The sequence below is a fragment of the Neofelis nebulosa genome, chromosome 2 (assembly GCF_028018385.1).
Source record: "Neofelis nebulosa isolate mNeoNeb1 chromosome 2, mNeoNeb1.pri, whole genome shotgun sequence".
In the NCBI taxonomy this organism is placed as follows: domain Eukaryota; kingdom Metazoa; phylum Chordata; class Mammalia; order Carnivora; family Felidae; genus Neofelis; species Neofelis nebulosa.
Window position 1 is genome coordinate 147,245,394 of NC_080783.1, and position 144,179 is coordinate 147,389,572.

At 38.2% G+C, this 144,179-nt stretch overlaps 2 long non-coding RNA genes across 2 annotated transcripts; one reads left to right on the forward strand and one right to left on the reverse strand.

Moving 5' to 3' along the window:
• The first annotated feature begins 32,290 nt into the window (after positions 1-32,290).
• Positions 32,291-93,686, forward strand: LOC131504425 (uncharacterized). The gene is made up of 4 exons (XR_009257989.1): positions 32,291-32,392; positions 38,069-38,119; positions 82,871-82,920; positions 93,481-93,686. It is a non-coding gene; the product is annotated as an uncharacterized LOC131504425 (long non-coding RNA).
• Positions 93,687-101,516: 7,830 nt separating this feature from the next.
• LOC131504424 (uncharacterized) lies at positions 101,517-102,259 on the reverse strand. Its single transcript, XR_009257988.1, has 2 exons — positions 101,817-102,259; positions 101,517-101,728 (listed from the first exon to the last, which is right to left on the reverse strand). It is a non-coding gene; the product is annotated as an uncharacterized LOC131504424 (long non-coding RNA).
• Between the last annotated feature and the right edge of the window lie 41,920 nt (positions 102,260-144,179).

Below are 144,179 nucleotides of genomic sequence, written 5' to 3' on the forward strand. Positions count from 1 at the left end.
GGCCTGTGGATTTGTATTATGTACTCAAAGGTCTGGAACCCAGTTTGGTTCCAGGCTCAGTCTTCAAAAGAAGAATTTAGCCGAGTTGTAAGCATATATAACAAAGAGCACCCGTGCACACACTGAAATGAGCACATGAGGATGTTACAGTGAGCCCATGCATATTTTTGCTTCACAAGCAGTTGCTGCAGTGGTGTAGTGGAGGAACATTTCACCTGGAGAAGGAAGTTTCTAGCCACAGCTTTTCCACTAACTAGGTGTGACCTTATATAAGTCATTTAATCTTTCTCAAGCACAGGCTAGATATCTGCCAAGGAGCAAATCTTACTCGATGATTTCAAAGGTTCCTTCTAGCTCTAAAAAAAATCCTATGATATAGGATCATAAAGGGATGTTTTATTTGATTGTGACATTTCATTTGGCACCTAATTCTGTATAGATGTCTTCACTCAGAGTATTTGGTTTTTGTAGATTGACTACACGGAATTTATCATTCTATTAATGTACCTTAGAGTAAAATGCATGCTTGTGTATCTACCTGCTCTCACATTTATAATATATATTACATCTTTTTAATGTACATCATGAGAAATGCCAGTGGATCTAAATGAAATATTACTATTGTTGCATTCATTCTTACCAACTCTGTCAGGCTAGATGAATTAAATAAGGCACGATGTGTGCTACTGAAACTACATTTACCATATACTCAAGTGTCTGCATACAGCATAAACACAGATATTGAATATGCTTTGGGTTTTCTTTACCAAGAGCCAGAAAAGTTCCTAACTTGAAAATAAATTGAAAATCAAATGGATGATTTGATTTTTAAACATGAGGCTGGGCTATTGTTATAGCACCCATTGTCTCGGGCAGACAGCACAGCTGGGGACTTCTCAGTTCCTTTTGTCCTATACTTGGTGATTGAGCCAGTGAGGGGGGCGGGTGAGGTAGATGTGAGAGGTACAGGTTATAAGATTATGAATAGTGGTAGGAAGGGTGAACAGAGGATCAAGAAGCCTGTGGGGCCTCCTGAGGATAGAAAAACCAGGGATCTTTTGATCTCTAGCTCTGTATATCCTTCAGAACATTTTATTTTTCCCCTTTCCTCTGTACCACCATCCCCCCTGCCTTTTTTTTTTTCCCCCTGCCAGTTGTCCAGACAACTTCTCATCTTATTTCTTCTCTATAAAAACACTGTAGTCTTTTTTGGAAATCTCACTTTAGCATGCATGATTCTGGATTTGAAGAGTAAATGCACACCGGGAAAATTCTACCTTGACATCTTTCCACAGGAAGAATGTGAAAGGACTCAGGAGGCAAGGGCCAGAGAGCACAGCATGGATCTCCATTTTGGGAAGTGATACTTAAAGTTCGCATTAACAGCCCCTGTCCTAGGCTGTCACCTGAAAAATTACATAGTGATGTCAGAATGGTTTTTTTTTCTGCTTTGCGTCTTAACTTTTTAAAAAAGTTGCAAAATAATGTATAGAGAATAAAGCATACAACTCTTAAGTGTGCAGCTCTATAATTACACACACACACTCCTTGTAATGACTATCAGGTAAAGATTTAGAGTATGATCAGCACCCAGAGGCTACAGTATGACTCTTCCCAGCATATAAATCCACCGATGTATATTTCTTAATCTCTTGCAACGTGTTTAAAGGAAGGCTTATAATTGTTTGACAGACATCGCTAAGAAAAATATACCCCATAGCTTCATTTTAAGAAGCAAAATTCAAGAGGCTCCTGGGTGGCTCAGGTGGTTAAGCATCCAACTCTTGATTTAGGCTCAGGTCATGATCTCAAGATTTGTGAGATCGAACCCTGCATGGGGCTCTGTACTGACAGCATGGAGCCTGCTTGGGATTCTCTTTCTCCCTCTCTCTGCTTCTCTCCTACTCAAGCTCTCACTCCCTTTCTCTCTCTCTCTCAAAAATAAATAAAAAGCGTTAAAAAAAAAGCAGCAAAATTCAAGACCTTGAAAACTTATTTGGATAGCATTGTAAGTGTGAGTACTAGTGATTCACTCTTTCCAGATAGTTCCAAGGGAAACTATTGCCATGATCTACAGGTATCTCTTTATTGAGGGTCATTGCGAGCCACAGAAGAATTCCAGCAGACTCATTTACAATCACACTCATCTTCAATAGCCATATTTGTACCTTCGTGTGTAATGAGGTGATTTATCATGGAATGTCAGCCATAGAGAGTTCAGTATAAATGAATTTGGTTTCTTAAAAAGAGGTATTTATATCTAAACACTTTTACAATAATCTGACATTGCCCTTTAAAGGTAAGCACATATTATGTGATTTGCATATGAAGAAACCAGGCATTACTCTTACTTGACTGACTGTCAGCTTCAGCAGCCGCACCTGGTAGTCCCCAGGTCTGTCATTGTTTCCATGATAGAGCTCATTTTTCAAGGGTTAATAACATAGACCTTAACATTCACTTTGGGTTGAAACTTGGCAACTACTATGAGTATACAGCCTACGGAGCTGATTTGAAACAAAAATGGCTTAAATTGATTTACCCTTTTCAAATTAGAGTATGTCACAATAATGGTACTTTGCATCAGCTCTAATGCTTTACATTTATTGAATGTTAAAATTTGTAAGCTGTTATTCCCAGGTAGTGATTTGGGGGAGGCCAGTTATAGGACAAGTTAAATAGAGATTGGTTTCCATTTCCATTGAGAACTCCAAAAGAAATTTGCAAATTTTAACTATTTTTCTTTTGTAATATCATTGCTGCTTTAAAAGAAGAAATGTTATTGTCTTTACCTTTAATAGAAGAGAGCAGTTGTGGGAGTAAGTGCAGTTTGAAAAGAAAGGTGGAAATAAAATGTTGGAAATCACATTTAGTTGTATAACACCTTGATCTCAGGATGGATTCCTCTCAGCTCAGCTCCTCTGAGTGGTTTTTGAAATGGGCTGAGCTGGGGTGTGTGTAGTTGTTCATGGTCTTTAGTTTTTCAGTTTTAAAAACTCCACATGGAAAAAAAAGAGGGAATATTTGTATTCCCACCATCATATAAATTTTTGCTACTGTCTATGCGCATGTCTATTTTATATACATTTATTAAAAGTATGAACTCTTCCATCCTTCTTACTGAACCAACAGAAATTAAAACTCCACATTCATTTCTCTCTTTTTAAAATGACTTAGATGTCAGCATATTTGTATATTTAATGTATAGCCACATTCTAAGGAAAAAATGCTGCTGGCTATTTCTATACTGAAGGCCTCTTCTCAATGAGAGAAGAACTGGACTAATGAGGACATCGTACTGTCAATTTTAAACTTTGATCAGTTTTTGACTGAGCGTGATATAGACAGAAATTTGGAGAAGAAATTCTCATATGTATTAGATAGTAAGACTGAGTTATGCGTCAAAAGATGCAACTTCATTCTTGTACAAAGACATGGCTGAGGAATAAGAAAAGCCTTAAAGTGGTTAGTATTATAGAGTGGAGTGTAATAAATTAAAGACATGTCTTGAGGAATGTAGTCTAGATATAGTCATGTTCAGAGGAAATAGCATTCCCCTTGGAGCGGGGCATTTTGGGATTTGAATTATGTTATCATTTATTAGGTCATTTGTGCAGTCTTGAGCATGCTCACTATACCTGTTGATACTCAACAAAGTGTTAACAGCAGCTGTCTTCCAGCCTTTTGGTAAGAATGAAAAATAATGTCTGTGAAGTATTTGTCACATAGTAGTTGCTTAACAAGTGGAATTATTGTGATGGTGTAATTGTAAGGATTTAAAAAGAGAGTTCCTGCCAATCATATTATCTCCTTCTGAGAGGTCTCAGGGTACACTTATATCTACAATCTTCTTGGTGGTAACTTCTTCAGAAATCTTCATAATTTCTCTGTGTGACTCTCACACCCGGGAAAAGACACTTTACACCTATAAAATAGGCAAGGGGGTACAGTGCTGCCCAAAGAACTGTCTATGGTACCTATACAGATGGCATCTGGCCAACCAATCTGAGCCTCTCTATGAGAAGTTTACATCCTAATCATATAGAAAATGGTAAGGCAGGAGAGTGGTAAAAGCAGAAAGACGTACAGATGAGAAGGCAGTAAGCCCCTATGGGCTAAAAAGAAGAGTAGAGAGAAGCCATAATATAGTGATAGTAAACAAATCAGTCACGGCAGAAGCACTGAAGCAAAAAACTGGGTCACTGAAATGGTGGAACAATTGAGCCATAAGCAATAGACGCATCTTCTGGAGGAGAAACTGTGAGGATAGTGGAGTGTTCTAGGAGTAATCCTACTCGAGTTGTGGCTGTACTTGGAATGATATTTCAGTTCTCCCACAAACCTGGTTCTGTGCTGCCTTTAGAGGGTTTCTGGTCGCTTACTTCTCCAGTTATGTTACAATAAAGGCCCTTTCACTGAGGTAATTTGAGTGTATCTTCCAAAAAGCTCAATAAATACGTTGCTTGATCTATAGATCAAAGTCAACTTAGAGAAAGGACCCTAGGGATTTTCCCTAGAGTGCAAGTAAAGCCATGGATGTGTGAAGCAGTGCGGTATTTGAAGAAACTGTGAAAGGTTTGGTGTTCCTGGGCCATAAAATGTGAGTCAGGGAGAAGTGAGAGATGAAGCTGGGGAGGTCAGCAGGGGCAAGCTCTTTAAGACAAAGTAGGAAATGTGAAGGAGCTTGCAAAACATCTTATGGCTGAGGGAGTCATTTAAGAATTTCTAAGAAGGGAAATGATATGATTAGATTTTCTTTAGGCAGAGAAAAAAGGTTGTTCTGTGGAAGATCATTTGAAGGTGACAAGGCTAACTAACGGGAGACAGATGGGGGAAGTATTAAGTGGATGAGCTTCTGATTACCAGGGCTTTAAATAAGGAAGCGGCAGTAGGAATGGAGAGGAGGATATGGTATTCAACAGAATTTTAATTAGGTCAGAAATACTTGGTTAATGTAGAGAATGAAGGGGTCAGTCAAGGGTGGTTCCTAAATTTCTAGTTTGGGTGTCTCCAGGGATTGGGGTGATACCAATGTAGAAAGAGAATACAGGAGGAAGAGATGGATTTGAGAGAAGATGGTACACACTATTTTGGACTTGCTGTTTATGATGTCTACGGGACATCCAGGTAGGGTTGTTTAAGAGGTAGTTATATGTATAATATGAAACCAGGGGAGAAGTCAGTACTGGGGACAGAGAACACATCCCTTTTATGAGGTAGTTGGAGTCACAAGGATGGAAGAGGTTATGGAAGGGCAGGGGAGGAATAGCATTCAGAAGGTGAAGAAACACCATGGAAAGGGTAGACAGAGGAAGGGGAGCCCACATCAAAAGGAGAGAAGGGATAGAGTGGAATGAAGAAAGGAGAGGATGGTGGAATTGCTGTCAAGAGAGGATAGAGTTCTATTAAGAAGGAAGTAATGATCAACATAATTTGCTGTGGCAATGAAATACAGAAAGAAAGAAGACTACTGAAATGAGGGAAGTTCTGGTGGGAAGGAGGGTTTAGAAGACATTGCAATGGAGCCCTGACCAGAAATGAATGGATACTGCTGTTTTGACAAGTTCAGCTGGAAATACGGTGGGGAGGGGAGAGAGGCTGGGCCGTAGCTGAGGGAGATATGGTGATGAGAGAGATATAGAATCGAGGTAGATTTTCTTTTTCAAATAATGGGAGTTTATAGGCAAAAGAGGAGAGAGAGGAGCTTAATTCGAGATATAAGTGAGCGTTTCACTCATTAAATGAGGTCTCAAAGAAGAGAGATGAGTCTTAAAGGTAAAGTCATCTCATTCTCTGAGACTGAGGGAAAGTGTCAATGTGTGTGGCCACTGACACACTTGGCTGTGGTGGCCATAGTGGCGTGGAAAGCCAGAGGGTGAGCTCATGCCTGTGGATTCCATTTTCCCAATGAGGAGGGAGGCAATGTGGACTGCTGTGAGTGAGAGGTACAGGGCTGAGCCTCTAGGGAGACTGGAGAAGGTCTGGAATTCGCAGTTACATTCAGGGGGAAGAGAAGGAGCTGATTATAAGGTGATAAAATGCTTATCAGAGCCTGAAGGCAGAGAAATTCAGAGACCGTGAATACGTGTAGTGATGCCCTTCTGCAAGGTTATAGGAGATTTTCTCAGGCAGTGCTCAGCTGCCTATAATTAAGTTTATATCTTAAAACTGCATTCAAGTTTTTCATGTGTGGTCATTCGAATATGCATGGTCCTCTTTGGGTTCATTCTGAATGCATCGAAATGAGAATCAGGAGGGCTTCATACTGAGATGGTGGCATTTGGTCTGGACACTGTGGAGTGATCCTTAACCCTATCTCCTATTTGGTTTGGTTTTCCAATTTAAGCCACATTCTCTTGGAACGAGAGCACGTATATTTGTTTTTTTTACATAAAGCAAATTCACATTTGGGGGGAGATATGTTAAAGAATCTACTGTCACTTCTTGGGCACCTTGGATCATCCAAGAACCAAAATCATGGCTGTGGCTGTCTCTGCTTCCTTCCTGACAGAAAATGTATTCAAGCATTAGCTCAGGCACAAATGCCTGAAACAAGTGGATTTACAGTGTTTAACACTTGGGCCCCACTGATCTGCTGGCTGCGTCATCCTCATTATCTGTGCTAACTCCTAAAGACTTGAGAAGCAGTTTTGTATAAAGTAAAGGCTTATCTGAAGCTTTGCTCCCAGCTCCAACTGAATGCCAAATTTCTTTGAGTATGAAAATGCTGGCAGAAATCTTTTCTTGTCAACATGTATCGCTTTTATTCTCTTTTTGCTCTTCCGACTTCTGGCTGGACACGTGAAGAAACGTGAAAACAGCTGTGGAAGAGTTGTGTAGGAGGCAGTAATGGCTCTTTTAACAGCAGGGAATAGAAAGATCTCAAAAGTGAAGCCTATTGTCAGGAGACTTGCGCCCGCCCTGGCCGACTTCCAAGTGAGAGTTAGTTTGGATTAGACTTGGGTTGGGTAACATTTAATTTCTGAAGTGGAGATTTAAATCAAATTGTTAACCTCTCAAAGTTTAACCACCCACAGGTGATGATGGCACTTTAAAAAAATTACATAAAGATGCCCGATTCTTGGTAATAATTATAACGATACCGCATGTGTTCTTCTCAAATTTTCTGTCCTTGAGCCTTTGCCTTAAAACACTACTCACATTTTTCATGTGTGGCTGTTTGGAAATAGAGTTCTTTTTTTGGTGTTATTGTGGAATGAAGTAATTACCTACTTAACTTTTGGATGTTCAGTTAGTTTGATTCGAAAACATTCACCAAATAATTTCCCTGTAGATTTCAATTAGTGGAAGACTTATCTGCATTAGCCTTGCAGATGGAGTGGCCAAACTATATTGATTATCAGACTGTGAGGAATTATCTACAGCACAAAGGCCAAACCAAAACAGATAAGTGGCTCGTCATACACACATTTATGAGCCGATGGAATGACAGTCCTCATTTGAAAGCAAACAGTATAAATTTGGCCCATACCACAGTGGGTGTGAAAATTGCAAGGTAAAATAAAACAGATGAGACCATTTAAGTTTGAAATGGAAGAACAGATCACTGGCAACAGCTATTTACTTTCACAGTCACTAAAATAGGGTGTTTTGTTGTGAAAACTATCAATACAGGGTGATGGATACCCTGCTTAAAGTGCCAATATGATGCCATTCTGAACTGCAAAACGATTTCATTACAAGTGTATGGGGAACCTTTAAACATGACATTACGATGCGACTATAATGTAAGATAACAATGGAAAAACAATTTCAGAGTAAGTGTAAGGAGACTATAACCATGCAGTTAGAAGGCCACTGGAATGTGAGATTATAATAGCTCAACATTAAAATGGTGAAAAGGATATGGTCAATTGCTTTTTTTCTTAAACTGGGAATAACCTAGACAACATTTATACTCATGAATAGTATAGTCGTGGGACTATATTTTAGGGAGGAGGAAAACCTGTCACCACTACAACCAGTTCTCATCCCATTCAAAAGTGTATCCCCATCTTATTTCCCTTTCTTGAAGTTAAGACAGTTTTTTCTGACCTTATCATTCTCCTTCAACCATACCACCTTGAGGCTCTGTTGCAAGTTCATAAACATTTTCTTTCTTACTCACATGTAGCCCTATGACTTGGCCTATTAGCCACCTATGGGGTATGATTTGTGTTCACCTAGGCTGGTTTTCTATTGTACACCTTGCCTCTCTGGCCTCTGGTTATCACTGGACCTGAGTGGAAATCTTACCATCAGAGATGCATTCCCTCGGGTCTAAAAGGAATTTTCATTTTCAAGAGCATCTAATGAATGAAAGTTGAAGAAACACTTAATGAATTTCTAAAATTTAAGAACCTGTTTGAAGGGGTTAACTTGAATAATCTGAGAAGCACAGACTCTGTCATCCGATAGACGTGAGTTCATGTCCCAGCTATTACACTGAGTTGTGTGTGAACCTGAAGACTTTTCCTAGGTCTTGATTTCCTCATCTGTAAAATGGAGCTAACAACAGCATTTAATTCCTAGAGTAACTATAGAGTGAAATATACACTTTGTGTGAAACATTTTGCATGGTACCTGGCCAATAAGAGGGATTCTGGAAATACTTTTTCCATGTAGATATAGAGAAAGATAAAAGAATGGTTTGGGATCTTGGAGAGTGAAGCCAAGGAGAGAGACTGGGACTTAGTGACAGTGTAAGGGAGAGTATTTCCCCCTGATTTCATTTACAATTTCTCTTTGAGCCCCTCTAGTTCAGTTCTGATGGAACAGTCTCTTAGTCTTGATTATCTAAGGCATGCTGGAGTTTTTATATCTTTTCCTGCTATTCTGCACCTTTAGGTTGTAGTTTTTATCCATAATTATACCTCACTTAGTACTGCTTTCTCTAGGATAGTGGAAAATTCTGTCCCTGAGGGATAACTGTGGCCACTGACTATGCTGTGTGTCACTGGGCCTCTTTCCTTTAAGCTTCTGGTTGGCCTGGTGCTACCTTAAATAAAGTTAACTTGTCTTGGATCACAACCTGGAGTTGCCATTTATTAACTGCTATTATACAAAAGTATGTAACCAGAAATTTTGGTATGCCCTGGAACCAGTTTTAAATCTGTTCATCAATATCATACCTAAAGGACTGATTCACTAATAAGATCAAACATGATTTGATGAGCATAGAATAAAACCTTTTTTACTCAGAGTTTTTTTTTTCTGTTAAGAGTCTTGATTTTAACTGTGGTATTATTTTTGTCTAAAGCCCTCATGACATTAACAAAACATTCTCATGAAAGAGTTACTTGGCTCTAAAAATATATTCTTGGATTACTCAGGTTTAATGGCTTCATTTAGTGTACCCTTGGCTTATTTCCTTAAAGGTACTGCTATAGGGATGAGCCGTCAAAGGAAACAACACACTATTCTTGAACTCCTTGAGAGCAGGGCCCATAATACACATACATTTATGGTCCTAGACCTTAGCAGTGCCAGACATTGAAGGTGATTGAGAAATGAGTTTTGGATAAATTTTATGAAGACTGTAAACCAAACCAGATTATTCAAAGCAGTATAATCTGGGGTGATCTGGAATGCAGTGCAACTGCTTTGTACTCAGCCCTTAATGAGCACCAACTATGTGAAAGAAAGAAATGAAGGTTAGCATTAAGGACATAACATGGAAGTGAGATTGGACAAGAACCTTATTTCTTATGTGTCTAATGTGTGTAAGACCTTCACATGCTTCATTGCTTCATTGTTCATTCAATCTTTATTTTATTTTTTTTAAAACTTTTTTGACGTTTATTTATTTTTGAGACAGAGAGAGACAGAGCATGAACGGGGGAGGGGCAGAGAGAGAGGGAGACACAGAACCGGAAGCAGGCTCCAGGCTCTGAGCCATCAGCCCACAGCCCGACGCGGGGCTCGAACTCACGGACCGCAAGACCGTGACCTGAGCTGAAGTCGGATGCTTAACCGACTGAGCCACCCAGGCGCCCCTATTCAATCTTTAAAACAACCCTTAGATATAGGTATTGCTATCCATAATGCTAAGAGAGGCTGTGAGACTTGTCTGAAGTCACATACACGTAAGTGCTAAGTTTTGAACATACCTGTTTGGTTACATATCCTTTGCTATTTCTGCTCTGTCGTGTTGCTGCTCCTGTGTGAATTTAATTACAGTCTAACAGAAGAGAAGAGACAAGAACATAAAAGACTGATGGCAAAGTAGTCTGTGATAAATATCATTTGAGCAGAATGAAACACACCAAAGGGTCTGAATGAGGAAAAGATCACTTCTGCCTGAGGTTCAGTCCTCATCATGCCTTTTTTTCTCTTTTTTCTTCCATCTGCTTTATTGGGGATGCTGTTTTCCCCAACTGGTATGCCCTCTTTTTCTACAAGCAATGGTCAACACAGACTTTACAACCTGCTTAAATCAATAATTGTTGCATACTAAAAAAACACTAGTCCTTAGGCCACTTGCTGTATTCCAGATCTCTTCTCCTTTTGTCCCAGCCTGGATGATCCTTTTTCTCTTTCCAGTGAGAGTTGAAGGTATACTTACTCTTCCGGGTCCAAATCAAATTCACTTTCTGGAAACTCTTCCCCCATCACAGTTAGTACTACCTTCTCTCTTTTTCTGCCAGCACATTGGTCATATATCTCTTTGGTACTTGTTACTTACTGTCTAGCAACGTGGAGTATCCTGATGGCAGATCAAGCTGTGTTTTCCTTTGGGATTTGGACATCTCTGAGCATATCTGCCATACTAGCAAAGTGGACTTGTTGGTAGTCCACTCACCTGAGGGATGGAGAAGTCTCTTTGGGTGGCAGGGATAAGGTTGGGAAAACAGAGAATCAGAAACACATACTTTGTCCAAAACATATCACCTTTGTGGTAGGAGGATGGGTTTCCTTGATGATTCCAGACTTCCTTGTGCTCCCATCCAGTTGTGCCTGAGTCAGAAGGTGGTGGGACATGGAAGAGGCTGTAACTAAAACATCTGAGACTGTTTTTATACAAACTATCTGTGAGATGTTTGGGACAAGAAAGTAGCCTCGCTAGAGAGTGACATACAGAGTAACACTATGTGCATATGGTACTAATCTTTGGGCATTATACAGCAAGTGCATCAGAACTGTGGAGACCACAGTCCAGCTTGAGTTCATCACGGGCTTTAGCAGAGAATATTTGTCCGTGAAGTCTGTAGATTTCTGAGCAAAATGTTAAGCTGTATGGCAAGAGGACCACAATTCCATGTGCACGTGCTATTTTGTTGATGGGCAAACTGGTATGTCTCCCAAATGGATGCAGTACTTCCCTTCAAATATATGTAGAAACTATTTCAATGGATGAATACAAGTTTATTGAAAGAATTGCTACATTCATAGCAACTTGTGTCAGTATATATTTTTTCACCTAACATATAAAATATACCTATTTTTGAATAAATGTAAGTGAATATGAAGCTTTTCAGTGTTAGAAAGACATTTCCATACTCACCAATGCTGTGAATGGTGAGGGGTGGAGTTAGTGACACCTGGTGGTGGCAGTTCCTACTAGATGACTTGACTCCATGAAGACTGGTCCTGGCCCTTCTTTACTATTAAACACATAGACATTGGTGCATGGCATTTAGTAAGTCAATACTGACTGAATGAATAAGGGAATGAATGAGTAAAGTTGGGATGACAAATGTCTACCTTTCTACTACTGAATTCTGACATGTTACATAGAACTCCAGGTTTAGGTTCCCTGAAAATAAGAAAAAATAAAAAGAAAGAAGCTTTCAGTTTTCAGTCAGTTGGTACATAAATATTATGCTAATTAATGTGATGCAGTCATGTGATCTAGTCATACGGATCAGCCCACGTATGATCTTATTCCCATCCAAGGATTCAGTTGAGATGGGAATAATAATTTAATGTAGTGCACCTCATTTGTGACTGTCACAATAAAACCTTGACGTATGTTAGTTGTAAGAAAAAGATCCATGTCATTTGAATTTTCCTTCACTAATTTTAAAATATGATTTATAAAGGCTTTTGACTAAAAATGGAAATACTCTTTATTGAATTCTTCAAAGGGAATAAAACATGTACTCAGGATAATTTTAATTAAAATATTTTCTATGAAGTGGTGTCAGATTTGGCTGTGACATGAGCCAGGTCTCCTAATCAGCTTTCATACATGGGCCAGAGATTTTACTCCAAACTCTATGAGTAAAACCAGTACAGGCAATTCCTAAGTTTCTCTTTTCCCTCACCTCTGGGACTGTCAACTCTTAGAAAATCTGAGTAGGTCCTAATTTATAAACTTTCAATTTATGCTCATGCTATTGAAACATCATGGGAGAGATAATAAGAGGAAGCAGAATCATGAAAATCAGAGAATCCCAAATGGTTCAAGTGGAAAGGAAGTTTAGAGATTATCATAGTCCATCCTGTCCACCTTACAGATATAGTCCTAAATACGAAGTGACTGGTACAAGGTCACATATCCAGTTAGTTCGAGTTAGATCATTAAGATTTTTCTTGCCTCAAAACCTCTACTTGGCAGTGGTCTTCATTAAAAAAAAACAAAACAACCCCCCCCCCCCCAATGTATCCAGGTTTTAGCTCCAATGTCACCTCTTCTAATGTTCGATAAACCTAATGACTCCCTATAAACATATTTTCCATTTGCCCTTCTGGAGCATCTTTGCACCTGCTCCAGTGAGTTGACATTTAAGGACAATATCAGTAGGTTCCATTGCCCCCTGACTTCTGGGTTGGGTTTGGCCAATGGGAGACTTGGCACGGTGTTGGTAGGCAGGAGGAACTTGAGGTCAGTGCATTTATTATCATGGTGGCCTGGCAATATGACTATAAGCCATTGGTGGCTGTGTTCACTACTAAAAGCCACAGTTCCTATTGGGAGACCCTCCTTCAGTTATAGCTTTCTCTCTGGGTTCTGGTAACTGCTCCTTTCTTTTGTCCATTCAGGCCTAGCCTTAGTATTGGCTCCCACTTTTTATTAGTCCCAAGGTACTTCACTGTTCCTTATTGGCTTATCTTATACTCCCCACACCATTTATTTATTTATTTATTTATTTATTTATTTATTTATTTATTTTTTTAATATATGAAATTTACTGTCAAATTGGTTTCCATACCACACCCAGTGCTCATCCCAAAAGGTGTCCTCCTCAATACCCATCACCCACCCTGCCCTCCCTCCCACCCTCCCCACACCATTTAAACAGTACCTTTATTAAACTCTCTTCAGTTTCCCCATTGAGTATAAAATTGATTTCCTGCTTGAGCCCTGATTACTATACCCCTCCTCTGTTGGCTTATTTTTTTCCCCTCATAGCACAAATGACAAGCTACCTTCAACTTATTGTTTGTTTGTTTAATTTCTTTATAATCTGGCCTTCTTGATCAGAATGTGTTTCCATGGCTTGGCACAGTGTCTGACACATAGAAGGTACTTGATAAATGTTTGTTGAACGAATAGACCCAGGTGTACAAAACTTCTAGCTCAAATTCTTTCTCTCTCTTTTCTTTCTTTCTTTCTTTCTTTCTTTCTTTCTTTCTTTCTTTCTTTCTTTCTTTCTTTCAACGTTTATTTAATTTTGAGAGAGACAGAGAGACAGAGTGTGATTGTGGGGGGGAGAGAAAGAGAGGGAGATACAGAATCTGAAACAGGCTCCAGGCTCCCAGCTGTCAGCAAAGAGCCTGACATGGGGCTCCAACCCATGAACCGTAAGATCATGGCCTGAGCTGAAGTTGAATGCTTACTGACTGAACCACTCAGGTGCCCCTCAAAAATCTTTCTACACATTATAATGAGAATAACCCTATAGAACTTTTAGGCATGAATCTACTTAAAGGGGAATTTTAATTCATTTCAGCTACAATAGAAATTAAGTAGGCTTTTGTGGCTGGTGACTACTATTTAATATATAGCTTCTATAGTAAAGTGTACTTTAGATCAATACATTATTTTCCATTATATTGTAATTTCATCAAAGCAGGGACCAGGTAGATCTTGCCCATGGTTTATGCCCAAAGCTTTGGATGCTGCCTGGTACAGTGGTAAATTGTACTTGGTGCGAAATACCAAGCTGAACACTGGTGACCTGGAGATACATAAAGTGTAGTGCTACCCTGAGGGACCCATAGTCTTACTGAAGAGACTAACATATGAACAAAATCACAGGTGATGTAATGAGAAAGTGTTTCAGGGGGCGCCTGGGTGGCGCAGTCGGTTAAGCGTCCGACTTCAGCCAGGTCACGATCTCGCGGTCCGTGAGTTCGAGCCCCGCGTCGGGCTCTGGGCTGATGGCTCAGAGCCTGGAGCCTGTTTCCGATTCTGTGTCTCCCTCTCTCTCTGCCCCTCCCCCGTTCATGCTCTGTCTCTCTCTGTCCCAAAAATAAAAAATAAAAAACGTTGAAAAAAAAAAATTAAAAAAAAAAAAAAAAAAAAAAAAAAGAAAGTGTTTCAGGGTCACAGAGAGAGGAAAAAGGCCAGTGAACTCTTGGCAGATGATCTGGTGGAGGGGGAAGGGGGCTTTCTATGATTTTTCCTTTTCTGAAACTACTTATTCGGTAGCATTAATTCAAAACTACAGGTTCTAAAGTGATATTTTGTAACCCAATCCAATCAGGAGCTGGATATTTCATATAAATATGAAGATTTCCTGCTTCTTGCTGCTGGTTTTATATTTTCCTTCTTTTATCCTTTTATTTTCTTCAGAGAAAAAGTGAAAGAAGTAAAGATCATCTTTGAATATGGATTTTCTGAGTGTTGGCCATGTTCGAAAGATGATAAAATCTTGTTTTTCAAGAGTACTCTTTTAGAGCATCGGGAAACATCTGACATTGACTGTAGGGGAAAAAAATGAACAACAACAAAAAAAAGGAAATAAAGAAAAACTTGTTATATTCCCCACCAGAGGGAGACAATTTTTTTCCTTTTGCATTTCAAAACCTAAATTCTGATTAACACAGATTTGAAGAGTACAATACAAGGTTTACTAGGGCTGATTAATACCCGGGGGAAAAAACAAACTTACAATCTAATTTGTTTACTTTTGTCTTTTAATATCAAATTATTTTCGAGATCTAAGTTCTGTTCTGCAAGCACAGTAAATGCTACTTAAGATGCATGGAACTTTAAGAGCTACTTGTTATTTCAATGTCGACTTTATCTCTAATTATATTAGTATGGATTCAGATAGGACACTGATAATATAACAACATGGAATAATTTAGCATAATTATTTTCTGTATTAAGACGTTTAGAAATCAACCCTAAACTAATAGAGACAGGGGCATGGTGGCGGTGGAGGAGGACGAACTGGTAGCAATGTCTCTTTCTGTTGGCAAGACTATAGGTGACGTAATAAGCTGAAGTCGACTCGTCAGTTTTTAATACGCTGCGACTCTTTCAAACTTTTTCGAAAGAAATTGACTCACAGTAGTTGCTAATTTAGGAGAAACAATACATGAGCAGCCGCTGCTATCTATGGCATATCTGTGCTTAGGATAATTAATCATTTTATCAAAAATGTAGAAAATCGTGCAAAACCTACTGTACTCTTAAAAGGTCCAATTTCATGCCCAATTTAATAGAGAGAGTGTGAGATCTACATGTCCAGTGTAATTACTTGGACATTTCATTCTTCTCTGTGGTTCTTTTTGGAAACCAGTTCAGATCTGACCTTGTGTAAGTGTTTTTTAAATGGCTCTGAAACATTTTACAAATCCAATTAGTGCACAGTCAGATCTTCTCAGCTCACCTCATTTGACACAGAGTACTGCCAAAGTAGTCTTACTGCTTATTGTGATCCTTATTTATTTCCTTTCTTTGTCGTTTTTTAGAAATGTGCAGCTAGACTATGGAATAGTTCTCAGAAGCTCACATTTAAATGTGGGATGATATGGCGGCGTTAGGTAAAATATTTGTCTGGGTAGGAACATGAGTTTCTCATCATAATTCAGTGAAGGTAAATGGATGCTTTGGAAAAGCACAGAGTGTCACTTAAGTTTCGCTTGCCTCAGGTATCATTTAATCAGCAAGCACAGTTAATAATTCTGCTTTTCTATTTGTCAAGATCTCAATATTTTTTCAATATGAGGTCTGCTCCAGTGTACTTTACATGACACTTTATAATTAGTGGTACTTGAGAATTTGGCAGTTTTAAAAATTCATACAACATTCTTAGTTACAATTTATAAATGATTTTAAAGTATAATTAACATTCATCTTTACAAGTTATATGCAAACAAATATGCAAATTCAGAAATAAATATGCAAACATATAAAATGTTTTTGAATTAAGTAGTCCTTAACATTTTTAATGAAATCAATATTTTATTCATATTTTGCACACAATTTTGAGTACTTACTGATTTGAGGGGGTCTACGGCATATAGGCTTTTGCATATTGCAACGTTTAACTACCAGCAACAGGAGGAAATGAGAATGAATTCATTTTTGTGGTTAAAATACGAAAGGACGATTTAGCAGACAAACCTAATAGGTGCTGTTGACTGGATTACTGATGCAACTAAAATGGTCTTTCTGCTCCTTGAACTCGTAACCTTACAAGGAACCTCTCCTTTTTCAGATGACACAAAACCTGTTGGGATCTCAAGAAGATAAAGTTGAGGACATCAACAAAGTGCCCATTTAACTTCTTGGGTTGGTGGTTAATAGAGGCTAATAAACTGACTTGTTCCCTATGGATTTTTGATGTATTAAAGCCTGAAAGGAGAAGAATGCAGGGGGCAGTATGAGATGAACAAAGGATTATTGGAAAATGCACTTTCAATGGAGAAGTCACTAAATAAGAGTAGAGATTCAGTAAGTTGCTTATGATTTTAAAGAAAATCTATTCAAAACGTTAACCGACTCAAAATTTTAGTTTGCTCATTCAACAAACACTCATCTTTAAGGCCTGGCTTCAGTTGTCACTCTTCAAGGCAGATTTCTCACTACCAGGGTCTTCCTTCTTTGAATTTATACTGCATTCTAAGTCAATCAGGTGCAGGTTTTTCTACCCTCATTCTGGGCGAGGACTAGACCTGGTGCTACTGGGGGTACAAAGAAGGAGAAGACTTAATAAGTTAGCATCACACAGTTTAGGTCTAAAATGTTCTTCAATTTTTACCATGCTTTATGATTATTTTTTAAATGGCAAATTTCTTGAAGGAAAAGAACATCATTTGTATAAAAAATGGTAAAAGGATTTATTTTGAATGGCCACTCTGATGAATGGGTAGTTGCTCACGGGAATGCTATGTAAAGAGGGATTCTGAGTTTGTGTCAGTATCGAACCAACACTGCCATGTTTTTGTCATCCTTGCTCAACTTAGAATCTTTTTTTAGTAGTAGCATTTCTTTTATTAGAGAATGAGAGCTTTATGATCCATTTAATTTCCCTTTTTTTAGCTGCCAGAAACTCAGGGGAAAGTTCTAATATAATTTTCTTTATCTCTTTATTACTCAATTTTTTCTTTTATTTTGTGGACTATGTTACTGTATTCTAATGTGTTTTAAACAGCCAGTTGCTTTAAATCTTTTTGAAAAAAAAATAGATAATTACATATTCTTCTTTCTGTAAACTTTATGGTGCCTAGCATAGGTCCAGGACCCCAAAGGAAGCATAGAATAGGTACACTTTGATTGCATGGAGAACACTGAACTTGATGCTATCGGGGTCTCATATGGTAAATGCATAATGATGTATGAATGAGTGAGTGAATAAATGAATGAGTTCAGAGGGAATTCAAAGCATGAGAAGGATCATGATGGGATGTGATTTATCAGGGAAGGCATGGGACTGGAGATGAATCTTGGCTAATACCTTTAAAAAAGGCATAGACTGAAGATTGGAATAGTAGGAAATAGCTTGGTGGAGAATAAAGGTTTAGGAGGAATTTACAATGACCGGAGCCATAATGCAATAATATTGGACTCTTCTTACATGGGCCTATTTGCTTGGGTGGAATGTAAGATTTCAGAGATAAAAACTTAAAAATAAAAATTCATTCGGGACACATTAATGCAGTCATCCAGACAGAATTTCCAGGGTGCTTTTATGTTGTTTGTTGATGAAGATAATCCTGCCACCTACATTTATTTCAAATTCAGAAACAAAAGACACAAGATGTGATGATTTAAACTTGTTGATTTAGGGCAAAATTTTTCATTTACATGCCTCACAAATTAATCCCTTCATAGAATCAGAACACGAAGTTGAAATTCTGATTTTCTGCAAACTGCTCCATAATGTCTGTTGGGGACTGGCTTTGTTTATTTGCTGCTGTACGATAGTCTTAGGTAAACAATATATGGTTATAGCCATGTGCATCGGGGTAGGCTTCAACATATTTACTATGCAACTTAAACATTAAAAAGCCAGATCTGCTGCACTTAGCAAAATAACTAAATTTCATTCAGTGTAAAACAAACCCCTACCATCTTTTTGTGAAGTAACCTTGGTCTTTACAGACCATCCCTACCCAATCAGTCACTTCCACATGCCTCTCCTTCTTCCTTTATTCTAGGTTTTTTTTCTCAACATTTTGTTTCTCTGGGCTGAATTTCATCTCAGTTGATTGCCCAATTCACTTTTCATTCAGTCATAATTGTTTTTTGAATTGTCTTAAATTCTCAAATGGATTATGACAATTTGAAAATTAACAATGGTGCCTTAATTGCATGGGGCTGTGTGATCCACAAAACCCTGTTGGCTGATGTTTTTCTCCCCACCTGTAATTTTTTTTTAACCAAATGTGAAAAGGTAGAAGCACACACACGAGCAGAAAATAGATAGGGTTGTGATTGACAAAAATTCTCGATCTTCCAATATTTGGAAATCAACCACAGATAACTTCAAAACTATTTTAATTCAGAAACAGATAAAAGATAGTTCAATCAGGTTTTCTTTTTTTTAAACTCAGTTTCTTTCTCTCATGGAAGTGGGAACATACACAGGCCGGACAGCATTTTCTGTGTGTGTATGGAAATTAAAATCAGAAAAATATAATTATTCTTTAATTATCTGACTTCAGCTGGGCTCTCAATGCAACTTAGCAATCCTCTTACTTGTCCCTGGTTGGCTTCCTCTAGTATTCCTCATGAGGCAGCTGTTCTCAACCTTTAAACTTGTGTTATTCTTCTCATTCACAGCCTTTAGCCCTGCTTCATAATTTACAGAGAATATAGCAGTTTCTAAGTAGTCTCCTTGGACTTTCCATGCTTCTACCTGCAGACTCACCTACAGAAGCACACGTATTTTAGCCATTTCTCCCTCAGTCTTGAGTGAAGAGGGTTTTACCTTCCTTCTGATACTAACCTTTCGGATGCATTCGATTCCATCTTCTCTGGCCTCTCCTCTACATGTCAGTCTCTTTCTTTCCCTCTCCCCTGGTTCCCTCTCTTCAGCCTATGGACACGATCACCATCTACTACTACCTTAACCTCCCCCACCTCCCTTCTTGTCTTGTCCACACTTGGCCCTTTGTGTGCAGCCAACTCTCTTTTCCACCTGCAGCCCCCCCTCTGAATTCACTGGACACTGGGGATTAGGTGCAAAGGCCACACCTATCTCAGGTAATCACCTGGGAGCTCTTGCCCACTTATTCTCCCTTCCTAGCTCATCATCCCCGTCTGCTATTTCCTTGTTTTTAACCCTGCCTTTAGAGAACTGTTTCTGTGTCCTCAAATTTTAATCTTCTGTGTTTCCCTGGTTGTAGCTCCCATGTACCTGGGTCCTAATCATATCTGGTGGGCCGAAGTTTGGCCTTTTTTTTTTTTTTTTTTTTTTTTACCACAGAAGGGGGTCTCAGACATTCTCCTGAAATCTGAAGCACTTTGATAACACTGTCTCAACTTCCTCAGCCCCCACTCTCTTCTCATCCCATTGAACTACCTGATCTTGCTAAGATTACTGATGACTTCCCTATTGCTAAATCTAACGCCTGTTTCCAATTTTCAACACTTTCTCAGTTTGTTTGTTTGTTTTTGTTTGTTTATTTATTTATTTTTTAGGTAATTTCTAGCCCAACATGGGGCTCAAACTCACAACCCTGAGATCAAGAGTCGCTTTTTCTTTTGACTGAACCAGCCACCATCCCCAACATTTTCTCAGCTTTTAACACTGTTGACTCTTTTGACTTCTTGACACTTGCATTGGCTTCCAGAATGCCTATCAGTATACTATCTTTACTGAATGCCTACTGCTCTAATTTTTGAGATATAAAGGGGAGTAATATGTGGTCTCTGGCCCCAAGGATATTACACTGTAGAGGAGAAGAAAGACAAGTAAACAGGCAAGTACAAATCAGGAAGGAAAGTCTGTGCATGAAAGTGTACTCATTTCTGGGCCTGAAGGGCTGAAGAGGACTTCAAGCCTGAACTGAGGCTTGAGGAATGGCAGAAGCTACGTAGGTGGGATGGGGCCAAGGGTAAGAGTCCCAAGTTCCAAAGAAGAGAGAACATGAATGTTCAGATAACTTCAATGTTTGGTGTCATTGGAGCAGAAGGTTTGGTGAGTGTGTTGTAAGAAATAGAGCTGGACAGGGCAGGGGCCAGGTCATGGAAGGCCATGTGAGCATTTTAAAGAGTTTGGAAATTATGTAAAGACAATGAGAGGCTATTGAAAAATAGTACAGAGAAGAGTGACATGATCTGAGTCACACTTTAGAAGTAACACTCTAGTCTCTGAGTAGATAATGAGTTGAGTGATGGTGGAGGGATGGCAGGAGGCCGGTTTACAGGCTGTGGCAGAAATCTAGCCCCAGATGGCCATGGACTGTTGCAGGGAAGTGGTAATTTGGACAGCAAAAAGTAAAAACTGTGATGGATTCAAGTGTTATTAAGGAGAAATAATGGAAAAGGCTTGACAATTGATTAAATTATCCTAATTGTCTTCAGTTCCTTGCTATCTCACCATGGCACTTTTACCTATAGAAACTATAGCATTTCTCACTTTTAATTTTATTTTTCTATTACTTACTGGATCTATTACTAGGACTCTGTCTGATTAATCTCAATCTCCTTTGCAATGCATGATTCCTTGTGGATAGCAGGTAAAAAATAAACGCTGGTTGAGTGACTCAACTTCCCTGGGTAATGTTCAATGTTAATTTCTAGGATACATCTCTGCCAGACTTTCACCTCTACCCCTGCCCCTCTCCCACACATTATACAAACAATAGAGGAGACTGCTTTATCTAAGTTTAAAAAGTTGCAAATCAAACTTTCTTTTACATTTACACTCTTTATAAATGTTTATTTTTAATAATGTGAAGGCAAATACTCTGTTGTCCTTTTATTTGCTTTCTATTGTGGATGTTAAAATTGCCACAAACACAGAGATGCAAAACCACACAATTTTTTTTTATCTCTGTACATTAGAAGTCCAGATAGGCTCAACTGGGTTTTATGCTCTGGGTATTACAAAGCTGAAATCAAGATTTCAGCTAAGCTGGACTTCTATGTGGAAACTCTGGAAGAAATTCACTTCCAAGCTCTTTGGGTTGTTGGCCAATTTCAGTTCCTTGCAGTTGTAGGACTGAGGTCTTGGTTTCCTTGCTGGCTGTCAGCAGGGGCTGCTATGGTTGCTGACAGTCACCCTCCATTCCTTTTTTTATGGCCCTTCCATCTTCAAACTGGCAATGCCAGCAATGGTCAATCAGGTCTTTCTTTTTTATTTTTTCCCCAGTTTTATTGAGGTATAATTGACAAATAAAATGATAAGATGTTTACACTTTGATGATTTTATGTACCTATTAATATATATTGATATATATTTTAATATTTCAATATATTTCAATATTTAATACTTTCTACATTTTTATTTTATTAGTATTATTTTTTAATGTTTATTCATTTTAGAGAGGGAGAGAGAGAGAGAGAGAGAGGCAGAGAGAAAGGTAGACGCAGAAACCGAAGCAGGCTCCAGGCTTTGAGCTATCAGCACAGAGCCCCATGTGGGGCCTGAACTCACAAACCGAGAGATCATGACCTGAGCCAAAGTCAGACGTTTAACCAACTGAGCCACCCAGGCGCCCCTGTACATTTTAATTTTTAATTCATTTTATATTTTTGTATATTTTATATTTTTATATAATTTTGTATTTTATATATTATATAAATAATTTTATATTTGTATATATTATATAAAAATAAATGTATAGGTTGTGAAATAATTCCCCCCATTGAGTTAATACACATCGATTATATCACTTTTTTTTTTTGGTGAGAATATCTCGGTTCTATTCTCTTAGCACATGCACATTTCTATTATACAATACAGTGTTTTCAGCTATAGTCGCCATGTTATACATTAGATCCTCAGACCTTATTCATTTTCTAGCTGTACTTTGAGAACAAAGGAGTAAAATGGCAAAAGAAGGAGAGAAAGGGGGTGGTCATCTCTTTCATATGGATCACCATGCTCAGAGAGCTTTCCATACTGATTTTCCTTTCTTCAAAAAGCAGCCTTGAATTCTGGAGGGCTCAAGGAGAGATTCCAAAGAAGGGTTAGCATTTACCAGTTTCACTCATCAGGGTTATAGGCCTACAGAGGTAGATAGGGTTGGAAAATTACTCTACTTAAACACTAGTGACTTTTTATTTTTCAAAAGGTTTGGCAAAAAGAAAGGGAAAATCACAAACAATAGTCTAAGGAGAAAGTTTCAAGGATGATTTTAAATATTCAGCTGGCAAAGATCCAGTTTGTTACATGGCATATTGGGAACATGACTGGTGACACAAACAGTTAATAGTTCTTTGCTTTTGTGTTCTCACCCTGTTTGGTGTAACTAAGGCCCCTGATGAGTTCCCAAACAATATCAAGGTGTGAATACAAATTGCCAATCTTGAAAAATCAGTTTGACAATCAAATAAAGCAAATTCCCGACTTTGTCTTTCTTTGACACAAAGCAAAGAATGTCCAATGCCATTGAGCTTGTTTGAGAATAAAGATGAGGAAATTGTCAGTCATTAGGTGCAACACTAGCAAATGAAAATAATGCTTGAGAGGCCATTTATTACCAATTCAATTTAGCTTTATTTGCAGATATAAACATGTTGTGAGTGTTTCTACATTTCTTCTTCTTCTTCTTCATTTTTTTAAGAAAAACAAACACAAAAACAAAGAAATCCACAACACCTACTGTTATAAGGAGGAGAAAACATTTGTAGCCATGAAGATACTGAGAAAAGGCAACAAATAAATTCATATTTTTGAAACCAGGAATCTTTCTGATGACTGTAGGAAAGGGCAGACAGAAATAAAACATGACATGCTTCGTGATGAGGATCTAACCCTGGGTCCGTATTACCCCCAGATCTGATAAGCACGAAGAACAACTTGCCACTTCAGCCTTGAATCATTTACTATATGAACTTAGGCAAGTTTCTTACGTTCTTTGAACCCTTAATTTAAAAAAAATGACAAAAAATAAAACCCATTTTTTAGAATAGTTACACATATGAAATCAGGTGTCAAATGCTTATTCCATATCATAAATGGAAGCTATTATTGCTATTATTATTGCTTTTGTATAGAATAGCATTTCTATGTACTTCTCAAACTCTCCCCCAAAAGCTTAAAATGCTTTGGTACATTTATTATTAACTTCAATGCACAGATTGAGAAGTTGGGCAAAATATGCAGAACATTGATCCTAAGACACACAGGTGAGAAAATGCCAGGTGTTGTCTTCTTAATCTGTACTTGCAATGCCCTGAAAAGTTCTGAGATGGCCTTAGTGATACATCTTACACTCATGTCAAACATTCTGTTGACATCAGTAGGACTTTTAACTCATGTAAAATGCCCTGACTCAGGCTCTTGGACATGTGTAGCAGACAGGAAGCATTCCAAAAGTGCCCAAGAATCAAGAGGTGTCAAGTGCCCACCAAGAAAGCAAACATCTCTGGGTGCCCATTAGCTGCAATAAACAGTGCATTTGGCAGTGTGAGTTTGACATGGATGTGTAAAATAGATTGCCAAACTATTTTTCTTCCATATAAAATGTCAGTGAAAGACAAAAGAGGGGGCTGGTAGTCCCATTATTGGATGATTGTGTAATATTGTATGATGAGGATGGGCCATCTGATATTCAAGATAGAGACAGCACTTTGGCAGAGGATACGACATTTTTTGACCAACCTTCTAAGCATTGGCTTACACAAAGCCAGTCCTGTGACTTATGGTCCCATTCTGGAGTAAAGAGCCATTGCAGGCTGCCGTGTATATAGGTATAAATATTTCTGAGGGCAACTTACTTTAGCAAACTATTAAAAAACACTCTCCTTGGAATATTTCTTTTAAACTAGGGCATTAAGACTGTCTAAAACATATTAATTCAATATCTCTTGATCGGTCTTAAAAAAAAACTCTTTCAAATCAATGTCCTTTTATTTTTATCTTCACGTTTAATTTCATTTACATATGACTAAGTCTGTTTCCTTTTGGTAAATTCAGTTTGCTAGAGTTTGGCCCCCAACCCAGAAAGAATGGCACTCTCTGAGGTAGGGCTGCCAAGTAGGGTAAGCGGCATTGCAAGTCAATTTGATCTCTGTACTTTTCAAACTTCTCAGATGTGATCACTGACATTTGGCCTGATGAAGGAAACCCTGGGGACTGGAAAAACACCAAGCTTGCTACTGTCCTGACATGCAAAATGTCTCATAAGCCGTCTTTATCTTTCATGGCTGTGGTGGTCTGGATAAATTAGACCAAATTGAGCTAACTACTGTCCTTGGCTACACTCACATAGCTGTTTTCAAAAGCTAATAGGAGCTGTGTGTGCACATCCAAGGACAGAATTTGGCCCCTTTTGTCTTTGCACAAACAGTCGCTTTAGTTGAGATGATTATTCAGATGATTCTGAGTGACTGTTTCATAAGCAGTGCTTTTGCACAGTTTAAATCTCTTTTCACTTTGTTCTTCAGTCAAGACATTTATGAATATGAAAACATGTGATTCAAAATCTTCAGTTTCCCGAAAAATAAAAATCTGTCTGATAAACCTGTGAGTATTGCAAATGAACAGGAAATGAGGCAAAGCAAGTCACATAGATGGTGGCAGAAACAGAAGCAACACTAGGGAAAAGTGCTAACATTCATTAATGGTAGCAATCTGATTAAAATGTTTATAGCACATTGATCCTTGGTCTCTCAAAAGGCTAATCTGTCATTTTCAAGGAAAATATAGACCATCAAATGTATTTATTTATTCAGATGCAAAAAAAACCCCCTGAAATTAACACATAATACAGCTCTTTCCTTCTCAGAAATATATTACATAAATCTCACTTTTTTCCAAAGGCCAAATCATTTGAAAAAGAAGAGAACTAGGCTGATAGAAAAGTTTTTATTACTACAAATTGCAACCTTGGGTCATCTTTGAATTTCTTTCTAGAAAATCACACATAGAACCAGGGCCTTAAGGTTTTGGAAGGGACTTCTTGCATAAATCAATATAAGATATAAATAATGTGAAAGATAACCTAGAATTTTTTGACTCTTTGAGGCACTTACAAGGGTTAGCTCATTTCTTTTGTGCTTTGAGCAAATCTCTTTATTTATGGTTTCTTTTTGCCCTTTCTCTGAAGATGATCAATTTAAGAATGTATTTAGTTATATATTAGAACAGGACTTCCAAAACTCATAATTATGTACACTATCCATGCTTTTACCAAGAATGGCATGTTAATTATTTTCACTTTACGCAGCATTAATAATTTATGCAAAAATAATCCCACTGATTTTTTTGAGTGGTTGATAATTTGTCTAAAATAGTGGATTATTATTATTATTTTTTTTTTACTACCTGCCAATGTGAACAGATTCCAGGTCTTTGAGACCCATCTTATCTCTGCTTGAAACATTTTGAATACCAACTCCAAAAACTCGACATTAATAAAACATTAAAGTTCCAACTTAAACCCATAAAAGTCAAGAAATCCAGAGTTAAGGTCGACCCAGCTCTCTTAACTCTGTTCTCCTGCATGTATGCATGGGTGATGGGACAGCAGTGCAGGCTGTTGCTTAAATCAGTCTTCCTGCATAATCTGAAAATGTAATTGAATTAGTGTATAAAGTATTTACATACCCTGCAGTGGAGAGCCCCACACACTATATTATCCACATCCCCTCTCTGGGTCCTCATTTTAACTCCTCACTGCAGTGTTCCTGCGAGGCTTCCTCAAACATTCAGAAATTGGACTTGCAAATACAATTTCCCTTCTTTTACGAGGCTTCAAGATGAGTGATGCACACTCAGCTTTCCCAGTTGCCTTTCAGCTTCTGGCCAGACAGATAGAGTTTAGGTAACATTCTGCCTTTTGGTTAACATCCTCAGGGCTTTCTAGCTATTAGACAATGCCATTCTGTGGTTAAGGATTATTTTATGCTCAAATCCAACCAGATGCAGAACAGGTGCCATATTAATATGAAAATGAGAAACATTAGGTGGAGTTTAGGAACATATAGTTGGATACCAGGGTTTTAGGGAGGTTTTTAAAGACTTTGGTTTTAGACAGACCCATGTTCCAACAGAGTCCTTGTTTTACCACCTAACTGTTACTTAAACTTTCCAAGCCTCTGTTTTCTCCTCTATAAAATGGGGGGCGGGGGTAACACTAGTCTTGATTTCTAAGATTCAAGAAGACTGTGAAGATTTGAAGAGATGATGTGTATAATGTGCATGAGGTGTAGTAAGCACTTCATTTAAATGGTGGCTGTAATTATTGTCCCTCATTTTGGTAGGAAATAATAATAGCATATTGTTTCAATTCATTCCCTTTTCTTCATCTCTCATTGAATGCGAGATGGGGGCCCCAAAGAGAATTTGTATGTTCAGAAATGTGAAAGATGAAATTTAACAATACGCATAAAAAGATGCTCATCCTCAGCCATGATTCAAAAAAAGTACAATGATACCATTTTCCATCATTCAGATTGTCAAAGACAAAAACAAATGGTAATATCCTATGTTTGGTATGGGGAAACAGGCTTTATTATACACTGCCACTGGTATAAACTGGTATACCATTCTGACAGGCAGTCTGGTAATGTATATAAAAAATTTAAGACATGCATCTTGTTTGACTCAGCAATTCTACTACTAAACATTTATCTTAGGGAAATAATCACATGAATTTTCAAGAATATTCACAAAAGCCTTATTGAAAAATTGGAGAGAACTGAAATGTTAATATGGGACTGTTAAAATAAATTATGGTGCAATCATACAATGGGATACTACGTAACCATTAAGAATGAATGAATTTTACATGCAATAGGTTTGATTGAGTACTCATAACTTGCAGGGCAGATATTTGAAATGCTTCTATTTTTTTTGCCATAGCTGTTACCACTACTCTATGTGGAACCTCCTTTCTTTCTGAGCAGTGGGTTTCCTTAACCACGTTCTGTTTGTTGAGACCGAAGGCCAACTTCTTGGGCCTGTGACCTCTGCAGTCATACAAGCCTGACACTCAGAAGTTTCTGAACTTGGTTTAATACTTGACTGTAGCTGTCTTGGAAATCTTAAGAATTTTATTTAGTTATTTTTTAAAGGCTTATTTATTTTTGAGAGAGAGAGAGAGAGAGAGCAAGTGGGTTGGGGTAGAGAAAGTGGGAGACAGAGGATCCGAAGCAGGCTCCACGCTGACAGCAGACAGCCCGACGTGGGGCTCAAACTCAAGAACTGTGAGGTCATGACCCGAGTCGAGGTCAGATGCTCAACTGACTGAGCCATCCAGGCACCCCAAGAATTTTATTTTTGAATTTGTGTTTTATAAGTGAGATTTGATAAGAGAATGGAGCATGTGCATGAGCAGAAAAGACAAATGCAGTAAGTGTGCCTGGCATCCTTTCCCACTTCCAATTTTTCCCACCCTTTACCATTTACACATAGCATTCCCAATGCCCCTGAGCATAGAATTCTAGTTAATTCATCATGTGTGGGAGTTTAAGGAGATTCAAGTGAGTATAAGGTAAGGGATTTCCATCTCCAGGTGAGCAGATGGGGGCCCTGATGGCTCCAAGAGGCCATGTGTTCCATGCAAACCAAAACTTGCTTTGAATGCAGAAAGAAGTAATGGTGTTCTGAGAACCGTGAACGACTGAGAAACCCTACCATATCCTTTCATGCTTGTCTTACGTCTGTGTATTTGCTAACCACTTGTGCCAAAAATGATGGCATAGAAGTACAGGGATGGCATAGAAGTACAGAGAGAAACACATAATTACATTTCCTTTAAGTCTTTCCTAACTCATCCGTAAGCTGCAGGTAGACAGTGTTGTAGAAGGTGCACCTATCAAGAGGTGAAATTAAAGCAATTGAGTTTGTTTCCACTGTTCTGCCTAAGAATGAAATCTGTGTGTAGGTAGGAGCTGCAAAATACCAGTTGTACAATTTTGGTAATCCATACAGGAGTTAAGAGCTTTGTATCTGCATTCAAAACTGATACAGAAAATATAAATATGAATAGTTATATCCATGCTAATTGAATTTTTAATTTTTCTTTACTTAAAACAATATCATGTAGTAAAAAACAAACACCATGATCAGTTGACAGGAAGAAGGTAGAAGAGCAAAAATAGTGTTATATTTTAGTACCATTAATGCCACTTTTTTCTTTTTAGGATTTTTTGAATATGGATCCCATATTTTCATGGCGAACTGAATCCCACAAATTTTGTAGCCTGCTCTGATGCTTTTGGTGAAAGAAGCGAATGTATTGGGGGTATTTGTTGCTTTTGTTTATTAGCACTTATTTACTTTTCTGTCAACAGCCCATGATTTTCTGGAGGCATCCACTCTCTGTCCATGTGAACAGGAAGGAGTTGACTTCACAATTGGCTCCAGGGGTTTGTGTGATACTCAATCTTGGTCAATTAGAGCATTTCATTTTCCTGGGTATATTGATTGGTTTGAGGTGATCGTTTGAGCTATGTTGATCCATACAGATCATAAGACTTGTGTAAGAAATAGTAGGAATGGATTTTCCACCTTTTGTTGCTAGAATTTAATCTGAGGACAGGTAAGCCTGGAGCTGTTTGTGGACATGATACGGACCCCAAGAACACTACCAACATGAAGAATGGCAAAGGTGAGAGACAAATAGAAACCAAGTCCTGGTAATATCATTTGAGTCCCTGGATCAAGCTATGCCTGAAACTACCAGGATTCTTTAAGTGATGTGAGACTTTTTTTTGTGCTTAAGATAGCATGCATTAGATTTTGTCTCTTGGAACAGAGTTCTGGCAGAGGATGTACAATATACACTCATTAGTGATTGTGCATAACAGATATCTCTAAAAATATATACCAGACTGGTAACAGTGGATATCCCAGTCAGAGAAAATTATGAAGAGGCCTCTTATTAACAACTTTGTATTTCTCTGGTGTTAGGTTTCTGGAAAGTAGGCATTTATTACTTTAAGAAGCAAAGGCAAAGAAGGTGTTTCCATTTTGAAAAAAAAAGATCAATGCTGCATAATCTTAATGTAATAATTTCTCATATGGACACAAAAGCAGATGTCGTAAAGTAGATCTCACATGGATTATTCAGTAACAGGAGCTGGTGTTCCCATGCTAACTTCTATGCAGAATAACATGGGCATGCAGGGCAGGCACAGAGTCATAACACAAGACTTTTACCAGCATTTTCACTGGTCAGTGCCATGTAATTATATTGCCGAAAACAGCAAATAGGAGAAGATGAATGAGTTGGGCCTTACTAACTTGCCTAGAGGTGAAAAATTTAATTCTCAAGTAGGTAACTTTTTGTCATACTGTGTTCTAATGCATGCCTATGTGTCTAGAAAAAGAAAATTTGGGTTTGAAGCAGTATCACAAGAGGGCATTGAAAGGCAGAAAGGAGGAAAGTCAAGCAGCTAAGGAAGGTTAGAGCAGCCTCATGGAGAGCTAAGAACCCTGCAGAAATACTTTTACTAGCCCAGGGTTCTGCCAGGTGCAATTGCTCTACCACATTGAAGGGATGCAGTGACAGTGTTTTATGCGTATCATTGTGCTCAGGGCTCGTGCAGACACCAGCCCCATTGGGAGGGCCTGGGAGTAAGGACCCGGTTTACCCAGCATCCTGTGCAGAGGTGTGCATGGTCAGGCCCGCCTATGCCCCTGGTGGGGTGTCCTCCAGTCCAGGACTCCATCTTCTGCTCATGATCACAGCCCTCCTCTTCCCTGCACAGATATTCCTCTTCCCTCCAAACTGGAACACACACAGGCATCCTCCCCAACCAATTGTGTAATCTAGGAAAATTGGTTTCCAACGGTCTTGACGATGAAGATTTGTGTCGTTCCTTTCAGTTGTACATTGCTTTTGAATGTGTATGTATGAAAGCATGACTGTCATCCTTCATTTGTATTCAGTAGTCAGGTAGTTTCTTGGGCACTTGCTTTAACAGGGTGAGAGTCTAAGGACACTGGCTGCGGTCAAGAGGAAAACAAGTGAGGAGCTGGGCCTCCCGGTGGCAGCCTTGGCTCCTGTGCCATTTTGCTGGTGCTGACCTTTGGGATTGCTTGTCACGGTGCTGGGAGGGCAAACGCTATTTAGCTATCACTAAATTTGTTTGTTTTTAAAGTAATACGAACATCAGGTAAAATGTTCAAATGGAACAAAATAGAACCCAGTGAAAAGTAATTCTTCCTGCCACCCCAGCCCTCTTCTTCCATCCCCAGAGGCCGGCACTGCTGGCTGGTGCATTCTTCTGGACAGCCTGGGCCCATTTATGCATGCCTGCCTCGTTCTTCACCTTGGCTTTACCTTGGCTTTGACCTGTTAAATAAGGTCCTAAACTGCAATGAGAAGATGATACTCGGCTCTGCACTTTAGCATTCTTTCCTTGAGCAAAACAATGAATAAAGACACACATACAAGGGCTTGAAAGTCCTCACTCTGGATAGGTGATTAACTCCTGTACCTGTTTTTCACACCTTCTCTTGGCATAAGGCCGAGCAGGTGACTAGTACATTCTCTATTTCTGCAGCATGCGATATTTCCAATTCACTGCAAAACAAAGTTCAAGCTGCTAAAAAAGCTAGTTTTTAATTACCTTGAATTACAAGTTGCAAGGAGGCAGCCTGACAGCTCTCATCAATGAGATCAGTAAGCTGTGAAGACAAGTGGCCAGATATGTCTTGTCATTAATATATACAGTGTGATCAGATGCCATCATAATTGTTATTATTACAGGATCATAAAGATTTAAAGTAACAGAAAAAGCAAGCATCTTTGTTTGAAAGGTCAGCCAAAGAAACAGACTGAGCTCATCAATAAAACAGTGGTGCAAAGAGAGATGAGTATTTAAAAGGAATTCTTATGAAAATCAAGTAAGCAGAAACTTTTAACAATAATGTGGGCAAATGAGGTCCTAGTAGATTACTTTGCATTGGACTAAATTTTGAAATAAACACTAGCAATGGTTTTCCAATACTTGTCAGTAGCACTGGCTAAGAATATAAATTGGCTTTCTCAGGTGACTGTGTGTATTTGACTAAATTTTCATGACTGAGGTTTTATAATTTTAAACCATGGAAACCATGTAATTATAAAGTTACTGAAGAAATAAGTTTTCTACATAAAGCAATAACAATGCATTTTCCTTTAAAAAAGTGCACGCGCGTGTGTGTGTGTGAGCGTGCACGTGTACTTTCTGCACGCTTTGCCCACAGATCATCACGAGGAGGGCTTTCAAGAGGATCTTTTTCTTGCTGTAGTGTCAGATCTTAAAATAAGATTTAAGGGCTGGAAAGTCTGATTGAGTGGGACTGAGACGTGATTTCTAGTAGGAGCGCTCACCAGAGCATGGAGAACAGAAAATTCTATTTCTATATGTTGGAGGTTAGATGTTTTTGGACATGTTTTAATCCAGCCTTTTCTTTTGAAATCAAATATATGCTGTAACTATCTTGAGATGTGTAGTTGCTTATTAGAGTTAATGGATTGTTCATCCTCTTTGTCCTTGAGATAATCCTAAGTATGTGCATAAAACTGAGATCATGTTGCCCATAAAAACCAATCAGCCTGGAGTTGGTCCACAACGTGCTGAACACTCACTAGAGCAGATGGAAAAGATAATGTTTAATAAAGAGTTAGAGGATTAGGTGGTACAAAACAAGCTAAGGGAAAGGGACACTTTTATTTCAGGCGAACCTCTGTGACACTTCTTGCACCCCAAGAAGATTAAAATGATCCCAGGGCCATGACATTCAGCTACTTCCCCCTCCCCCCCCCCCCCCCCCCATCGCTGACCCTGCATACATTGTCAGCTTTCCGCCCTGCCAGCATCAGCACCGGCATCTGTGAATAACTCAACAGATAGTTTTTCAGGTTTATCAAGATGTATGAAGTGAGTCATTCGCAAATTAATATACATATGAGGAAATGACAGAAATCTGCTAAATATGTTTGTATTTGAACAACTGATACATCTGAGCTTGATTTAGGAGGGGATGTGTATCAGCTTACAGAAATGACAGTTAAAAAGATAACTGTTACACTGTTTACTGATGAGGTTTCTATTTGTCTTAACGTTTAGACGTTAAATGAAACACGGATTGTGGATTACAGCCTAAGCGTTTTTGAGGCTGAGTTTAACATAACAACTTGTGGCCAATGGAGGTAGCACTAAATGTAGAACCAACTAGTCGGAAGTCCTCTGGTGAGGTAAGGTGGTGAGGCCTTTGACAGCTTAAGTACAACCTCATTTATTTTTTACCGTGTTTGCTGAAAAAATTAAATATAGGCTGGAGAGGTGGATTGAAGTACTGTTTCTGACTTGCTGGTCTGGGGTCTGGCGTTCATGCAGAAGGGCCAGAGGTTCCAAATGGCAGCCATGGGCCTCGGAAAGCACTTTGGTTTGTGACCCTGCTGAGGAACAGGATCATTTAGGTGGCTCATCACCGCTCCTGCTCTGTCCTTTGTTCCAGGCCTCAGGCTGTGCCCTTTGCTCTTCAGCTTAGTTTACAACAGACGTCAAGAAGCACTTCTCAATTTAGCTTCTCGTGGTCTCAGCTCTAACAGCCTGAAGGAAGTTGCCAAACAAATGTAACCTCTCCTGCTGGCCGAGCTCTCCCACCTGTGTTCGCAGCGAGCTGGCTGTTTGGCAGTGCACTTACACACCGTGGAAATGTGCTCTGGGATGTGTTAAGCGGAATTGGGGAATATTTCAAACCATTTCTTAAATAATAGAATTGAAATGTTGTGCTGCTGAAGTGGCCTGAGATGGAAACTTCTGAGTGAAAAGTTAGATCCTGATTTTTCTTGAAGACAAAATGGAGCCCTGGGGTGTGTGGTTTTCAGGCTTTCTCTATTTGTTAATTTCGGAAATGGACTTTTCACGGTTTTTCTTCCCTTTTGTGTTAAGCCTTTGGTTTTGCTTCTACATGCAACTCTGGCTAGAAAATTTGGGATTGTTTTTTTTGTTTGTTTGTTTTACCTTGATTCTAATTAATAGGCCCAGAGGTAAAGCAGCAATGGATAGAGCCATTAAGAACCATAAATAAATATATTAGCTTTTAAGTATAATCAGTGTCCCTGATGTGGTATCCAACATAAAAGAGCAGGGTACCAGGCAAAGGGTCCTGTATTGCCAGAGATTCACAAACCCTGGATCTCAATTAAGCGGCCTGGAAAGAGAAAGATCCAGCCTGCCTGTCTCCCTCCCTCTTTCCTTCCCTCTTTCCCTCCCTCCTTTCCTTCCTTCCTTCCTTCCTTCCTTCCTTCCTTCCTTCCTTCCTTCCTTCCTTCCTCCTCTCTTTCTCTCTTTCTTTCTTTTCTTCTTGTATCTTAAGTAGATTTTTTTCTTTGAGAGAAGAGAGAGAGAGAGAGAGAGAGAGAGAGAGAGAGAGAGAGAGAGAGAGAGAAAGAGAATCTTAAGCAAGCTCCATGCCAAGTGCAGAGCCACCATGGGGCTTGATCTCACAAATGTGAGATCATGACCTGAGCAGAAATTAAGAGTCAGACACTTAACCTACTGAGCCACCCAGGTGCCCTGGATTTGTTTTTTTTTAAAGCAAAGACATATAACTTTTAGAGGAGTACAAGTACACAAATATCCTGAAGGGGTAATTTTGGTCTGCTATCCAAATCTTACTTTAAGGTCTCAGACAGTATGTCTTAATTATGAAGGCAAATATCTCACAAAAAGACACCATAGCTTGTGATCTTTGAATAGACACACACAAAGAAGGCCAAGCTTTAGGATTCTCAGGCTCAGATAAAATATGATAACTAATCTTACAATAATAAGTATTTTTGCTGTTATAGAACAATGTTTATGAAATAGAGGACGTTCATGAGCATCTTCATGGTGTCTGCCATGACTGAGTACCAGCAGTGCTATCATTAGTATTTTTCTTGAGGGTGATTCAGCATGAGGTGTTCAGGTATTAGGGCTTAGAGGGTAGCCCCTAATGAGGACATGGGTGTACCTTTCATTCCGGTCTGGGGTTAACTCCACTTGCTTCATTTTATTCTAGGTAGGAATAGGGAAGTGACTGTCTTGGGGGACATGAGTCTGCATCTGGGAATTGTTACATAAACTGTTACATCTGAAGCAATGACTCTCCTCTGCAAGCACGCTGAGAGAAATTCCTTTATGCACTTGACTAGTTATGGAATAGCTGTTCTAATTCAGACTCCCATGTCAGAGCCAAGGACTCCAGGAAAACTTTCTGTCATGGAGCTTGAAGACTGACTGTACATCTATACATACCAATACCAGATGCCACACAGTTAGTGGAGTCCTCATTATAAATTGAGATAATTTTTAAGTTGTCATCTTCCCTCTTGGTTTTTCTGTTTGAACCAAATGCTATTGCCCAGTTTAATTTCCCAGCCCTTAGCGTGACAGGCTTTGCAAACAGGCACTGGATTTTAGAACTATAGCCTTGTAATTCTTCCACGAGCACCTCTAAAATGGAAAGTAATTTTTTTCCCATATAGTTCGGCTTCCAACCGCTCCGTGTAGGAGTTTCCTTAGAACATCCTGACCATCCTGGGTAGCCCCTTATTGGACACTTTCGGTGATGGGGCACTTACCAGTTCTTAGGCGAGTCCCCTCTGTTTCAGCAGCTCTCATTTGTGTAAAGTTTTTCTGTAGAAAACTCAGATCCGCGTCCTGTCCTCTCACCCTTTTGCCTCAGTTCTGCTCTCTAGAGCTACAAATATAGATCTCTTCCCTCTGAAATTAGAATTGCAAAATATTAAAGAGAGTTTTCTTGTTCTCCCTTTATCTTCTTTCCAAGCAAAACTTATATCACTCATTTTTCAAAAAATGTTTATGGTGTAGATACAAACACTGGGTTAGATGGAGTAGGTGACTTGGACAACTGTTTCTCATTGACTTTGCTTACAGAGCTGGTAAGACACTGGCCAACTTCTAGATGGACGTTCTCATCCTTTGTTTCTAGAGTAAGAGCTCCTTAAGGATAGTGACCATGGCTTCTAATGAATATCCCCAGAACCTGCTATTAGACTCACAAATGGATGTCCAATAAACACTTTCTAACTCTCTTCCCTTCCTCTAAAATCAAGGCCCCTATACCTGATCACAGTGTTATTCTCTGGTTTGACTAGTGCTAACCATGGTAGAGGCATGATACTGCTTGAACTGATCCTGACATTGTGTGGGGGCTCATAAGACCTCAGTCCACATAGACCGCTATAAGATTTGGTCTCACATGTCATCTCATTTAAATGGCCTAACAGTCCCGAGAGGTAGATACTGTTATACCCAATTTTTACAAAACTTGCCTTTCATTCTGTTTAGTGTTTTTCAGCTATGCATGAGAAAAGTTAATCAAAAAATAAAATGAAAAACTGTGATGGCTAATCGAAGTTCCATAGATTTCTCTGCTGTTGCCTAGCCCATCCATGGGGATGAGAAAATAGATGGAAATAAGCAAGTTAAATTGATTTAAATCACTGGTGTTCTCTAATTCCATATTCAGGACTTTTTCTTCAAAAAAAATTTTTTTAATGTTTATTTATTTTTTGGGGGGGCAAGGGGCAGAGAGAGAGAGAGAGAGAGAGAGAATCCGAAGCAGGCTCTAGGCTCTGACCTGTCAGCACAGAGCTCAACTCGGGGCTTGAACTCAGGAATGAAGAGATCATGACCTGAGCCAAAGTCAGATGCTTAACCAACTAAGCCACACAGGTGCCCCTAGGACTTTTTCTAATACAGATCCTAGCTCCTAGTTCTCCATCATTTTCTAAATTTGCACCCAAGTTTTTGATCCCAGTGTAGGACTATACCTTCCTGAATTATCCTTACTAAAGATATCTTGTTAGTTCTGGCCTATACTTCTTGAGTCCTTCTGGAATCTTAACATACTTATTTTACCATCTTCACTAATCCTTTCAGTTTGTATACTTGTTACTAATATGCTGGGCTTATTCTTTTATATAACTTATTGATGAAAATACTCTTGGTCCCAAGGCAAAGAGAAACCTTGCTGCAGGATGACATTGAACCATCAATACTGTTTTGGGTACACTCCTTCAACTATTCTATCACATCATCCACAGTTTTCTGTTTTGGCCATAAAGATAACATGGAAGATTTTGTCGAATGAAAGTGTATTTTATTTTAAATCAGATATTTTTCTATATGAGGAGTTCTGCACTTTTCCACATAATAAGGATACTACACTTAGTTTTTTATTTGCTATCCCAGAGGGTATGATTTGGTCCACATCCCAATTTTATCTCCAAGTGAATAGTGTTTTTGAAAGAGCTATAGTCACTTATGTAAGCTTCATCATGTATTTGTCTCTCATGATATTTTTCCTTTCCTTTCTGCCTCCACATACCTTTATGTACTATATGTTATAAAGTACGGGGGCAAAGTTGTATTTAAGAGAAAAATGAAAGCCTTGATGCAAACAAATACATTTTCCCAAAAGAAACACTTATTTCAGTGTATACATGCAAAACTTTAAAACCTGATTAAAAAATGTATGAAGGAACTCTATCATGTGGAGGATGTTACTTAGGAGCTGAATTACAGGATTTGCTTGTGTCTCTTTTTCTCTTGCCCTGGGCAATCTAGTCTAATTACAAAACTTGCCTTTCATTCTGTTTAGTGTTTTTCAGCTATGCATGAGAAAAGTTAATCAAAAAATAAAATGAAAAACTGTGATGGCTAATCGAAGTTCCATAGATTTCTCTGCTGTTGCCTAGCCCATCCATGGGGATGAACTCCAAAACGTTACCTTTAAAACATCATCAGATGTACTGTGCCTACTGGCCTCTGCTTCTTTTAAAAAAGAGAAAATTTTCCTTTAATTTCAGAAGTTTCCAAAATTAGAAATGGAAAGAAAATCATGGCTTTTCCTATCTTCATTTATCCCTTACCCACAATTACTGGGAGGTTTTATGATCATAGAAGACACTAGACCAATAATCTCAGAGATGGGTAATCTCTTTAGAGAAGATAGAAAAAGGCGGTTTATCAGCCCCATCCTGTCCTCCTGTATGCTCTTGTAGGGGAGGAAAACACCATAAAACCTTGGTTGGCAAGCATAATTTGTTCTGGAAACATGCTTGTAAATCCAAAGCACTTGTATATCAAAGTGAATTTTAAGAGCCATTGGCTCAGTTGTGATCATGTGACATTTGGCATCAGGTACTCCTCGTATTGCAAGACATCGCTCCTTTATCAAGTTAAAATTTATTAGAAATGTTTGCTCATCAGGGCACCTGGGTGACTCAGTTGGTTGAGCGTCCTACTTCGGCTCAGATCATGATCGTACAGTTGACGAGTTCGAGCCCTGCGCGGGGTTCTGTGTTGAGAGCTCAGAGCCTGGAGCCTGCTTCAGATTCTGTGTCTCCCTCTCTCTCTGCCTCTCCCCTGCTGATGCTGTGTCTCTCTCTGTCTCTCTCTGTCTCAAAAACAAAAGTAAACATTAAAAAAAATTAAAAAAAAAAAAGAAATGTTTGCTTATCTTGCAGAACACTCACAGAACAAGTTACTTGCAATCCAAGGTTTTACTGTAACTCTCTTTCCCTCTACCCATCTTAGGTGCATTGGTTGGTGCCTTGCAAATTAGACTGACAGAAGACAGATTAACAGGTAAAAAACAAATGGGTTTATTACCAAGTGCGTCTTATGTACACATGGGAGTAATCAGTAATGAATAACTCAGAGGGGTGGTTAGAACTTGGGCATTTAGCACTTAACAAAAGAACAATATGCTATACATTTTTAGTGAAGGGACAAGACTAAGGAAAAAGACTTTGAATTTCTAGGGTGGCAAATTGTGGTAAGGTTAATCTATGGGGAAACTAATGGCAGATAAATTCTAGTTAATGGAGTTTATTATCTAGATTCCTCTGGTGCCCCCTCGGGGCTGAAAAGTGTCCAGAATTATCATCAGTAATGTCTGTCCTTCCTGGTAGAGGGAAGAGTGGACCCCTTTACAAATCTGTATCCTGCTTTTAGGACAATGGTGGGGGGGGCAGCAGAGAAGTGTTTCTTCTTAGTTGCCTTCAGTTCAAAGTAATCCTGTGCTAAAGAGGCACTTTGCAGGGTGGCATATTTTGCTCCCCATTACTTTGAAAGGACATTGGATTAAAAGGATTGCTGATTCTTGGCCTATTTTCTTTCTGGCTTCCTTGTCTCGAACATAGATCCAAATGTCAACCACTAGAACCAATCCTGGCTGTGGTTTTGTGTGGGGTTTTTTCTCAAGGGCTGAGATGTCATTTTTGGAACATTTTAAATCCCCTCTGTGATAGCACTACTGCAACCAAACACAATGTGATACAGTTAGTGCCTTTAATTAATATCGTTAACTAACCCTGATAAAATCACAGAACTGTTTCTTTGTTCTTTGGGAGATGAAAGAAAAGGTATGGAGATGGTTGAGTCTTTTTGAGAGCTCTGATTTTTTCTTAAAGGGTTGCTGGCAGCGGTAATGGGTTAATGGTGAACAAAAATAGCATGTTATCAATGCAAGCTTGTGGCATTTTTGTCAGACAATAGGGGATTTCTGGATGGTGTATGTCCATTGCTCCTGTGGCCTAAACAACCCTGAGTTTCTCAGTCGTTTGAAGTGAGTGGTGTTGAGAAGCAACATATGCTTCTTCTCTTCCATGCAGAGCAATGGAATTTGGAAATATGTGCTAAATAGAAAACAGAGTTTGTCATGACAGTTTATCTCCAGGAAAGGACAACTTCCTGGGAGAGTAATAATGGTTGCTAAAACCTCACTGAGAAAAATAATTCAATTGCCCAAATTTGGGCTGAGCTCATGCTGCAGCTGGCTTAGGAGAGTGGCAAGGTACCATTGATCTGCTTTGGAATGAGGTGTGCTTGGGAATCATGTGGATGGAACCTCCCTTTAACTGATACTGACTATGATAAAAGAGGCCTGGGGACTTTCAGAGTAACATATACCATTCACATAACCCAGCATCGTGTAAGTCTTATGAAGTTGTTGTTGTCGTTTTTAATGCTTTTTAAACTTTCTTTCAACCTAAACAAGCATAACAACCTAAATAAAATGAAAAATATATTAGAATCTATTGAAGAAATCTGTGAATGCTTTATCAATAACAGTAATGTGACCAAAGTCCTATGCACTTGTTTGTTTTTGTTTTTTTTGTAAATATTGAAGACCAGGCACATAAAGGCATTAAACGTGTAACTTCCTATTTTAAATCCTGGCTGAGACAAATTGGGCATTCCAAATGTTAGCCAGCAGCTGACTCAACAACTGGGAAGCCAATTGACCAAAAGTTCTGCCTTTGACTGTTTCAGGGTCATATATAGGACAGACAAAAGAATTAGAAATGTTTTAGAAAACCACCAACAATATGGAGTGAGAGGTAGAGTCTGGAGCTGCTTTGCACACCAAAAAGAGATATTTTTTAATATAACTGACATACAACATTATATTAGTCTCAGGTGTACAATATAATTATCCAGTATTTGTATATATTGCAAGATGATCACCACAATAAGTCTAGTTAACATCTGTAACCTTACATAGTTACAGAATTTTTTCTTGTGATGAGAACTTTTAAGATTTACTTTCTTAGTAGCCTTCAAATATGCGAAACAGTATTATTAATCTGGAGTCACCATGCTATATGAGATTTATTTATTTTACTACCAGAAGTCTGTGCCTTTTGACTCCCTTCACCAATTTTGGCCACCCTCCACACCACACTCCTGCCTCTTACAACCACCAGAGAAAACCAACCATGTTTTCTCTGTATCTACAAGATTGGTTTTTTGTTTTCTTTTGCTATTGTTGTTCTTTTAGATCCTACATATGAGTGAGATTCTATGGTATTTGTCTTTCTTTGACTTATTTTGCTTAGCTTAATGACTTCAAGGTCCATCTGTGTTGCAATGGGAAGATTTCGTTATTTTGTATGGCTGAATAATATTCTACTATGGATAGTTGACCATTGAACAATGTGGGGGTTATGGACACTGCCCCCCCCGATGCAGTTAAAAATTCATGTATAACTTTTAATTTCTTAAAAATTTAACCACTAATAGCCTACTGTTGACTGGAAGCCTTACTGATAACATAAATAGTCAATTAACACATATTTTGTATGTTAAATTATTACACTCTGTATTCTTACACTAAAGTGAGTTACAGAAAAGAAAATGTTATGAAGAAAATCATAAGGAAGAGAAAATACATTTACAGTTCTGTACTGTATTTATTGAAAAAAATCTGCATATAAGTGGGCCTGATCAGTTCAAACCTGTGTTGTTTAAGGGTCAACTACATATATATATATATATATATATATATATATATATATATATATATATATATACCACAGTTTCTTTACTTATCCATTGATGGACACCTAGGTTGTTTCTATGTCTTGGTTATTGTAAATAATGCTTCAGTGCACATTAAGGTGCATGTATCTTTCTGAGTTAGTGATTTTGGTTTCTTTGGATAAATACCCAGAAGTGGAATTGCTGGATCATATGGTAGTTCTATTTTTAATTTTTTGAGGAACTTCCATACTGTTTTAAAGAGGCATATTTTATAATTAAGATTCAGTGAGTTGTCCAGGACTCCATCGAGGTCACTTGCTTTATTACTGTGAAAGTTTGGCCACATGAATATAAGATAATGCTAAATTACAAAATCAGCAATGCAGTGTTATGAAAAGATCACTGACTCAGGAATCAGGAGATGTGAGTCTTAGTCCTGTTTAATAATCATTAATCATAATCTTCATTTGTGTGCATTACTGTATCACTATATGTCAGGCATCTTGGAATATATTTTCTCTGGCCTGTGCAATCATGCAACCAGGAAGATATTATTATCCGATGTCCAAGCTGAAGAATCAGTTTTGGAGAGTTTAAGTGACTTTCCCAAGGTCACTAAGCTAATAAGTAGCAGAGTTAAGTTTCAAACTTGAGACTGTCTCCCGAGGCTCTGTCTCTGCTGAATGCTCCATACTGTTTTCTGCAGATTTGTCCTTCCTTCTGCCATTCCTGCTTGGAATATCCTTCTTGCTCATCTCAGCGTGTATGACTTTTGGTCATTCTTCACGCCTGACTTCATCTGCATTTTTAGGAAGGTTTCTAGGAACGCTCCCATCCACTGGTTCCTCCCCATTTTAACCTCACAGCTCTTCCTACTGCTGCTCTGGACATCTGCTTTTATCTCTGGTACATTCTCTGTAGCTTTGGCACTTCCCATTTATTTATTTATTTATTTATTTTTTTTTTAGTTTATTTTTTGGGGACAGAGAGAGACAGAGCATGAACGGGGGAGGCGCAGAGAGAGAGGGAGACACAGAATCGGAAACAGGCTCCAGGCTCCGAGCCATCAGCCCAGAGCCCGACGCGGGGCTCAAACTCACGGACCGCGAGATCGTGACCTGGCTGAAGTCGGACGCTTAACCGACTGCGCCACCCAGGCGCCCCGGCACTTCCCATTTATTGTGAATGGTGTTTTCAGTGCGACACCTGTCCTCACTCTCCTCTCTCTCATTTATACATTTGGAAGACATTAGGGGGAAAACCATTAAAATATAGAAAAATGCCATATATCCTACCACCCCAGATTAACAAAATTTACCATTTAAAATTCCTGGCTTCAAATATTTTTCTTTAAATAAAGAAATAGCACCTTACCAATCAAGTTGAATTTCACATTACACATTTTCCAATCCCATTCATCTTCTTTCTCTCCAGAAGTAACCACTAATCTGATTTTGGTACCTAACCTCTCAATCTGTGGTTTTAATTTTTGTTACATATTGTATATTTGTAAGCAATACATAATGTCATATTATAATCTTTTTTGTTGTTGTAGAGAACATAGTGCAATTATTGCATACATCTTTTGAAAATTTGCTTTTTTCACTCAATATATTTTAAAAAGTAGCCATATTGATGCATTTAAATCTAATTTATTCATTTAAATTGTAGTATTCAATTTCATGGGAATAAATGTCTCCTTTATGTAATTCTCTTTTTATGGACATTGAGGTTCTTACAGGAAGCTATTTCAATGTATTTGTTTCTCCTTTACTATTAGACGCTGAATTCTCTGATTGAGGGACTGTGGATTATGCTTCTTTGGGCTTAGCACTGTAATTGCAACTCAATAAATGTATGCTGAATGAGTTGATGAAAATATCTGGGCAAGTGATGGTCTTCAACTTTGAGAAGGTTAACATGATTGAAAGCAGACAGAGGGTGACTTCAAAGAAGTTGAAATTGCATTTTTCTTGTATTTATGGAGATGAAAATATAGGGTAATAAAAAGCTACTCGAAATAATACTGAATTCTGGATGGGTAAGTTAGTAAATTTTTATGATCCTAATGAAATTTGTAAAAGATTAGTAACAGAAAATATGTAAAACAATTGATTAAGCTACAAGCAAAAATGCTTAGAAATGTGCCTACGTGTATTTGTCAAGTCAGTGCTGCTTTATGGCTGGACAGCAAAAGTTCTGTATCTGCTTCTAACTAGCATGTCTCCATAATTCACCTTGGAGAAATCTAATTACCCTGGAATATTTGACCTTCAATGTGTCAACATAAACATTTTCTCAACCTGGCTTCATGGAGATATGGCAGCTGTGCTTAACAGAGATAACATTTTTCTTTAGAAATGTTAAAGGCCACGGTCTGTTTCTTCAGTTTTGTATCTTCCCTTCTGACCCACTTGCACTTTTGTTACTTTCTGATTGTTGTCTAGATGGATCACATCCAATAATGGGGAGAGAAGTGTGAGGTCAGGGGGTGGAGGTTATTGCAAGGAAGAAATGAGTCTATACTTGTGAAACCTCAGAATAATGTCTGTCACAGGGTTAGGTCTCAATAACTGTTAATTACTGCTCTTCTTTTTTATACTTTTTATAGCAGAAATATAAGGTAGCTATCTTATAGGCATTATTCTATGTCTGCCAGGATGAGTACAGAACTCTCCATGTCTCTTCAGCCCAAGATTACAGTTTTTTTCTGTGAGTTCTGGTGGATGAAGGGCAAGGGTCTCCACAGTGAGGAGACATGAACTCCAAAGACTCTCTATCCATCACAGATATCAAATGATCAAGAAGGGACAGCAGGATTGGGCATTGATTGTATAATTAAAATGAAGTTGTATTAAGCTTATTATTTCACATGTAGCTTCGTGTGATGTTGGCTATTATTTGATAGCTATAAAACCAGTCTTCCCTATTCACCCATCACTCAGTGATCTATTGATTCATCATTTGTTAACGAATATAAAACACTTAAGAGGTACCGAAGATACTTGAGATACATCGATGAACAAATAGGAAAGGATTCCTGCCATCCATGGCTTACGTTCTGGCATGGGAGGGCAGAAAATGAGCAAAAATTGTAATAAGTAAATTATATAGAACATGAGAAGGTGATAAATGCTATGGAAAAGGGAAAGGTAGATTCAGATAAGAAAGATGAGGAGTGCCTGATCAAGGTAGGATGGTCAAGGTTCATTGCAAAGGCATGAAGTGAGCAAAGACTTGCAGGAGGTGAGGAAATTTGCTGTGCAGATGTGTGTGAGGCAGAAGAGCTGACACCAAGGCTATTCCTGTTGTGTTTGAGGCAAGAAGGGCTATGTGAGTGCAGTAAAGTGAGCAAGGGAGGCAGTAGTAGGAGGTGAGATCAGAGGGGTTATGGAAGGCCTCTATGATGTAGCACCAGTAGGCCATTGTGAAAACGTTGGTGATCCAATGGAGTGCTTGAAATAGTGTTTCAAAGACCACTCTGACTTCTGTGTTGAGAGAAGGTTCTGAGGGGCAAGTATAGAAGCTGGAAAGCCTGTTAAGAAGCTATTGCAGCTCTAGGAGAGAGAGGTAAGAAGTAATTCCATTCTGATACATTTTTAAAACTAGAGTCAATATCCTAATGGATTAGATGTAGGGTATGAAAGAAATAAAGGGACTAAAATGCCCCCAAAGACTTTTTTTTGACAGAGCATCTGGAAAGATGGAGCTTCCATCAACTGGACTGTCTGGATTAGGTTTGGGCAAGAACATCAGGAATTCTCTTTTTAGAAGCCTGTTAGCCGTCTGGATATATCAATCTGGAGTTCAGGAAAGAGGTCTTGGGTAAAGATATAAATTTGTGGGGTTTTTTGGCATATATATAGAATTTAAAATCAAGGGATTGGATAAGATCACCAAGGGAGTGAGTGCACACAAAATATAAGACCAATAAGTCAGTGCTGAGAGCACTCCAACATTAGGGGCTTGACGTACAGAAGAGAAACCAGCAAAGAAAAATGAGGAGTAACCAGTGAGTTAGGGAGAGAGGTGGGTGAGTCATAGAGGCCCAAATAATAAAGTGTATTAAGGAGGGAATGATAAAATATGTCAAATGCTGATGAGGAGTAAAGTAAGATGAGAAGTAACATTGACTAGTGGACCAAACTCTGTGGAAGTCATTTGGTAACTTTCATGAGGGCAGTCGTTGGACGTGTGGAGGTGAAGGCCTGCTTGGAGAGGGTAAAGGGAGAATGGCAGGAGATGACTTGCAGGCAGCAAATAGCCTATAGTCAAGACTAGTCTAAATGGAACCTGAGCACTTTGGACTCAAGTACTCCTCCGCTTGCTCATTAATGCCCAATGTATGAAAGTCAGAATTTCCTTACTTTCCTTTAGGAGGGCCCCTGTATTCAACCACTGAAAATGTAAGTATCTTGAAACTGGTATCTCAGAGCTACTAACATCGTGGTGTGGATTTATCTGTTTGCACTGAATTCCTGAGGTTACAATGATATTGTAGAATTTCAGAGCTGTAAGTGATTTTAGATATGACATAGCCCTATTAACAGAGGTGTATATAGGGAAAGTGAGTCTCTCAAGACCACATACTTGATGGATGACAGAGTTGACACAAGGGATCCAGGATTTCTATTCTAGTGCCTTTACAACTGCATAATATTTTATCTTGAATTCGATCCAACATGTATATGGGACAAGTGAAGACACGAGGAGATATTACATAAATGTCTGTTCTATGAAGGAAGGAATGAATGAACTAATAGAAGGGCAAAGACAAGACAAAATTTGAAATGTATGGGAAAACCAGTTGAGGACCCATAAAGCTGATGGTAGGGGATTTGCTCTGAGATACAGGAGCAAAAAGCCAGGGTGAGAAAAATGTAACAGCTGAGGGAACAGTAAGTGAGGACTGATCACTGCAACACGAGAGCTTTCTACCTTGAAAGCAGCAGAGATGTTTCAAATTATTTTAAAAGAACGAGCAAAGTGTTAATGAGGGTTAATGGAAAGGAGTGAACATAGAGAAGCTCTTTGCTAACAAGAATTGGGATGATGGCATTTTTCAAAATCCTTGCTGACAACATAAGAAAACTACTGACTTGGCAGCAGCAAGTTTACAACTCCCTGAAAATAACCAGATACAAGAGGTTTCAACTTGCTGGAACTCTTTATTATATGCTTGAATGACTCCTGGAACAAAGGAAAGCTGTGCATGATTGTTTAGGAAAGTGTAAGATAAACAAAGCGTATGTTTTCTAACTTCTACTGACTGTAATCTGATAGTCGTGTTAAATTGGTCTCTGCTCATTTTAAGGTTATGTGATGAAGATGACTTTAGTGGTTCTTATGTTCAGTATATAAATAAATGATGTTAAGACTCCACTTTAACTCATGCCCCTCAATTTTTCATACGTATTTGCTGCTTTTCTTTCAGAAAGGAAAATGTACATTACTTGTTCTCTTGGAAGCATTCCATCCTTTTTTATGCTTTTCCTTTCTCTGTTGAAAGATCCCCCTCACACTGCATAAATAGAAATGTCCCCGAGATTCATTTGATTTCATGGATGGCGGAGTACTCATTTCAAATATCTTTGGGAGAACCAGATAAAATAGCTACACTATACTGCATTACCTGATTTAGTGCTGGGGACTGTTAGAGGACTAGATGGCTGTGGAAAATTGTAATGGGAAACTCAAGTTAGTTTTCACTTTTAAGTTCAGCGCTTTGAATCCAGTGGAGTTGAGGGTAGTCAAAAGTCATTACTATCTGATTTGACTGTTCACTGTTCTAAGTGAAATAAGAGTGGTGCCTCTGTTTTGCTGGTAGTGAGGAAAATGCTCCTAACGCCTTGGTGCTAAATGGCAGTTCTTGAGTAGTGTCAGCAGAGAACTGCCTGGGTAAGGTGACTTGTCCTTTCTTTCACAAAGCCAGCATTACTTTGTCAGGGTGAAGGCACAGTGGGGAAGCAGTTGGGGAAGTCTCACACTTCTGCTTATCAGGCTGTATCTAGTCTTTGGAGGAAAAGAAGCCATCTATTTCCAAAGCTGCCAATCTGGTACCCCCAGCCACCACTAAAAGCCACTTCAATTTATTTCTTCAGTTCTTTACACTTTGTAGAGGGTTTATTGTAAAGAGGTATTAACCAGTAAGATGCCTTGAAGATAAATTATATCCAACTTTGGAAAGAGATAGCAACTTTTGTAAAGGTGCCCGTGGTAGTTTCAGGAGGAGAAAAAAGCAGTGCTTGACACTGCTGGAGGCATCATTATCTCTATCTCAACCATCCATCCGCTCCATTTCTATTAGCATGCGATTTTCATCTCTTATTCTCCCTTCTTCGAGCTAGCTCCCTTCCCTTCGTATTTAGCTTTGTTTTTGGCTTATTTATTTATTTATTTATTTAGTTGTTGTTGTTGTTGTTGTTGTTCCTGTTCCTCTGATTTTTGCTACCTACAAGGAAGAAGTAGGCATGCACATAATAACATTGGACCTTTCCCTCTGTGTTGGATCAGAACCAGAGCTGTCCCAGAGGAGGGACATAACCCTTGATCTTACTAGCTAAGGTTAGTTGATTTCCCTTGGCTTCAAGCTGTTTACATAGAGTTTCAGGGGGAAACTGAGGAGGGGTAGTTTCCCTTGGTGGCTAACCCTAAGCTTGAGGTGGAGAGGAAAATGACTTTTCGTCCCTCTTTCTTTGCAAACAGAAAATCATCCATGTGAAGTCTTATCATATGAATTTAAATGAGCTCTGAATGGTATTTCAGGCACTGACAGTATTCTGAGGTCTGACAGCCATGTCTCCAGCCTGGAGAATTACTCACGTAGGAAATTCAAGGTTGGGAATCCCTGGGAATGTATGACCAGTTTTTAAGAACTATGGACAATGTAGTTGATAATCAGTTTCTTTTTTTTTGCCAAGTGGAACAATGTAAAATTAGAAAAAAAATTCCTGTGTGCCCTGGCAAACAGTTTTGAGGCTGCTGCTTTAAAAATGGTGGATAAATTAAAAGATGAGAGAAATACATCCAAGTGACTTTAACAGTTGAATGCTGAGCAGTAATTATACATCAAGCCTGAAATCACCAATCTGAAACATAGGCTTGTTTCTTCTTTTTATGTATAGTCTGATGTTTGTTTAAAATTCTAAAGCATTTTGCAAATTATTGGGAAATGACTACATGTGAAAAAGCAGAGGAAAACCTAAAATGGGACTCTTTTAGGTGTTTTTCTTTTAGATTTTCTTTAGGTTCTTAGGGAACTTCTGAAATATTTTATTTCTATTATTATTTCTTCCTATGTCACTAGATTTGCTTACTAAGCTTAGAGAATGTCCAAGGGCTACATGACACGGTCATGACACTGAGGTCCTTTTACTGCTGTATCTCTTAGGACTCCAAAATACTCTCTGGTAGACATTAATTTCTTTAATGCCCCTTGAGCAAATCTCAACCCTATGATGTTATCCCATTTTCATAGAACCTTTTCCTACCTTTGCTTCATGGATTGACATCTTCTGATCCTTCAGTCTTCCATTAAACACTTGCTTTCTTCAGAGAATATTTAGTGAATGAGTGAAGAAACTGGGTACCATTTTGTAAATAAATCTCAGTCCAGAATTATGAATGACTAGGTGCCAGAACACCTCCTCCTCTCCTAAATTTCTCCTACTTTTCCCCTTCAATTTGGCTCTTTTTTTCTTTTCTCCTTTCCTTTTTTCAATTCCTGGTATTAGCTTTTACTCTATTATCGCAACTGGAGTAAGAATACAAAGCACAGGGGAATAATAGTATTCAACATCTTTTGTTCATTAATGCAATGTTTTCTGCTTTATATTTGAAAAGCTTCAGTGAATAAATGTAAAGTCTATCTAAAAGACAATCAAGAAATCAAAGACCATTTAAGTGAGGCTGCCAAGATTTAGGGATGAAAAAAAACCCCTCAGTTTTCATTGATGCTGAGGTGAGGAAGAGGGATAGGAATATTTCTGAAAAGTCACTTGGCTTGGTGGAAAGAACATGAGCTTTAGAAGGTACTGGCAGAAGGTGAATCACATCTGAGTATCTTTAATATTCAAGGCACTGTATTAGGTAGTGCCTCCATCTAATATCAACCCTCTGATGGAGGGGCAATTAATTCTACTTTACAGAAGCAAAATTGAGTCTCAGAGACTCAGTACTTTGCCTAGGGTCACATAGCTAATAAAGAGCAGGACTGAGATTTAAACATAAGTGTGATCCTGAAACCCATGCTCATTGTACTCTGTCCTAGTCATAACTATATCAAAATATCTGTGGGAGTTAGGTAGGCACAGGTTTGACTCCAATCTTCAAACTTACTAACTTATACCTGTTTAACTGGATAGATTTCTCTGTATATTGACACTGAATGAAGAATAGTTTTAATATTATGTGTATCTTACCAGAGGTAACTCCAAAAATATTCTGCTAGCATATGCCAGAATTAGAAAGTTGAAGAAAATTAGACATTAGAATAATTCCCAATAGTCTCAGCAACAACTTAAAGACAAAACATGTCTTATAAAGTTCTACCTTTTATGGTGACTCTGTCTAGAGTTGGGTCTTGGTTGCAGAAAAAGCCTCTAGTTTTTGCCACGTAGAGTTGTAATGTGTTATGTGAGTGATATGTAGGCATACCAGTAACCTCTCTTAGAGAATCTTTTTCTCATGAATGGCTGTGGACTCACAATGAGGCCATCGTTGATGAGTATATATAGGAACCGCACTTTACTAAGGTTATGGAATGGTGGTATAAGTCAAACATGATACAAACTGTGGAGAAATTGAACTGAGGTTACAACACTACATTGGGAGCACTACATGATCTCTGCCTGGGCTTGGCTAACATTTGCTCACTTCCTGATTTCATATTTAATCAGAGAAATCCTTGAGGGGAACGGTCCTAGCCAGGGGCCCCATTTGGTGGAACTCTACTCTGTGAAGTCTAAGAAAGTCTTCAAAAATATTACCATTTCTGCAGTTCTGGATACTTCAATTATCTGGTTGAAATCTTCACTCAGTCAGAATGTGGGCTGTTTGGGGCTCCTTTTTTTTTTGTTTGTTTGGGATTTTAATCAGTTTGTGCAAAAACATATGGGCCATCATGGCTTAGTTCTGAGATGTCTTAGAGGGAGTGGTGAGGAATATATTCTTTGCTATTTTCATGTTGGTCTTCAGTTTCATTGTCTGCAAATTGAGGGATTTAGACTACATAAATGGTTCTTAACTTTTGGTGGCCAACTCCTCCTTTTAGAAGCTGATGGAATCTATGGATACTCTTCTCAAAAAAAAGTATACATAGCTGCAATTTTGAGAGGTTGACACACTACCTGAAGGACTTCCAGAAACCCAAGAACCCCTGGTTGGAAAATCTATGGACTAAATGATCTTTTGGGTTCCTTCTAGTTCAAACATTGTATTATTCATATCTTCTATGATGATTTGGATGATTGATGTGATGGTAGTAAAAATGGGATATGAACTCTTTATGTAGGTCTCACTTTTATAGCTTTAAATGGCAAAATGTCATCTGATTATTTCATTTTTTTCCCCCAACAGTCTTCCTAAACCATGTCTGCTCTTCAGAATCACCTGGGGAGCTTTTAAAAATTCCACTGCCTGGCCACACCCCAAATCACTTAAATCAGAGTCTCTGGGGTGGATTCCAGACATCAGTTTATTAAAGCGTCTCAGTTGGTTTCATTGTACATCCAGGTTGAGAGTCAGTGCTCTGGCAGGATTAAAACATTTTCAGAAGTTCCCTATCACAGGAATATGAACCACCAGCTGAAGATGAAAGGGCATTCTATTCTTTCTCTGCTTTCAAATATCTGCTATTGAATATTGTATTTCTAGCTCAAAATAAGGATTTGAAAACTCTTGTGTGTAGTCATGCCTCCCAATGTGTTACGATCTTGTCTAAGCTGGGCAAGTATTAACAAATACTGAATGGCCTTCCTGGTACTGTATGTAGATGTGGGAAGGGCTATATCAGGACATGTTCTGCTCTGCCACAAGCACACATCAGTAGAGATTTGTTTTCAACGTAAGAACAATTACCATTGTCATATTCCAAACTGTGTGCAAATTGTTTTATTATAAACTCACTGTTGGTCCCTATTTAACTGGGAAATCATTTGTTCTAAATTTATCTATTCTCTCTGCATGGCATTGACATTTGCTGGCAATGCCAGACTTGCTTCACTTATAAGAAAAACATTCCATGGAGAACAGGCAATGCTGATTAATAATCTCTAGAGGATCTTTGGAACTGGCATTTTAACTCTTCCTGCTCTCTTGCTAATTTTGACTTCGATTGAACTCAGAAACACAAACAATGGTTTTCATGAAATGGAGCTGTAAAAGCTTTCTTCATCAGACCAGCTCTCCAAAGAATGCTCACTGCCAAAGCTTAAAGATGAGAAATGAGATGTGTAATGAAAAGTTGTTTGTTTTCAAGTGTTTTACAAGTCAATTTGGGTTACTTCATCTGCCAATTTTTTATCTCTGTACTAGGCAACCATTACATGTTTTCAGCTTGAAAACAAATTGTCCATCTTTGCTTTCCATGGCATCTGTAGTATGTTCAAACCATTCTGCAATTTAATGCAGACAAAGACTTTCTAAACTCACATGGTCTGTTCGAGTAATAGGAGTCCATTAAGAATGAACAGAGACATCCTGTATTATAGTGATTTCTCCCTTTGTGGGTTTTGCAATTTTCCTACCAAGCTTTGGTGTTTGAAGGTGACATTTTGAAAATTGTATTTAACTACCTGAAAACCTGAGACATGGAATTGCCAGCAGCCATTTGGTATCCTGGAAGGGTCTTATTTAGTCATGACTATCTGTTTATCACTTCTTTTTAGGATAAAGATAAGCTTCTTCATGAGGATCTCTTGATTTACAGACATCCTTTTTGTTATTTCCTTAGAAGTGCTATTCAAATCTAGAGCTAAGGGAAAAGTCAGATATGAATCTTCAGAGTCATTAAGTGGCACAATCTGAGTGCAGATTTCATGGCACCAGTGAGGGCTCCAGATCTTGATAGTGACTGTTCTTAATTCAAATATTGCCACTGAAGAAAGGGTACCCATTAATAATTACTATTCTAAACACATGGAAGTGCCAGGAAAACCTTTGCTTTAGCCATGGTGTGTTTGAATACAAACAACAATGGCATACATATGTATATGTAATTATTTTCTACATATGTTTCATTTGACAACTAGCTAAAATTTATATTGCCTACTCTTGATAAAAACTAAAAGAAGTAAACAATTAAAATGAAAGGCAAGCTGATTTAACACTGACTTGCCAAAAGGCTCACTTTTAAGTTGGTATTGTTCACCAGAAAACAAAACACTGTCTATAATTTGGGCTTTGGTTATATAACACAGCACATAGTAGGCTGCCAATAATAAACATAGACAGAATAAAATGAATGAATGAAAGTATCTGTAATGTATATTTGAACATAAGAACCAAATTTTGAATAGAAGATCATATGTGCTTTTTTTTCTTTAAAAATCTATAAAATTTATATCAAACCTCACAATTTTTATTACAAGTTTTCATGATTAAATTATTGCCCCATCTACTCAGGCTGCTTTTAATATTGCCTTTGTTCATGTAACCATAGCAACATCTTTGGTATCTATACTTCAGGTCCTGATCTCTCATTCCACAATGGGTCACTTTGCTCTGCATCATTCATAACAGAAATCATCTGAGGGCACAGGCAGTCTTGGAATGGGATTATATTTTTCATGTCCTTTTTGTTATGGGCTGAGTAGTGTTCCCACCAAATCTATATGTACAAATCCTGTTTTGGAGACAGGGGTTGCTAAAGAGGTATTAAAATGAAGTCATTAGGGTGGGCCCTAATCCAGTATGACTAGTATCCTTATAAGAAGAGGACATTCAGACAGAGATATGCGCAGATGAAGGCCATGTTGGAGACACAGGTTGAAGATGGCCATCTCCAAGCTAAGGAGACAGGCCTCAGAAGAAACCAACTCTGCAACATCTTGATCTCAGACTTCCAGCCTCTAGATCTGTGGGAAAATACATTTCTGTCATTTAAGGCACCAAATCTGTGTTTATAGTAACCTTAGCAAACTAATACAGCTACCTTGATTTTGTAAATTTTTACTCTTCCTTTCCAAATATCACTAGCCCTTGAAAGTTTGAAATATATTCTAAGCTTCACACTTATGCAAATTTTCAAGTTTGTTTGCTTTTCTTGCATCTTCTAGACCATTAATAAATCTGACCATATGATTTTTTTCCCAGACTACCTCCTTCTCTGATATTAACAGTTGCATATTTCCTAGTTTTTATAACATATCAAATAGGAGATCTTTTAGGAAGTTCCTATAAATCAGAAAGGATTTGTTTATCATAGTTTTAGTTAAGCCATCTGAAGAGGAAGATTTTAAATCTATGACATGTAGCTGTATCATTTAAAATGGAACTTGGGGAGGGGCCCTTGAGTGGCTCAGTTGGTTAAGCATCTGACTCTTGATTTCAGTTCAGGTAATGATCTGGTTTGTGGGATCGAGCCTGCGTTGTGCTCTGCACTGATAGCTCAGAGGCTGCTTGAGATTCTCTCTCTCCCTCTCTCTCTGTCCCTCTTCTGCTCCTGCTCTCTCTCCTTCTCAAAATAAATAAATACATTTTAAAATAAATAAAATGGAACTTGTGGAGAGAACACTAATAGATTAGATTCATTTAGACTGTGCACATGCATAGGTTGCACATTATTATTTTTCTGTCTTACAGGCTTGCCCATTCTAGCATTCCATGGCAATGAAGAAATACAAAGATACTGAAACAGATGACTAAAACTTTGTATTTGGCATGGGATCCGGTGTCTGCTAAGATTCAAGTTTGGGGTGGGGGGAATCAAGGTCAACGTGGTAGAGTAGGCAGCATCCAAAGGCTATGAAGAGCTAAGGAGGCCAGGGGAGGCCTTTGTTTTCCAAATCTCTCCTCAACCCACAAGCCAGGGTTAGAAAGGCTGTTGGTGGAGAATTTATGTTTTGGGTCAGGAAAACTTTCAATCATTAAAAATTTCTTTAAAAATCCAGAATATGCTCAGAGGAGCTGAGCAGTATTTGGCCCCATGGTGGTAATGTGATGAAAGTGACTTTATTTGGGGTTATCATTAGTCTGACAAATTGGAAAAACAAATGAAACAGTCCTTTCCTTTGGATGATGTTAGGGGCTACTTGAGGTCATTTCCTAATTAGGGATTAAAAGCAGTAGGTCTCCGGGGATTTGGATGTTAAGCCTGGACTTAATGTGCCACGGAGTTTAAAGGGCAAGTATGATGATGGGCATATCATGCTCTGTGCACTGAGTAATTTCAAAAGGCTTCATGTGAGGGCAATGTGCAAACAGCCTGTGCAATCATGCTTAATGAGAAATCATATTTTCATGTATAATCATGAAATGGTTACTTAGATAGTCTTGGAAGTCTGAAATTTGTCATGTTCATGTAGAAAGCAGACACATGTACAGATATATTCCTTGTCATTCCATTAACCATAAATCTCTGTTAATAGGCACTTCTGATATATTGATAATGAAAGCATGACTGATGTTTCTAATGATGACCCTGAGGCATGACAAAATTCTTAAATGCTTTTTGAATCTTCAAAGAGAATAAATTATATTTCTCATGGCCCAAATTTATTTTTATCATATTCGAGTTCCCCGGAAAGTAGTCATTTGTATATGGCATGGTATACATATTCAACATGGTAAATGCAAAAGTAGGGGTAGGGGCTTTGGAATCGAACAACTTGATTTATATCATGCCTCTTCATTTGCTAGCCCAGTGAGTTCACAAGAGTTCTGTAACATCACTCACCCTCGGTCTTTGCATCTGAAAAATGGGCCTAACGATACCTACCTTGCAGGACATCATGAGAACTATGATATGGAATACAATGGAGTGTAGTTGCCACATATAGGTGTTTGAAAATGTTTAATTCCTGTCTCCCTTGACCAACACATTAATCAAAACACCCCGTTTACTGACCACATCAGATGAAGAATTTGCTATACATCTAAACAGATTAGAGGCATGGATGAAAGATCATAATAAGAATAGTAGGAGAGTGTGTCCTTTGTAGGTGGGGCTGCCTTTTACCTAGCCTTGTTTTCAGGGTGCTGGCTGCTGTGGCTTTAATTTGCAGGCTTATTTTCTTTAGGATAATGAATTTTTATTTAAATTTGGTGAATTTCCTTTGAGCTCCTTTTAAGTCATTTGAACACAGGAAACACTTTTTCATGCTTTTAGAGTTTTTCTGATTGACTTTGTTCTCCAAAAAGGGCTGATTTTAATATTCTAAGTGATAAAAAGTGCCTTTGACACGATTGAAGCAATTTAATTAGTAAATCCAGAAATTATAAAGGATTGGAAATCACACCCTCCATGCTTTTAATAAAACAGGGTAGTGAAACTTCTGATAGGTGCATACCATGTGTTGAAAGAATTCTGGTATCACACACATTGAAAGAAATGAAAAAATTGAGTGAACTTTGTGAGAGACCTACTAAGGGAATTACATGACCATGCAATTATGTGATCAGTATACCTCATGGATCAAAACTTCTGTGGCTTCATAATTTACACAGAGTACACGTTAAGCATTTAAGATGCAAAATAATTAAAACCACACTTTGAAATTCAACATATTAAATAGAAAAAAGGGGCTAGCATAATCGTGAGGCAGTCTAATATTTGGATTAGCTGACCTCAGAGTATCTTCATCCTGGAGAAAGTAATATTCAAAGGATCATTTAATGTTATAGTTAATAGGACTTTTAGTGTCAGGCTGTCCATCTCATGATGATAGTGTATAAATTATTTCTAGTTAGTTTACTATGAGTACTCTCATAGTATGTCATCACTAAACAGGGAACATGGCTATAACTGCTAGGCATAAACATAATAACATGTTCAACTGTAAAACTATCTACAGTATATAAATACTGATGCTGTACTCAAAAGCGCCATCATTTTTTATTGCTCTGGTAATGGAGTGTTCCAGAGAGGCATGTATATGGATGATTAGTGATTGGTGGATTTTGTTCCGGTATTTTCAAATATTAAAGAGCAACCTTGATCACTAGCAGTTAGAGGAATCAAAGAGTAGCTGATTCCTCTTAAGAAAACAAATCATACGGTCAAACTCTGATAATATTTCACCCTAAATCATAGGTAATGATAAGGAATATCAACAAGCACACTTCAAATATGGTAGGTAAAAACACAGACTAGTACTAATAATACTAGTAATATTAGGTCATTAAGAATTATAATGTAATTATTACTCATAATGGTAGTTTATAAAAAATGGGGATAATTGGGTAATTGGATCTTTTTCAATGTTTTTTTTATTCTTAATTTATTCTTTTTTTAAATATAATTTATTGCCAAATTAGCTAACATACAGTGTGTTAAGTGTGCTCTTGGTTTTTGGGGTAGATTCCCGTGATTCATCACTTACATACAACACCCAGTGCTTATCCCAACAAGTACTCTCCTCAATGTCCATCACCCATTTCCTCTTCTCCCCCCCCCTGCCCCGACACCCTCAGTTTGTTCTCTGTATTTAAGAGTCTGTTATGGTCTGCCTCCCTCCCTCTCTCTTTGTACCTATTTTTTCCCCCTTCTCTTCCCCCATGGTCTTGTGTTAAGTTTCTCAAGATCCACGTATGAATGAAAACATATGATATCTGTCCTTCTATGACTGACTTATTTCACTCAGCATAATACCTTCCAGTTCCATCCATGTTGCTGCAAATGGCATGGTTTCATTCTTTCTCATTGCCAAATAGTATTCCATTGTATATATTTTAATGATTTTTTAATTCAAGATGATAGTGTACTATAATTGATAATAAAGTTTTTGAAATGTAAGATTAATCAATGGTTAGGTAAGTTTAAGAGACACTTGGCAATTTGGAGAGCTAAAAAGTTCAACCAGAGGAAATTAAGCATGTGTGTGGGTTGAGAATCAGAAGAAAATCGTACTAATGAGCCTAAGACACATTGAGTTTTGACCCAATTCTTGTTCACAATGATGTTTCCAAGTTTTTGATTTTACACTGAACCAATTTTGCAAAATGTAAGTATTTGGGGATGGAGAACCTTTCAGAGAAAAGTTCACTATAACTTAGTGAGATCAAGTCGATTTTTGTGGCATGTCCTATATATAAACTTTTTTGTCTCTGTTATATGCTGATAAAAGCTGGTAGATGATTTGCTCATTTGAAGGGTGATTTTTGATGTCATCTGAGCAGAAAATTCCTTTGGATGTTAATTTTTGCTCAGAGATGCCACATTCTCTGGCCAACTTTTTTTTGTAACATATATGGAAATTGTGACCCCATATAGATTATTACTACTATTAGAAGGTAGCTTTTGACCTACTCCCAATGTTTCAAGCTTTGGTAACTTTGTGGTAATTGTTAAAAATCTCAGCTGTAGTCAAGAGATATAGGCCAACTACTTTGAAGATTCTTGGTAGAGAATGAAGTTTTCTAATCTTGGCAAAATCAAGATGTATCATTTCCCCAAATTTCAAAGAGTACACTGAGTTTTGGGCACTGTCGAGAATAATGTAGAGGTCTTTCACACATGTGAGTGTAAGGTCACTGTAGAAACTGCCTCTAAATAACTGCACAATTTTTTGGTCCCTCACCTTGAGAATAAAAAATTACAATCTATTCATATCACTATTGGCATCTTTGCCGTAGGAACTAAATCCTCTTTAACATGTAGCTATACTTCCATTAATAAAGAATTTGGATGGGACATATGGTTTGCCTAGAGCTGGTTGTTTCATTACTTTTCTTTCTTTCTTTCTTTTTTTTTTTTTTCAATGAGCCCTAAAGCCCTAATTTGCTTCAGCTGCTTTAAATTGGTTTCTAGTAATTTTCACATCTTCTTCATCTTGCATTGACATCCATAAATATAAGGGCACATATTAAATGCTTGGTTGTATTTGTGGGAACTTACACATGATCTGCTAGGACTATAGTTTGTGTTAAGGATATCTCTAGGCATATTTCTCCTGGCATTATGCAACAGAAGTCAAGAAGGTCCAAGTAGCAGTAAACATTGCCCATTTGGGAAGAGATCAGTTTCAGAGAAATAATCAGACTCTATTTTATGCACTATAATGCAATTATGAAACATGATGTCCCATGAAATGTCTTTATTGTTTTCTAGAGTCCTGAGGGCACTGAAATGACATGAAGGTAAAGAGAAGGGAGTAACTTCTTTGTTACTAGGGTGCAGAGTTGACTGTCAGTAAACCTGTGAATTAAGGTAGTATTTAATTTTGGCATCCTCTTACTTCTTCTTTTAGTGCCCCATTTCTCTTTCAAAGTGTTCTCTTCTTTGCTTACAGCTACAATCAATTAAGTTCCACCAGGATTAGCTGTAAATGGTTTGTATTGGAGGACTTTTTTTGCAATTTGGTGAAAGTGTTTTCATGACAAAAAACTTCAAAATAGAAAAAAGAATGAATTTCTAATGGTGGATTTTCAAACTTCATACCTGACACTTCGCTAGAAAGGGAGATAGATACCTGTCAGATAAAATCACTTTGATTACTACCTACTCCAAATGGGCCCTGCTTGGGCAAAGCTACCCACAGGGAACCCAGCATATGCTTTGGAATGGGCATGACCACAGAGGGGACTGAAGAGTTTGTTTTTTCTGTGCTGATTACGGCAGGTTTTAGGCAGGGTGATTATGTAATTTATCATGCAATTAATGGAAGCCTGGCTGTCTTGGCCCACCTGGAGATAGCTTTGGGGGCCATTTTAGACCCAGACTCTCTGTGAGTCTGCCGAGGTTGGTTGGGCCTGCGTGACAGCTTGACTTCTCCCTGCCTGTTTATACTTGCCATCTCACTTCTACAGGTATTGGTACCATGGGGAACTCTGTAGTCAACATCCTGCATGCTAAACTCTATCTCAGAATGTGCTTCCGGGAGAACTAAACTACTGTGGACAAGAAACTGATTTGCCCCACCGGAAATCCTGGAGTTTTTCTGATGGTGGTGGCTGACAAAGGGGACACTCAGCGGTGGGGCAAAGGAGGCACTCAGGGCAGACTTGGAGCAGCTCTGGAAGAGCCCTCAGGAGAAAGAGAAGTGGGGATGATATGTAGCCCATTCAGAAAATGTACATGCCCTGGAACCACACTGCCTTGGTTAAAAAACTGAGTCGGGTGACTCAGTCAATTAAGCTCAACTTTAGCTCAGTTCAGTATCTCACGGTTCGTGAGATCGAGCCCTGCATCAGGCTCTCTGCTATCAGGGCAGAGTCTACTTCTGATTCTCTGTCCCCCACTGTCTCTGCCCCTCCCTTGCTCTCTCTCTCAAAAAATAAATAAACATTAAAAACAAAACAAAAAAAAACTGGCTCTGTGACTTACTAGTCTGGTTAATGGGCAAGTTTCTTAACCTCTCAGTGTCTCAATTTCCTTATTAGCATGGTGGATAATAATGACGATGATATGAGACTTATATGACTTAATATAAAAGGCTTATAGAGGTTCTTCATACATAGTAAGTGATAAGGAAAAGTCTGCCAATAATTAAGCTGTTATTTTTCTGTAAGTGTTCACACTGGGAAGAGTTCCACAGGAGAGCAATTTCTAGGAGGTAGCTGAGACTCTTGAGCTTTTTTCCTTGCTTTTCCCAATCACTTACTAATGTTACCATTGTTATTTAAATCAGTAAACTTTTAAAACACCTTTTGAGGATGGGGGTTGATAACTTTGATATTTTCCTCAAATGCTACCTCTTAGTTATTGATGGTGTTTTTATGTTGAGTTAACCAGTAACCTGTGCTAGAAAAAGGAAAATCAATAAATGAAAATAGTGTATTTTACTCCTGATTCACTTAGGCTCATTTCAAAGGATACCAGAGACTTGTGAATGTACATTGTTTTCTTTCTTTAAGCTGAAATCCATATTTTAATCAGACTTCCTTAGTTTATAGCCTGTGTCTTTTTTGTGTTCTAGGATCCCATCCAGGATATCATATTACATTTAGTCATTATGTCTCCTTAGGCTCTTCTTGGCTGTGACAGTTTCTCAGACTTATCTTGTTTTGGATGACTTTGAGTTTGGAGTACTCAAGCCTTTTGTAGACCAGCCGTCAATTGAGATTTGTCTCATGTTTGTCTTATAAATCGATTGGGGTTACAGGTTTTGGGAAAGAAGATTATCAAGGTAAAGTACCATTCTCAACACATCATCTCTCAGAGCATCATCTCAAAGATGTATACTATCAATATGACTCATCACTATTGATATTGACCTTGATCACCTAGCTGAGGGAGTGTTTGTCAGCTTTTTCCACTGTCATGTTATTCTTTTTTTGCCCACTTTCCAAAGTGTACTCTTTGGAAGGAAGTTACTATGTATACCCCACAACTTAAGATGTGCAGAGTTATGCTTAATCTCCTTGTGGACAGGATATCTACACAATTTGTTTGGAAAGTTTCTGCATAGGAGATTTGTCTCTTCTCTCTCATTTATTTAATCATTTATTTATATCAATACAGACCCATGGATATCTGTTTTACATTTTGGATTATAATCTAGTGTTACGTCATTTATTTTGTTGCCCAAATTCATTTTCTTTTTTGATTTTAAGACAAGGATGTTTAAGTGGAACCAAGATGATTTGTTTTCTGTGTGACTTATGGGTCTCAAAGAACTTAGATAAAGATAGAGAAGGACGTAATGCATATTGGTGAGTTTTTGTTTTTGTTTTTGTTTTTTTTAGAGAGAGCATGTGAGCAGCAGGGGAGAGCAAAGGGAGAGAGAGAGGGGACCTCAAGCAGGCTCCATGTTCAGTGCAGAGCCCAACACAGGGCTAGATCCCTAGACCCTGGGATCATGACCTGAGCCAAAATCAAGAGTTGGATGTTCAACCAACCAAGCCACCCAGGCACCCTAGACAACTAGCATTTTTAAATAAAGAAGATAGCTTCTTTTAATTGATAATATTTCTTACTGAATTAGAAACTATTTGTATTTTCTCTGTATACCTCCAAGGTTTGGCCTGTTTGATTTGAATTATATTTGAAAGTAGCTTTCTTGGTGTGCAGACATTTTTATTGTTTGGAAGAATTAAGTAGCTTAGGCTTTAGTAAATATTAGGGTAATAATTATGAAGTAGTATGATTGAGTCAGTTATCACCCAGGGGTGACTTAAAGTTAAATGTTAAGAGGGATGCTTATGAATTTGATTATACTTAGTACAATTAACTGGTTTCAGGGTTACTTTAGAAAGTGTATTATGAACACGTAATTCTAGTCACAGTAGTGCTACAGTTCTGACACAGTCCATGTGCTTGAACATTTGTGTATTGATAATGCAGAAGATATGCATATTTATAAGTGACCCAGGTGGACTCATTGCCACTTTATCAATATCAGTTTTCACACATGCACAAGATTTGTGGAACACCCTGCAATGCTGGTTTTTAACAAAATGTTTTGCACATGGCAGACATATATTCAAGGATATTTAAGATGAAAAGATATATTCGTGAGCATTTAAAATTAAACATGAATGTCTGTTTCTATGAGGAGATAAAGCAAAGCTCAGTTCTGGTGGTTTAGATAAACACAGCTCACTAGCATTATTTGGAAATTATCCATAACTCTGAGTGGATGAACCTCTTTCAGTTTTATAGATATTGAAATAGTTACCAGATTTCAGTGCCCCCAAACATTAATGGTAATGACAATAACATTTACTTTTGTTTTTGAGTGTCTTAAGATGTGTTAGGGACTCCTGAGGGCATTTGAAAATGAAATCCCCAATGATAATTCTGCAAAATTGGCATTATTGCTATTTTCATCTCACATCTGAAGACAGTTGTCACTCAAAGAAAAACGCTGCGGCTTTATTTATTTTCTTTAAACACACCAAACTGGTTTCAACTGAGGACCACTGTGCTGTTCTTTTTGCTTTGAATAATCTGCTCCCTCCCAGCCTTTACATGCCCGGCCCTCTGTGTCATTCAGGTCTCACCTGGGGCATCGTCTGCCCTTTGAGGTCTTCACTAACCACCTAAACATATTTCCCACTCCAGCCTCCCTCCACTCACTCTCTGCAGACTTAAGGTTATTTGAAATTATCTTCTTCCTTTATTTGGTTATTTTCTTCTCTCCACTAGAGGGAATTTAACCTAGAGAAGTTAGCCTTCACAAAATAGGGACTTTGGTCTCATTGCCACCACCGTATCTGCAGCCCAGGGTAGCTGTATGATACATATTTGTTGGCTGAATTAACAGATAAATCCTGTAGACCTAGTGAAGGATGAAGCTGGATTTGAATCCAAATCTGTTTGGCTTCAGGGTCTATCCACTTCCCACTCTAGCACGTTGTTTTCCAGCTGGGCCTAGTGTTTAATATCTGAATAAATAACAAATATCCAGGCTTGATGCAAGATATTTGATTAAAAACACATTTAAGTTTTGGCAAATAATTGATTCTACTAAAAATAAAAGCGGATTGCTTCAAAGATTCCATAATATTGTGCTTGTCTTTGCCAGTGAATAAGTGACCCCAGTTAACAGTCAACTGTCATGCTAATGCTAAATATTTGTTATATTTCTATAGACTTACCAGATATTTCACTGACTTGGAGCACTTCAAAAAGTGATTCTTTGTTAGGTTAATTTGAATTGTTGTAGATATATAATAGTAGGAAAAACAAGTACTTTGTTTTTAAACAAATCTTTCACAGTCCAGAGTTTTCCCAAATTTGCATTATCTTTCCCAACACTTAGATGGAATTATTGAGGCTTCACTGACTTTCTAAACTTTTTCTCACCAACAGATGTGTACAGTTGTCTCTTTTTTGGGGGTATGTAAGCCATCATGATTTCAGGAAACAAGGCCATGGTTGAGACATTTGAAGGAAAACAAAGTGTTGAAGAGCAGCTGACTGCATAACTAAGAAATCAATCATTGCCCAGGCTGCTTTATTGGCATAATTGGCAATGATTTATAGAATGATGGCAGGAGTCCAAATGGGCATTTGTATCCTTAATACCATTGTAGCACTCTGGCATGGATCTTATTCAACACGACATAACTGGACTGGGGACGAAGTTTTAGAGACACCTATTTAAATTAGCTAATAACCAAGAAGAAGATATTTCCCATGAGTTTATTTTGTCTAATAGTGTGAAAATTTGTGAGATATTTTAATGGAATCCTGACCCTGAACTGTGCTTAAAGCAAATCAGTCAGAAAATATCTCTTGAATGCTTGTGTAATATCTAGTGTTTTGCATATATCTAGTGTGATATTGCTTTATTAATCAACATTGCCACATGAAAAAAAGTTATGTCCAGGAAATAATTATGGCTGTTGAGCGCCGAGGACACGGGAAGGGATTTAGAGGCAGTGAGTGTGCAATTGGCCAACTGATAGATTTGGTTCATTTAAAAGGAGTAATGGAAGGTTTATCTACTGTGCTGCATCTTGTAACTTACTTGTTAAATTTATTCAGGAAAGATGGCTTTAGTGATTTTTCTGGAAACTAACTAGTGGGTTGTGAGAGATAATTAACAAAACTTCCTGTTTCTTCTCTTGGAACAGATGGATATTTTTGAAATGCAGCAGAACACTGAGCTCAGTTTGAGGGCATGCATAGTTGAGTTGCTTCTATTTGTATAATGAGGTGCTACTTGCCTGTATTCCAGAGGTCTACAGCCTTTTATCTGCAGAGTCATACAACTGGTTTCCACGGAACTAAGCAGCTAAATGTAGCAGCCAACATTGGCTTCAGAACCTGACTTTTAAGGACACTGCCCCAAAGCAGCTTTTTTTCCCCCTGTTGTTTTTTTCTACCTGATAAAACACATCTCGTCTACCTTATTATCCTAGCTATATGGGTGCCAGCATTTGAAAATGGCCTAGCTCTCTGGATGGAACTTATTGAAAGGGCATTTTTGAGGCAAATGTTCATTGCTAAAGTGTCAAGGTGTGGAATCTAGAATCAGTAAAATTGTTAAAATACGAGGTGGGGGGAGGGAGAGAGAGAGAGAAAGGACAGGCTGTGCACAAAAATTTCCCTGTTGATTCAATATTCAGGTGAAAACTGCTTCCTGTGATAAGTCAAGGTTTTGGCAAATGTGGATGATGATAGCAGAAAGCAGGGGATTTCATGTTTCTGATAGATTTCTTACACCCAATGTAGGCACACATTTGGTTAATAACTCTTAAAGTACATTGCATGTTTATATATTTGTCCTTCCTGAGAGGAGAATTTGCCACGAAGCTAATAAAGCTTGGCCCTTTATTTGTGAGGATCCCTTCCAACTTCTTACAAGGAGGAAACCTAGGAATCTGTATATAATTTTGTATTCTATTTTCTTAAAGAGTCCCTTTCCTCTCCCAAATGAATGAAGTTCACGTCCAAACAAACTGAATCAGCTCCTGTCTGTAAGAAGGAGGTAGAAAGAGTTTCTGGTTATTAGAAGATAATGATGTTTCAGTAGTTTCCCTGGGAGAAGGAATGCGGGTCAACTTAACCCACTGTCTTTAACTTGTTCATTAAATAAGAAGCCCAGAGGAAAGGATGGAGAGATGTACAGCCATGGGATTACCATGAAATTTGATGGCTATTCCATTTCACTGTCATTGAACAGTAGAGAAAAATATGATGGGGGCTTATGAAAACTGCTTTGGGTCGTAACTTCGGACTACGAGCTCCTTGAGGGCAAGTTGAAATGAATATTCCATTTGTATTTGGAGGAGTGGTGTCCAGCATCAATATTTAAAACAAGCCATTGTGGCTCGTTTAGGTAGCCTGGGTCCTTAATTAACTAAAAGAGAAGTAGAGTTTAAATTGCTTCAAGCCAAGTGATATATTTCCCGACTTGTGCACTGTAATAAAGAGGAGGAATACACATTTTGGGTAAAACGCACACAGAGTCCATTTTCTTGTTCAGAAAACTTGGATAGCATATTTATTATTTAAAGTCCAAGTCCTTACTATGATATAAGCTGTAACATAACTTTTCAGTTTTTTTTAATTTTTAAAAAATGTTTATTTATTTGAGAGAGAGAGCAAGCACATGAGCAGGGTAAGGGCAGAGACAGAGGGAGAGAGTGAATCCCAAGCAGTCTTGATGCTGTCAGCACAGAGCCCAATGCCAGGGCTCCATCCCACGAATAGTGAGATCATGACCCGAGCTGAAATCAAGAGTCAGACACTTACCCTACTGAGCCTCAGAGGTGCCCCTGTAACTTTTCAGTTTTATCTTCTGCCACCCAGCACTCCTGCTACCCAGGTTCCCTTCTTACCAGGATACACAGCAGTTCCAAATATTCTGCTCTGTTTTCACACTGATTCCTGAGGCTGAATGCTATTACCTCCTACCGGCCAAGTACAGTATCTTGCACGCAGTAAACCTGTAATGGAAGTTTGTGACATTATTATTTCACCTATGGAAAAAAAAATCAGAACTTGCTCAAAGCCAGTATGAAGGATTTGCTTCTATACTGAGCATAGTTTTTTTTAATGCTTGTTTCAGAAGGAAGTCCACATTCTTAGATATGGAATACTGGAAATAGTTTTGAATCTAGTCTTTGCTTCCTTCTCCAGTTCCATTTCTTACCATCTTTGCTTGTTGCTCATGACTGCTCCTGCCTCCTGGCCTTCACACGCATTGTTCTGAACACCTGGAATGTTCCTTTTATCCCATCTATCTCAACTTCCTTCCCTTTGCTAATTTGTGCTGGTCCTTTGAGGATCACTCAGCTCAGGAGTCACCTCCTCAGGAAGCTATCTATCACCTAGATTCCCCCTCCGCCTCCGTGGGGTTCACTGTTCCATTTATATGCTTTAATGGCATCTTATGGTTACTCTACAATAGCAATGGTGACTTTTTTTTTTTTTTTTGAAATTTACTGTTTACTTCATTGTATTTCTTCATTAAACACAATAGTTCCTGAAGGGCATGATGTCTTACTTACTGTGGTATCCCTGGCCAAAATATGGTGTTCAGCTCTAATATTTATTGAATAAATATATTTCAGTTATCCATAAACAACTAGTTATGAGAGTTATAGAGAAATATGTTTTGCCTACATTTCCCTGAGTTCATCAGAAGAAGCTTGCTAAAGTGGAGAAGTGTTACTATAGAGCACTTATGCTGCCAAAAGTATAAGTTAGATGTCAAGAAAATTCTCATACAAAGTGTAGGCACACATCCCTTCTATGTCTCCTGAGGAAGAAAAAAGCTGTCTCCTGCTGTTGCAACTCTTATAGTAATACGTTAATATCGCAGTGGGTAACATGTCTTAAAAGAATCAGAAATTGGTCCAAGGACACAGGGAAAATTGCTACTGAAAATCATTTAAGTTTTTGTACAGAGAAGCTTTTATGATATCACCTAAATGAAAAAAAAATGTTTTTAAAGCTATATATCAAGAGCTGCATTCTACATGAAAATGAAAAATAACAACAGAAGAAGAAGAATAGCACTCTGTTCAGTTTTTTTTCAAAGAAAAGAAAACCTGGGTGTATTTTGCCCTTTGTATCCTGTTTCATAGTGATAAAATACTTGAATACTTAAACTTGTGCTTTGGTGTTACTTACGTTGTACAACATATTCTTATATTTAAAAATAGTACTGCTGAGAGTATGGTGCAGCAGTTTAATTTCAACTGTGTTACCCAAGGTAAACTTCAAGTTTTCTAGCAAGATGGCAGACTGCACACACAGGTCTGAAAATAAAATATAGTAAACACAAAAGAATAAACCAAAAGAAAAGGAGGGATGCCATCTGTAGATGAGTTATTTCAACAAATTTCTAAAAGATGAAAGGAGAATAGAAGGCTGTTGATGGCTTTCTTTTCTTTTCCTTTTTTCTTTTTGAGAGAGAGAGGAGCAGAGAGAGAGGGAGAGAGGGAGAGAGAGAATCTTAAGCAGGAGCCATGCCCAGTGCAGAGCCCGACACAGGGCTCAATCCCACAACCCTGGGAATATGACCTGAGCAGAAATCAGGAGTTGGCTTAACTGGTTGAGCCATCCAGGTACCCCCTTTTTCTTTTTTTAATTGAGAAAATACCAACCCAGGACACTTAAGCAGGGACTGTGACAATGGAAAGAACTGACTTGCCAGGAAAAACTCTAAAGGAACTTCGGTTCAGAGTTAGCAAATACAGTGCATCTGTCTAGTTATTTAACCTTAACTAATGGGTGTTTTTGAAAGACAGAACAGAGGGAAGGAAATTAACCAAACATTAGAAGAAAAATATCCAGAACTGAATATTTGGTCTTGAAGAATCCCACCCAGGGGCACCTGGGTGGCTCAGTTGGCTAAGCGTCTGACCCTTGATCTCAGCTCAGGTCATGATCTTGTGGTTCTTGAGTTTCAGCCCCACCTCAGGCTCTATGCTGACAGCGTGGAGCCTGATTGGAATTTTCTCTTTCTCTCTCTGCCCTAAAAAAAAAAGAAAAAAAAAAAAAGAAAAATCCCACCCAATGTGGAGATGATTGCAAAAAGAACTACCTGTCTAAACAGCATCATGACACTTCAGATATCAGAAATAACCAGTATGTCTGAGAAGCTTCCAGAAAGAAAATATAGGTCAAAAACAAAGGAAGAGGAATAAGGCTGGCAGGTGGCAATCCCAAATGTATGGGGTCTTGAAGACAATAGAGCAATACAAAGCCTGCAATGTTCTGAGAAAAAAAAATTAGAACCAATCAAAGTATGAAGAGAAAACAGACTTCTTCAAACATCTAGGGGCCTGGAACATTTACTTCCAGGCACTCTTCTTGCTTAGAAAATTATGGCGTACTCTAGAAAAATGAGGGTAAATATCCATGAAAGAGAAAAATGGTCATAAAAGAACTGTGGCATTAAACCAAGAGTCTAGGGAAAAGAGATTGCAGCATGACAGTTTGGCTGGAAGCTTCTGAATCACCCTGGAAGCATGACTCAAGTAGAAGAGGCACATTTTAAAGATTAGAATGGGTTAAGAGCTGATGTCATGAATGACCAGGTGAAGCAGGCACATCTCTTCTCTTTTAAGAAAACAGAAAAGAGAATTAGAAAAGGGGAAACCAACCAACCAACAAACAAAAAACAGGAAAGTCACAACCCAAATAGGAAGCACAGTAAAATGTAGCATGATTCTATCTCTGTAGAAATAGAAGAATGTAATGCATTTGACTTGCGTGTTATGAATGTTTTCCCTTGAGTTGCCTGGGATATAATACTGGATCCTGTATCATATGGGGTTTGGTTACAAGTAATAGATAAATATCAGAGGTTTAAGGAAGATAGATTTATTTCTCTCTTGCATGGAAGAAGGAACTTTAGGGCTGATACAATAGTCTCAAGATCATTGAGAAACCCATGATCTTTCCATCTTGTTGCTCTGTCAAACTCCACCTATGGGATCCATGTAATGGTGATCGTGAGAAAATCTCACATAATAAACTATTAAAAGAGGATGCTTCTGGAATTAGAGCTAAGGTGCAGAGTGTCAGAGCAGCAGTTATTTCTTATTATAAACTGTTCATTATATTTTTATTTTTTTTTACCATGTACAAGTATTATTTTGATTAAAAGTAATACAGAGGATGAAAGATTAGTAAAGGGAAAGGCTCATTTTATATTCCTTTAGTTCTAATGCTACCTTCTCAAAGAAATCATGCTGATTGCTTTTATGAAATGCCACGAACACTCTAGTTACCACCAAGAAACTCTCTAGTTCATTATCTTGTTTTTATTTTTTTCATTAGCTGTTATCCATATCTGCAATCTTGAAATTTTATTTATGTGTAAATTGACATCTCCTTTAGAATGTAAGTTCTATAAGGAAAGGGAAATTTTAAAAATTGCTCATTTCTGGGACACTTGGGTGGCTAAGTTCGTTGAGCATCCAACTTAGGCTCAGGTCATGATCTTGCAGTTCGTGAGTTTGAACCCCACATTGGGCTTGCTGCTGTCAGCCTGTCTACTCAGAGTCCACTTCAGATCTTCTGTCCCCCTCTCTCTGCCCGTCCCCCACTTGTACTGTCAAAAAAATTGCTCATTTCTGTGTCTCCAAAGCCCATAATACTGGTTTGAATATAGTAGGCATTTAATACGTATTCATTGAATAAATAAACCCCCAAACAAATATTTAGACGTTAGTAGATTCAGAAGGAGATAAGTAAGAAGCCTGGAAAGGAATTTTATCAGTAAGGAACCTATAGTTAACATTGGTATCAAAAAAATATTGTAAGAAATGGCTTAGATCCAAGTTTCACAAGATACTGTTTTGGTTGTTGAGATATTTTTGCAAAATGGTCTCCATGACTGAAACAAGTTTGGAATGCTATATACAACATGCTATATATACCCTTGAAGATTTATAATATATATTGGTATATAAAAAATTCTGATAGGAATTACCATAAATAAATAAATTTGCTTAACCCAGCATTGACATGAAACTCTTTTATGTCATAATCATTTTATTAACATGTTGTAGAGCTAGACCTCTATGGAACATATTTTCAGAAATGCTGCTAAATGTGTTACTTAAAGATCATGTAAGGCATACTTTAAGTTTTGAGGAATTCAAAGAAATATGAACAGTACAGATTCAAATGTGGTGGGACAGTGATCGTGGGGTTCTTGTCCCTACATGTGAAAAAAATATGAAGTTTTGAATTTGTCCTCATATTTCTGTCTCCGGACCAAGGGTTGTGCTTGGAGAGAAGAATTTTGGGATGGAACTGCATGGCTGGGTGTAGAAAATGGCTCGTCTTTTTCACATATCCAGACTGCATGCTGTCAGCTACTGACTATACTCAGAAGAGAAGCTCAGGGTAGTGCAATGCACAATTTTATCCTTTCATTGTTAAACCCACAACTTGGAGCACACCTAGTACAGTTGAGGCTTTATAAAGACAGGAGAAATTCAAAAGCAATCAGAAATATTTAACCATTGCAGTATACTTCGTACTCCCCAGAAACACTCACAAAGGTCTCCCAATCCTATGTTTATTCCCAAAGATTATCAAATGAAGTTAATGTGCTTTTAAATTATATGTCTCTTTGATTTTAATTTTCTTAGCATATGGTGGGGTTTTTTGGTGATGATTGAAATAGGTGGTTATCTTGTAAACTCTGCCACAGCCTTATTATTATATGAATCATAATTCCCAATCGTTTTGGTCATGTTTTTGTGGATATCTATTTTATGGATCATAATTATAGTATTAAGTACTTATTAAGTACTGCTTAAGGATTCTTCTCATTACTTCTAACTTCTGGGGTAAATTGAGATTAGTTTGTCCACTTCACAGTTTAGAAAACAAAAATCTTCAACCGTTCCAGTGAAATTTGGTCCATTAAAAAATCCACAACAGCTTTATCCAGTAATATCACATGTCTTCTTAGAGACTGTCCTATTTAAATGTTATTGACTAATTTGCATAGCAGCTAAAAGACAGCCCAGATAAACAGGCGTTTCTTAGTTGTTTGCTGAAGAACTGAAGTGGTTGACTCACTTAACAGTTAGTGATACTACTTTCCTGGGATTTTACATAAAAACATTATGTACATGGAAAAACCATTTGAATCTTTAGTTAGGGCTCATTCTAGACTGGCCTTGAATCAAATCCCTGACTTGGGTTTTGCAACGAAATTTTTCACTCTGAACAATGCATATATATACAGCCATTTGAAATTCCCATTTTTTTTGTTGGACAAAACTGGTTGATTCTCAGCAACTTATTATGTCCAACCTAATAGAGGCAGAGTCCAAGAACCCTCTCAGTCCTATCTGTCCCTAGGGCAAACTAGTCTCACATGTCAGCCAGGTCTAGCTGATATCCATCCTGGGAGCATATTTAACAGTTTCATAAGAAAGGAGTGGTAGGACTTCTGGTGTAAAGTGGTAGGTAATTTTCTGAGTTTAGCAAAAAAAAAACAAGAAAACAATGTATTCATTTGGTGGATGCGTGAAAATGGAAGCCTAATTGGTGTGACCAACTATCAGATCTTTGAATTGACAAATACCGCTTTTGACTGTTGTGCTGAAAAAACCCAGGTCAAACACCTTAGAGTACTTTAAAGAAAAACTTTCCAAGGCCTATCTTGTCTTTCTTTAGGCTAGAAAATATTTTAAAATCTGACTTGATTGATGAGTTACATTCTGCTTGAATGTCTTGAGTGTGGCAGAAATACTGCTGTGCAAATTCCTCCAAATTCACCGGGGTTGCTGATACGTCTGCACATGGGCTCAAACCAGGTTACATGAAATATGAATGTCCTGTCATGTTATTTTAGCTAACCTCAAGTAGAAAAGCATCTGAAGCATCAATATTTTTGGTCAGCCTTTCCTAAGTTTGGTCACAGAAGTGAATGTTTCACGGTCCCTCCATAAATTATTCCATACATATCATGTAAATTATTACATAAAATATTACATATTGCAAGACTCCATGAAGCCTTGCAGCTCCACAGAACAAATCTGGTGTGTGAAGAGTGGAGAACAATGTCCCTTATTGCTGAACAAGAGAATGGCATGATCAGATCTCAATGGGAGCAGTGAGAATAAGAGACTGAGCCAGAGAGAGATCTGAGCAAGTACGTCGGTGTGGCACATTGTATTTTACAAACATGGAAACAACAATATCTTCCCACCCAGACTTCTTCTATAACCATGCCATGCCCCCATCAAGAGGTGGAGTGCACATTCCTCTTCTCTAGTTCCCCACCCCTAACCTTTGAAACTAGGTGAGTCTCTATGACTTTTTGGACTAATAGAGTTTGGTGAAAGTGACTGTGACTTCTTAGGACAGGATAGAAAAATGCCGTGCCCTGCCCCCATAGGAATCTCGCTCTTGGAATCCAGACATCATGGTGTGAGGAAATCCAAGAAACCCATAGAGAGGCCCACAAAGGAGAAGAACTGAAGATCATTGCCAGTGGTCCCAGTGTAGCTCCAGCCAATAGCCGGTACCAACTTGCCAGCATGCGAGTGGAGCATTGTGCAAATGGATCACCTGGGGTGAGCTGTTACAGCTGATGCCACACTGAGCCACAAAGAACCATCTTCACTGAAGTCCAGATCAAATTAGAGATTCAGGAGCAAAATAATGAATTATCATTGCTTAAAACACTATGTTTTAGAGTGATTTGCTACATAGCAGTAGATAACCAAAACAGCTAATTTTATTCAGCCTTAATTGAGGCACAGACAGTGTAAAAGGAGCAAACTGTGCATCTTCCTCAGTATATTTCCCCCTTTGCTTTCTTTCACTGGTCTAAATCATCCCAGTTCTCTTTGCCTTTCCTTATATCACCTACTTATTTTTCATTGTTTTGATTACTCTTCCCTAAATCCCCTCTCAGGTTTTAAGACCCCGAGCTAGACACATTATGTTAATAAAGGCTTGATTAAAGCTGAGAGTAATTAGAGGATTAAGTGTAATTCCTACATTCTATTATCTTATTTATAGAACTTGATGGCAGGCTCTAAATTTCAACAGCAAGTGCTGAATTTAGGACTTAACCTGACACCAAGTTCTTCCAACTTCAACAGGCTTTAACATTTTCTGTTTAAATTAAATATTGCCAGCACCCAAAAAATTATATAAGACATGACAACAAACACTCACCTAGTCTGTCTTGTATCAACTTTTAACCTTCTATAGATTAAAAAGATAATAATGAATTGTAGATACCATTGACTAGACCTCTGTGATACTGTTCCCTCCCCCAGAAAAAATTACTGTTCTAAATCTTTCCCATGAATGTTTCATACAATTATGATATATGTATATATCAATAAATAATATATAATACTGCTTTGTTTTAAACTTAAAAAAAATGTGTATTTATTTAGTTTGAGAGAGCGAGACAGTGAGACCGGGAGAAGGAGCAGAGAGAGGAAAGAAACAGAATCCCAGGCAGGCTCTACACCAACAGCATGGAGGCTGATATGGGGTTACATCCCATGAACCGTGAGATCCTGACCTGAGCTGAAATCAAGAGTCAGACACCTAACTGACTGAGCCACCCACGTACCCCTGTTTTAAACTGTTATAAATGAAATTCTTATACATCCTTCTGCGTCTTAGTTTTTTGATATATCCATTTTAGTGCCTATATACTTTATTCTGTGACTGTAACCATACTTAATCAAATCTGCTGTTGATGAACATGTAGGTAGAATCAGATTTTTGCTGTTACAGATCATGCTCTACTGCACGTTCTTGTACATGTCATCTTATGCACACGTGAAGAAGTGTCTCCAAGGTTCTACCTGGAGGATGAATTGCAGAGTATAAGGATGCACACAACTTTGACTTTAGCAGGTATTGACAAATTGTTTTTTTTTAAATGTGTTTCTTACAGTTCAGTTTCCATCAGAATTGTTGGAAGTGCTTGTTCCTTCAAATTCTTACCAAAGTGTGGGATTATCAGACTAGGACGTATGATAATTTTTGGCAATCGAATGAGTATGAAATGCAATTTTAAAAGTTTTGCATTTTGGGGCACTTTGGTAGCTCAGTCAGTTTAGAGTCCGACTCTTGATTTTGGCTCAGGTCATGATCTCATGGTCCGTGAGTTCGAGCCGCACGTCAGGGTCTGTGCTGACAGCTCGGAACCTGGAGCCTGCTTTGGATTCTGTGTCTCCCTCTCTCTGCCCCTTCCCCGCTCATGCTCTCTCTCAAAAATAAACATTAAAAAAATAAAAAAAAATAAGTTTTGCATTTCTTTGATTACTAATGCTGTTGAGTATTTTTTGTACATTCATGTTCTTTGTCTATTTCTCTAATCGATTTTTGTCCTTTTCCTATTCATTTATAGGATTTGTATACAAATGTTGCATATTAACTTTTTATTCATTATGTGCATTGCAAATACTTTCTCTCAGCTTCATAGATTGCATTTTAACTTTGGTGTCTTTTTTTGAATAGAAGTTTTAAAAATGTAATGTCAAATTTATTTATCTTTTCCTTTATGGTTTGTGCTTTTTTTCTGTCCTACTAAATGGATCTGTTCCTTCCTGGAGATCATTAATTATCTTCTCTATTTTTCCCCCAGTGATTGATTATTTATTTATTCATTATTTATTTATTGAGAGAGAGAGAAAGTGAGAGAGAGGGAGGGAGAGAATGAGAATGCCCGTGAGTGGGAGAGGGGCAGAGGGAGAGAGAGAATCTTAAGCAGGCTCCATACCTAGCAAGGAGCCTGCTGTGGGCTCAACTTACTACCGTGAGATCATGACCTGAACTGAAATCAAGAGTTGACACTTAACTGACTGAGTCACCCAGGCGCCCCTCCAAATGTTTTGACTATTTACTTTTTACATTTGGATCTTTCATTTTTTTTTCCAATTCATTTTTGATATGATGTGAAGTAGGAAGCTATCTTTTTTCCTACTTGGATAACTTATTGGTCTTGATCATGTTTTCTGAATAATTAATCCTTCTTCATTGATTTGTAATACCATCTCAGACACAAACAGCATTTCTATGTAAGTGTTTGTTGGTTCTGGTCTCTTTTTTCTGCTCTCCTGTTCTATCTGTCTAGACCTGTATATCTTAATTAATATAACTATTCTAATATATTATAGAATAAGTCTCTACACTTAGTTTTCAAAATTATGTTAGTGATTCTTGGTTCTTTCCTTTTCTCTTTGAACTTTAGGATCAGCTTGTCATGTTCTTTAAAAATACTCCTTGGGATTTTGATGGAATTAATTTGTAGTAAAATTAATATCTTTATAATTCTGAGTCTCCCTATTCATGACCATATTCTATCTCCATTTACTTAGGTCTTTTTTTTTTCCTTTGGTCCCCTTATAAGGTTTTATAATTTTATCCATAAATACAGTTGGTCCTCATTATTTGTGGATTTCATATTTGTGAATTTGTCTACTTCCTAAAATTTATTTGTGGTCTTCCACATCAATACTCACCGTGCATTCACGGTCATTGGCAAACACGTGCAGAGTAGCAAAAAATTTGAGTTGACTAACATACACCCATGTTCCCAGCTGAGTTCCAGCAAAGCAATGTTTTGTTTTCTTGTTTTAGTTCTCATATTGTAAACATGAGTGTCCTTTCTGCAGTTTATTTAGTGCCATATTTTTCATATTGTTCTGCCCTTTTCCAGTGATTTAACTGTTTAAAATCCCCCTCAAGCATAGTGCTGAAGTGTTATCTAGTGCTCCTAAGGGCAAGAAGGCTGGGATGTGCCTTTCAGAGAAAATACATGTGTTATGTAAGCTTTGTTCAGGGATGAGTTATAGTGCTGTTGGCTGTGAGTTTAGTGTTAATGAATCAACAATATATAGTAACCAAGGTCTTTTAAAACAGAGACACACATGAAACAAAGTTATATATTGATCAGTCAGTGAAAATGTGACCAGAAACTTGCAGGAACCCTTCCCCGTATTTCCCCTAGGAGCAATGGTTCAGTATTTGCTACTTTAGTGTATGTGGCAACTTTATAGAACATAATTACCACGAATAATGAGAATCGACTGTAGCCTAAACATTTTTTATTATATTTATTTTAAGGCACCTTGTATTTTATGTAATTGTAAATAGTATCTGTTTTTACATTACATTTTCTAACTTGTTTTTACTGGTGTTGAGTGTATTGATTTTGGTATGCTGATCTTATGTCCCAGCTTTGTCATTTTACTAGTTGTGTGATTCTTGGCAAGTTTATTAGGTTGGTAGGGCAGCCCTAACAAAGTACCACAATCTGTGTGGCTCAGAACAACAGAAATTTATTATCTCACAGTTCTGGAGGCTAAAAGTCTGAAATCAAACTGTTGGCAGGGTCACATTCCCCCTGAAAACTGCAGGGGACTCCTTCCTTTCCTCTTCCTAGCTTCTGATGGTTGCGAATCATCTTTGGCATTCCTTGGTTTGCAACTGCATGCCTCCACTCTCTGACTTTGTTGTCACATAATGATCTCCCTGTGCGTGTCTGTGCCCCAATTCCCTATTCTTAAAAGGGCATCAATCATGTTGGATTAGAACCCACCCTAACGGTATCATCTTAAATCGATTACATCTGCAAAGATCTGATTTTCAATAGGGTCATATTCACAAGTACCAGGGGTTAGGGCTTCACCGTGTCTTCTGGGGAACACAATTCAACCTCTAACAGTAAGTTACTTAATCTTTCTGTACATCAGTTTTCTTTGGAAATAGTAATTGTATTATTGTCAGAGGGCTGTTGTATTAGATTAGTTAATGGATTAGTTAATAATATATGGAAAGTACCTAGAACTGTGTTTGGCCCACAATAAGAATATAATATGTGTTAGCTGGTTAAATTACTTTTATCTGTCTGATCACTTTGCTGAACTCTGTTACTGGTTTAAAAAGTTTGTAGATAATTTTGAATATACTCTATAGATAGTCATGTTGGATGGAAACAGCAGTTTTATCTTTCCTAATTTTTATACATTTTATTTTACCTTCTTACCTTATTATTGTAAAACACCCATGATAATATTGTATAGAAGCAGTGATAATAGGATGGTGGGCATCTTGTTTTGTTTGTGATTTAAATGGGAGTTATTCTATAATTTTATCATTAAATATTATGATTGCTCTAGCTTTACAATGATGTCATTACTCAGGTTAAGAAAGTTTATTTCTAGCCATAATTTTCACAGGGTTTTAAAATTAACCTTTGAATAAGTATTAAATACTTTTTAAATGCATTTTTTAAGAGAATTATGTCTCACCCTCACCCCCCCCCCCCCCTTTAATATCAAGCCTGAAAGGATAGGAATGAGCAGCAAATGAAAGTCTGGGCTATGAGTCAGGAGGTGAATAGAAACCAGTTGGAATTTACCCAAGGGCTACAGGAGTGCTGATGCATAGGGGCACTTGTACCCTAGTGTTTATAGCAGCACTTTCAACAATAGCCAAATTATGGAAAGAGCCTAAATGTCCATCAACTGATGAATGGATAAAGAAGTTGTGGTTTATATATACAGTGGAATACTACTTGGCAATGAGAAAGAATGAAATCTGGCCTTTTGTAGCAACGTGGATGGAACTGTAGAGTGTTATGCTAAGTGAAATAAGTCATACAGAGAAAGACAGATACCATATGTTTTCACTCTTATGTGGATCCTGAGAAACTTAACAGAAGACCATGGGGGAGGGCAAGGGGGAAAAAGTTAGAGAGGGAGGGAGGCAAACCATAAGAGACTCTTAAAAACTGAGAATAAACTGAGGGTTGATGGGCGGGGAGAGGGAGGGGAAAGTGGATGATGGGCATTGAGGAGGGCACCTGTTGGGATGATCACTGGGTGCTATATGGAAACCAATTTGACAATAAATTTCATATTAAAAAAAAAAAGAAACCAGTTGGAATCAGACTGGGTTGGGAACAAAGGAAGAAACACAAATTATATTTGAATGGCTGTTTGTCTATATTGTTTTGCAGGTGCAAAGTGTGTAGTTGTGGAGGACGAGCTTTAGGTTGGTAATAATAATTAATAATAATAGTGACAACATGGTAAGTGATAGTTAACAATAACATTCCTTACCAAGTCCTTCCAACACAATGGAAATAAGAAGACATACATTTCTTCTTGTAGTTTACAAACTAGTTATTTTGTGAGCTCTAACAAAGCACCAGTATTAAAAAAAAATTCTGAAATAATGAAGGAAAAAGTGTTTACAACACTCTGACCCAGGAGACGGTGTAATTTCAATTTCATGCTTAGTCACAAAATCATCCTGAATAGCTTGTTGAATTCAATCTGCAGTGTGGTATGGATTCTGTAGGGGGACAGCTCTTCCCGCCTTGCTCAGGCTCTGTGTGAGTCACAGGAGGCTCACCCTCCCGCCCCGTTCTTTCTTCTAATCAAATTATTTTTATTGTTATTTGAAAGTTCATTGCACTGAGATAGGTCATCTTTCTGGGATACCGACAAGGTAAAAACCTGGCTCCGATCTATATAAAGCATTCTGAAACCTGTTTGTGATGAATGTTTGGACAAGCTTTGTAGCTGATGTGTCTGTTTAGATGACAACTGAGGCCCGGCCTGGACCTTTGCACTCACCTTCTGTTTATACCATCTATGAGTAATCTCCTGTTGTTCACACCTGGGGGGTGGGGTGGGTGCTGCTTGCCTTCAAATCCTCAGAGTGAAAAAAGCAAAGGGGAAGTAAGGAGCTCATGGTATCTGGAGCCGTTTAGAGTTTCTGTGAAGTGAGGAAAAGTCGGGGTCATTTCCTTTAACTTCTGAGCTATTAGTCTTAGTTGTCGGCAGCTGGGTTACCTGTGATTGAAGGCCACAAGTGCAAATATTCAAAAGGCAATTTGGGCATGTTTCTGGCTGGGTGTGGGACCTGCTTCAGTAAATTCCAGTGGAAAAAAGGAATAATGCTGTCTGCTTAACAGCTTGCTTTTTGGGTTCTTAAAATGACTGACAAAAGAGTAAATGCTCAGTGAAAGTTTTAAATTACACCAAAACTGTCTTCCTTTCCTCGTTCCTGCCAACACGCCAACACACACTTCTTAAATTTTTTTTTAATGTTTATTTATCTTTGAGAGAGAAAGAGACAGAGTGTGAGTGGGGGAGGGGCAGAGAGAGAGGGAGACACAGAATCTGAAGGAGGCTTCTAGGCTCTGAGCTGTCAGCACAGAGCCTGACGTGGGGCTGGAACCCACAAACAGTGAGATCATGACCTGAGCCGAAATCAGATGCTCAACCGACTGAGCCACTCAGGCGCCCCTCGCCAACATACACTTCTTAAGTGTCCATTAGATATGTCAGAGATGGATAAGTACAAAGTACTTAGCACAGTTTTCCCGTGGATGGTAAGTACTCAGTGAGTGACGAGTACTTATCCCTATTTAGTACTACTCCCAAGGAGATCATTGCAAATTTTGGTGTGATTTGTCATTTTGTGCAGTGAATGCCTTACCAAGAAGATGTTTTACCATGATGCCTTTTTCTGGTCAGAAGCTGATGTTTGTGATAGCACAGTCCATTCATTGGTCAGAACAATGACAACAACACATGTATGCGAAATCCATTTTCTAGGGGTTTCTACAGGGGTGGTGAAACAAAATCTGTCTGAAAGCCTTGATCCAAACATTGGGCTAATGAGGACATGTGGCCTTAGATGATTTGAAGACTGTGTAAAAGGTTAATGGGTTACTATTTAAAAACATACGTAAAGATTTTTTTTTTTCAGTTTGGAGGGCTGCGTTTTCTAAGTTCGCACACAAATTCCTTTTTATAGTGGGTAGGCTGCCTTTCTCAGCTGCATACTGTCATTCCTAAACAATCCTAGAGCTAAAAATTTTAAGTGCTGTCACCCAAAATTGCTAGACAGAACTTACTCTTTAATTTGTCTGTCACTCTGTCTGTCACTCCACTTGCACTTTGTGGTGATGCACTGGTTCAACTGTCATATCCTGTGCTCTTTTACAATAATAATAAAAAAAAGAGGCCCCAGTTGTACTCCTGGGATGGCTGGAGCGGTCACCTCCAGCTGCCCAGAGCTCTTCTGACCTAAAACTTTGGCAGTGAGTCCTGCTGACAAAGTGCAAGTAAAGTAACAAATCTTTACTCTTTTACATGAATGATCCCTCCTAGAAACTGTCAATTAGTAGCAAAGACTCAAACACAGAGCGGCAGAGGATGGGAGAGATGTAACAACTGGTCACCCCAACCTTTTACTATAAGTGTACTGTAAACAAATGACTTGCTTTAGGTGCCAAGCTCAGCAATGCTTCACAGAGGCAGGTAAGAAGTGCATTCACCTGCCTTTTTCTCACTGTCTGAGCACGGAATTTCTGGAGGGAGCTAGTTGGTTGAACTATGGGGATTCTGTTTGGACTCCACATTTTGATTTGAACGCTCACTTAGGTGGTGTTCAAGGCCGTGACAGGTTCCAGAGGGGAAGGAGTGATGGTGTCACAGTCAAGTCTGTGTGATAGGGTCCCAAGAGGAGTCAAAAAGTAAATTTTGGTTTAATCTCTACCTCCTGACCCAAATCCTTTCTGATTACTGCAGGAAGTCTTTGGGCAGGGGTAGAGGTAAAGAAAGAGCATCTCCTGCACTCCAATGTTATGACATGATCTCTTACTGCTCCCAGCTGGGGATCCTTGGCCCCTGTCAGCGTGGAGGCATACCTTCTTCTCACCTGTGTCAGCCCTGGTGTTAGGCCACCAAGCACATTCGGTATGTGTGCTGTATGCTTACAGAGACCTGAGTAATACAGGGCTTTGTTCTATATTGCTTTTCACATACAAGATTCTTCTAGCTGTGATTTTGGCTTTGACCCAGGGGGAAAGGATGGGGTGCAGGTTGAGGACCATCCTGTTTCTCTTCACTGTGTTGTTCTAAAGCCACACTCTTTTCTAGCCCCTGCCCTAACGCTGGAACTTACCTTGACCCCTGTGCCTCCTTTACCTTCCATCTACACTGTCCTGTTCTCCCTTAAGCCCATCTACACGCTGGGGGATGAAGGGGTGAGGAAGGTGATCTCCAGTCCCACTGCCTATCAGACAGAGCCCCAGATGGGTTTGATTTTGCAACAAATGCACATCTCGGGCCTCTGTTCTGGGACCTCAGCAACAATAATGGCCTGTATCTTTTTTTAGTTTTTTTAAGTGAACAACTCGATTATTTATTTATTTATTTATTTATTTTTTATTTTTTAATTTTTTTAATATATGAAATTTACTGTCAAATTGGTTTCCATACAACACCCAGTGCTCATCCCAAAAGGTGCCCTCCTCAATACCCATCACCTACCCTACCCTCCCTCCCACCCCCCATCAACCCTCAGTTTGTTCTCAGTTTTTAACAGTCTCTTATGCTTTGGCTCTCTCCCACTCTAACCTCTTTTTTTTCTTTTTTTTTTCCTTCCCCTCCCCCATGGGTTTCTGTTATGTTTCTCAGGATCCACATAAAAGTGAAACCATATGGTATCTATCTTTCTCTTTATGGCTTATTTCACTTAGCATCACACTCTCCAGTTCCATCCACGTTGCTACAAAAGGCCATATTTCATTTTTTCTCATTGCCACGTAGTATTCCATTGTGTATATAAACCACAATTTCTTTATCCATTCATCAGTTGATGGACATTTAGGCTCTTTCCATAATTTGGCTATTGTGAACAACCCGATTTTAATTTTATTTTTATTTTTGAGAGAAAGAGAGGCAGAGAGAGAGAGAGAGAGAGAGAGAGAGAGAGAATCTTAAGCAGGCTCCACGCCCAGCATGAAGCTTGATGTGGGGCTCGATCTCACGACTATGAGATCATGACCTGAGCCAAAATCAAGAGTCAGATGCTTACCTGACTGAGCCACCCAGGCGCCCCAACAACTTGATTTTTAAAGGAAAATTATTCAAGGAAAGAATATTAGGAAAGGTTGGAGGATGTAAAACATTTTAAATACTCCATCTACTGATGATTTCCTTTTTTAAAAAAAATCTGTGTTAAGTTTTGGAAGTGTGAACAGGGAGACTTTTTCTGGGTCTTTAATGGAAGGATCAACAGTTGGAGAATATATACCTGCCTCTGCAAAAGTTATTTTTTTGACAACTCTGTGGGAGTTGATGCTATCAATTCTCTGTTAGTCTTTTCATGCAGAAATGTTCCAAAATAGTAGATGATGCCCACAGCTCAGTTTACATCTGTCCCCTGACCTCCCAACCTTCCTCCCCTGTAAGGAGCTACTATTTTTCTGATTGGCTTCCTTTCTCTCCTTCTTGAATTTCAGCTAAAGTCCATTTTGGGAACTTGTGCCTAGAGTTTAAAAAACTTTATTGATGAGAGGCTTTGCTCTAATATATAATTAATGAGTCAGAACTTTATGTCCAAGATGCTTTTTAAGTGCCAACAAAGTGTTTTAATTTACATACTAAAGTCTTCATTTTGTTCTGAAACCTTTTGGACTTGCTTAATACATTTATCAAGTATGATTCCGAAAGTTCTTACATGGGCAATGTGCAGTGTGTGTTTAATAGATAACATTAATAAACTCACACTCAATCACAACACTAAAAGCCACTTCCATCTGGATTTACTGGCAATAAAAAGAGACATTACAGAACTTTGGGAATTTGATCAAGGCGCCAAATACTAGTCTTAGATTACAAAACTGTAGACTCTAACTACTTGGGAAAACAAAGCAATCAAGGACAGACTTTTGTTAAAAGCTTTGCACTGTAGATTAATAATTAATGTGTTAAATGTACTTTGTAATAAACTCTATCATCATGGATTACTTTTGATAGCTAAATTGGCAATGATACCCCGACGTGGCTTCATTGACTCCGGCCTTCAATTTTACTTGCTAGATTTATCGGGCTAAACGACAATGAACCTATTCTAGGCCTATTTTAACTTGTTTAGAAATCATAATTAATTTAAAAATATTGACGGAGACTGCAAAAATTATACAAAAATTGGCAAAGTTACAAAAACTAATAATGGGAGAAGGTCTTTAAAAGAGAAAGTGGCATAATCTACTTTTAAGGTAAATAAGTAGCTTTCAGTAGGGGAAAAGCAGTTCAAAGGAACCAATTAATGGTTTTCATTCAAGAGACCATTGAAGGTAGTGTTATCTGATTATTATATGTGGATAATAAAGATGAATAATGCAGTAAGTTAGTCTAAAAATAGTCAAATGTTCCGGAAACAAGTAAATGCTAGATTATAATTATATATATTGTATATAATTTATATTATGTAAATTATAAGTTACATCAACTTTGAGGTCAGGAGTTAGAAGTAGACTTAAGCATCAAATGTTTAGAAGACTGAGAAAACATCCTTTGTGATGTGTTTAAGTCCAGAACTCTCGGCACTTTTTTCAGAAATTGAATATAAATCCCACCAGAATCCTTTAGAACACACAGAGAATAACAAACCAAATAGACCATCTCTTAGAAAAGTGAATTTTATTTTCCTCAATCTTTGCCTTAACCTTAAGGAAATTGCATTTATTTCTATTTTCATAGGGCACTCCATTTTCAGAAGAGGGATATTCAAGGGTCATGCTGGAGTTAAGGTACAGGGTTACTGCAAAAATCTGTATTTCATCACTTGTTTTGAGAGTCCCTTATTCCCCACCCCCAAGTAACAATAATCTCACACACACTTAGAACTTTACTTGCTGCAAAGAGTTTTTGTTTTTCAGTTGTATGATGCTGTTCATTATTTAAAAACTCACATGAAACAATAGTGTATTTGTTACAGGTATATGTAAATAGATTATGTGGGAAAAAATATACCATTGACAACGGTGCAGACTTCTGTAGAAGGAATAAAGATTGAGGTCTTCGTCGAAGAGGACTGGACCCACAAAGCACTCTCTCACACACTGTTTCTCTTATCCTTGAAACACATGTAAGTCCAGTTTGTATAGGAAGTTCCTCTCTATTCATCTCCCAAACAGTTGAGAACCTACTGTGTTTCAGCTGCTTGCGATGTATCAGTCAACAAAGCCCGTGACTTCAGAACTGAAACACTTGTTTGATACTCTTGTTGATAAAAAATAACAGATGTAAAAAAACAAGTAGATTAAATAGGATGTTAGAGGGTGATAATTAGTATAGAAGAAGAAAAATAAATTTGGAAGGAGGTGAGGGCTTATCCATGGGGATATCTGGGTGAAGGGCATTCCCGGATGAGAGCCCAGTCAGTGTGAGATCCTTAGGAGGAATGTGCCTGTCCCTCTGAGGAAATGCAAAATGGCTCGTGTGGTTGAAGCAGAGTAACGAAGAAATGAAGTCAGACAGACAATACAGACCACTGTAATGTCTTTGGTTCTTCCTTAAAGGGAAATAGGGAGCTATTGGAGGAGTTTGAGCAACAGAGTGACACAATCTCACGTGAATTTTAGAAGTTCCACGCAGCTGTTGTGTTGAAACAGAGTGTGGATGACAAGGTTCTCAGGCAGACCAGCCAGGAGGCTCACACACTAATTCAGGAGAGTGGTGAGGTGGCTCAGACCCAGGAAGGTCCAGGGGAAATAGTGAGAAATGGATACAATTTGAACATATTTTGAAGGAATAGCTGACAGGATTTCCCGAGATTGGATGAAGGTAAAAGAGAAGGGCATGTGAAGAAGGACTCCAAGGTTCTTTGACCTGAGGGCCTGGAAGGGTGGAGTTGCCATCAATGGGTATGGGGGAAGGCTGTAGGTAGAACAGGTTTTCGGCGGAAGGCTGGAATTCAGAGGTAGATGTGTGAAGTTTGATACTGTCTTTAAGTCTATGTAGGCCAACTGCCAAGTAGGAAATTAGATTCGAGAGGCCGGATGGAGTTTGGGAAAGGACTCTGGAGTGGATGTATGCCTGCATCTGGTTTTGGGAATTGTCAGTATGGTGATGGTGTTTAAAACCCTGAGGTGGATGAGACTGCCAAAGCTGTGAGGCTGGAGAGAGACAAGAGGACCAGGGACCCAGGCTGTCTTCATGCTTCAGGCATTAAACACATACTTAATGAGCTAAAGATGTAATTGCAATAATGAGAAAGTTCTATGAAGGAAAACCTCATGGGGCTCTGGTGGAAGACGGTCAGCTCAGGGTGAGCCTCCCACAGAAAGTGGCACTATTGATTGATTGATTGATTCATTCATTCATTCAGAGAGCACAAGTGCCAGTGGGGGAGGGGGGCAGAGGGAGAGAGAGAGAGAATCCTAAGCAGGGGCTCAGGGTCAAGCCCAAAGTGAGAGCTTGATCCCACCACCCTGGGATCATGACCCGAGTCGAACACTCAACCGACTAGCCACCCAGATGCCCCAGAAAGTGGCGCTTTCAAGGAGACCTGAAGGAGAAGTAGGAAGGAGTCAGCCAACTAAGAAAGAGCAGTTGTCTGAGCAAGCAACCTGGGGCGGCCAGGGGCGGGTGCACACTGAACAGATCACGGGCAAGTGGGGCAAGAACATGGTGTGCCATGGGAGGGTGATGTGAAATGCAGTTGAAGGGAAGGTAGGAGCCAGATTGTGTAAGGGGCCACGTGAGGATTTTGAACTCATGAGCAGTGGGAAGCCATTCAAAATGCTAAGAAGAAAGACTATAAAACAATGAATTAAAATCTTTTAGCTGGAAAGAAGTGAATAATGAAGGGCTTCAAGGACAGGGTAATGGAAGTTTCTGCTTAAAATGTGTATTAAATACAAGGGGAGAAAGCAGGATGAATGAATGGCAGAATTGCAAAACAGGCTCTTGAGGTACAATGACTGAGACCAAAATAAGGTGGGATTGTGAGTAATATTTAATTTTGCAGTCATTTTATTTAAAAAAAAGATAAAAACCTCATAAAAGCTAGAGAGGAATAATAAAAACCAGGTATGGTATGGCTGGCGGTGTGATACCCAGACTAAGAGTTGCAGAAGCCTTTTTTTAAGTTGGGAAGAAGAATGGAACTGGGCATGTAAAATAATGAATGCTACAGAAGAGACCAGGTGGCCGGACCTGTTTGTCCTTTGCTGTAATGTTAGAACAGGGCATGGTTAACGAGTGGTGACAAGCTATAGTCTGTCTACAATGAAAATCCAAAAAGAAAAAGAAAAGCCTCTACTAAGGATTGAGGGATATCGGAGGAAGAATGTTTTGACATTATAACACATGATAATAAATTTTGTGGGCTTGCCTTTTCTGAAAGTCTTTAGAAGCTGGGCAGACCAAAGGGTGACAATGTTCAAAATTAGTTAACTATGGTGAATCTTAGGATGCTTTGCTAGTTGGACTTCTTAGTTTTAACTGCCCCTAACCAGGAAACCATTCACGAGGTGAGAGTGATGAGACTTAGCACAGAGAGACAGGAGAGGGACTTGGTGGTGTTTTGCAGGAAGAGTTACTTGAGGCCAGGATGGGTAGCTGAAAAACAATCATGTGTCATTCAGGGAGTTCTGTGGGTTCTCCTCACACAAGATGCACTGTAATTTGCAAATTTGCAAGGCAGATTCTCATCTGCTTGGGAAGGTACTCAAAGGGGGAAGGACACAATTCTAGCCCCTGTTTTTGTGAATACAATGGGCAGCTAATCCTGAATCAAAGGGAATAGCTTAAAGACCTTTTAAGAACTATGAGATTACTTGACAGTCAAATACTAGATAATCTTACAGAAATATTTTAAAGAAATATCTCATTAGCTCACTCATTTGTTCATTCATTCACTTATTCATTCATTCAAAAAATGGTAATCAAGCTCCTCTTTGTGCCAGGAGAAGCACTAAATGCTTGATTGGCCTTTATCCTTACAGAGTCTCTTTTAATGGGGAAAACAAATAGTAAACAAGGAAATGAACAACTTTGATTTGTCCTATGAAAGTAACACACCAGATGGGGAGGTAAGTAATGGGTGTGGCTAGGGCAGGAGAGCCCTCTGAGATCAGGTGTTTAGGGAAGTTTTCTCTGGGGAGGTTATCTGAGCCGCTGATAGTCTGGAGCATTAGATCATCTCCACTCACATGCCCGGTGTTAGGTCAAGGTGTCTTCAATTTAATTTGTCCTTTTCAAAAATCTCCTTATGCGGTGAAGCCTTTATGTCCGTTTATGACAACTTTTAGAAAGCTTAACGCCTCTGCCACTAAAGTTATAGCTTCCATTTACCTGCAGGCATAATTCTTTATTAACATGTATTTTCAACTATGTTAATGCATTGGAAGCTTGGTACCTACAACACTGTAGTTCCCAGGACAGGCTTAAATAGGAAAAGACTCGATTACTAAATAAAATGTTCACAAACAATTTGCATGTTCAACTGTAGGGGGAGTTAATATTGCTAATAGGAAAAATTCCACTACAAAAATGAATCTAATGGTTACTGGGGATTTGGAAACTTGGAAATATCATCAAAATATAAATATTGGTATAATGCCAAGATTGCATATTATTCTGTATTATTAAATCATAAAAAAACTCAACTTTTATCGCAGTCAGGTTTGGAATGCTCAACATTCTCTTGCCATTTAACTAGAACACATTTTTCTAGATACAAATGGATATATTAATTTCCATAAAAGTGTTATCTTTTTACAGTATATTTAATTCAGATCCAGTTCTATTTCCACTAAAATAATTGCTTATAATACACAGACTCGATTTTATATGACTAATTAGAACAGTGTATGGGAAAAAATAGGTTTGCAGGTAATATTGAAATTAAATATGTTAATCTGTACCTCTGTGTGCACATTTTATATGAGCTTTAATTTGCCAAATAAATTATAGTTCTGTGTTTATAAGGTGCCCTTGAAAGAGTGTCCTATTTTTGAGCACTAATACCATGGGGAAACAAATATACAAAGCTTTTAGCTATAGGGCTACACTTGCATAAATTAAGGCAAGAGCTGTTGGTTGGTAAGTAGAGCTATGGTATCCTCAGCTTTTTAAACACTCTGAATTGTTAACACATTTTTTTTTAGTATGGTTACTAATATTAAGATAATAAATAATATTTAGTTTCAATATCGCACCCTTCAGCCAGGGCATAAATTCATTTTGAATGCTGTGTTGAATTAATGTATAATAAACATACTGCAGTTTGCTATCAGGAATTCTCAATGAAATGCAGGAAGTCAGTTCTTTGCTTATGCATTAGCACTGCCAGTCTTGCTCTGTTTAATTTTAGCTATTTATAAAATTGCTCTACTGACAGTCCTCTTTATTTTCACGTGATTGTTTTAAGGTTAACCAGAAATGGTATGGTGTGTCGGTTGTAGTGCTGATGTAGGAAGACGGGTCCTTAACAAAAATCCTTTTCACAATTAGCCACCTGCAGTCGGGACATCCAGCTGCCTAATTGGGTGAATTGTGGGGTTTCCTGTGGGGCAGGTGGGGGCCTGCCAAGGAGCAGTGGAGTGTCTCAGAAGGGAGTTGGAGCACAGGGGACTTGGGAAAATAATGTTGCCAATGGAAGTAGAATCTGGAATCTGATAGCAGTTGTAGCAATTGCCATTTACTTCTGAGACAAATCAGAGCTGTATCTAAAAATGTTATGTATTATTGTCTAATAGGTTGGCTCCTTTTTAGGATATCTATTTAAATAACTTCTAGGACTTTTCCCTTAAAAATGGCTCTGAGGCTTGCATCTTGATGGAGTACGGTGAATTCCCCAGTGACACCCAAGTTTGCAACCACAGAAAGTGGTAAGGAAGCCTTCAAAAAGGATAGAGCTAATGTTACTCTGTATCAGTCAGCTCAGGCTGCCATGACAAAATATTACAGATTGGGTGGCTTGACAGAAATTTGTTTTCTCACAGTTCTCTAGGCTGAAAGTCCAAGGTTAGGCTGCCAGCATGAGACGTTCTGGTAAGAGTTCTCTTTCTGGTTTGCAGATGCCTACCATCTTGCTGTGTCCTCACTAGCAGGGAGAAGGAGTGAGCCCTGGTATCTCTTGTTATAAGGATATTAATGTCATTGAACCAAGGCTCTACTCTTATGACCTCATTTAACCTCAATTACTTCCGTAAAGGCCCCATCTCCAAATACAGTCACATTGGGGGTTAGGGTTTCAGCATGTGAATTTTGGGGGGACACAATTCAGTCCATAGTATACTCTAAATTATTTAAATATGGGGTTTTAAAATAGGGGTTCATAACTTCTTTTGGTGCCAAAGAGCCCTTTGGCAGTTTGGTGAAGCCTGTGTATGGACTCCCTCTCAGAACAAAGTGTTTAAATGCATGAAGTAAATTATATAGGGTTACAAAGGAATCTAATTATACGGAAACGCAGTTAGAAAATATTAAAATGCTGTGATCTAGAAATATGGTTCTTTTTTATTAACAATTACTTAACATGCTCTAGTAATGGATAAAAATGATATTTTGAAATATTTGCAGTAACTATAATATAATTGGAAAATGTTTGTGTTTTTTATTGGTGACAAAATCACAGGTACTACTAATACTATTGTGGTTGGTTCCTAACATCTGTAATGAAAGGAAATGTAACATTTTAATCAGACCTGGAAATAAAAGTGAAATTTTTGTTTTTATCCAAATTCAAAGACTTTCTTACTTTTATGAATGGACCACAGTCAAGAACCCCTGGATAGGTCACTTTTTGAGATGTGTTTGCAATTTTAAAATCTGTTTTTATATTAGTAATGCTTATAATCATAAAAAATATGTCAGCTTTTATTATACTTAATAACAGACTTATTCATAGTTTTTGTTATAGTGGAATTTGGTTTTAAAGAATATTTTAAAAGTTGTGGTTTTCAGCTGGGGCTAAAACCGGTGTAAGTAAGGTTAAAGTGGTAAAATTACTTTAATAACTAACTCCACTTATAAAGAGATTTTACAGGGGCGCCTGGGTGGCTCAGTCTGTTAAGTGTCCGGCTTTGGCTCAGGTCATGATCTAGCAGTTTGTGAGTTCGAGCCCCGTGTCGGGCTCTGTGCTGACAGCTCAGAGCCTGGAGCCCGCTTCAGATTCTGTGTCTTCCTCTCTCTCTGCCCTCCCCCACTCACACTCTGTCTCTCTCTCTCCAAAATAAATAAACATTAAAAAAAAATTTAAAGGGATTATTACAACATGAGGATCCATTTTTAAATTCACTTGCCAAATACAGGCATACTTCCTTTTTGTGACTGACTGATTTAGGAAAGCCATATATTTTATGGGCATTGCTAAAATTCCCATCAAAGAAAAAAATAAATCTGGGTTCAGGCCATATGAAATAGTGCATCTATGATTTTATCTCACAGTAGTTTCTGAGCTTGGTCCTTTAGGAAAAGGAAAATATGTAAGCAAAAAGCAAAACTATTTTCCATACTGAAGACTAAAGACTGCTTCCCAAAAACCAACCTAAGAGGAAGCAGTATCTTCAGGAAGAATGGTTGGACTATTGAGAAGATCTACTTGAGTAAAAGCCCTAACATGCCTCTGGGGAGTTAAGCTCTGGATAAAGAATTCAAGGTACTTAAAACTTCTTTTTAAAAAGCCAGCCCATTTTAAGGGGCAGAAGTTCTGATGATCTGAACCACTTAAGAAATGCTTTAATCCCAGAGGCATACCCAGGCTGCTGTTTCCTATAGCTCAAGTTCCAAGATGGGATATATTACAAGAAAAGCAGCCAGGCCTATTCAGGTTAAGTTTGAGGATACAGGGTCTTTTCAGTGAAGTGAGCATTTGGTATTTATGACTTCCTGTTCTGTGTTCCTGTTTCCAGAATCCATAAAAAATATTTGGCTTTTTAGATATTTCATCACCAAATAGAAGAACCTGTCATTATCATAATGATAGTTTGTAGGACACCCCAAACTTGCTTAAGAAACGTATTTTTACTGTGCTTCCTGGTCAGATGATAAAATTGAGATTTCAGAGGTTTAGTGGTTTGTCCAAGACCACAGCACTGCGGATGTTGTGGTGTTCAGATCAGAACCTAAGTTATTTGTGTCTGAATTTCATGTTCTTTTTACTGGACTCTGTGGCCTTATTAAAATTTTTTTAATGTTTATTTACTTTTGGGAGGGGGAGGGGCAGAGAACGAGGGAGACACAGAATCCGAAGCAGGCTACAGCCACTGAGCTGTCAGCACAGAGTCCGATGTGGGGCTGGCACTCAAGGAGTGTGAGATCATGACCTGAGCCGAAGTCAGATGCTTAAACTATTGAGCAACACAGGCACCCTTCTGTGGCCTTATTTATAGCCTCTTTAAGGAATGGACAGTGACTCCCAAGAAATCACATTTCAATAAATATTCAATAGATCTAATTATTGAATATTTAGTGTACAAATATTAATCAAACGGCTACAATGTGACAAGGTGATATGCTAGGCACTGACCTTATAATGTGAACAAAACGGACATGGTCTCTAAGTGAAGCTTACAATCATGTGGGGCAGGCGTGAAATGCATCATTATAGTAAAGTGTGATGATGTAAGAGTTTATGGTACTATGTAGGAGGGACTGGGCCTGCTTTCATGTACATCAGTATCTGAGCATACTGGGTTGTGTCCTTCATAGTGTTCTTCTCACTGCATATACACATACCATTCTCATTCAGAATAGGAGTATCGGAGTCTTTCTGCCTGGGTTTTTGAGTCCTTGTTTCTTCATGTACTTTGCTTGTGTGGTCTTGGTCAAGGTTCTTAACTTCCATGTCCCTCAGCTTCATCATCTGCACAATGTGATAACAGCAGTACCTACCTGAGAGAGTTAGCGTGGAGATGTGAGATGATCGTTCTAAAATGCACAGAATGGGGTGCTTGGGTGACTCAGTCAGTTAAGCGTCTAGCTTCGGCTCAGGTAATGATCTCACGGCTCGGCTCGTGGGTTCAAGCCCTGCATCCGGCTCTGTGCTGACAGCTCAGAGCCTGGAGTCTGCTTCACATTCTGCGTCTCCCTCTCTCTCTGCCCACCCCCCTCATACTCTGTGTGTGTCTCTCTCAAAAATAAATAAACGTTAAAAAAATTTTAAAAATGCACAGAATAGGGGCACCTGGGTGGCTCAGTTCGTTGAGCGTCTGACTCTTGATTTTGGCTCGGTCATGATCTCAGGGTTTGTGGGTTCGAGCCCCATGTAGGCTCTGCACTGACAGCGTGGATTCTCTGCATTGGATTCTCTCTCTCTCTCTCTCTCTCTCTCAAAAGTAAACATTAAAAAAAATTTTAAATGCACAGAATAGTCCCTGATACACTGTAAGTAAAATGATAGCTGTTATGATTTTTTGTGGTTTATTCCTCCCTTAGTGCGTGACAAGTGTTCCTTTGAACTTGTGCTTATAGCTTGCTGTGGGTTAATGTCCACAATTAATGCTTGTTAATCCTGATGCCATCTGCCACCTTGTCCAGGCCCTGATGTTTTGACTTCAAACTAGAGTGTCTTTGCAAGTTTTCTATCAGTATTGATCTGGTCCATTTCATAAAGCTCTGCCTAATACCTGTGTTAAGACTCAGCTTTTCCCCTTTAGTCTTAAAGGAAGCAGAGATGGGCCTCATATCTTTGTTGAAATTCTACAAGGTGCAATTTGAAGTTGGATTGACCTTCAAGCTGACAAAGTAAAATAAACAGTTTTATAAATGAAAATGGCTAATCTGAAATAGATCACAGCTAAGAACTTCATTTTTTATTCATTCTCTTCATACAAGGTTGATATCATACAAGTGAACATCTAATATTGTACTTCATTGTGGGACTCACCAAAGATGCAGTTAGAGGAAATTGAGGGCACAATGGACTTGCAGAAAACAGAAAATATGTCTGTAGTCCCTTATTTCAGAGAGTTATTATATTTAAAAGTAGATATGCCTAATTAAAAAAATAGTTACTAAAATTTTGTTGTTGAATTCTTTTTCCTTTGAACTGTTCCGGATTCCTAGAAATCAACTTAAACTGGCATGTTTTAAAACAGTTTTTTTTTTTTTAAGTATGGCAAAGCATCACATAGTTCAGGAAATCTTCCTGAAGTTGTGGAAGATTAGTTGCTTCAAACTCATGTCCTTTAAAGAGTGCTTTGTAGCAATTTCAGTTTTTTCAGCAAAGAAAATCTATCAATTAAGAACCCACATATTTACCAGAGAAAACATAATAGAAGAAAAAAATTTTTTAACAGTGTGGGGAATAAATCACAGGATCTATACCTCTCCGCATCCTTCCTGACAGCTGAATCTAGTGCCATTGCACACAGGAGAAGCTTTACTACTGGTCTAAGGGCTGCTTCCTAAGATTCGCTGAGCAGTCTGAGCAACTGGCCCTTGTTCTGGTTCTGAAGCTCAAGTTCAGGGAAGGCAGTGGACCCGGCTACATTAGTGGGGAAAGCCTGAGGGTGATAGGTAAGCACTTGCTTGGGATTGGCTAGACTGTATGGAAACCGTGCACTCATGTTATGTATGGTATAACACCAAGATTGATGGCCTAGAATAGGTGGTCCCCTGCACATTTCCAGAACAGCCTCTAAGCCTGTTGCAGATCCTTACACACGCACGTATACACATGCATACCTAAAGCTGAGCTTGTAAGAGAGCATTTGAACGTTCTAAAGGTCCGAGACCCTATCTCATTCATATATTATCACCTTGGTTCTTGATTTTTGGCTCCAGAAGTTTACAGCTCCCACCGTCCTAGGAAACATTGTTCATCTCTTTGTTCTAATCTTCTGTGTATCTTAGAAATGTAACTCTTCTTGATTTACCTAAGAGGTGCTCACGACTAGTCTTTCTACCAAGCTGAACATCTCAGCATTTTTAGTATGGTAGTTTTGTGACTTTACATATAAAACTTGATAAATAAGGGTTTATTGAACTGAATTATACATGGCTTAAAGTAAAATGGGTTCAAAGGATGCGCCATCTACACCCAGCAGTGTTAAAAGTATATCTAACTACATTAAATCCAAAATGCATAACAATGGAAAAAATAGGGGGAAGTTTTAGAAATGACATCAAATATAGAGATGTATCCAGTTCTTGACTTAAATTCATATTAAAAGTCCTACCTTCTTATATACTCTTGGTATTCTTAGAACACTGGGTTCCTGTGATGTGTTGTTTTTTCCTTTCACTTTTTGTGTTAATGTTCCAAAGGGAGCAACCAAAATATCATCGTTGATTTAAATCTCTCCGGAGACACCCAGTACCACTGATCGTCTCTTTCCTCTGATTCTCCTCTGCAGAAATTCAGTGTCCAGATGTTTCAGAATCCAGATGGCCTATGAATCCTCTGTCACCCAGAAAGGAGGAAAATATGCATGAAAGTGGAACACTGAAAAGAAAAAAAATAATTTAGTGTTGGCAATGTAATGGCGACATACAGGGCTCAAGGAAAAGCTTCCTTTCCTAAAGCAGCAACTTAATAAAGTGCATGTTGTAGGCTCTATCAGCAAGCCAAATTTTCATCCCTGCCTCTTCTTTCCATCACCATTAAGAGGCTTGCAGAGATCCACACTGTTTAAAGGGCAGACAGCATGGAAGAACTATCATGTACAATTTAAAGTAGCAGCTAAAATTGGAATGGTCACAAGAAAGCCTGTTTCTTTGCAATTAAATTGACAAGCTGTCTATGATTACCCTAGGGAACTTGGCAGCTGAGTGATAAAAAGACTGCAGAGTGTTGAAAGGTCTAACACAACATACTAGGTGGACAAAGACCACATCTGCTTAATATACTGATTGGGAGAGTTCTGGAATGTACTTGGCTAAATTAGCCGAGGAGGGATACTAATGATACTTTTTCCTCTCTAAGATCCTCTGCTCAGAACCCATTTTAGAAATTACCCACAAATATTTGGAAGCATGCCTTATAAATAGTATAGTGCAATACCTGATGTTATTTAGCATGAACCTATCATTACAAATCACCAGAAGAAATGAGCAGAAGTTTAGAAAGAAATAATAATAAAAAAACTCTTCCATCAAATGTTTTTGAAATATGTGTACACACACACACACACACACACACACACACACACACACACACGTTTTCCTATAAAAATTAGTCTCCCAAAAAAAGATTTATAATGATATCAAGGACTAAAGAGTTGAACAACCATAGGTAATTTAATGCAGAATATTAAGTGAGAATCACATGGTATTTTCATTGTTGAGTGTCCTTTGTGCTGGGCAAAGCTGGAACTTAGGTTACAAAGGAGAAAGCAATAACCAGATTTTTGGTGGTAGCAATTTGTGAGGACTAACACACCCATTTCAGCAATGTCTTCTTAATTTTAGTTAGTGCATTCCTTAAAGGAGAAAATGCACATACAAATGTGAAGGTTTCTTTGGATACATTTCATAAGTATTAATAGTACTCGACACTAAATAAATGATGGCCATATCTACTTGCCCACCTGTCCTTTCTGAAGGCTAAGGACCATTTACCTCAGCAAACTTGGAAAGTAGTTTCCATTTCCACAGTAGGATTACCCTAAACAAAATTTCTGAAGCAGAAGTCCATTGTATACTACCTTGGCACTCACTTAAAAAACCAGAGAATGCCCAATTAGCTTGTTAATGCTGTCTGGTCTTTGAGACCATGTGATACTTCAGCAAAATTATTCAAAGCTCAAAGTCACTCAAATGCTCAATGACTCCAACATTAGGTAAAGATTTTAGCATCACTAATTATTAGGAAAATGCAAATCGAAACCACAATAAGATATTGTTCACATCTGCCAGAATGACTATTATCAAAAAGGTAGGAAATAACAAGTGTTGGAGAAGATGTGGAAGCAAAGAGAACCTGTGAACACTGTGGGTTGGATTGTGATTGATGTAGCTACTATGGAAAACAGTATGGAGATTCCTCAAAAAAAAAAAAAAATTAAGAGTAGAAACACCATATGGTCCAGCTGTTTGACTTCTGGGTATTTATCTGAAGAATATGAAAACACTGATTTGAAAAGATATATGCACCCCTATGTTCATTGCAGCATTACTTACAATAGCCAAGTTATGGAAGCAGCCCAAGTGTCCGTCAGTAGATGAGATGAATGGATAAAGAAGATGTGGTATATATACACAATGGACTATTACTCAGCCACAGAAAGAGTGAAGTCTGGCCATTTGTGACAGCCTGGATGGACCTTGGGGGTATTATGGTAAACAAAATAAGCCAGATGGAGAGAGACAAATACTGTATGCCTTCACTCATAGGTGGGATCTAAAAAAACCCTATGAAAACAAACGAATGAATAAAATAAGACAAAAGCAAACTCATCGATACAGAGAACAGACTAGTGGTTACCAGAGAGGAATGGGTTTGGAGGTGGGCCAAATAGATGAAGGGGTTAACTGTATAGTGGTATTAACTAGACTTGGGGTGGCAATGAGTTTGTAGTGCATATAGACGTTGAATTATAAAGCTGTACACCTGAAACCTATATAATTAGAAAAAAAGAAAAAGAAAGAAAATGCCACTTACGAACTGGTAAGAATCTGTAGAGGAAACATCAATATAGGGGAGTCCACTCATGAAATTGAATATGGTTCGAATACCATGTTCAAAGATATGGTACAATAAGATAGCTTATTATGACATAGATCTCCATTTGCTGATGTTTGGAAAGTTGTTACAAACAGTATATATTGTTTGATTGCATTTTTATAAAGCTTTGGGTATATTAAAAAAGATTCCTCAACAGTATATTTGGATTAATGAAACAACAATACCTTATATTACTGTAACACATTACACTTTACAGTGGCTTCACAGAGTAGACAGTGTTGCCCCCGTTTTAAAGATGAAGGAAGGGAAGCCCAGAAAGGTTAAGTGAGTGATTTTCCCAAGGTCACATCGAAATCGGCAGAGCCGTCTCTTTGTACTTCAGTCAAAGGAAGATCGAGACAGGGTCTGATGTGGGACATAGCGTGAAACATTTAAAAAAAAAAGTCTTTAATTTGCAAAACCTAAGTCAACACATTTGTGTAAATTGAACATTCAAACTTCCCTTTTGGGATAACTGGATGAGATGATACATGTCGGCTGATGCCTTCAGCCAGACTCCTAAGAATCTGAATCTAATTATTGAGGAAAAAACTACTTGTACTCTTTCCTCCCGTCATGTTGAAGGTTATACACTTATGTACTCATTACTTGCTTTTTCTAAGAAAATGTGCATGTGGTGAGAGGGCTGCTATAGCATTCTTTTTTCCAAATGTCCCTAACTGCTACCAGCTAGTACAATGCCTTGCACAAAAGTAGGGTGGAATAAATGCTTTTTGATCTTAATTATGATTTCTGACAGATAGCAACCAAATCTTGCTCCAAAGCAATAGTTTCAGATTTATCCAACTCTTGATTAGCCCTGGAAATAGGGAAATAGCATGGATAATTGAAATCCACAGACAAACAAATCTCATGTTACAAATGGCGTCAATCTCTCCCTCAGCAAACCTTTCACTATAGCTAATAACAAAATTATGTTGACTGGTTTGAGTTTTATCATTCTGCCCCCCTCCTCACTCTGTTCTTGTTGAGGTACCACTGAGTGGAGAAAGGGTTTACAGAAAATAGGTAACAGGATTAATAAAATCAAGAGTTGATTAGAGTAAAACATCTCTTTGTTTTATTTTGACAACTATGATACATGCATGTGGGTGTTTAACAAATGCTTTTTAATGAGAGTGATATATGATGATAAAAATATATCATCCTGTCTCTTCTTTTATCACTGACCTAGATCACAATTCCTGGGGTTGCTCAGAAACCCTCGTACCTGCCTTGTGTATTAAAGCATTACTTAACGTTATGCATGCATTTATTATAAGCCAGCAAATAAACTTCCAGCAGTAAGGACACAAAGCCTTTAAAAATATAGCATCGTGTGAGGTTAAGATCCAGAATGGAGTATATATCTTTAGTTATAGAAATATTGGGTGTCTTTAAAAATGGTCAGGCCACTTGACACATTTAGAAAATACTTCCTGTTTACCCAAGGAAAATGTACTGAGAAAAGGAGATATGAAAATTATTTGATATGTTTATTTTATGACAGTGCTACATTTTATATAAATATAGGGAAGTTGCATGCATTGGGCTGTAGAGCTACACCTTATAGAATTGGAAAGGCTGAATGCATTGGCACCAGTTCTCTACAATATCTGTGTCTTCTTTTTTCCTTATCAAGATAACTTGGATTGGTTTGAGACTGGGCTATGTGCCAGTTAAAATTTCCCACCTCCCCAGATTCTTTTACAGCTAAGGTCATGTGACTAGTTCTATTCAATGATACGTGAGCAAACTCTACCAGTGGAGGCTCTTGGCAGCCAATTGTTTTCCTATTAAAAGGGACAAACTCAGCTGCTACAGACCTTTTGCCATTCCTTCTTTTCACTTGGGATGCAGACACAATGCCTGGAGGGAAAGGGACCATCTTGTGACCGTAAGGGGAAAACATACACGCTGAGGATGACAGGAAAGACAGAGGAAATTGAGTCTCTGAGGAAATTCAGGGCCATTGAACTAGCCCCCGCCTGCCTCCCCCTAAATGAAAAATTCCTATTTGGTGAAGCCAGTGGAGTAGAGTTCCTGTTACAGACAGGTGAACGATAGAGCGAGATACAACACGTTTGTTAGAGTATGGTCTCTGAGAATATAGGCTCCTAGTACTCTACTTTGGCTGTCACTCCTATGTTTTCTTCACATTTCCCGAAGTATATCATGACGTACTCCAGCCATGGTTTCTTTCAACCAGTAGTCAGACTCGTTGGTCAACGCTCTCAGGCTACAATGTTTGTAATACTATGCATAAAGTTTAAGAACTTCCACCAATTCCTAATTGCCTGATAATTTTTATATTTGGTTTTTTAGACCAATCTCTTAACGGCAACTCAAGTCACCATAAGAGTTGAAGTTTCATATCCAGAAGGAAACATGTATATATTCAGGTATGCTCATACACGTATTTAAAATGAATCTCATATTTACAACACTCTAAGAAATCGATGCCATACAGGTCAATACTGAACAAGGTATGCTTGGCATATTTTTTTTTAACCTAAGTTTTTCGGAAAGGTGCATTCTATGGGAACATTTAGAATCAGAGCTATGTTGCTAATAGCGTACTAGAACTATAAATAAGTGATCCTTTTTAATACCTGGTGGAGATGGGGAATTGCAAGATGATGTCTATGGTTGTAAAAAGACCATCAAAAAGTTGGCAAGGAGATCATGGTCATACCATTTCCCCCATTTTTTTCATTTTATGAACACATCCCAGAGTTTCGGGGCTGGACTAAGAGCTTCTGCACTTGCTGCATTATGTAAACATTATAATCTGTGTCCGTGTAGGTATTCCCCAGGTGTCTTTAAGCTCCTGGAGGACGGGGGTTGTATTTATTCACCCCAGTGTCTGTCACATGCTCAGCACAAGCTGATTAAATCCAATATGGTGAGATAGGAAAAGAGCAGGAGTTAAGGAATTTAGAATTGCAGGCTTCTCCTTTATTTCTCTTTTCTCTTGGCTTTCCTGCTAGAGAGAAGGGTAGAGTAAATAGAAATAGGGCAGATGCACAGCCTTTGACACTCGTTTTGAGGGGGTTGTAAATAAAGCCTCAAAAATTCTTCACAAACCAGGAATTATAAATAACTTGTGCTTTTTAGCTTGGGAGGAGGGTAGACAGAAAAACTATCATCAAAAAGAATTAATAACCAGTGGGGAAAAATCCCTAATTGTTTAAAATGTCTATATATCCATAAATTATGCTTTAAATGGCTTATGGGTATCCTACTTAAATATTGCTTTCTTTAGTTTATATGCTAATTTTTTAAATAATTTCTGACAATTTTAATAAAACTTTCTGTAAGAAAAGTTTAATTGAATGGGAAAACATTTAATAGTTGTAGATAATCGTGACTGGAAAGACTTGCTATTTGGACCAGGGGCTCACAACAAAAAACATCATTATTCACTAGAGATAAATTATTTGGAGGAAATAATAACTCTGGACTGTGTGCAAATTTCGGGATATAAACAGACAGTAAACATCACACAGTATGAATATTTTAATTTGCCAGATTACCAACAATTTCTGCCTATTGCTGCATATCAGGAGAGCTGGCATCTCCTTCAAAGTTTCTACAAATCAGACGCTGGTTTCTAATGCATGTGGTCACCATCGGTTAACCAGAGTATCCAGGCAACCAGAGCATTACATTTTCTACCCACATGGAACTCAGCTAGATTCCTGGCCTCATAAGGACAGCTCTCGAAGGTGATGAAGAGCCATAAAGTATTCCAGAACCCAGGGTTTCAGAAACACTGCTGCCAAGTTCATTTGCTTAGAGTGTTAGGCCCTTGCCCAAACTTGTCAGTCTTTAAAAAAAAATAAGTAACTAAACAATAAATAAATAAATAAATAAATAAATAAATAAATAAATAAATAAAAAGAGAAAAAAAGAAAAGAAAGAAAAAGAGAAGTCTGAGAGAAAAAACCCAAGAAGTTGTTTAAAAACATCACCTAATTTTTCATAGCTTCAATGTTAGCCAGGAATAGACTAAAGCATACCTGTCCGATTAACTTTTAAGACTGACAGATTGAAATGAATTTTATTGTCACGTCCTGGTAGCCTAGGCGTTTCCAAAGTGTGGATGTCTTCAAGTGACCATGAGGATTGTTCATTTCTTACACGAGAACTGATAAGCCGAGGAACACCGTAGAGCACATTCTTATTTTATACACTAGGGTGATTTGGAACAGGAAACCACAAAGAACCCTGAGGGCCTCTGTTCAGGGCCCTTCCCGAATGCACAATTCCAGGTCTTAACCGGGAGAGTGGTGTCCTCCACCGGCAGGCACAGATGGGGATCCGGAAGCCTAAATTCTCTCTGCCTGGCATTGGGCTGCTAGGTGACACCTGCTTTTCATCCGAGGACAGCCTGCTTTTCATCCGAGGGCTGATGGTTTTAGGATACACTGTCTCTGAGCAGATGAAGCACCCTTGCTGTGGGTCAGGCCCTGACATTCTCATCATGCTCTTGGGATGAAACTCAAACAACTGCCTACAATTCACTTTGACTGCAGCCATTCCTTGTGTGTCTCCGATCCTCCACTAGTTCATTCTCATGAGGCAGTTTGTCACCGTTTCTTCCTCAGAAGCACTGCACAGAAAGAATCTTTTGGACACCAGTGCACTTATCCTCTCCTCCTGCCAGTCTACAAACATTCCTGTGGACTTTTCTGTTCTTGTCTTGACCTAGCTTCGACCCCATGTTTGAGACATCTTAAAAACCACTTACTTCCTCTCCACGGTCCTTATTTTGCCAGATTAGTTTTTACACCATCTCTGCCCTTCCCTGGTTCCTCTACCACCATCTGGCTCCTGATTCTTTGACACTCATTTTATCACCTGGATTTATCATTCCTGACCTTTCCCACATCCCATTAATTCTTTACCGCCTTCCCTTGGTTTCCCTGTGTTTCTTGAAATATTGCTCTTGAGTCCCTTTTCAGTTTCCTTCCTTCCATGAGAGGCTGGAGGTGGTGAGAGACAATGGTCCGGGAGCACAGAGACCTGGAGCTCGCGGTAGGGCCTGTGTGAGAGTGGGCAGTCACTTCACTTCTCTCGGTCTCCGTTTCCTCCCATGTGAATCAGGGAAGTTTCCCTCTGGCTCAACATTGTCTGATGCTAGCATTTCTTTGTACTTTTAGAGAGGAGTCAGGGAAAATTACAGTGTAGTCTTTGCACCAGAAAAATTAATTGCAATGTATGAACCACTTGCTTAGCAAAAAAAGGGAGTTCACAGGTATATTTGGTGACATGACACTGAGAAAGATGGAGTTTGGGACTCAGGGTGGCATATTGGCTTTTCTGAAGGAAAAGCAAGCTCATGGTTTGTCAAACTGGATTAAAACTGGTCAAGTAAGATAGAGGCAATTGCGCTCTGCAAATGAAGTAAACAAGAGCTCCTCTCTGTTTTTCCCAACTCAGTACTGGATTTTAAAGATGTGTTCTCAGATGTCTAGTATTGTAGTTTCCACTCTGTAATAATGGAAAATAACCAAGGCCTTTATTTTAAACAAAAACCACTGTGGAGGTGGATCCAGGATGCGGACAGAAATAATACATTATTTTACGTAGCTGACATGGTACATTTGAGGGATAAAACACTGCACACACTATAAACAAATGAAAAGCCCCAGTCAGTCCTGTTAGGCCCAAGCTATGATCGATTGCAAACCCAGGGTTGTAAAATAAGTAACAGTCTGGAACCATGGTTTATCAACAGTTTTATTTTCCTGAGACAACTTTATCCTAGAGGGCTGGAAAAGTGCGGCGCCTCGGTTGGAAGAGGATTGTGTGATTTTCGGAGTATTTTCATCTTCTAAGGTTTGCACTCTGCAAAGTTGCTTTCACAAACTCCCGCACGCAATGTATTTGGGCATAACAGCTCTCAGAGGTTTTCTTAGCCCCTTGGGTTGGCCCTGAGAAGAATACACTCGAAAATGTAAGTCGCAAACTGGAAAATGCTATTTTGATTAAAAAAAAAAAAATCTGAAATGTCCAGCCTACCTTTGTGGGTTGCTTTCTCTTTTTTTTTCCTTTTTCCTTCTTTAAGGGAAGGGAATTGGCAGGGTGGGAAACATTTTTTTATTGTGCCTCCTGATCTTTTCTGAATAGTCATTTAAAAGTGGCATAATAAACTCATCCTTTTCAAGGCCCATTCTTTTTGTGCGCGACGATGGGGAGAGGAAGCTGAGCGCCTGCACGTTTACTCAGCCCTTCCTGGGTTCTCAGAGAGAGGCTGTTGCCCTCGTGGGCGGACCCGGCACCTCTCACCTTCGTTCCCAAACATAAATTCCCAACTGCCCGGAATCCCTATCCCAGCGCCGGCGGTGGGGGGGCGGGGGAGGGTGGCACGCGGCCGACTGGCACTGGAGTCACCCACTCCCTTCCCCACGCGGATTGCGAACGTTTTATTCATTTATTCCGCGTCTAGGCTGTGGGCCGGGGCGCCCCCGCGGAGGCCAGGCGGGAAGCCCCCAGGGCTGGCGATCGGAAGGAGAGGGGGTTGGGGGTGGGGGAAGGGCAGACCCGGGGGCCGGGCAGCCGCGACAAAAGGCAGCGGCGAGGTGGCGGAGCAGCGCACGCGGCTGCGGGGCGCGGGCGGGCCGGGCGGAGGCGCGCTCCGGCTGAGCGGCGCCCGCGGCAGCCCCAGCGGCAGCTGCGGCGAGAGGAGCGCGGGCGGCGCGGGGAGCGGGCGGGACGCGCCCAGAGACACGCAGAGAAAGGGCAGCGCCGCCGCCTGCTGCCGTCCTCGGCGCGGTTAATCACGCGCTCCCCTCTCGCTGCTGATTTGCAAGAGCAGATTAATCAGAGAGCGCGGCTTGATGAAATTTGCTGTTATTGTGCCCATTTTTAGCAACATCTTTTATTATCTTCATTATTCATTTACAGGGGACCGGCATCAATTATGCAAATGAGTTCACAGACTTTGCAGATTACTTCATTTGCCGCTATTGTTTGTGGAAATTTAATTATTAAATATTATTAAGCTTGCGTTTTCTTCAATTTTCCAAGGCTTAGTTTCATTTGATTTTTCCTCCAGCTGCTCTTCTTTCCTTTCAGTGCCAAAACAGCTCCTCATCAAAGCGGCTCTGGCATGTGAAGACCAAATAAAATCTCCTCAATTTAATAATTTTGATGTTAGTCCCTTGTTCTCAGCTGCTTGCTCAAAGCAATGCAGAGAGGAACGCGGAGCACATTCAATTTAATGAGCAGAAATTGAATTCAAGTTTGTTCGGAATTGACTTCAATTAAGCAGAGTCTTAATGATAAATTAATCTCTTTTCTTTATTCCCTAGAATTTGTTTTTCAAAGTAGGAAATTGGACTACATTGAAAGACCAAATAAAGAATACCAATTTTAACTAGATCATGGAACTGATAGCAAAATTTAATTCTTTATAGTAACGTACTTGGACAAATAGCATTCTTTCTATGGCATGTATTATAATTTATATTCATTGTTACCACTTACACTTCCATGGCATGGATAAAATGGCAGTTGAATTAAATATGGGCTTGTAATAGACTTCAGAGTTTTAATCTTTATTAAGAAACTCTAATTGAATGCATAATTAGCTTTTCAGGCTTTAGGAAATTCGGTTTAGTATCTATGTGAACTGGAAACATTGATCAGGAATTTTAAAGCAATTTTTATGAGTTTATTTTGAGGAGGAATTATCAGGCTGTATATAAAATGTCATTTTAAACTGAATAGCACGGATCGGAGAAGCAAGGAATTAGGTTCATCCTGTGTTGCTGCGGACTCAGAGCCAGGCTTCCTAGGAACCAGGGCCAACACTGGTAATTTTAAGTTCCTTTTATTAAAACCTCTAATGTTCCTTCAGGCCACCAAATCCATTATTCCTGTCCAGACCCTGCTGAAAATCAAACTCACAGCTACTTGGGGATTTTAATGAGGGCGTCCATATTGATTGCATGGTTCTACTGTTTGGGTTTGCTGCCACTGTCAAAAATGTACCTGACATTTTTTTCCATCTGAATCATGGATCATCTTTTCTGGAACATGCAGAGCATAATTCTCCATGCTCCAGTCTGCAAAGCACTCTATCTACATATGCCAAATGTTATTATTGCAGTTCCTTCAGGAGTGACCTTAGAAGAGACGATGTTTGTTCCAAAGAACTTCAAGCTGTTCACTGTGGTATATTCATAGTCACAAATTTAAAATACATCAGTGTGAGAAAATACATTTAGGCTGTGTACTGTTTCACAGAGTGTGTGGGTCTCCTCCCCTCTGCTTCCTGCTCCTTCCATGTGCGCGTTTTATTACTCTTGGCCACTCAGACATGGTGCGTGCAAATTTGACTTTGCCGTGAATTTTAAATTGAATTGCCCGTGATGGAGATTATCTTCTTTGTGTGACAGTACAGTACGTCATTTCCAGTACTTTTCAGGGTCCACCTGCTCTACGTTCAAATTAAAGATTTATATAATAATAGAATTTTAAACCAACAGGGTGTTTAAAAATCACCTGGTCCAACTCCTATGTTTTATAGATGAGGAAACTGAGGCGCATAAATGTTATGTAAATTTCTCAAGGCCACAGAGTCAAGGCCAGAGGCAGAGCCAGGACTGAAACTTGCAGGTTTAACTAACTTTGGGGCCAAAGAAACTCTTTTTTTCACTATTCAAGTCTGCTTCCAAGTTGTGTAGTGACATCTTTGAGTAAGTGGAAACTAGTTTAAAAGAGACAGGAATTAATTTATTGTCTTGTTCAAACTGGGAAATATATTGATTAAAGTGCATAAAAGCACACACAAACTCGGTAAGCCTATTTATCTGGAACTTAGACAATTGGGAAGCCTAAATAACGGGATTGCTTTGTGCTCTACTTTAGTGGGAAGGGAACAAATGAAAAGTTAATAAGTTGGTATCAGGGATTTTTTAAAACAAAAAACCAGGAAGCTTTATAGTACCCTGGGCTCTGTGCACATTAAGTCCTATATTCGACAGTGGGGGTGACAACATTTTCAATTAGTATTTCCAGTATTTACTTATCCCATCCCCCATGAAGTGGTGCTATCTCAGACCTCCTTCATTTCATTGCAATGTTTCATTTGTTCAACCTTAATGAGCTGTGAGTACCCGGCAATTTGCTAGATGTTGAAAATAGAAGAATGATAAGCCTGTAGGAAGTTACAGTTTAGCTAGTGGGGAAAACAGAAAGGAGCCAATAATTATTGTATGAAATAGTAAGTGTTCTAATGTGCACGGAGCACTGGGGGCACATCTAATGCAGAATGGGAGGCCTGGGAAAGCTTTTCCATGCAGTGTTCTCTTGGGCCCTACATCCAAGGGCAAGTCACCAAGGTGGAGAGGTGTTGGTGGTATGGGTTGGAGGGGTGGGGGCAAGGGTGGGAGTCTACCAGGTAGAAGGAAAAGCAGGTGGCATGGCAGGGAGGTATGGGATGGAATGAAAGCTATAGGCTTGTGTGAGGACATGCTGGGAGATTGAACTACAAAGCCAAGGTTAAGGCTAGTAAGTGCTTTTTGTATTGAGGACAAATCATTTCTTCCTTTAGTCTGGAAGGCAACTGTTTGTGCAGCTTCTGCAGGAGTACAAATATTCCTGGAACTGTGGTAATCTCATCTGTGTCTCTTATGAACTAATAATGTCTTAGCTATTACTTCAACAGTGATGAGCTGTAACAAAAAGCAGATTAGAGGAATTTGGAGGATGGAAAGGGGACAGGAAATGGGTGGAAGAAAGAAGAAAGAAATGGAGACATTGATGGGGGGGCAGGTGGAAGGAGGCACTTAAAATGAGCTGTGTATTTACATCTTTGCCCAGGACCCAGGTCAACATCAGTCCTTGGGCCTTTAAAAATCACCTGTGCACCTTCTATTTCATAGACGATGGCTAGAATTTTACTTCTCTCTTGGTAAACTGTATAATGAGAATTTGCAATGATGAGTTGTAATGTCTGGAATGATGATTTTCTAAGAAGTCAACACCCAATAAAATTAAAACAGATAAAATCTTATTAAGTCTCATTAGAGTATTGTACCAAGTTTCTGAGGCTCAGTTTCCAACTTATGGTGAGTAGGGGGTAGTTCAATTAATGAAAACATTGAGTTAACCAGAATACCATATTTTTCCACCATTCTAAATAAATTACCTCACTAAATCCATTTTATTTGCAGATCTATAAAATTGGGTTTTCAATACTCTATGTGAGAAAAGTAACATAAATATAAGCATATCATATACAAAAGCATTTCAGATAAAATCAATAACATTTTCTTCCAAATTAAAAGAAAAAATCCTCCAGCAGAATTATGTAATTTCAATGATAAGAGTTTATCACTATGTGTTGAAAAAAATTTTGAAAAAAATTTTAAAGCAGTAGAAATCTGAACAAAAGCTGTAAAGAGAAGTGATGTTACCCCATAGTGAAGGTTGCATTTTTTATCTACAGTTGATTCAGTTCAAAGAGAGCTTTGTTTGAAGATCTGCTCAAACTTCAGTTTAGTGTGGAAAGGGTGGGGATTTTGTTGTATACCTCTCAACTTAAGTTTAATTAAAATACTGGCTAAAATCATTCACGATCGTCAAGATATGGAAATGAACTAAGTGTCCATTAAAGGATGAATGGATAAAAAGATGTTTATATCTCTATCAGATGTTTATATCTCTCTATCTCTCTATCTCTATCTCTATCTCTATCTCTATCTCTATCTCTATCTCTATCTCTATATCTCTATTGAGAAAGGACTATTATTCAGCTTTAAAAGAGAAGGAAATCCTGGGGCATGTGGGTGGCTCAGTCAGTTAAGTGTCCGACTTCTGCTCAGGTCATGATCTCGCGGTCTGTGAGTTTGAGTCCCGTGTTGGGCTCTGTGATGACAGCTCAGGACCTGGAGCCTGCTTCAGATTCTGTGTCTCCCTCTTTCTCTGACCCTCCCCCACTCACACTCTGTCTCTCTCTCTCTCTCAAAAATGAATAATGAGAATAAATTGAAAAAAAAAAAAGAAGGAAGGAAATCCTGCCCTTTGCAACAACATGGATGGACCTTGAGGACATTATGCCAAGCAAGATAAACCAGACAGAGAAAGACAATACTATGTGGGATCACTTACATGTAGAATCTTAAAAAAAAAAAGTCAAACTCATAAAAACAGAGAGTGGCAAAGTGGTTACCTGGGGGTGGGGGGAAACGGGGAGAGGCTGGTATAAGGATACAAACTTTCAGTTATAAAATAAAGTCTGAGGAGCTAGTGTAAAACATGGTGACTATAGTTAATAACATTATTGTATAATTCAAATTTGCTAACTGACTATAACTTAAATGCACCCAGTAAGTAAATAAGATGATTGGATGTGTTAATTAATTAGATAATGGGGAATCCTTTCACAATGTATATGTATATTAACTCACTTTGATGTACACTCTAAATATCTTACAATATTATGTGTCAACTATACAAATTGCACAATTGTACAATTATATAAAGCTGAAAAAAATACTGGTCACGAAAAGTTCTACATCTGTCTAAGGCATGTCTGAGTGCAAGATTATAGGCTTTTTAGATGGCCAGTTAATTGTTTATAATGTTAGAACCCCAACTGATAGATGCTGTTTCTTCTCTACCTTTCTCCTGAGGAATTTAGCTGTTGCCTTGTCAGGGTTGGCCAATACACATTTTCTGCCTCATTTATCAACTTTACAATTCCAGCTCAACCCACTGGGTTCTTTTGTCCTTGTGTCTTTCATAGGTCCCTCTTGAAAACTTGTTTCTCTTGACCTCAATCTGAAGCAGCATAAGTAATTTTTTTGGATTTAGTGTCTCTTTTCTTTCTGTGATAACCTAGCTGCTTTGCCATTTATTCTTTTAGAACAAGATAGGTTTTCTAATTTACCATATTTTGGTGTTCATCTTACTTCAATGCAACCAACATTTGTTGAACCCCTCTGTATGAGGCATTATATGAAACATCTCAGGAGTTACAAAGATGAGTAGGATGCTTACTCTGTCCTTAAGCCGTTCATATGTGAGGGGTTGAGGTAATGGAGAAGCAAATAATTGTCATCAATGTAATAAATGTTATAATGGAGACAGAGACAGGGCTCTGAGGAAAGAGGTTGAAGGATCACTTAAGTAGGAAGGAAACTTAACCAGAGTGCTAAGGAGTCTGTTGGAGCTTGTCAAGGCGTGGAGGGCAACCTTGGAGTAGAGCAGGAAGCGCAGGGGTCTTGGTACCAGATGACCGGGTTAGAATCTGCTATGTACCTGCTGAGCCAGCGATTTCACCCCTCTGAAACTCAGCCATTTGGGATTGAGAATATCCAGCTTGCAGGGCATGTGCTCACCTATGTGCATCAGGGTACGGCTGCACTCCTTTCCTGGTGTTTTTTTAGATCTTTAGACCTGGGAGGGGAAGAATTCGGCCTCTGGATACTGTCTCCCCTCCCCACCCCCATTGCCTAATTCTTTTTCTTCAGTGTGCCTAGAAGAAAGGCCAAGTCTCAGGTGACGTCTACATAGAGGCAAGGACTGGGGACAGGAGGAAAGCAGACGTTCCAATACTTTAGGCCACTCTGTGGTGTGTGCGTGTGTGCGCGCTTGTATGTGGTTGCGCGCGCACGTGTGTGTGTGTGTGTGTGTGTGTGTGTGTGTGTAGGGGGTTATCCCTGCTCTTTTGTTTCTTTCTGCACTAGTATCCTCCCAAAGAAAAATAAGGAATAAATTGGAGAGTAAAAAGTAGAAAACCGTTGCTTACAATCCCTCCTTCTGGCAACCAATTGTTTGTATGTTTTCACTTCCTGGCAAACATTAAGCACTCAGTAAATTTATGATGAATAAATATTAAAAAAAATAAAAGATTTGGGGAACAAGGCAGATGGAATAAAAGGAGTCTAGTTGGAAGAGGTTCTTAGAGCTTTGGCATTTTTTTGAGGGTAAGGATCATGTATTTTATTCCTTACCTCCTTGCTCCCTATCTTTGGCAAATGGCTTTCAAATAAACAGGCACATCATATGAAGATAAAAAGCATCATAACTTGACTTCCTTTCGTACCCAGAAAGAGTGATATAAAAGAGTTAACTTTGATTTAAAAAATAACAACAGGGAACCCAAATATGCTTACAGTAAACTTCCATGCAATATTGTGACACAGCACTGGAGGAGGGAAGTCATAGGATATGTGTGGAAATGAGAGAAAAAAGGCGATGGAAGAGACAAAGCAGGGGTGTGGGGGAGAGGCAGAAGAAGTCGAGAGAGAAAGATAAACTGGAGAAAATGAACACAGGACGGGAGAAAGAAGGAAAGGGAGAGATGGGGGGACAAAGGAGAGGATCATCAAAGAAAAACGGGGCAGTGTATGGAGTCTGCCATTTGGGAAACGTATTCTTTTCATACTCAGGATTCATTTCTGTGGTGGGTTTCACAGTGTTGTCACCTCATCATCCTCCCTCAAAATTCTCATTAACCACTGTTTATAGCTGTTTAACTGCTGCTTACCTTTGGATTTTCAAAGGCTCGACTCATAATGGGCTAGATAATCATAGTAGCCTGTCACAGGGAAATAATTATTCTCTTGGAGCATTATCTCTGGCACATATCTGGGCCCCGAGAAAAGGCTCTTCGTGTTCTTACATTTTAAGAACTTGGATGTTTTTTGAGATTGCCTCCTTTCAGGAACAGGATTTGATTCCCCCTCCCTCTCCAAGATGCCATCATATCTCAGAATTAGCTGAGCATCATTTTCTGCAACTTGGTCGCATTCTGGAAAAAGTAAATCGTGCTTACTGTGGTATTTCCTCCTGGGGAAAAGTGTTCTTAAGTCACAGGAAAGCAGTGTGCCAGCAGCTCAGAACACTATAAAAGTGAGAGCTGGGGGTGGGGGCCTTTGCAGGAAGGGCATTTATGGAGAGTTACCAGTTTTTAGTTTTTTCTTTAGAAATATTCTGTTACGTTAGTAAGTAAGCTAAAGCAGAATGGAGAAGGGAAAATAATACTGAAAAAGGAAAAGAAAAGTCTGTTTTATGGAGTTTCATGAATTTTTAGGAAATGCCTGGCAAGGGGCGGGGGAACTGGGTGACTTCAGTGCAGCTTTGAAATGTAGGCTGAAAACATGGAGATTTTTCTGTTTGTTCTTCTGCTTGTTTCCATTTCCATGAATAGCTTTCTACTTTGGGGACCTTCTCCCACTACAGCTTGTGTGCTTGTTTTAGTTGGCTTTTGAATATCGATATCCAAAGATGTTTACTGTCCTTTAATGAAAAAAAAATCTTGTGTGTATTTCTTAGGTGGGGAGGGGAGGGTTGCCGACACACAATTTTGGCGCCTGTATTTCAAAAAAAGTTGCCCTTCTTATTTAAAATCATCCTTCATAATACAAATTGCAAATAAGGCAGCATGCCAGTGCTGAAAAGTAATTTCAATTAAAATTCCCAGGGCTGTTCAGGGCGACACAGGAGTCAGTCTTAACACATTGTCCTTGAATCTGGGCACAGCTTACCTGGAAAGCTTCAAAGAGGGACAAGTAATTTTAGTGTCACCTCCCTGTCCCTTCTGCCTCCCCACCGTCCCTCAAGGCATAAACAAAGAGATGAACACCCATTGCACAAAAAAAGGAGGTTTGGTGATCGTTTGTGTGGAAAAGCAGGTAATGGGCTATTAAATAGTTTTTGTGAAATCACTGCACAGTACAGTGTTTACTTGTTTCTGCAAAAGTATTTCTGTTTACCCAGTTCTGGATAAAAAGCAGATCATGTGACACGGCCCCAGAGTAAACAATGTCCAGATAGATGGATATTCCCTCCTGTTTTCCGGTTCGGGCCTCTGCATTTTCTGTTGTTACACAAATGAACGAGGGGATGTGTGGATGAACATGCTCTTAGAATCCCAGCAAGTAGGGCTGGTCCGGTGTGTTGGAATATCCTATAGTAAAGGTTGGAATAGCCTGTCTCAAGGGTCCCTCCGCCCCCTGCCCTAAAGTATCTCCCTCAGCACCTTGTCATGGTGTTTAAAAATCACACACTTCTATTCTCCTTTATGTTAAGGCGGCTGGTGAAATCAGGAGTTGCTTTAGAGGAGTGACATTAGACTGACATCATTAACATTTTAGATCAAATAATACTTACATTTACTGAGTGCTTATTTAGAGCCAGGCACTATGCCAGAGATTTTATCCTTACTATTTACCCTCACAAGAATGCTAGGAAGCTGGTACTATTACTATCTTCAGGTTGCAGATGAGGAGACAAAGACACATGAGGGTTAAGTTATTTGACAAGTCTTAGAGTCGGCAAGCAGAGGAGCTAAGTTTTTACCTAGATTATCTGATTGCTGAGCCCGAGTTTCTCCTGACTTGGTGTCAACAGAGAATGACGTCCAGAAAAAACAGAGTATGGGGTTAAACTTTGACGTGGTGGGTCCGGGAGGGTGTTGTCCAGCAGATGAGGGAGTGCGCATAAAAGCCAACACTAATTAGAGGGAAGGTAGATGTCATGAGCTCCTGATCACTGCTGGGGGCTTGGAAGGGAAGGACTTGTGCAAATGAACATGGAAAAAGAGGAGGAGCTAAGGAGGCAGAAAGTTCATTTCACAGATTTGCTTGTGGCCCATTTGATGGAATCATTTTTCTTAGCTGTCTCTTAGATCCTGAAAATGCAGGACTTCGGCCCTTCTTTCATGTTGTCAGCTACATGGCTTGCATGTAGTTCTGCAGCCATGAGATCCTGTGATCCTCAAAGGCATTTGAATTTCCAGTGCAGCCGAGGAACCCAAGAAGCAGAGGACTGCTGGCCAAGGCAAGAGTAGAACCCACGTTGTTGGCTCTGAGGCCAGGCCTCTCTCCAGCACCCCCCCCCCCCCCCCCCCCGGTAGCCTCCCATTTACTGCCCTGGGTTGTCCTGCAGGTTGCTTCTCTTTACACTCACACAGAACCCTTTCATTCTCTTTCAGCCTCTTTCATCTCTAGGAGATGGTACAAATTATACACTCAACTCCTCCAATCTCGATTTGGTATTTGGGTTCTGTTAATTCATTGTTATGTGCAGAATGCCTTCAGTGAACACAACAAGCTGCAGAAAATATAATTCTCTCTTAATGTATATTTACTAAGTGTATTTATTATTCATCAGGATGTGCATTTTAAAATGTGAGTCTAGATTCCCTCACTTTTAATCCCAAACAAATGTTAAAAGATTTATTTTTATAATAATCCCGGAATGAGAGCTAAGTAAGCCTCCCTGAACACGGCTTGCCAAGTGGTGGATGTTAGCTGTATATCCACACTAGATGCTCGATCTGCGCTTGCTATTGTCTCTTACCGTTTCTAGTGGCGATGCACAGAAGCGTACTAGCACACCAGGGCCCATCAATGGTTGCAATTTGTTGATACGGACTCTAGGGAAGAAGTACTGCAAGGGAAAATGTTAGAGTCTCATTTCTTTGCAAGATATAGATAGATATGGTGGGAGAAATAAAGGCAGATGGATGAAGGAAAGGGAATATGTGGGCCAAGAGATAAGAAAATGCGCAAAAATAAACTTCAAAGACCTCAAGGTGCTATCAACATGCAAATGTTTGAATAGTATATCAAGAATTTAACATGGATGCATTAAACATCCCAGAATGAATGATCCCTCCTTTCCCATCCTACGAGAAGGGAAGGTTCTAGGGCGCAGGTGCCAGTGTGAGGCTAGAACAGCAGGGGATTCCTAGTAATAGTCAAAGGCCAGTTTACATGACAACTCAATGGTGTGATTGCTGTCCTCTCGTTAGGTATGTTGGGGATCCATTTGAACAAGGCTGTTCAGCTGACTTTGGTAAGAATCTTTACTCCTTTGTGGTCTTTATTACAATTCTAAGTGGCATCTCGCACATGCCTCAACATCGAGAAGTTTTCTGCTTATCAGTTGCAGAATCTTTTCTCATTTGTAAGGACTAGTGAAGAGCTTCATTCCCACGCAGATGTTTTTGTGTGTGTGAACTCATAATACCCACAATACATTAATAACTAACAGTGAAACATGTGTTAAAATGGTTCCGTTTAAAAAAGTAGTTCAAGTGAAGACGTCATTCAGTATAAATCTAGGAATATTTTCTTCTTTGGGGTTGAGCATCACTACATGTAAAACACCATCATGGACAGCTGTACAGCTAGAGTTATAAACATAGAAAGAATAGAAATTAATAAGAGAGTGGTGCAATAGTTTTATCCAACAATTCTTATTTTCTAACATTGGGTGGAGTCAATGAAGCCAAAGCAGACACTGATCCCTGTGGTTTTGAACACACTTTCAAAAGACTAGGGGCAGAGATGGATGAAAAGGCATTCTCTTGTCCAAAAGACAGATGCAGAGTCCTATAAACCCCATGCTGTGATGATAAATTCTTCAAGTAAAATTTCAATGGAGAGAAATAGTTTGGGGAAATATTTGCATTGCATGAAAACTATATAGCGCACAGTACAGGGAGGGAAATTGAACATGGTTTCTACCTATGTTTCAAATAGAATCCCTTTGTGCGTATAGGGCTAGTATAAAATTCGATAATAATTAAGGTTAAAGAGTCAGATTTATCTAAAGAATCACTTTTACTCATGTGATATGACAATTTGAAAAAACAAGTAAAACAGTTTTAAAGAAATAGTAGAAAATAGCCACTTTATAAAAGAATGACAGCAAATCAAGTCAGCTGTTTGAAGTGGTTAAATCTTGGCCTCTGTCTCAAGCCTCTCTGTTCAATGCCACCATTGCTTCTTCTCTAAAAGATTTCCTGTTGACCAATGCTTTCCCAGTTAGCTCATCCTATGGGGAACAAAACCATCCTCCTCGCTGTAAGATACTAAGTGACATGCCCTCTAAATTCTTGCCATAGCCTTTAGCATTCGATAAATGAATTAAATGGAAATAATTTGGCATCTTTTGCTGAACTTGATGTCTGTAACAAATGTCACTGGTGTCATACAAAACAACTTATAAATTATTTTGAAAAGAATTGTTTCAACTACAGAGCAGGCAGTGAAGGAGACAAATGGAAAGGATTTGCGAGAGGGCATTTCTCTAATGACATCATAAGAGCCAAGAGGATTTCAGTAGCAATTCTATTCATGCCACAAAGAGGGAAAAAACAAAGCAGTGGGCTCAATGTTTCTATAATTTTTTAATCCTGTTTTCTTTACTTTTTTTCCTACCCTGTATTGGGTGATTGGAAAGAAAATAAGAGAGTAGATGGTACAGAGACTTCAAATCAGCTTACAAATTAGTGTTACTTGTGCGAATTTGTTACCTACCTATTGAGTTTCGTGAAACCCCTTTGTTAAGCAACAGAATGGTCTGGACAAGATGACTTGGATTTTTACAACCCTTTGTTTCAAAATAGTGCAGATGTGGAAATAACAATAGTTAGCATGGCATGCTACACCAAACAGGTTTTACATTTTTAGTAAAATTTTCAAATGAGCATCGTATCACTGAAATATTGTCAAAGGTTATGTTTAGTCCATGAAACAGGCTCAAAAAACAATGGAGTTTTTCCCTCATGCAAATTCCCAAGATGAGAAAAAATTAAAAAAGCAAATTAAGTGGAGAGAAGTAAATGAGACATTATTTCTCCAAAGTTGTTTTATTGCCTGCCAGGAAAATATCTTCAGGAGATGGACTGAATAGGAAAAGACTTTTGTAGTGAGCATCTGAGCCACAGCAGATTTGTGGGTATTATTGGCTCTTTCAGACATCAAAAGCAAACTGTGTGAAAGATGATGGAGGTGCTCAAACAGGAATGGGGAATGAAAATGAGCAAATAGAAGATCATGCTCAATAAAAACACAAAATGATAATCAGAATAAATGAGACTATCAGTGCACAAGTAGAAGAAAATCAACTAGGAACATCTGTTCAGGTGAGGCTGAAATTAAGAGAATAATCAGACTCTGGTCGTGTGCATTTGGAAAAAGTCTATGAAAGATATGATGAGTAGCATCTCATCCTTCGCCCATGTGGAATAATCGTATACTACCTTTGTACTTTCATTGAAATTGGGTTTTGTGGCTCTGGATGTGATACCTTCCAAGAAATGTGGGTTTGCAGCAAAAACGCAATTGGGTGCATGTTGCAGATTAAGAAAATTTTAACGGTGAAATGAAAATCTTTCGGAGAAATATGCAAAGATATAGTAGTCATGAAAAACATTTCTAAGCAAGCCTCCAAATGAATGAAATCACTAGAGTGTCAGGCCACAAAAATCTTAGGAGAAATAACATACATATAACATAGAGAATGTTAAAATCAAATATGTTGACTTCTGATTCTGGAAAAGACAGGACACACACACTTCTTCCCCTTCTTCTTGCTAAATACTGTTAAAAACTCTGGATATTACATATAAAACAAACATGAGAAAATTCTGAAAGATGGACAGAAGAAGGCAGATTAGTTAGGGGCCTTGGGATCTGAGGAACAACATGGCAATGAGTTCCCTGGGTTTTATTTTTGCCACTTACACCCCAGACTGGGTGCTGGAGAAGCCAGAAACCTAGAAATGCTAAAATTGCAAACACATAGAAAGCCCCAGTAAATGAATGATTTGATCTCCAGCCAAAGGAGCATGGAGGGTCAGCCTAACAAGACAAAAAACTTTTAGAAGATACCCACTCCGTACTCCAGCCAAACACAGTGGGGGAAAAAAAAAATGGTGGCCTGATTCCCTCTCTTGTCAGCAAAGGCTAAATGTGGAACCTGGCCATGTACCCTCACCTGGAAGTAATGAGACATCTCTCTCACTCCTCACTGAGGTTGTGTCAGAGAGGCTGAATGGGGGAATCTGGGACGTGCACCTACTCCCAGAGTTTGTGAGTCCCTTCAACAGTGGTGTCAGTGGAGGCCATGTGTGGGGCAGTGATGAAGCACCTCTCTCTCTCCCAGCCAGGGTGATGTTAGTGGAAGCCTAGTAGGGAGCCTGAACTTGGACTCCCAGCCAGCAGAAATGAGGCAGCTCCCCTCCCCCAGCCACTGCTACATCAGAGGAGATCTGCCAAAACAGAAGACTTAACTAAGATCCAAAGTCTCATAATACACACAATGTGCAGAATACAACAACAACAAAATCATGTGTCATATTGATAACCAAGAAAATATTACCTTGAACAAGAAAAGACAACAGAGGCTAACACAAGGATGACATAAGTGTTGGAATTATCTGACAAAGATTTTAAAGCAGCCATCATAAAATGCTTCCATGAGCATGTAGTTCCATGAGTACACTTGAAACAAAGGAAGAAATGGAAAGTGTCAGCAAAGAAATGGGAGATATGAGGAAGAACCAAATGGGAGTACAAGAACTGAAAAATACCATAACCAAAACTAAATCTTATTGGATAGGCTCAACAGTGGAAGGGAGAGGACAGAAGAAAGAATCAACAAACTTGAAAATAGAACACTAGAAATAACTCAGTCTGAACAAAAGAGAGAAAATAGATTGAAAAATAATTAACAGAGCCTCAGGAATCTATGGAACTATAAAAAAAGATCTGACAATTCTATCAGCTGGGTCCCAGAAGGAACAGAGGAAAATCGTGGGGCTCAGTACATATTCAAAGATATAATGGCTGAAAAAATTTTAAGTGTGGCAAAGGAAACCTACAGATTTAAGAAGCTGAGTTAATCTCAAACAGTATAAATCCAAAGAAATACACACCAAGACACATCAGAGGAGGCAACCTCAATGAGCAGATTGCTTCAGTGCTCATAAGCTTGCAGAAGCACATGAGCACACATACAATATCCTTCAGAGACTTCATACGCCGGAAATACTAAATGCTTCACAGGCAAATTTCTGAATTGTGTTATCCCCTACTCTCCAGTTGTTAAATAGTACGTAATCTGTGTTGATCACATGTACACAAATGTTTTTAAATGACTTTTTAAACAAAAGGATCTACCTTAAAAAAAACATCAAATTAAATTATTGTATAGCTCCTATTATGTGCAAGGCATTGCGATTGCTCTCGCCTGAATGTTCAGTCTGTTGTTTTGGGGGAAATCTCTGTTTTGCTAGGTCAGGAAGTGAATACTGGTGGTGTTTTGTACTAGAAACCTCATGTTGTGAAGAAGAAAGTGGGTATAAAGAACAGAATTGAGAGAGGTCACCATTTCAAATTTTGCCCAGCTGTCGTGACTAAAAAGTCTTGCTACAGAATATGATCACTGCAGGAAATTCTCTGCGAAAAAAATGGTAACTGGTACACAAGCCTCTGAAAAAAATCACTACTAAAGCTGTTACATAGTAGATATGCAATAAATATTTTGTGAGTGAATAAACAAAGGCAAGAATAAGTGGCACACTTAGATGTGAGGATTTACTTTTTTTTGGACAATACAATTGTGAAAACTAGACTTGCCTATTGTGTAGGAGTACTCATTTATCTTGTGCCTTATGTTTAAGTATGTACGTGAATTTCTAAAAAAAAAAACAAAAACAAAACAAAAAACCTTTCCTGTCCTCAGGTAATAGACGTTTTCTTCTATATTTTCCCTTAGTTGAGTATTTTGATTGCGTACCTGCCTGGTTTCAGAGTAAACCTTACCTAGCAATTTTCCAAGACTTCATAGAGAACCTCATAAGAGTCCCATGCAGGGGCTGGGTCTGTGAGTGACCTCAGTCTATCTACCCATGTGGTTTTCTCAAGCCAATTTGGTGAATGGTAATTGCAATAATGCTAACTTACATTGCAGAGTGTTTTCCAAGATGTGTTCTGAAGAATGCTAGTTGTGTGGGTTATTAATTGATATTACTCAAAACAACATGTGAAATAATGGGATTAAAAGTTAAACCCGTATGTTAATGTAGAAATTATCACCTTTAACAGAGTAGTTTTAAATCCTCTGACATAACCATACATCAGAAACCCTTCGATACTTCTAAAAAACAGATTTACTGTCCTCACCTCAACAAGTATATGCTCTTCTCCAGGATGAGTCTGGATCTGGTTGCTGGGTATGTGGGGGTGGAGGTGTGGGATTGTATGTTCATTTTGATAATTCTCTCCAGGTGATTTTGAAATGTTTCTACCCCTCTCCACCAGTCTCCTCTTCAATCTTGAAAATCACAGTGTTAGTGCGTTAATGTGCCAGTGATTCTCCAACATGGAAAAGGTTTCCCAAACTCATGCAAGCTCAGAACCCCATTTTTATGCAGAGCTGGGGCCAATTTATGGAAACATTATTTGGGAGACTCATACAGTGGTTTTAGCTTTGACAAAGTTTTGCTTATATCTAAATTTATTTGATTCTTACTATCCATGTGATACAAACATTTTTTATCTCCATGTTAGAAGCAAGGAAACTAAGTTAGAAGTGAGGGGGCTAGGACTCAACTGTAGATCTTTGAAATCTAAGTCTGGATCTCCTTCAGTAGCCAAATCTCAGACTGAGCTAAGCTATTAGTGCAAAATTGGTATGATGGAATCAATAGTGCTAACGGGGCCTTAAACCCACCTCTTCCAGATTTTCATGAAGTTAAAACTCCATGAGTGCTATGGAGAAAAATGATATAAAAGATATACTACAAAGGTTTAGTTAAGTATTACAAAGCCCTATATCAACATGAACTCTATAAAAATTCATCGTTCTCTTCTCAATAATTGAGATCTGTTTTTGAAAGTGCGTATTTATATAAAAAAAGAGAGGAACTCTAAAGCTGGCATAATACTGTCAGCTGTTGGCCATATGGAAAAATTTAAATTGTCATAGAAGCTGGCCAGTTATAAAATGTTTTAGATAGATTTTTTTTTTAAGTTACATTTTAAGCGTTTGAGCAATATGCTCAAAAATACATTGGTGAACTCCAGTAGCAATTGCTTTGGCTGTAATTTCCATGGTCCTTCCATATGCAATTATTATTTTTTTATCTGACCTGTGTAACAGGCAATGAAATATGTTTTAGATGGGGATAAAGATGTTAAAATGGAAAAATTTCCAAAAATATGTTTCTTAACTTTCATCTGTAGATACCTGTGTGTAGCATTAACTGGATGTAGTTAGGCATCATAATTAGGTATCATTTATTGAACATCTACTATGTGCAAGGCCCTATGCCAAACCCTGCAATGCCGATGGTCTTATATACATAAAGAGACAGGATAAGAAAATTGTGTTTGAACTTAATTTCAAACCCTGCTTAGTCTGGTTTCAATATATATTTTTTTGTATTTAGCTTTTAAATGAATATCATTAAAATCACCTGACCTCAAGAGCAATGTCTTTTTATTGTAGAAGATTTGGAAAAATATTGAAAAATGGCAATAACAAAATATTGAAAATACATATCACTTGCAGTCCCACCAGCAAGAAATGACCGCCATTAGTATTGAAAACAATTTTAATGTATGTTTATCATTGAGAGTGAGAGACAGAACGTGAGCAGGGGAGACACAGAATCTGAAGCACACTCCAGGCTCTGAGTGGTCGGCACAGAGCCCAACGTGGGGCTTGAACCCACGAACTATGAGATCATGACCTGAGCTGAAGTAGGACACTTAACTGACAGAGCCATCCAGGCACCCAAGTCTGCCATTTGTATTTTGAAGTATTTTCTATTCTTTCTTGTGAATATGCATAATACACTTTTTTTTTAAAAGGGATCATGCTGTTTTGTGATTTTCTTTTTAATTGACAGTATTTTCAGAACTGCTTTTTCATGTTATTGAATACTTTTTTGACAATTTTTAATAGCTGCATAGTGTTTCATTTTATGATTGTTCCATAATTTAATTAATCACTCCATTACTTTTGGATACATAAAGCATTTCAATTTTTTAGTATTATAAACAACTCTATTATCTTTGTCAGTAAACATTTGTGCCCATCTCTGATTATTTTCATAGAATCAATTGGTAGAAATAGAGTTTTTGGATTCAGGCTTATAATGTATATTGTAAGTTATCATCCAAAAATGTACCAATTTACATTTGTATCAGCAGTAGATGATTCCTTTTTTATTTTTCTACATTTTTACTAACACTGGATATGAAAAAAATTATGTATTAAATTCACAATTGTTTTATGCTCCCTCTGCACATTCAAATTTCAGGTATCTACATGAAGCATTTTAACATTTATTTATTTTTGAGACAGAGAGAGACAGAGCATGAATGGGGGAGGGTCAGAGAGAGAGGGAGACACAGAATCGGAAACAGGCTCCAGGCTCTGAGCCATCAGCCCAGAGCCTGACGCGGGGCTCGAACTCAAGGACTGCGAGATCGTGACCTGAGCCGAAGTCGGACGCTCAACCGACTGAGCCACCCAGGCGCCCCTACATGAAGCATTTTAGATAGTTATCAATCATCCTGAATTTCATTTATTTATTAATTTACTACTAAGACTTCTGTTTAGTTAGTGTGTTTGTGGTGAACCTATGATATGTGCCAGATTCTGTTTTAGGTTCTGGGGATTAAATGGTGAATGAAACAAAGGTTCTGCTCGCAGAAGGAGTACATTCTACCATGCTCATTTTGCTGAAGAATCATTCCTAGTAATATAAAACAGCAAATATTTAATACTTTGGCATATCCCTTATCACGTACAATATCATTTTTAATTTAATCATTGTTTTGCTAAGCAGAGAGATTCATTGTCAAGTCTGAGTTATACAAATGTATAAAAACTAGTGTGATAAATTAGATTATGCCTTGAGTTTAATATAAGGTTGTCAGGAAATGACAAGTCATACTAGAAACAGGTTTCATACATGTTTAGTGGCTTTATAACATGCTTTTCAGTGTTACAAGTTATTTGGTGCATGAGGTGTGCAATTTTAGTTAAAAATATACAGAATTGATGGGAAATTTTAGGCTTTTGCAAAAAGGCAATTTTGGGGCATGAAAAGGAAATAAACAGAAAGTGTCTTAGAGAAAAAGAGAGAAGGGATTCATGAACTTTACAACCTCCTAGTGCTACCGATCAGAACTGTCTGTAACTGGGTCAAACCATTTATCATAAATAGGACTCCAGCATGAGAAGAAATCAGGGTATAAGAATGCCGTGGTTTTAGTCTAATGTTGTCTTAACTAACTGTTTCCAATTCTACTTTTTATTTTTTATTTTTTTATTAAAAAAAAATTTTTTTTAACATTTATTTATTTTTGAGACAGAGAGAGAGAGAGAGCATGAACAGGGGAGGGTCAGAGAAGGAGGGAGACACAGAATCGGAAACAGGCTCCAGGCTCTGAGCTGTCAGCACAGAGCCCAACGCGGGGCTTGAACTCACGGACCGCGAGATCATGACCTGAGCCGAAGTCGGCGGCTTAACCAACTGAGCCACCCAGGTGCCCCTCCAATTCTACTTTTTAAATATCTCTGTGACTAAAATCACATAGGGACATAAAAGGGACAATGATACTGTGAATGTGTTCTATTTTCCCTAACAAGGAAAAAGAAATCATCATGGATAGAAAGACCTGTCTTTTAATTTGTTTTGTTATTTTCAAAAAAAAAAAAAATTCCTTTAAAAAAATGTGTCTTCAGAGTGAGAACTAGTTTGTTTTAGGGAAAGAGATCTAATTTGAAGGAAATGTTCCAATGTCTTTGCTACCTTAAAATGTAAAACATGTTTAGCCCTGTTTTCCTACTTTCCTCTACATGTTTGATAAATGCTAGATGGTAAAGTGATGTATTAACTTGGGACCGTATTTTCTATCCCGATGATTTGGCTTCACTCAGCAAACATACTGTACACCAGATTTTACAAACCACAGGAAAACTGGCACAAATTTTGAGTATTTTGCTTTATAAAATGAGACACTGTATTTACTAAAGTTTAAAAAATGTTTTTTTTGATATTGTTTCAATAAATCTCTGGCCTTGAAACAAACGCAAATAAAATGTTTAAGCTTTAAGCATTTGCTATAAGTACAATTTGCTATGCCTTTCAAATAATCAGGGACAATGTGGAGATGGAATTCAATTAAAACCCAGTTACATCTTTAAAATTTCGGATGCAAAAACCATACAAGTCTTGTTTGAACTTAGAAAACGTTATTGAAGTATTTGGTTTATAGATAGAAGTCATGAAAAGATAAGATAAAATTCTGGTGTTGCAGTTATATTTTGAAGACATATCTAATCTGTAGTGGCATGAGAAATGTAGGAGAGGTATATGTTGCTGAAAATCACTGTAGCATCACACTTAAACACTTAGAATCCAAGGCAGTTAATATAATTTATACATACATAAACTAAATTATATCTCTCCTAGAGACTTCTGGATAGAAACACTTTTACCCAGTATTTTAATCAAGTATGCTATCATTTCTGCTCCATTCGATGCATGCAGCACACAAATTTGCTGATATGTGTTTCACTTAATGGATGTAATATGTGTAATGTGCTATTAATGTCTATTAGAAATACATATAATAGTGAGGAGGCACTTTAATCAGAAAGAGTTGCTATTTCTTGAAATCAGAAAGATCACAATAACAGTGAGGTAGGGTTTGTTCTGGTTTTTAAAGGGATAGTGCCCCTGTCTCTGAATTGAATTAGGACCATACTCCTATTCCTATTCTGCATAAATTTGCATGACTAATTCCCAAAGCTCTAATTTGAAGTAAGTAAAATAAAAGGATGCAAACTTCTTATAACTGTATGCATGCCCTGATATTTAGAGAAAGCACGCATAACAGATTTTTTAAAGAATTAATTTGTTTACCTTTCAGGTCAAGGGACAAGGGAAAGTAGGAAAAGACTGGGTAAGAGCAAGATTGAGCGAGGGAGAGAGAAAGCACCAGGGTGCTCATTAATGAGTGTGTGTGTGTGTGTGTGTGTGTAAAATGGCTTTATTAAGATATAATTCACATACCATAAAATTCACCCTTTAAAAGTGCACAATGCAATGGCTTTTAGTCTACTCACAGTTGTGCAAGAATCGCACTAATTTTAGGGCATTTTTATCATATAACCATTAGAGGTCACTGTCCATTCCCTCCTTCTCCCGGATCTGGGTAACCACTAATCCACTTTCTGTCTCTATTAGCTTTAATATATTTTCAGGGAAATATCCAATTTTATTTCACTTCATAGCAATTGGGTCTAAACATTATATTCTGTGGTTCATTATCGATTATATTGATCCTGTTATGTTTTGGAAATTTAGTTTTGAGTGGAATTCTGATGTTTATGAAAGTAAAAAAAAATTCAAGCAAACATCTAAAAGTATTAATAATTATGCTGAAAAGGGTCAACTGTGTTGTTTAATTAAATAGGATGGGGTTCAGTTCAAGCAGTTGATTTGTTATTTTTACCTCTAGTCTCAGCTAAACCTAGGGGATGACAATATTAAGGAGAAAAGAAAGGCCCAATTCTTAAATTTCCCATGGTGTAGATGAAAATGTTATTGGAAGATTTGTAGCTGTTTGTAATTTTGTCAGTCACAAATGATTATCTACTCTCCCAACCACAATAATCGTGCAAAAAGTTATGGGGGAAAAGATGATTAGGCTCTCAAGGGTTCTACAATTTAGGTGAATCTGACTTTACTTTCATTCTTTAAGTACATTTTCCTAAGAATAAAAAAAAATCTGTAAGAAATTAATACCACTGATAACTATATTACTCTGAATCTCCTCAGCATTCATTTCTATCTGTATCTACAACCAAATCAGGGGGTAAGAAGTTGCTTCTTTGTTTCTCTGTGGTCTATGTTCTTAGAAACTGCATTCATATTTTTTAAAACATTTTATTATAAAATAAAATGCAAGGACAAGAATCGCCAAACACCAAAACACCAAAATATGTAGCTAGTAAATTGTTATAAAGTGAAAACCATTGTGACCACCATCTGAGACAAAAATAGAACTTTCTGGTCACCCCAGGGCCTCTTTATAGCCTCTCCTTTCAAAAGTAGTACTTCTGACTTCTATAATCATCACTTATTTGAACTTTCTTCATGGTTTGCTGACTTCCCCAGACACTATAGGTTAGTCTTGCATATTAAAAAAAATTGATGTCTTTTGAGTCTCTTTTAATACACAATCAAAACTTGACAATTTACCTTTCTTTGATTTACAATTTATCTATTAAAGAAACTGGGCTTTTGCTAAGGCTCCCACAGTATGTATTTTTCTGATTGTATACTCATGGAGCACTTGTACACGTTCCTCTGTTCTCTTCTTTTCCTGAATATTGGCAGCTGGATCCAGAGGCTGGAGGATTCACTTTTAATCGTTTGGCAATATTACAGGTGTGCTTATATTTCTTTTCATCAGGATGCACATGTTACCTGGTTTTTGCTTTTTTGTTGTTTTTAACTGCCATTGACAACTCAACACCTGAATTCATTAATTCAATGAGGTTTGTAAAATGGTGATATTCTATCAAGTTGTTTTTATTTATGAGTTTGTAATAATTTTATAACGAGATACTTTTCCTTATCCATTGTCTACAATCTATTGATACAGATCACATAGAAAAGCCAGGATTAATTCTTGGTATTTTCCTTTTATTTGTTTGGTATTCAAGACGATGAATTGATTTCTTGTCACTTGCCAAAGATGATTCAGTTTTTCTGTTAATAAAATTTTTCTGAATTCATGGATTTAAGCATAGTTTATAGATTTCAATCCATTGTAATCTTATCCTCCTTAAATAAAGCTCATTTTTTCCTATCTTTGGATCATTGGCTTCTCCCCTCAAGTTGTCTCTTGAGTTATATAGATACATATCACCCGCTAGTCTGATAATTTTCTCGTGACATGGTATATACATGTTCCAAGACAACTTTGTACATTTACCGTCCTTGAGCCCAAGTTAGCCATTTTTCTAAACAGTCTTAGTTTCATTTAAAGGGAAATGGTATGTTGAGGCTAGAGTCTGGGCTCTAGTGGTGTTCACTGATTCTGGGTTGATACAGATATATGATCTTACAATTCTGGAAGTCAGAAGTCTAGAATGGATCTCACTGGGCTATTATCAAGGTGTCTAGATTCTCTAGGCTGGAATCTGTTTTCCTGCTCATTCTAGCTTCAAGAGGCCACCTGCATTCCTTGGCATGTGGCTCCTTTCCTTTCTCCATCTTCAAAGCTATGCAGGTTGAGTCTTTTTTTTTTTAATTTATTTTTGAGAGAGACAGAGAACATGTGTGCACATGAGTCAGGGAGGGGCAGAGAGTGGGAGAGAATCCCAAGCAGGCTTTGCACTGTCAGCGTGGAGCATGACATGGGGCTCGAACTCATGACCTGTGAGATCATGACCTGAGCCAAAATCAAGAGTTGGATGCTAAACGCCTGAGTCACCATGGTGCCCAGGTTAAGTTCTTTTCATGTTTACTCTGATCTCCTCCTCTCCTTCCACATTTCAGGACCCTTGTGATTGCATTGAAGCCTCCTGGGAAATCCAGGATAATCTCCCTATCTTAGTTAAGCTAATTAGCAATATTAATTCCACCTAAACTCTTCTTTCTCCCTTTGTCATGTAATGTAACATATTCCCATTTTCCGGGAATTAGTACATCACTGGGAAGGGGACAGTATTCTGCCTATCACATGATCTTAATCTCTCTGTGACAAGAATGGTCAGGGAATTTCTTTTATACTTCTTTTTTTTTTTTTTTTTTTTTGAGGGATTGACATTTACACTACATCTTGAAGAATGCATGGGGATCTGCTGGGTGAAGAGAAAACAGGAATACAGGTGAGGTTGCAAGAGAGCAAGTGGGAAGCTGTTGTGGTAGTTTAGATGGGAAATGAGGGCGCCTTAGACAAAAATGGAGGTTGTGAAGTTGGAGCTAAATGGATAGATTCAAGATAGCAATAATCCACCTTCAAGCACTGAAATGTGATCTCATTATCTTCAATTAATGGTGTTTTTGTTTTGATGTTACAACATTCACTTTTCTGCTCTTGTTTCTAAGGGCACCTGTAAAGTATTCTCATTTTAGAGACTCTAAAGGCTAATTCTACAAGAATCAAATAGAATCTTCTCCAAAGGAATTATTTCAGACACTTCAGGATGTAGTTAAGAATATGGATTTCAGGGGCGCCTGGGTGGCTCAGTTGGTTACGTGCCTTCAGCTCAGGTCATGATCTCACAGTGAGTTTAAGCCCCACATTGGGCTCTTTGCTGTGTGTGCAAAACCTGCTTCAGATCCTCTGTCCCCCTCTTTCTCTGCCCCTCCCCTGCTTGCACTCTCTCTCTCTCTCTCTCTCTCAAAAATAAATAAACTCAAAAAACATGGATTTCAAATTCTGGGTATATTTCACTTACAGCGGTTACAGGAAGCACAGCTTGGCTTCTGATGTTAAGGGACTTAGGAAGGTTTGGCTCTGTACGTTGATTTCTATACTTCTACATCTAGTAGTTTTGGTTTTCTTTGGTCAACCTGTGATGACCTCTGTATGACAAATCTTTAAAGAGACCAATTACCAGCTTAGTTGTGAGCTGGTGTAGTTTGGGTCTCGTGTTATTTATAATTGAATACGTGGAACTTACAGGACAAGACAGTTTTTTCTAGTCTAGAGGTATTTTGATTGGGTTTTTCCTCATATGTGAATTTCTATATATTTTATTATATCCAAGGCTCTGGTTGTACCCTCATTAGCTTTCTCCCATGCCTGGGCTTGAGTGAAACATTGGTAGAGCCTATGGCCCTTAGTGTTGATTTGCATGAAGGACAGAGATTTACAAGCTACTTCTGTTAGAAGTGGAGTGGGGTAAGAGGAGTGAGGGAACAGGGGAGGAGGGCATGCAGTTCTTAGAGGAAAGGAGTAGATTAGCTTTCTGCAAAGACCCTAAACCTTGAAGACAGAAATAGTTTTGTTTGAGGCCCAGATGATAGAATGATAAAGGTGTGCATCCTGTCCATTTCTGTGAAAGCCTAGGGAAGCTTCAGTGTAGTGAGGTTTGAAGATAACATAGTCTTGCTTTAGCCCTGTGGCCTTTGGAGTTTTGTATATATGAATTTAAATAGGAGACAGCATTGGGGTGCCTGGGTGGCTCAGTTGGTTAAGCGTCAACCCTTGATTTCAGTTCATGAGTTCGAGCTCCACATCTGTGCTGTCAGTGCAGAACCTGCTTGGGATTCTCTCTCTCTCTCTCTCTCTGTCCCTCCCTTGCTCGTGCTTTCTTTCTCTCTCGTGATAAATAAATAAACTTAAAAAAATTATGAATAAGAGACAGCATCCCATGCAGAGAATCTTTGTTTTTAATGATGGCACTGGTAACAATGTTGGTGAAAATTTCCCTCAAGTGACTTCCCAAGCAGGAGAAACCTAGAGGCAGGGGGTGGAGGGTTGAGGCACACTGTAAGTACAAGATGTGGTATTTGTAGGAATGTGTGGGACAGCCCCCAGAACTCCCTGAGATAGCTTGAGAAGACTGATTGGAGGTCTCTGATTGGAGGTGACAGTGAAATTTGGGTTTGGGTAACCTCATTGTTATCAGCAGTTTGGAGAGGGTTGGGGGACACTTTAAATTACAATTGTTACATCCTGTCTCTTCTCATTCAGAACAAAGGGTCTAAGATTCTACTGAATGGATCATGGCTGGTGCAGGTTTGGAGAATAATTTGCACTGCTAGTTAGATGCCTAACATACAGCTAAGATCACCTGGGTATTTGAGGAGTTGTGTTCTGAAATTCAGAGGTTGTTGTGATATCCACAGTTTGAGAACTCAGTTGTTTGGGAAAGCAGAAAAGAGAAATTCTGATCCTCTAAGGAATCTAGATGTATCATGTTATCAAAAGAATAGTACCACACTCAGGGTACTTTTCAAAGCTGTAGCAGAAAATAGGAACTTTTACATATTGTCCTTTTAGTTTACACAACAGCTGCAAAGTAGGTGTTATGTCATTTTCAGATGTGGTAACCAAAGGTCAGAAATAGTCAAAAGTCTTGCTAAAAGTTACACAACTATTAAGACAGGATTCCGTCAGGTCTCTGACTCCTTCCATTATTCCCTGTTGCTTCCTCTTTAAGGTAGATCGACAGTGATAGAACAGTGCAGAAAATGACCCTTTCAGATATGGTTCTGATATTCTCCATGCTTTGAAAGAATTGTATTAAGAAATAAATAGAGGGGCACCTATGTGGCTCAGTTGGTTAAGTGTCCAACTCTTGATTTCAGCTCAGGTCATGAGCTCACGGTTTTGTGAGTTTGAGCCCTGTGCTGGGTTCTGAGCGGGCAGTATGGAGCCTGCTTGGGATTCTCTCTCTCCCTTTCTCTCTGCCCCTCCCCCATTTACACTGTCTCTGTCTCAAAATAAATAAACTTAAAAAAAGAGAAACAAATAGAATGAAAACTCTCTCTCCCTCTCTTGTCTTTGTTGGAGTTATTAGTTCTCCTTGGTAGACTTGGTATCTTCATTAGATCTTCAAACCCACACTTCTGGTGTAATCATTGCAAATGGTTTGGAAGCAGTGGTTTCTTTGGCCTTTGAATGCATGCGTCAGCCTACTTTTAATAGAACAGCTACTGAAGTTTTGGGGTTTATTTATTATAGCAACCAGCATTATACCAATTTATATGCCTCCCTTTTAATGATGCATTTGATTTTGGTTCTTTTGGCTATAAAAAAACCAGATACGTACTTAGGCTGACTGAAGAAAAAGACTTTTCCCTGTGTGGAGTGGAATCACAACAGGAAAGCTCAAGTTGTTTCTCTGGTAGCATCTCTACTTCCAACGGAGCAATCATGCTGCTCTTTTCTGACCAACACTTCTCACCTGATACTGTGTCTCTTCTGTGCTTTCATGTCATTAGCTTCTATATGGCTTTGGCCTACCATGGATCTTACCCGGTCTCATGAATGCAGCTCATTCACATGCAGCTTTATTTCTAACTAATCATGTTTTTTTTTTTTTCTAATTTTCTCCAAAATGAAATCTGATTTGCCTAGTTTATTTTTTCAGCCCATGTTGGCCATTGGTTCTTGGCTGGTCTATGGATTTATTTTTTAACCTGGGGTTGATGCCATTTGCTAACCTAGAATGAGAATAACAGGGTTTATAAACATTTTAGGAGGAGCTAACAGCAGGGATTATACTGGCTCTACTATTTGCCACAAATAAATACCAATTTGTAAGTATCAGAACCTACTATGCCTTATGTTTAAATGTTTCAAAGTGGTCATATGGAAACTTCATAATATTTCTAATAGGTGATATTTGGAACTGTTGAGAGAAGAGTCTTTCATGACTCAAATAATATATACAGAACTCGCCCACTTGTCTGGGGTTTCACTTTCCTATTTTAGTTACCTATGGTCAATGCAGCCCAGAAGCAGAAGATGCTTTTTCTGACGTATGGTCAGAAGGTCCATAGTAGCCTAATACTATGTCACAATGCCTGTGTCCTTTACCTCACTGCATCTCATCACATAGGTATTTAATCATCTTGCATCATCACGAGAAAGGTCAATATAGTATAATAAGGCATTTTAAAAGAGACTGTATTCATGTACTTTTTATTACAGTATATTGTTATAGTTAATCTCTTACTGTGCCTAATTTATAAATTAAACTTTATCATAAGTGTGTATGTACAGGAAAAAACATAGTATATTTAGGATTTGCTATTATCTATAGTTTCAGGCATCCCCTAGGGGGTCTTAGAATGTATTCCCTGTGAATAAGTGGAAGGGGAAGTAGCTATTGGAGACCAGAAAGAGATGACTTAGAAATACAAAGTTGGGTGAAGTGTGGCATCTCTAAGTCTGATGTGAAATTAGTATTTAGTACACAAGTTAAACGGACTTTGGTTTTAACAGTGTCTATCGATGGATTAAAGTGGCAAATATTTACCCAGTGACCTGCTATATCCCTGTAAAGTTATTGGAGTTGAATGCAGAAAGAATTAACAGAAAAATCACATGCCGAGGATTGTTTGAATCATCCAATAAACTGATATTTATTAAGCAGCACTGTGATCCAGTTAGGAGTTAGGTTGCAGTGATAGATGTTAGCTAGCCATTGTCCTATAATTCATTGGTGGGGAGGAGAGACATCCTGGACATCTTTAGCACAGCGTTATACCTGCAATAATTACATAGAAGCACTGATATTTAGGAAATATAACAAGAAGTACCTAAGATAGATTGGGTGAGTCAAGAATAGCTTTTCAGAGCATTTCAGGCCTGAGCTGAGTGTTGAAGGATGAATGGTATAACCAGGTGAGTGTGGGGTTGGAGGAGAACATGAATTTGCATAGGTATCTCTGTGTATGCTATACTTTGTGTTCTGGAGTTCAAGCTTCACAACTATTATTTTCACCTTACTGGCTAACAGTCAAAAAAAAGGAAGATGATTATAGTTTCTGTTAAGGATATCAGTTCAAAACCCAATTTAAGCTGAGCAAGGTCTGGCATTCTAAGTACTTTCCTTATCTCTAGTGGAAAGGTGCCATATTTCATATCTAGATGTGACTTTAAGTGACGATTGTAACTGCAGCATGTTGACTCTGAAAAAATTTTGTATGCACTTGAAAAAGACCTGAAGGACCTCTCAATCTTTCACATTTATTTATTTATATTTTTTACTTTTAGTGTTCACTTTCTTTTCATGACTATTTCACTGATTTTTTAAAAAGGTATGTAGTTTTAATAAAGTTCCCCAAGTACTCTTGAGTTCCAAATGGACTTGAATTCATTTTATTTTTATGGGCTGCTGGTCTTTAATCTCTTATCACAGAATCAGAAATGTACCTGTTACATACTGGTAAATTAGTTATCAATCCCTTGGGCAGTCTATTTTAATATCAGTGTTATAGGGAAGATGATATAAATCTTGTGTACAGTATTATTAGCTTAGGCAGCTGCTGACTTAAAAAGGCCAGTTTAACAAGTCGCCACTGTATTATGTTTAATTAGGTACAGTTTATATAATGAGGTGTTCAGTTCTAATGGAAAGACATGCTGTGAGCAGCACATCTGCAGGAATAACTATTACAATCAGCATTGCAGAGACCCGTGGAACTGCAAATTAGACTTACTTATCTAGAAATAAATTACATCCCAATGCCTTCATAAAGCTCATTAATTAATTCCACTGGCATAAAGGTCTTTTTCTTAATTTCATGTTCCATTAGCATAATAAACACAATTTGAGTTACAACAGTATGATCAGTTTAATGGATGCTATTTATTTTAGTTTTTTATTTAAAGTCCCGGTAACGTAGAATTAACATCAATATGCTGCTTGGTCCTTTATTAAAAATTCCCATAGGATAACCAACACAGATGTTCAATACAGCATCATATATTTGCTGCATTTTACAACTCTACTAATTGGCCATATGGAAAGGTGTTGCTTGGGTGTAATTTTTGAAAAAAAAACCTGCTAAATTATATGGATTGTAATAATTACAATTAGTTTATATGTAAAGTTGATAGGTTAATACATATTGCCTATTGCAGGCAAATCAGAGTAAACAAACTTTTGGTTCCATGTTTATTTAAAGAAATTCATTTAAAAGAAATTTTGACAATATATTTTTTAAATGATAAAAATAAAAAGATTAACTTTGCGTACATTCTGAAAGTATACAACATGGTCTCCATTTGTGAAGTGTGAAGTTTAGACCCTTACAGTTTTTTTTAAAAGTTATTCAGTGCACTTTGTTAATATGTATGACATTAACATATTTATAATGCTTGTACAATGAAATTCCAGGTTAATTGCACCTGCTAATGTCTAGTATATAATTATCACATGTGGTTTTTGGGTGATCTCTTGTATAGTGTCTTACTGATGTCCCACATTAGATCTTACTACTGAAATGCACTGCAAAACACACATAAAATTTCTTCTCTTGAGTCAAAATATCTTTACTCCTGTTACATTTTCTTTTTTTTCTCAATGTACCTTCTCTGCTACAAAACATAATTTATGTTTTCTTTACTGTATTTTAACGTTTGAATAATTATTTATTTACAACATTTACTTCATCTGGTATTTCTGTATAAGCTACTATGCTGTGTAACAAATTATTTCAAAACTTAGTTGCTCAAATAACAACAATAATTTGTCACCTCTCATGTTTTCTGTGTGCTCAATCTTTGGAAAGACCTCAGGTAGGCATCTCTTGGGGTCTTTCATGCATTTGCAGTGAAATGTTGGCCAGGGGTGCAGTCATCTGAAGGCTTGACTAGAGGTGGGGGATTCACTTTCAGGGTGGTTCCCTCACCACTGCTGACAATTGGTCATGAGTGTTAGTTTTCTGCATATGGGGCTCCCCACAGGGCTGCTGGGGTGTCCTCATGAGATGGCGACTGACTGCCTCAAGAGTGAGAGATCCTGAGGCTAAAACTGAAATATCTTTTATGACCTAAACTTGGAAGTCAAATACCATCACTTCTGTCATATTCTATTTATCATATAGGCCAGCCTTAATTCAATGTGGGATGTGGGAATTAACATGAGGAGATAAGGCTCTTGGGGGCCAGTAACCACAGTCCCCTCCATAATAATTCACATCAAGCTCAAATGCATAATAAACCTCTCCCTCTCAGGGCTCCAAAAAGTCTCAGCTGTTACAGCCTCAGTGCAAGCTCTAGGACCAGGATCTCATCATCTAACTTGGGCCCAGATGTGAATAAGGCTACTTAACTAACACTCATTGAGTATGGTTGTTTATTTGAAGGTCTTTGAACTAAAGCAATATGTTATGTGATTCTCCATCCAACCAAATACAATGATGTTTCAGCCAAGGATTGCCTCTATCAATTCTCCTGTTTCAGACTGGGAAAAATGAGAGGTACACAAGTCACTGCTCCAAAGGATTCTGAAGCCCGGTCAGACACACATTGCCAGTCCCTGGATTAAAGTTCGATTTTAAAGCCTGGAAATGATTCCCTTTGGCCTCTGGGCTCTTGGTTCTACCCTCTGAATTCTCCTTCCTTTTCAATGAAAAATGGCCTCCCATTGACTGAATCTACAGCAGACATCTGACTGAAATCACATCAGACACCCCAAATGATAACTTCCCAGCTGAGACCTTTCTGAATTCATGATCCAAAGAAATCACAAGAGGTAATAAATGATTATTATGGTGGTAAGTCACTGTGTTTGCGGAAATTTGTCACAGAACCATAATAACCGATACAGATTTTAGTACCAGAAGTGGGGTGTTGCTAAAACAAAACCCCCCAAAATGTGGAAGTTTCTTTGGGACTGGGTGGTGAGTGGAAGTTGGAAGAGACTTGAAGAGACTGTTAGTGGAGACCTTCAGGAGGCTATTCTGGAAAAAAAGTGAGAAACATGCTATTGTAAGCTGGAGAAAAGGGGATCATTGTTATATCTTTATGGAAGTTTCAGCGCTGTCACTTGTGATAACACAGAAAGTGGAAAACGTACTTAGTAAGCTGGATGATCTTGGTAAAGATATTTCCAGGCCGAGTGTTGACTTTGCTACCTGGTCTTTTCTTTTGTTTAGAGTAAAATGCAAGAGGAACAAGATAAGTTCAAAGAAGTTCGGTTAAATATGAAGAAGCTGAGTTAAAACAAAAAATTGTTTCTCATGCCTAGGCTCTCCAGAGAGCAAACAATGCTAAAAATAAGAAAAGACTTCTGGGCAAATATCAAATCCAGGCACTGTCAGGAAAACATGGTGAAACCAATGTGTTTGACTCTAAAATTCTCTGTGAGAAAACCCAGAAAGATTTAAGGTAGTGCCTATATAACAGAAAAAAAAAATTCCCTGTACATATTTGAAAAGCATTCTTCACAAAACCTTTCCACTGAACAACAGAGCCTCTAAGAATATTTAGGGTGGTTTTCTGCCACAGAATTATAGGAAACTTGCAGTAGACAAGGACATATTGAAACAAGATCTGTGGGTGTAGCTTTTGTCTAGCAGAGTGAACCTTAATAAGATTTGTAGAAGACCCACAGAAGTTTTAAGAGAATTGTACTAATGGAAGCACTGCCAACTGGATCTAAAAGGAATGGAGGAAATTCAAATTAAAAAAGGCCTTTAGGGTCACCTGGGTGGCTCAGTCCGTTAAGCATCTGACTCTTGATTTTGGCTCAGGTCATGATCTCATGATTGTGAGATTAAACCTTGTGTTGTGCTCTGCACTGACAGCATGGAGCCTGCTTGGGATTCTCTCTCTTCCTCTCTCTCTCTGCCTTCCCCAGCTTGCACTCTCTCTCTCTCTCTCAAAATAAATGAATAAACTTCAAAAATTAAAAATAAAAAAGGCCTTTGGATTTCCTACCTACTCATACTGGAAGCAGAGTGAGGAAATTCTGTTGCAAGGATCATTGAGAGTCTGTTTTTGTTTTTAATGTTTACTTATTTTTGAGAGAGATGGGGGGATGGGCAGAGGGAGAGAGAGAGAGAGAGAGAGAGAGAGAGAGTGAGAATGGGGGATGGGCAGAGAGGGAGGAGGACATGGAATCTGAAGCAGGCTTCAGGCTCTGAGCTGTCAGCACAGAGCCTGACGTGGGGTTCAAACCCACAAACCATGAGATTTTGACCCGATCTGAAGGCAGATGCTTAACCGATTGAGCCACTCAGGTGCCCCAAGAGTTATTTTGAGAGTGATCTTTGTGAGTATATATGATACATTATCATATTTAAAATACTTGTGCTGTGACATTCATATTAATTGCATTTGTTAATGTCTAGTGTATAGTTATCAGCTGAACTTTTTTGTTGATCTCAAATGCAGTTTATTATTAAATTCCCATATTATATCTTGGTGCAGAAATAAAATGGAATTGCAGAACATATTTATACATTTTTGTTGTCTAGAAGTAACTAGTCATATAATCTTTTCTTCTATTTTTTCTCACTGTACCCCAAGTATAAGATATATTATATTTGAACTTGTTCTTAACACTGTTTAAAGGATCTATATTCAATATTTAGTTGACCTTGTATTTTTCAATGCATTCCTCAAATCACAGGTCACTCACTATTATCACTTTTCCTATAATATGTACAAATATGTTACATTTTTTAAAATGGCCTGGAGGTCTCTAATCTATGACAGAATTACACATGCACCTATTATGTACTATTAAATTATTAACTGACCACCAAGTTTGTAAACCTTGCCATTGAAGCTCTTATGCAAAATCAAGTGGCCATCTGAGTTTTCATTTAAAATCGAATCAAATATTTCTACCCCATTCTCATCCTGTCTTGACCATGAGTTCACAAATGTGTGCACATGAGCTTCTGGCAGAAATATAAGAGTTTTCACTGTGGCCTACCCAGTTCCTCTTCTTTCCTTTGGTGTGCTGTACTCTGTAATTACATATGGTGGATTTTTTAAAAAGTCATTTTTATGGGAACTGAAGATCGATAAGATGAGGTTATTGGATCATTTTCACTGACATATCACTTTATTGGAATAACTGCATTATCAGAGTTCTCCTTGACATTATTGTGTACCTTTTAGGTGCCAGATTCTGTGCTAGATACTTAACGTGTCTTTTTTCATTGGGTTCTTGCAACAAATTAATGTTCTATTATTTTAACTTTGCATGAAAACACTAAGTTCTGGAAACATTAAATGACTATCCTGAGGTCATATAACTAACAAGGATGAGAGCTGAGATTTGAACCCAGGCCTTCTTTTAAGTCCTATGTTCTTTCTGGTTTGTTATAAAGATTGATGTTCAGAGGTGATCATGCAATGAAGTCTTAATTTTCTTAAGGTGTAATGAACAACTGTACATTTCATGAAATGTGTTCTATGTTATACTGGAGCTACTGCTTCCCTAATAGTGTTGGGGCACCTCATTTATAGTCAGCTCTCAATTGCCTGGAGAAATTCAGTCTTGCAGATCATCAATGGTGCACCTTGCTTTGTGGGGTAAACTCTTTCTCCACCAGACCTTTTATCAGAGTAGCTAAGATATAGCAAGAATCAATGGGTTTGAATATTGTGCTCTTTGGTTTTTCCTAGTAAGGTTCTGGTGAATATGTTAACGCCTAGGAAAGTGGGGAGGAAGAAGAAAAAGAAGGGCAATGGAGAGTCTATGTGGCAGTAGTAAGTTGAATGAACTTTTGTTTTCTTGTCATCAAAAGTGACTTCAGGTTCTTTTTGTCATTTTATGTTTGAGAAAATAAAAAAAAAGGTGGAAATGTCTTTTCCATTATACTTTATGAACTAAGGTTATTAAAGGACATTTAGTCCAACATTCTAATTTATTTATTTTTATGTTAAACATCCTAGTTCTATATTATTTTGAATATGTATGCAGCTTAGTCTTTCCCCTAAGGTATAGAAACATTTAATACACAGTTTGTCATGCTTTTACTCATGCAAAACAATTTGAACTGAATTTGGTGATGTATAAATGGGTTCTGAGGTTTTGGCAAAATACTCATCTTGGCTTGGATTATACTCGATAAAAGTAGTTTTTTGAGTAGAGACTACTTAGCTGAGTAGGAAAAGTGTCAGATTTAACTTTTAATGCACTGTCCTGTAGATTCTGATTTTGAGGTTGCTTGTTTTTCATAGTGCTGTATGTACCCAAAGTGCCTACTTTTTAATTTTGTAGGCAATAAAATGAGAATATAGTTGAGTGGAGTTTAACTGATGGCTACAAGTTCTGCAGAATTTCAGAATGTAAGAACCACAATTTTCAAATGTCTAAACACTATAGCTCTTTAGATAAAAACATCTGAAATTCTTTTCTTTTTTTTTTTTTTTTTTGCATTGAATGGCAAAGTCAACATTACTATCCAGCTGTATTGTTTTCACTGTATGGTAACTAATGAAGTGTTTCCATGTGCCAAACAACTACAATGCTGTAAAGTTGGAAGCAAAGTCACGATATGTATAATCATAGGGTTAGAATGGAAGAAGGCAACTCCATTGTGTCCTGCAAATAAATGCCATTTAAAACTTTCAAACTCGGTATTTCTTCTGGTTAGCTAAAGTAAAAGGATCATATTGAGTTGAGACAACTTCTAGGGCTGCTGGACTTGATTATATAATTGGAGTGTTTACATGGATTCCACTCCTTGCTAGGTAGATGACTTTGAATAACTTACGTAAACTCTGAGATTTAATAACTGTATTTTCAATTTGTGGGTAATATTACTAGCCTCACAGAATGAAATGAGATGATGTATGTAAAGGTTTTTATCACTCAGACAGGAATGTAATATGAGCGACAAAGATTATTTTCTACTCTTTCTTCCCTCAAGATTCATTTATACATCTGCTATAACTTAGGCCAGAAAAAATTAAATACAATGAATTAAAAATCTGTAAATTAGTAACACAATTGTGCATAAATATTTTGGCTAAAAGCTTTGGGGGACATTGTTGATATTATTGGCTAAAGTAAGGTTTGGGAATTATCTCTGGGTTTCATTAATTTAAATTATTGCTGCCTTCTACTTCTGTGGATAATTTGGAATTGATTATAATAACTGAATCACACAACTTAATATTAAGAAGCTTAAAAAGTCTATCTCACTCCTTTTACTGGCTTACTCAATTGGTTTGATATTAATTCAGAGATTATATTCTCTATGTAATTAATATACTGTTAGGGAATACAAGTTTAAAAGAAAAGTCAGTTTCAAATGTCAGAGCTCAAGCAAAGATTGAGCAAATAGTTTCAAAATATTTTATAGGAGTCTTAGTTGCACGAAAATAAAACTTAAAATAAGCCATTGCTCAGCATGTCAGACAAGGTATTACATTTTATTTGTGCCTTAATAGCACATCTATATAGATAGAAGGTTGTTTAAAAATCTTGCAGAAAACTACAGGTGTCACTTTTCCTAATAAAAACTGCATTTTCGCTGTAGTTTATGCCTTTGATCTCTATGAACTCAGGAAAAGTAAATGAAAATTTCTTTGCTTTCATTTGCTGTGATAATGCTGCACATCATTGATCTCCAGGAAACAATACCCACTGCATCACTGGCACCCGGCCTCCTGGCACCTATAGTGGACTGTTGCTTTCTGTGTGCTTCTTTTCTACATTTGTTACTTAGAAAAATAGGTACCTACAAGATAGAAACAAATCATCACATGGTAATGACCAGGAGACCAAACCATAACATGAATATGTTGATCTGCAGTCTTGGTGACCTTTTGTGTTTGTTTAAACAGCTTGTTTTAATTAGCAATGGATACCGCTTACTCTTATGAACATTATTGACAATTGAAAACAGCACCTTATAAGCTGAGGAATTGGAGAAATTTAATATGAGTGTTTGAGTTTAGTTTCTTTAGGGGGTTGCCTTGTTCTTGTCATAATGCTTGAAGTTAATGGACATCTAAAATGGAAAGGCTTCATGTGTCATACACTGAGTGAAGAAGACTGACAAAAAGCCATTAGTGTCCAGGGAAGAAAGACAAAAGCAGAAATTCTATCGTTTCCAGATGAGTCCTTATGATTCCCTGAACTCTTTATTAGCTTGACAGGCAAGAGGCAAGACTATTAATGCGAAGGTCAGATAGTGCAATTTTAGCCAGATTTTTTCTTTCATTAAAATGGTAGTAGGAAAGTATCTAGAATGACAGTGTTATGGAATCTAAGAGATGGTTCTTTTGAAAAACAAATTTAATGGCTTTGATGGTCTAAGTAACAATTTTACCTGTTCTACTAAAAGGAAAGAATATAACTTTTCTTACCATACAAGATTAAGCAGTCACTAAAAGGAAAAGTTGGATTATGCTTACTTCTGGAGGTACTTTAAAAGACTTTAAAATAATTCTGAAAATTTACAGTTTCTTCTCACTCTCAAATACAGTTACAATAGTCTCTAATAAAACCTGATAAAAATGTCATTATTTTCAACCCGCTGCAACATCAGGACCATCAACTTTGTTCTTGTCAAATTATTCTAATGTGTATAACAGTACCATTATCTTTCCTGCATAAAATATTTTAAAGTAGTTCTAAAATTACTTTCATAGGTTTCAAAAGCCATTTCTAATGTTACAGACATCCGTCCCTTGTTTTTTACTCTGAACATAGTGCATGTTTCATATAGGTGCTTGTGAGCTGTGCCGTTTTGAATTTTTTTTCCATTAGCTGGTGCTTGGTTGGAAACAGCGGCCATGCTATTTCCTTAGAAAAGGCAGCCATCCTTGATCTCTTTGGTACTGGAAACCCTGAGAAACTTTTTCTTTTTAACAAATCTTAGATTTGCACTTGGGAAAGTATAAACCACCCTTCCTGATACTTACCATTCTTTGTCATGGAGGGGCGCAAAGATGGCAAAACACACTGTGACCTGTAGAAGTCATTCGGTCATTAGCAGGCTGACTGGGTGTGAGTTTTTCTTGGACTTGATTTCCATTTCCTCTTCCCCAGCAGTTTTACAAATGATGGTTATTGAAACTCTGGGTATACTTCTTCCTGTGTTATTTACTACACAAGGGAGAAAAAAAACCCTAAAAGAAATACAACCAAGTCAAAAAGCAAGCAAACAAAAACACCCCAACCAGCTACTATATCATATCTTATAAGACATTGTTCATTTTTTTCTCTCTCTCATTTACATTGTAGACAAGTGGGATGCTAAGTTGTGTATTCACTAATATGAGGATTCACTATAGTATAGTGAAATAACACTGGATTGGTGGTCAGAACACCTGAGAATCATTTCTGATTGGTCAGCTAATTAGCTGTGACCCTGGAGAAGTAGCTACACTTTCTGGACTCAGATTCCTTATCTTATTGTGATACTGCTGCCAGGGGGACAAAATTGGCTCACCAATTTTCACCTTGGGATGAGAGGGGGGAAAATATTTTATTTACAAGTAATATGTGCATATACATATACGTATATATATACACTCTTATGTCCCAAATGACTAATAACAAATGTCTGTTTTAGCTCTAATTTACTGTATCTTCTATAAATAAAGCTTATGTTTCCCTATTAACCCTTTTCAAGGACTTAAGAAGTATATTTCAACCTTAAATATTAGTTATTGTATCTTCTTATGGAAAAATACTTGGCATCCCCTTCAAAAATAAAACTTAGTTTTCTCTTGTTTTAGGGAAGTGTATGCCATTTATAGAAAACTTTGAAAATAGAGAAAAGATCACTTGTAGTGGCATATACTGCTGGTTATCAAAATCTATTAACCTTCTTTCTAAGTATATAGCTATAATTTTGATCTTTGCCGATAGAAGCACGTGTGACTGAGTTCTAGTCAATGAAACATAAGTGGAAGTAGCCTGTTTGGAGGCCTGACCTATCAAAACCTCCGACATAGCCTCCTCTATGCTTTCTCCCATTTCAGCTAAATGGAATGGCAATCCTTAGAACAACCATGGAAGTTGCTGGTATCCTGAATTCCTTAATGACTACATAGCTTATTTCTGACAAATGAGCTGGTCAAGACTCATCCATTCATATGCTTGTATATATGTATTATATATACCACATGCAATCTACTCTTCTGTGTATTTGGGATTGATCTGTGGACAACTAAAACATTTATACTGGCATATATTTATGCCAACATGTGCCATTATTATATCTAATAAAGACATTGAGCCTCTATATCTGCTCTGGCCAATACAGTAGCCATTATTTAGTCACATGTGGCTATTTAACTTAAAATTAATTAAAATCTTAATTTCTCAGTCACACAAACCATAGGTGGCTAGTGGCTACCATATTGGGCAGTGCAGATGTAGAACATTTCCACCATTATAGAAAATTCTGATGAACCGTGCTGAGCTGTATTGTTGAGAATGAATGCTTTTATAGGCACACATACATGCATGAGCACACATACACTCATGCACATACATGTGGGTACACACATAAAAACACATATATAAGGGAAGTGAAATGGAATGGATCCAAATACATGAATTGTGTTGTGACTCTCCACAATATCTTTTCTACTGTAGGCCAAATAATATGTTAGTCTGAAGAGAAATTATGGAAGTTCCGGGGAGTGGTGAGCATTATCACTAGAGACTATGGTTAAAGGTGGAGCAGACCCAAGTGAGTACAAGGTGCTACTCTTTTTTTTTAATGACTTTTCCTCTCCTTAAGCTGTCTACCTCATTTCATTCTCTAAGAATTAAAAGCTAACCCTAGGTAAGCATTTGACTGCTTCATGAGATTATTGATATGTGAGAAAGAAATTGTCACTCATCGGTGAAATGATTCCTATCTTCTAAATAGGGTTTCGTCTTTCCATCAAGACTTGTCATGGTGGTGCTGGCACCACATTCTTCCCTTTCTGGTACAAGAAAAGTAGAGTTTGGGAAATTTTGTGTGATGTAGTGGTTCTCAAATTTGGGGTGGGCTCAAGACCCACCAGGGGTGAAAGAAAAGTTATCCTACTCTATCCTCCTTCCCCCATCATCCTGGTCGCTGCCCTTCATGTTAGGTATCAGTGACCTTGCTCCTTGGTTGTGTGGTGGTGTGCCCAGTTTGCTCAATGGAAGTTTATACCGTGTTTACTCAGTAATGGGCCTTAGACAAGGCTGGCCTGGATGGCTCCCAGGGTAATGTTTTTCATCATGGTCTTTAGAGTTTCATCTAACCTAGAAAAATAGAAAAAGAGGAAGAGAATGTGTGTCCAAGTTGCATGGACTTTTCAAATAACCTAAGCAACATAGGGGTTCTTTCCCATTTAAGTTAATCCTCAGCTTTATTTCCAGGGGTTGGCAACTCACAAGGGGAAAAAAAATGGAACAGTTGATTTAGTTCCCTACCACTCTATGCTGCAGTAATTAGGACTATATAAAACTTTTAGGTGTCTGGATAGCCGGCAGTTTTCTAGTGATATAAAATCAGTGCCTAGTGTTTTACAGGGCCTACATATTATATAACTGTCAGGAAAACAAGAATCCAAACTTTTTCTTCTTCAGTTATTTACTGACTTGGGAGACCTAGCTGTCAGTAAGTAGGTATGAAAATGAACATCTCAGAATTCTAAAGCTTACACACAGAAGTCACAATTTGGCTTTTCCTCCAGGTTTCTGTGCTGACTTAAAAGAAAGCATCCTTTCTCTGTGGAATGACATGAAAATGAAACCCAGGGGCAGGGTCCAGTACCTCTATATTTACACCCGAGCTTTCCACAAGGCAGCTTAAAAGCTCATTTATTTTTATTCTTATTTTTTTCCTGAGAAAACTGACAAGCCCTTTGGAGGTCCCTGCTGCTGGAATCTCTATCTAATGTGGGATATGGGGCCCAATTCAATGATTCTTGAAAGGTTTTCAAACTGGTTTTAAGGAGCTAGTAGGCCACTTTGCAATAGGAAGAAGCATCTGACATTTAGAATCCTGCCCCCCAACGTGCAAACAATAGAAGAAGTAAAGCCGAGCCCTCGCCTGGGCTTCTGCTGTGCTAATTACAGAAATGTAAAGCCCAGCTGTGGTCAGACTAGCTCATCAAGGAGAGATGTGTTAGACCAAGAAAGCAAAAGAAGGACCGAAATGTTTTTCATTTTTATTCCTTGCATATTGTCTGTTCGAGCATTCAGCTCTGCTTAATTATAAACGATTTCTTTTTCCGATTATAAACATGTTCTTTCTCCCTGCATTTAATGTGAATGAAGTTTCTTCTAGACTCGGGTATGGCCGTGAGATTGGAGCTCAAAGGCTCACCCAAAGATTTCTTTAACATACCTATATACAAATTAATATCAGTCCATAAACCCAATATGTTTAAAAAATGAAAGGTACTTGTCTCCTGTTCCAAATCCTTAACAACCCTCCCTACCCTAAAAACAAATAAAATTAGCAAAACCAAACTAAAGGGAACAAACAAGAGAATTTTAACTTTCCAAAGAAATTTTTATTTCAATTTAACAGGGGAATCTAACGTAATTTCAACATATTTTGCTTCTTTTTATTTATTTATTTTTTTGTGCTTGCTTTTCCTGGGAATCTTTGTCCAGATTTGAACTATAAGCATACTTTGCTACAACTATAGCTTGTTTTCTGTTAATATAAGAAATACGAGAAGACAAACAGAGAAAAGGCAGGCTAGAGTGGCACTGGTAAGTGTATGTTGGCAATGTAAATATTTTGGACTGACTAGAAATTTTACCAGATTCCAAAATATTGAAAAGTATTTAGAAAGTGGTTTCAATGTTTCTAATGTTTGTTTTTCTCGTTTAGAAAGTGCAAGGCATTTAGTGTATGGTGGAACTTGATTATAATGACGTTGTGTTATTGTCTGGGAAAGACAGTATTAATGTTACAGGCTTTTTGTATCATAGATGTATAGGCTGGGCATTACTAAACAATAATAATAATAGAAATTTGTTGAATAATAGAAATTTGTTCTAAAGGCTTTAAATGGCAAGATAAAATCTCATTTACTTATAAAGAGGGGGTTAGTACCACACATGGCTTCACAGGTGATACACCACATAAAGTGTAGGAAGTATCATTCACATCGGTGGTCGATGTACATTTATATATATACATGCAGATATATATATATATATATATATATACATATATATGTATATATATATATACACATCTGTGTGTATTTTTTTGATACAGAGAGGTCTTTTGTTTAAATGTTCTGATTTTTAAAAAATGGAAAATGAAGAAATCCTTAAGGTAAGAGTCTCTCCTGTCTTGGATGAATTTGGACTTGGTCCCTTTGGGTGTCTATGGCAGCATCTGCTTTGTTTGTAGGCATTGGGGCCTCATCTTGTGACAGTATCATTTGAAGGTCTTGTTAAGGTTGGAGAAGCCAATGCCATCAAATGCCAGTAACACTTTACACACACACACTATATATATATATATATATATATATATATATATATATATATACCATATATATATATATATACTATATATATATATGGTATATATATATATATAGTACTTTACTGTATATATATATATATAATACTATATAGTGTGTGTGTATATATGTATATGTATATATATATAGTACTTTATAGTACTTTGAGGAAGGAGTAGCACTAAAGGTCCCAGTGGGTTTATAGTGGGGCTAGAGGTGGTTGCTTGTATTTTTCCCTTTATAGCCTAGCTAAGCAACCTGTATATGATCACATAACTAATGAGTAATAGATATTCACATTTTCACTGGTTGACTTCGTATTCTTTACTCCTAGTTATGGTTTGCTGATTAGACATGGAGCATTCTGTTTTTTTAAACACTTTTTAATGCTTATTTATTTTTGAGAGAGAGAGAGAGAGAGAGAGAGAGAGAGAGAGAGAGGACAAGCAGGGGAGGGGCAGAGAGAGAGAGGGAGACACAGAATCCGAAGCAACTTCCAGGCTCCCAGCTGTCAGCGCAGAGCCAGACATGGGGCTCGAACGCACTAACCTGAACCATGAGATCGTGACCTGAGCCCAAGTCAGAAGCTTAACTGATTGAGCTGCCCAGGCGCCCCAACATGGAGCACTCTTGAGTGGAAGAAGAGAAGAACACCATATAATAGAGTTTTATTTGTATT